Source organism: Camellia sinensis, chromosome 2, assembly GCF_055761805.1.
Source record: "Camellia sinensis isolate YWXY chromosome 2, ASM5576180v1, whole genome shotgun sequence".
NCBI classification, from domain to species: Eukaryota; Viridiplantae; Streptophyta; class Magnoliopsida; order Ericales; family Theaceae; genus Camellia; species Camellia sinensis.
Window position 1 is genome coordinate 33,454,147 of NC_138962.1, and position 144,179 is coordinate 33,598,325.

The 144,179-nt window shown below is 37.3% G+C and overlaps 11 protein-coding genes, 1 long non-coding RNA gene and 1 pseudogene across 14 annotated transcripts; 9 read left to right on the forward strand and 4 right to left on the reverse strand.

The window, feature by feature from the left end:
* Window positions 1-9,006: 9,006 nt before the first annotated feature.
* On the reverse strand, window positions 9,007-10,759 carry LOC145819960 (uncharacterized). The gene is made up of 2 exons (XM_082914059.1): window positions 10,171-10,759; window positions 9,007-10,061 (listed from the first exon to the last, which is right to left on the reverse strand). Exons 1-2 carry the CDS (start codon window positions 10,640-10,642, stop codon window positions 9,088-9,090), a joined length of 1,446 nt encoding a protein of 481 aa, XP_082770185.1. The 5' UTR covers window positions 10,643-10,759; the 3' UTR covers window positions 9,007-9,087.
* An 11,058-nt stretch (window positions 10,760-21,817) lies between these two features.
* On the reverse strand, window positions 21,818-36,805 carry LOC145807482 (uncharacterized). 2 transcript variants are annotated; one of them, XR_014350616.1, is made up of 5 exons: window positions 36,416-36,805; window positions 29,395-29,852; window positions 29,100-29,195; window positions 28,773-28,825; window positions 21,818-22,014 (listed from the first exon to the last, which is right to left on the reverse strand). It is a non-coding gene; the product is annotated as an uncharacterized LOC145807482 (long non-coding RNA). The 2 variants fall into 2 exon arrangements; XR_014350615.1 differs by lacking the exons at window positions 29,100-29,195; window positions 29,395-29,852 and having other exon boundaries at window positions 36,416-36,803.
* On the forward strand, window positions 22,352-24,483 carry LOC114257745 (scopoletin glucosyltransferase). Its single transcript, XM_028197534.2, has one exon. The coding sequence runs from the start codon at window positions 22,910-22,912 to the stop codon at window positions 24,350-24,352; it is 1,443 nt and encodes a 480-aa protein (XP_028053335.2). The 5' UTR covers window positions 22,352-22,909; the 3' UTR covers window positions 24,353-24,483.
* On the forward strand, window positions 33,886-35,475 carry LOC114257746 (scopoletin glucosyltransferase-like). The gene has a single exon (XM_028197536.2). The coding sequence runs from the start codon at window positions 33,888-33,890 to the stop codon at window positions 35,349-35,351; it is 1,464 nt and encodes a 487-aa protein (XP_028053337.2). The 5' UTR covers window positions 33,886-33,887; the 3' UTR covers window positions 35,352-35,475.
* Window positions 36,806-39,991: 3,186 nt separating the features above from the next.
* Window positions 39,992-43,862, forward strand: LOC114257747 (cysteine proteinase mucunain). The gene is made up of 5 exons (XM_028197538.2): window positions 39,992-40,735; window positions 42,071-42,306; window positions 42,405-42,545; window positions 42,828-43,277; window positions 43,417-43,862. The coding sequence occupies exons 1-5, from the start codon at window positions 40,264-40,266 to the stop codon at window positions 43,513-43,515; spliced, it is 1,398 nt and encodes a 465-aa protein (XP_028053339.2). The 5' UTR covers window positions 39,992-40,263; the 3' UTR covers window positions 43,516-43,862.
* A 6,286-nt stretch (window positions 43,863-50,148) lies between these two features.
* PEN2 (PTEN 2) lies at window positions 50,149-57,648 on the forward strand. 2 transcript variants are annotated; one of them, XM_028197540.2, is made up of 13 exons: window positions 50,149-50,388; window positions 52,034-52,549; window positions 52,788-52,889; window positions 52,982-53,038; window positions 54,089-54,154; window positions 54,432-54,608; window positions 54,730-54,816; window positions 54,928-54,992; window positions 55,187-55,263; window positions 56,065-56,111; window positions 56,230-56,360; window positions 56,573-56,642; window positions 56,804-57,648. In XM_028197540.2, the coding sequence occupies exons 2-13, from the start codon at window positions 52,121-52,123 to the stop codon at window positions 57,353-57,355; spliced, it is 1,860 nt and encodes a 619-aa protein (XP_028053341.2). In that variant the 5' UTR covers window positions 50,149-50,388; window positions 52,034-52,120; the 3' UTR covers window positions 57,356-57,648. The 2 variants fall into 2 exon arrangements, with proteins under 2 accessions (XP_028053341.2, XP_082761934.1); XM_082905808.1 differs by having other exon boundaries at window positions 50,182-50,388; window positions 52,080-52,549.
* A 3,454-nt stretch (window positions 57,649-61,102) lies between these two features.
* Window positions 61,103-65,840, forward strand: LOC114257750 (uncharacterized). Its single transcript, XM_028197542.2, has 7 exons — window positions 61,103-61,440; window positions 61,572-61,676; window positions 61,797-61,923; window positions 62,021-62,092; window positions 64,885-64,930; window positions 65,079-65,370; window positions 65,453-65,840. Exons 1-7 carry the CDS (start codon window positions 61,359-61,361, stop codon window positions 65,488-65,490), a joined length of 762 nt encoding a protein of 253 aa, XP_028053343.1. The 5' UTR covers window positions 61,103-61,358; the 3' UTR covers window positions 65,491-65,840.
* A 27-nt stretch (window positions 65,841-65,867) lies between these two features.
* On the reverse strand, window positions 65,868-67,558 carry LOC114257749 (F-box protein At1g47056). Its single transcript, XM_028197541.2, has one exon. The coding sequence runs from the start codon at window positions 67,556-67,558 to the stop codon at window positions 66,251-66,253; it is 1,308 nt and encodes a 435-aa protein (XP_028053342.2). The 3' UTR covers window positions 65,868-66,250.
* A 9,516-nt stretch (window positions 67,559-77,074) lies between these two features.
* Window positions 77,075-83,194, forward strand: LOC114257751 (cyclin-D3-2). The gene is made up of 4 exons (XM_028197543.2): window positions 77,075-79,289; window positions 79,547-79,748; window positions 79,887-80,017; window positions 82,499-83,194. Exons 1-4 carry the CDS (start codon window positions 78,795-78,797, stop codon window positions 82,787-82,789), a joined length of 1,119 nt encoding a protein of 372 aa, XP_028053344.2. The 5' UTR covers window positions 77,075-78,794; the 3' UTR covers window positions 82,790-83,194.
* Window positions 83,195-93,389: 10,195 nt separating this feature from the next.
* LOC145812777 (uncharacterized) lies at window positions 93,390-93,776 on the forward strand. Its single transcript, XM_082907994.1, has one exon. The coding sequence runs from the start codon at window positions 93,390-93,392 to the stop codon at window positions 93,774-93,776; it is 387 nt and encodes a 128-aa protein (XP_082764120.1).
* Window positions 93,777-94,118: 342 nt separating this feature from the next.
* On the forward strand, window positions 94,119-95,990 carry LOC145812780 (uncharacterized). Its single transcript, XM_082908001.1, has 2 exons — window positions 94,119-94,412; window positions 94,962-95,990. The coding sequence occupies exons 1-2, from the start codon at window positions 94,119-94,121 to the stop codon at window positions 95,988-95,990; spliced, it is 1,323 nt and encodes a 440-aa protein (XP_082764127.1).
* Window positions 95,991-108,553: 12,563 nt separating this feature from the next.
* On the forward strand, window positions 108,554-109,339 carry LOC114257724 (U-box domain-containing protein 38 pseudogene; annotated as a pseudogene).
* Window positions 109,340-119,142: 9,803 nt separating this feature from the next.
* On the reverse strand, window positions 119,143-132,743 carry LOC114257752 (DNA-directed RNA polymerases II, IV and V subunit 3). The gene is made up of 3 exons (XM_028197544.2): window positions 132,117-132,743; window positions 121,451-121,688; window positions 119,143-119,748 (listed from the first exon to the last, which is right to left on the reverse strand). The coding sequence occupies exons 1-3, from the start codon at window positions 132,563-132,565 to the stop codon at window positions 119,476-119,478; spliced, it is 960 nt and encodes a 319-aa protein (XP_028053345.1). The 5' UTR covers window positions 132,566-132,743; the 3' UTR covers window positions 119,143-119,475.
* Between the last annotated feature and the right edge of the window lie 11,436 nt (window positions 132,744-144,179).

A 144,179-nucleotide genomic window follows, 5' to 3' on the forward strand; every position in this document is an offset into this window, starting at 1 on the left:
GTGGTGGCTAGTGTTGGGTAGTAAAAAAAAAAACTCAAAACTGAAAACGAAAACACATTTTTTGTATTTTTATTTTTTGGCCAAATTTATAAACTGAGACCACTAATTTATAAATCAAAAATTTTACCAAACAAGTTTTTATTTGAGTTTTTTAAATTTTTATAAATATAAACTGAAAACTGAAAACGTAAGTGTTACCAAACGGCACCTTAATATGCATAGACTCTTCAATTGTAGGAATGCATGCAGAAAATAGCTGACATGAACATGGCTTCAAAGGAAAAAGAATATTACTTTCATCTCGCTCCCACCAAAAATGCAAGTTCAACATGGGCAAACGACTGCCTGACAAGTAGAAGATGTATAAATTCCCTTGTGTAATATAATATACTATTAGTAGATCTAGATATATATATATATATATATATATATTAACATATCTATCTATATATCCATATACTTCACTAAAACTTAATAGTTAGCTTACACTTTTTGCATAACATATAAACAACCTTAGTATGTAATAACTTCCACGTTTTGGACAACATATAAATAGCTACCATCAGCAATATAAGATTATGCTTGCTAGCTTTTGGATAATACATATAGTACTTATTTAGTCCTGCATTCAATATCTATTTTTGTTCGATGGAATTCAGAGTTGTCGTATCCACAAAGACTACTACTCTATATATACTAAAACACTCACTCTCTCTCTCTCTCTATTAATAATCGACTGAAAAATGATTTGTTTGTTGTGCTACTCTATGTATTTTTTTATTTTGGGATAGAAAAGAATGAATCCCATTGTGAGGTACACAATGATATTGTTTATACATTAGCTTTAGTCCTCATTGTGAGGTATACAACCTTCTATTTTTCCTCACATGTTTTATATTATGTTGCAGTAGACTTTTCATCCTTTCATTTTCAAGGTGTAAGAGGGGCTAATTTGAGCCCACTAAATTATTTAGGCCCAATAGCCCAAGATTAGTGGGCCCGAATTTATCGCAAGTCCAAGAATCGGTGGGCCCAGATTTATCGCCATCAAACGGATTGAATCGCTGTAAGCCTCGAAAGGGTTCGGGTCCACGAACCTAGAGACTTACTCGGGCCCGGACTCGAAAGGGTATTAAGCAAGCCTAGAGATCCGAGGCACTCGGACTCGAAAGGATTCGGACCCACGAATCTAGAGATCCGAAGTACTTGGCTTCGAACGGATTCAGACGCAATCTAGAAGTCGCTCCGTTAATGAGTCCCAGAACACTTGCGGGCTCGGAGCTTTCCGGGATCTACGCACCAGAACCATGGGCGTAATGGAGTTCGAACAAAGGACCCGATCCCGAGGACGGTGAGTGGAGATAAATTCACTCTTCGGTTAAACTAGCCTATACCCGGGTCGAGGTGGCACGACCCCGGGGGGTCCATGAGACTCGGCAATATTTTGCGGCAGGACGTCCTCTGGGACTACCCCTGACCCTTTGGGATGATTGGGGATCATTGGTTAGGTGTGGCTAAGAAGAAGGGTTCGCCGAGGGAGTGATCTCCTCTTCGGGGTTTTCTCATCCTCGGAGAAGTCACCTCCTCGGAGAGGTCACCTCCTCGGACAAAGTGGTTAGAGAGAATATCCCCCATGTGCCTTGCACATGGGCTCCATCCTACATCATGAGGTGCCTATAAATAGCACCCACCCATAACTTTACAAGGGATGGATTTTGGAGATTTTTAACTCTTGGGAAAGAACTAATTTCCCTTCTCCATTATCAACCTTGAGAGTGAAAGTGGGAGATCAATGGGAGAGCCTTGCCATTATTCTATTCTCTAGCCATTTTGCCTTCTTCTTCACCCAATCTCTTATCTCCATCATCTCCTTTATTGTTGTGTTCCTAAGTTGAGATTATTGAAGAATCTAAGCCTCTCATCATATTCTAGAGAATTCGATCTTCGAATTTTCCAACTCCTTTCTTGAACCCTCTCCTACATTTTGGCGACTCTGCTGGGGAGGCGGATTGGTTAATGGTCTCAACGAGATCTGGAATCCACACAACTCCAACAAGGATGGCGGGAGAAGATGAAGTTCACCAACAAGGATCCTCTAATGGTGGTGATGACAGAACCATGACTCCAGATCAACCACTTTTGCTTGAAGCCATTCAAGGACTTCAGAATACTCAGCAAGAGATTCTTACCACTCTTCAGAATCTCACTCACACCATGTTGGTAATGAGTTCTAACTTTGCACCGGCGCCAAACGGGAATCAAACTGGTGGTGGAGTTATTCTCGCCGGAGCGCAAAATCAAATCCAAGGAGAAGTAGGCCCCAATCAGCCTATGGCTCATGGCAACACGGCCACAGTAACACATGCTCAAACCACAGTAGGCGGCGGCAGTTTGCCCATACCCGGGCTCCATGGCGTGCCAAGCCAAGATCCGATGGTGACTAGGGGAGTTTCTAGTGTAATGAATGGTGCTCCGGCGACTGTTGGTGTCCAGGAAAACATAAGGAGCGTGATGGCGCAAAAGGGAGCTCTGCCCGTACATAATCTTGTCACGCCACCAGTAAATGTTACCCAAGCACCAAGCGGGCCTCCTTTGGTGCCAACAACAAATCTGCAAGCACAACCCGGTATAGCGGCGCCGTACGGTGGACTTTACGGGCCTCAATTCAATATCCCATCACCAACTGGCATGTCTATAGGCGCTGATGGCCAGTATCGTCAAATGTCCTCACCAATGATGAATTCGCAGCACCAGAATGGCCAAGACGCCCCTAGCTCAGTCTTCGGGTACATAAGCCAAGTCCCGGGAATACCACCATCAAACTCTCTCCCTCAACAGTTTCTCACTCTCGCCGATGTGCAGGCCATGTTCGATCTTGAACGGGGCAAGAGGACCTTACCCTCTTTGCCTGATCCAGACGTCAAGCCGCCTTACCCCATTGAGATGCTGAGCTATCCATACCCTGAGGGGTATACAGTGCCGAAGTTCATCAAGTTCGACGGCAAACAAGGAAATGCCCGAGAACATGTTGTGCGATTCATCGAGACTCTAGGTATTCATGGTTCAAACCACGTCCTCCGACTGAGAGAATTCTCTAAGTCCCTCACCGACCGAGCATATAGTTGGTATGTTAATTTGGCCCCAAACTCTGTCCGAAGTTGGGAGGAAATGGTTAACAAATTCCACTCCAAGTTCTTTCAAGTGGCGGAGAAGGTGACCACACTTACATTGTGTAAAGAGAAGCAACAAGAAAGTGAAGACATCCTTGACTACGTCAAAAGGTTTCAGGACAAGGCCGTGGATTGTCATGAAGCAGTTGAGGAGAGTTATCTGGTTCAAATTTGTCTAGAAGGGGCATTGAGCAGGTACAAAATGTTTCTAGTTAACCACAAGCTACCCACCTTCTCGGCATTAATAGAAGCAGCTCGGAACATTAGCATCCCTCAGGCTCAGGAGTCCGGATTTAAAGCCAGTTACAAGACTAGTTTCAAGTCATCTCGTGGACCTACCGTTGCTGCTGCCTCTGCCCCGGATACTCGAAATTCACAAGGAGGAGGTCATAGGGGCCAGAAAAGAAAGCAATATAATGGTGAAAAGGGGAATGTTTCTTATCCATGTGGAATCGAGGAAGTGAAAGCTCTAGTTAAGGAATGGGTGGCTGACGGAGAGCTAAAATTGCCTTATGTTGAAGAAATGCCATCAAAAAAGGACCGTGAGAGCCCTGAATTTTGTGTCTACCATCGTACATTGAAACATCCGACAGAGAAGTGTTGGACTCTCAGGAAAATCTTCAGAGATAAAGTCGAGGCAGACGAATTGAGGTTCAAAAAGCGAGGGACTCAAGACATCCGAGAACAACCATATCCTCAACACCGAGACAATGGCAAGAATGTTGCTATGATAGCTTATGAAGGCCCAATGATCGAGGCTATCGCTAATCTCGATGACGATGACTGTTATCTGGACGACATCCTCGAGCCAGAGGGTGAGCAAGTTTACTATGGAAGTGCTCTCGATCCAGAGGGCAGAACATTTATGACTCATGGCGAAGATCCCTTTGATCCAGAAGGAGGAGAAGAATACTATGGAAGAGGAGGACACCATGTTTATGTGGCATCTTATTTTGAGGAGACCGAGGAGATGGTTAACTACGAGCCTCCAAGAGTGGAAACAGATCCGGATCACTATGCCAAAACCCTGCAAGACTGTGTAAAGTTCAAGCAGTTCTTTGACCAGCTTGGACTTTCCAGGGAGGCAAGAACGGAAATCACCAAGTCTATCATTAATATAGCCGAGGCACACCATGAGGAATGCATGTCGACTGAGGGGTCTATCCCGAGGAAGGCAAAAGAGCAATCTAGTGCCATTACTTTCTCCGAGGCTGATCGAAAGTATCCTTTTTCTCACAATCGCCCGCTTTATGTGACTGTTTTTATTAACGGGGTTGAGTTCAAAAGGGCCTTTCTAGATAGTGGAGCCTCTATCAACATTATGACTCGCGCTACTCTAGAAAAAGCCGGAATCTCTGAAGAACGCATTGTGAAGCAGCCGATAGTCATCACTGGCTTCGGTGGAGAAAGGAGAGTTACTATCGGATGCGTAACAGTTGATTTAGCCGTTGGAGAGATTCGCTCGGCCACCAAGTTCCATATTATCGATTCTGAGGCAAATTATCACATCATTCTAGGGAGGACCTGGATGCATAGATATGGGGCTGTACCATCAAGTTATCATCAGTGTGTTAAGGCTAAATGGGGAAAGAAGACGGTGACAATTCAGGCTACAGAAAGGCCGTTCGAGATCCATGAAGCTCATTATTCTGATGCCATCTACTTCACCGAACTGGCTGTCGAAGAAGTTCCCACCACCTCTAAGCCTCGAGGGGTCAAAATTCCTCGTTGGGAGGATATCAAAGATGACAAGGAGCCGATGGCAGAGTCAAGTAAGCGGGCGATGTCTAGACCAGAAAGTCCGCCTATTCCTCGGAAGGTGATGAAAGTTCGAGAAGGAGGCAAGATGGTGTACTATTTATGAAGGTGCGGGGAGTCGGTTTCTTCAGTCACCGACTCCGAGTCAAAAGAAGAGCCTCCTGACAATGATATAGTAATAAAACCTGAAGTGGCTCCAGAATGCATGCAAGATGGGCCGAAGCCTCAGCCTGAACAACTTATTGAAGTAGATTTGAGTGATGGACAAGATGCACCGAGGCCGGTATTCGTAAGTTCGAGCCTTAGCCCAGAGAAGCGGGAACAGTTGTTAAAGTTGATAAGCCGATACTCAGATGTGTTTGCTTGGTCATATAAGGAAATGCCCGGACTAGATCCTGACCTAGTCTCCCACTATCTTGATGTGTTCCCAAACTCCAAGCCAATTAAGCAAGCTGCTCGAAAGTATCATCCAGATCTCGAAGAAAAGATTAAGGAGGAGATTGAAAAACTTCAACAGGCTGGTTTCATCCGGCCAATACAGTACCCCACGTGGTTAGCAAACATCGTGCCAGTAAAGAAGAAGAATGCCCAAATCAGAGTATGTGTAGACTTTCGAGATTTGAACAAATCTTGCCCGAATGATGAATTCCCTCTTCCTCACATCGACACCCTCGTGGATACTACCTCGGGACACCAGATGTTCTCATTCATGGATGGATTCAGTGGATACAATCAGATTAAGATGGCTGAAGAGGACGCAGAAAAGACTGCTTTTAGAACACCTCTCGGAAACTTCTTCTATACAGTCATGCCTTTCGGACTCAAGAATGCCGGTGCAACTTACCAAAGGGCTATGACTGCAATCTTTCATGACATGATCCATCATGAGGTGGAAGATTATGTTGATGATCTAGTGGTGAAATCCAAGAAAGAAGAAGACCATCTCCGAGACCTTGAGAAGGTATTCAAGAGGTGCCAGAAATTCAAAATGAGGATGAATCCTCTCAAATGTGCTTTCGGGGTGACGGCCGGGAAGTTCCTCGGGTTTCTTGTACATAGGCATGGTATCGAGGCAGATGAAGACAAGGTCAAATCTATCAGAGCAATGCCTCCCCCACATTCTCAGAAGGAGTTAAAGAAGTTCCTCGGGAAGGTGTCTTATATTCGGAGGTTTATCCCAGCACTGGCAGAGATCTCTGCGCCTTTCGGTTCATTGTTAAAAGGAGATGCCAAGTTCGAGTGGAACCAGGAGCACCAAAAGGCCTTCGAGAGAATCAAGGCAGCCTTGACCTCGCCTCAGACCATGATAGCCCCGCAGCCCGGGGTGCCTCTAATGTTGTACTTAACTTCAACCCCCAAGTCCATAGGGGCATTATTGGTCCAAGAGGTAGATGGAGCAGAACGCCCGGTGTATTACATCAGCCGGAAGATTCGAGGAGCAGAAGTCCGATATACTCCGGTAGAGAGACATTGTTTAGCTTTGGTATTCACTGCCCAAAAGCTCAGACATTACTTCTTAGCACACCAGATTCAGATTGTTACTAAAAGTGATCCAATCCGATACCTCCTCAGTAAGCCTGCTCTAACCGGGAAGGTGGCAAGATGGTTGTTAGCACTGGGTGAATTCGAGATCACATGTGTAGCCCCCAAGGCGATCAAAAGCCAAGCCTTAGCTGATCTCCTTGCTCAATTTCCAAGTGGTGACTATGAACCAGTGAATGAAGAATTAAGAAGAGAGGTGCATGCAGCTATGGCTTCCGAGGAAAGCTTCTGGACATTGGGCTTTGACGGAGCAGCAGCCGGAGGGAAGGGAGGAACCGGGATAGTCCTTACAAGCAAAAGTGGGGAAAAGTTATATTTGTCTTATAAACTGGATTTCCATTGTTCGAGTAACGAAGCCGAGTATGAGGCTCTTATTTTAGGCTTGATAGCAGCTGAGAAGCACAGTATCAAGAAGATTCGGATCCGGGGGGACTCAAAGCTGATAGTGAAGCAAGTTTCAGGACAGTTCGTCTTAAAGGAGCCTGCCTTGGCCACATATCGAACAACAGTCCAAAGGCTTCTTGACAAATTTCAGAAGGTCGAAATAGAGCATGTGCCTCGCTCCGACAACAAGTTTTCAGATGCCCTCGCAACATTAGGGGCAAGAGTTGACATTCCAGAGGAAGAGGCAACAATTGTTATCAAGAAAAGAACAGAACCTTCAATAATACCCGAAGACAAAGGCCTTCCGGAGGACTGGAGAGGAGAAGTCCTCGAACAACTCAGAAACAAAGTTGGAAAACTGACTATGGCCAAGCTTGCCCAATTCACAATTATTCAAGGTGAACTTTACTTCCGAGGAGGTACCGGATTCCTAGCCCGGTGTATTGGCCAACAAGAAGCAAGCTTCCGACTACAACAGATCCATGAAAAGTCTTGCGAGGATGGGGATATCAGTCTGTATAGAAGAATCCAAAGACAAGGTTATTATTGGCCCGAGATGGAGAAGGACTCAAATCAATTACAGAGGGAATGCCCCAAGTGTCAGTCATACATCCGGGAGGATGAGAGTTGCTTTGAAATTGATACCCCTGACTGGAGGCAAGTCTACATTGACTATCTCAAAGAGGGAACACTACCTGAGAGCCCGAGGGACATTGCACACCTCAAGAGGAGAGCGAGGCGGTACTTTCTTGATCAGGACAAGCTGTATAGAAGAAGTATTGAGGGCACTCCCCTGAGATGTCTCTCCAAGGAGGAGTCAGATCTAGTCCTCGGAAGAGCCCACGAGATTGAACATCAAGGAGGGGCTCGGCTGTTCGAGCAACTTATACACCTTGGGTATTACTGGCCGACCATGGAGTCAGATGCATCCCATCACGTGAAGAGGTGCCAGACTTGTCAGAAACACGGAAATTTGATCCACGCTCCAGCTGTAGACCTACATAGTATCCGAACGCCATGGTCGTTCCATACCTGGGCTTTTGATCTGATAGGGCCCATCTCCACATCTTCTAAGAGGTACAAGTGGATTCTCGCAGACACAGAATTGAGTACAAAGTGGGTCGAAGCAATTCCTCTAAAGAACGCTACGGGGCCTGTAGTCGCGAACTTCATCAAGGAGAATATCATTTGCCGATTTGGGGTACCAAACACCATCCTCTCGGATAACGGCACTCCCTTCATAAACAAATATGTGAAGAGCCTCTTAGAGACTTACCAAGTGAAGCATCACAAATCCACACCCTACTATCCAAAAGGGAACGGGCAGGCGGAAGCCACAAACAAGACACTGATAAGGATTCTGAGCAAGATGATGGATGAGTTTGGGGGGACTTGGTCCGAACAGTTGATAGTAGCCCTATGGGCGTATCGCACTTCGAAGAGAAAGCCAACTCAAGCAACTCCTTACTCCCTTGTGTATGGGTCCGAGGCAGTGTTACCTATAGAGTTGGAAACGCCATCTGCTCGAATGGCTCTCGCCTCGGGGATGGTATTGGAGCCTCGAACCACCAGATTGGAAGCATTAGAGGAAAAGCATGACAGAGCTGCAAAAGTCATGGAAAGGTATCATGAATCCATCGCCCGAGCCTATAACCAGACTGTGATACCAAGGAAGTTTGAAGAAGGTGATCTAGTATGGAAGATTGTAGACCCAATCATGCGAGGACAGCCTTTGCCCAAGTTTTCTCCAAAATGGGAAGGGCCCTACAAGGTGGTTCGGGCGAGCTCAAGCGGGTACTACAAACTTGTAAGGGTTGAAGACGGCTTTCGAACTGGCCCGCTCAATGCAAAGTTTATCAAGCATTACTACCCATAGTTGGACTCATCTATGTTGAAATTCATTTTCACTTTCTTACTTTGTCTAAAAGATGTATTTCCCTTACGTTATGAAGAAGCTGGTTTTCTCTATGGTGCATGTTTTATCCCATCACTTACAGTGAATCTATTATACTTTCGTCAAGAAAGTTGAAGAACTAATGAGAATATTTCAGCTTTTATATGTGCATATGATTGTTCTTTCCATTGTATCATTCGAAATAAATATTTTATCAAGTAGAATGAGAAAACAATGCGAAAATGTCCAAACAACAAAAATTTTGTCATTTCATTGCATTGTCCTAGATAAAACATTTATATCGAAAGGGGCAAGAAAGTAATGATAAAAAAAAAAAACTCAATCTTTCCTAAAGACACCCTCGAAGAAGCTGCCCGTCATATCTACATCTGGAGGACAAACAGTAGAGTGTGCCTCTAAAGTCTCCAAGGCCCGAGCATAACCCGACTCAAGTTCACGAAGAGTTGCCTTTATCTCATCTATAGAGGTGCGATAAGAGGCAAGCACAGACATAAGTTCCAGCTGATGACTGGCGTTCGAAGCTATATCCAGGCGCTTCCGAAACCATGATAAGTCCACTTGGTGACGCTCCATGTCAGAGATCCCCTGATACGCCGTCTCGACTACTTTCCCATTAAGGTCACACAACCGTTGCCTGTCCAAGCTATATAAGATAGTGGCAAAAGACTCGAGAAGAGCAGTCTGAATGAGTGGACACTGGCAAGCAAATGAAGCAAAGGTCTCCGGGTAACTTGAATGCACAAGCTGTAGAACTGAAGCAAACTCAGGAGCTACCCAATAATGGAGAAATGATACTTTGCCAGAAGCTGAAGGAGGAATTGGGGCCGGAAAGCTGCTAGTCTCAGGAATCTCCCCAATGTCTATCGGGTTAGATGAACCACCCGGAGGGGTAACTCCCGGCAGAGGTCCCAAGCCTGAGAATGCCGAACGATAAGGGGAAAGACCAAAAGCATCACTATCAATGTGGAAATCACTAAGATTCAGATCCAAAATATTCGAAGGCACTGGCGATGAAGAACCTCTGGCAGTCGTCTCAAAGGCAGGTGTCCCCCCTTGAGAAGGAGAACCGTGAGGAGTTACAAAGAGAGTCGGAGTAGAGCCCGAGGCAGGTGAAGGCAGGACCCCGGTAGCAGCTAACACTGGAGCAGAGTCCGAGGCAGGTGAAGGCAGGACCCCGGTAGCAGCTAACACTGGAGCAGAGTCCGAGGCAGGTGAAGGCAGGACCCCGGTAGCAGCTAACACTGGAGCAGAGTCTGAGGTAGGTGAAGGCAAGACCCCGTTAGCAGCTAACACTGAAGAAAAGATAAGAAGGCCTTATTAGAGGTAGGGAACAGGAAAGTCATTTAAGTAAAGATTTCTCACAGATATAAGTAAATGACAAACTTCAGAAAGAAAGATTACCAGAGGGAGAATCAATATGCAAAGCAGGGGCAACTGAAGGACTCCTAGCATCAACAAAGTCACTTGGTCGTGTAGAGACCACCTGATCGATCTCAATGTCTGATGAAGCCTGAACAGTAGCAGTCATCCCTGAAGAAGGAAGGAGGGCCGGAGGATGAGAATCACCATAAGTGCCAGAGCGAGTCTCAGAGATTTCTAGCACATCCACCTCCACACCATTCCCAGAGGCGCACCTCGTCTCTACATTGCTTCTAGAAGCATGGCCTACGGCATCAATTTCTGAGGCATCAGTCCCTCCAGTAATCTCAACATCAGAACGGTGAGCCCCAATAACCTCGTCACCAAGATAGCGCTCCTCCTCAGCTATGGTAGGGCGGTGACGACGCGTGCGTGGAATAAGGTCACAAAAATGATCGGAGGACTCAGCCTCATCATCATCGTCATCTATAACTGCTATACGAGGGGTGCACATCTTCACAAGTCTTGCAGACAAAGGGAGGGTGTCGTCCAAGTCTGAGTCCGGCCTGGGGGAGGCAGCATGGCCAGGAGCCACGGTACCGAGAACGTCGACAACCGCAGGATCCTACACAACATGGGCAAATAAAAGTTTTCATTTTAGAAGGTATAGTCGCAAGAAGGAAAGTAGCTTCAAATCAAGAATTTCGGGTACCTCATGAAGCCTTTTGGAAAGGCGAGGAGCGGAAGGACTGGCATCAGAAGTCCTCTTGTGAGCCATCTTCTTAAGGCGGGTCGTCCGAGGACCAGAGGCCTTATTCAAAGGGACTGGCTCTGGAGAAGTAATTGCCAAGCTAGAAGCAGATGCCCGAGCAGAAGGGTCAGTTGGAGCAGATGAGGTGAAGAAACTCTCGTACATGTGGTCAGATTTTCGGCTCTCGGGTAGCCGAAGAGAAGAATCCTTCTTATAAATCGGCGGAGGCAAACATACGGTCGGTCTGCTCTGGACAAATGCAATAAACGCATCGATATTCTTCTGCCAATACCGCCTGAAAGAAGGGGTGAAACCCCCTACTCGGCTCAAGCCTGGCATCGTCAAAGAGCCGGATATGGGAAGCACGGTGTGTACAAGCCCGCGACTGAAGCGCCCGTAGCTCGTTGAAAATGATAATAAAGGAGGTGCTGGCCCCGGGGCACATTGATCAAACCCGAATTGACATGCTACACGGTCAGGCCTATAAACGGCACTATCAACGCCTTCCTCATGCCACACCGGTAATGAACTCGGACGGATCATAATCAGCATATCAACAAAGGGTGCAGGGATGTTTTTCGGCAAAGGAAAGGACACCGAGCGGGAGGAACCATGATAGATAAGCGGTGTGGCCACACCCACAGGTGGGCATACATACGGCTGTGCCACAAAGCGTCGGGGATCATCCACCAGAGTATTCAAGGATAAGGTGGAAATGGTACGTGACCACCGTGTAATCAACGGCTGGCAAGACTTCGCTTTCTCAAATGTCCGAGACCCATCAGTATCGAGCACGGGGATGCCATCTTTATCCACTTTCTCCCGAAGAACTTCCGCCTCAAATACAGTCGGAGCAGGGGCAAATTTTGGGAACCTCTCGAAGAAGAAACATAGCAGGAACTGGCTGTGAATAAAGGAGACAGGCTCATATCGACCCACGGAGCGAACCATATCTCGATGTAGTAGATCCAGCCGATAGTAGAGATTCCCAAGAAATAGGGGAGCCAAAGGGATCCGATCTCCTCTAAAGAGCCTGACTGCCAAGGGGAAGACGAAAGGATTGAGGGAATCCGGAGGTGTGCTCGGAAGAATGAAGAATGAAAGGAAGCAAGCCAGAAATCCCAAGAAATAGAGCCTGGAGCCATACATCGGACCGGCTTCATACTCCCGAGAGTCAGGGTCAGCATCTCTGGCCAAGGGCTGAAGATCCTTGAAGAAGTGACGGATCCATGCAGTATAGGATGCACGGTCCGTCCTTACTCGACTAGTCCTCCTCGCTGAACCATCAAAAACAGAACTCCACCGACCACAAGTTTGAAGATTTAGCTTCAGAGATTGGATCAAAGAATCATCTTCGGGGGGTGTCTGCTCAGGGTCGAAGGCATCAGGGCCGGTCACTTCCAGACGCAGCAACATGAACACATCCTCAAGAGTGGGCCCCATCTCGTGCTGGCCAAGTATAAAGGTGTGTGTCTCGGTGCTCCACCGAAGAGCCATGGCTTCCAGGCTAGCATTGTTGCGACGGATGGATAGAGATCTAGATATTTTCACCGGGATCAATAGCCGAGCCTCCTGAAGCCGTTGACAGAGGCTCTTGTCCGAGAGGACATCATCAACCCACTCTTGCCAACCGAAAGGAGGGTTTGAGAAGGCCTTGAACTGAGGATAACAGTATGGAAAGTCCCCCCGCTCAATCCGAAAGCGTAGCACCGAGGAAGGAGAAATGAGGGCCTCCTGGCCAGAGTCAGTGTCCTCAGTGAGACATAATGGAGCCCCCTTCGGAGATAGAAGAGAAGTGGTAGAGGTAGCCGCCCGCCAGAAGGGGTCCTTCCGACCAAAATAAGGAGATTTCCTCCACTCAGATACCGGAGGTACATCCCTCTCTTTCATGAGAGCCGGTTCCGATGACCCCGGGACAACGGGTTTCTTTCGAGAAGACATATGGCTGAAATAACCTGTATAAATATTAAAGAGTTGACCGTATTAAAATTCAGAATATTGTTACATGCAACATGATGGGTTTATCAACAAATTCAACTTCGGACGTCATCAACAATTCATTTTCTTGGATATTCTTCAAGCTCAACAAATTTTAATACCAATGGGTGCATCATCAACATATAGATTTTCATCTTCTATCATCAATAAGAGGTGCAATGTCATAGGTCGCTTCATGATGAAGTTCAATTGGGTCAATTTCTTAAAGTCACTATGTTCTATATTAAAGGTCCAATTTATACGGGGTTCAAAATTTGGACAGAGTGAAGTTCAATAGTAAATTTCAGGCCCGAGATCCGAAGTATATTACATTGCTTATCAGTAGCAAGATTCAATGGATCATTATGCAAATTACAAGAATGTCCTTTCCAAAGTCCATATTCATAAGTCCAGGGTTTTCCCTCTCCATGTCAAAAATGGAGCTCAAATACTAGTCAACAAGTTATATTCGGCCTTTCCTCGGTGATAAAGTTCAACAAATTATGTTCAAGCCAAGCACCTCAATAAGGTTTCAAGTGCTAGTGCATGTTTTCATATGGCCAAAATCACGGTGTTTGAGCTAAAAAAAAATATATATCATCGGGATTGCCACAAAAAAATTGAGCCCATATTCAGATTCAGTTTTTATTTATGTATTTTATTTTTATTTTCATCAGATTGCTTGAGCCCTCTACATTGCCACAAAAATATATTTATATATATTTAAATATATTTATATTCGGAAGAGGGGGTCGAATGTCATACTTACAAATTTGGGCAGTTAGAGAGGTGAAGTCCGGAGCCGATACTGGAAATTTAAGCTGAAATCAGAGAGGCTTTACAGACTGTAATCAACAAGACTGGGCTAGGCTTGGGCAAAACCACACACGTTGCGTTGAGAGGGCGAACGTGCGTGGTCAACGTCGGATAAGCTGAAGCCGGAAGCAGCGATGTGGAGCTAGGTTGGGCAAGACCACACACGTTGCGTTGAGAGGGCGAACGTGCGTGGTCGACGTCGGATAAGCTGAAGTCGGAAGCAGCAATTGATTGTGCACAAGCCAAGGCTAATGTGGGTAATCCGAGCTCTAAACAAAAAAATATATATATGATAATCAATATATATATATATATATATATTTGCCCAAAGTTTGTCAAACAGCAAAGTAAAAAAAAAAAAAACTGAAACAACCAACGAGTGATCAATATTTTTCAATAGCTCTATTTGTATCAAAATCATCAAAGCACGGGCTCAAGTTTTAAATATTAGCAGGAGTGCAATGTCATGAAATTCAACAGAGTATTACCTATCTCAGGTGAAAAATTGCAAATTCTCGATTAAATATTAGCAGGAGTGCAATGTCATGAAATTCAACAGAGTATTACCTATCTCAGGTGAAAAATTGCAAATTCTCGGAGTATTAAATCAAGTTGTTCAAGGGCCAAAATTTACCCAGATTTTTTTGAAACCCGAAATCAAGAGAAGAAAGTTTTTTAAAAAAAAAAAAATGAAATTAGTTGAGAGGAAGACCAAGGCCCACCAAAAATGAAGCTCCAGAATATGAATTTCAGGATTACATTTCATATGCAAGTCAAGATTCAATGGAAGCTTCAGTTATCTCAAATTCAAAATTAATATAAAACAATGCCCACAAATCTCAAAGGCCCAAATCAAAAGAAATTCAGATTTCATCAAAGCAAGAGGATCGAGAGTGGGTTTCGATAAAATACTTACAGATCTGAAGGCCACGCCCATGAGAGAGAGTGGCCAAGAACAATACAAACCGAGATCGTGATGAAGTGGCGCCGGAGTGAGCAAACATTGAAGTTGGCGAGCTGAACGGGCGATGGCTAGGATCGCGGTGTTGGCGTATTCGGAGCAAATATAATCAGTGAACAACAGCGCAGCAAAGAACAGTAGCGCAGGTTGAGGCGGCTGTTGCGGCACCTAAGGCTGCTGTAACAAGTAACACACAAACAGTGGTGGTCTTCGGCAGAGCAAGACTGAGCTCTGTTCGGAGTTCTGAAGTGGCGTTGCTGGGCCGAAATGAAGCACCGACAGTGAGCAGCGGCTTGGGTCACAGGTGCGAGCCGAACCGTAGCGCAGTGAGGTCACAGGTGCGAGCCGAACCGTAGCGCAGCAGCGGCTGGAGCAGGACAGCAACGCAGTGTACTGACTGCCGTAAGTGAGTGTGCGCTGCCGAGTTGTTGTGTTGGCGACAAGCTGAACGGTGGCCACACACGTCGCGTTGAGTAGGGCGACGTGCGTAATCGGAGCTGGACAGCAGAGGCTGAGAAGTGGTGAAATCGCAACAGAGAAAGTGTGCCGAAATGGGCTCTGGTATTGTAGAAACAAGTTTTTCTTAAAGAAGAAGAAAAGCTGGGTTAAAGAAAGAAAGAGAGTAGGTGTGGCGGCTATGTAAAAGATTTTTGGTGAGGCTTAGGGTTTTGACACTTTCCTTAAATAAAAAAAAAAGAGCATTATCCGTGTGTGCCAAACAACAAAGGCACGTGTGAGCCTAAAAAAAAAAAAAAAAAAAAAAAAAAATTTTGCTTGTCAATTTTTTTTGTAAATTGAAGTGCGTCATCAACTTTATCCATAGGCTCTGTCGTGACAAAATGTTTTTTTCTTTGGGGAACGTGATGCGAAACAGGGTCGAAGAAATGACAGTATGCATGTCTGAGAAATTTAAAATTTCTCATACACGCAAGGGGCAAATGTAAGAGGGGCTAATTTGAGCCCACTAAATTATTTAGGCCCAATAGCCCAAGATTAGTGGGCCCGAATTTATCGCAAGTCCAAGAATCGGTGGGCCCAGATTTATCGCCATCAAACGGATTGAATCGCTGTAAGCCTCGAAAGGGTTCGGGTCCACGAACCTAGAGACTTACTCGGGCCCGGACTCGAAAGGGTATTAAGCAAGCCTAGAGATCCGAGGCACTCGGACTCGAAAGGATTCGGACCCACGAATCTAGAGATCCGAAGTACTTGGCTTCGAACGGATTCAGACGCAATCTAGAAGTCGCTCCGTTAATGAGTCCCAGAACACTTGCGGGCTCAGAGCTTTCCGGGATCTACGCACCAGAACCATGGGCGTAATGGAGTTCGAACAAAGGACCCGATCCCGAGGACGGTGAGTGGAGATAAATTCACTCTTCGGTTAAACTAGCCTATACCCGGGTCGAGGTGGCACGACCCCGGGGGGTCCATGAGACTCGGCAATATTTTGCGGCAGGACGTCCTCTGGGACTACCCCTGACCCTTTGGGATGATTGGGGATCATTGGTTAGGTGTGGCTAAGAAGAAGGGTTCGCCGAGGAAGTGATCTCCTCTTCGGGGTTTTCTCATCCTCGGAGAAGTCACCTCCTCGGAGAGGTCACCTCCTCGGACAAAGTGGTTAGAGAGAATATCCCCCATGTGCCTTGCACATGGGCTCCATCCTACATCATGAGGTGCCTATAAATAGCACCCACCCATAACTTTACAAGGGATGGATTTTGGAGATTTTTAACTCTTGGGAAAGAACTAATTTCCCTTCTCCATTATCAACCTTGAGAGTGAAAGTGGGAGATCAATGGGAGAGCCTTGCCATTATTCTATTCTCTAGCCATTTTGCCTTCTTCTTCACCCAATCTCTTATCTCCATCATCTCCTTTATTGTTGTGTTCCTAAGTTGAGATTATTGAAGAATCTAAGCCTCTCATCATATTCTAGAAAATTCGATCTTCGAATTTTCCAACTCCTTTCTTGAACCCTCTCCTACACAAGGGAAAAAAAAAAAATTCTGCACAACTGTAAATTGGTGCAGGGTTCTGGCATTATGGAATTGTGAGTATAGTTAGGATTATTACAGTTATGTGCTTTCATGGTTGACACTGGTTTTCTGTCTAAAATTACACAATAAATTAGTACACTCATTAGAACATCCAAGAAAAATAAAAGTCATCAACCTTGTGTTTGCTTCATTTCCATCTCTCTCCTTGCGGATTTGGGGTTGCACACGTTCATCTAACCCATTGCCATACACTTCGAATATAATTTCAGCTTTAAGTGGTGCATAGCTTGATATGTATTGTTTTTCTCATTTTGTAACAATTTAAATATTTTAAATAAGTTGTCGTCTAACATAATATTAGAGTCTATGTTTGGCAAGTCTTGGATTTAATGTACTCTATTTGCATTATTTCCTCTCTTGTTTTAATTTAATAAACCATCATTTTCCTATTTGTATTATCATTTTTTTAATCCCACCCTTTCCTCTATTCGTTGGATTTGATTTTTAATAATTAAAAAATCTTAGTTGTGTTATACCACCAGATTTCATTTCTAGAGGAGATGACAAAGCTAGATAACCATTGTCCCACAACCATATATCATAAGGTTTTGGGGAATAACAAGGAATAGAGTGTCAATTAACAATTCTTTTTCCATTTCACACAAATATTACTATGTATAAGCCCTCATTAATCATAATTGTTAACCAAACCTCAATAAAAAATTAATCAGCGAAAATAATATTATCATTAATTAATTGCTAGAACATCTTTGTTTCAAGTGTGACATGAAAGTGAATTGATTTAGATATTTTTAAAGATTCCGGTAAGTAAATAGTATTACTCAACTTAGGACATAATAAGTGTTTGCGTTTGAATTATGTTTTATACGGAAATTCATATTTACCTATCATTTTTTTTAAGACACAAATATAATTTGATAAAATTATTTTTTATATCACTCAGTTCTTGATGTTTTTTTAGGCATAATTTACTCAGTGTACTCTAAAAAGTAAATGATTCAAATTATCAAATTCAGAATCAGAATGAGTTCCATTTGACGAACAACCGTAACTTCTATGGCACATTGATTTGTAGATGTTTCTTAACAAGAATATTGGCTGTTAAATTTCAGGTTAAATACAATAATTGAATATTTGTGAACTAAGAGACATTAACAGAATAATTCAACATGAAATAAAAACGGAGAACTAATTTTCTATTCACTAGATTTGGGCCTCAACTCTCAGATCCATCAATCTCACATTTTTCCCACACACAAACACAAACAATTGGGTCAACTTTATACAATAAATGTTCTATTCCATAGTTAACTACTTTAATTCACCATATAACAATCTGTAGAACTTCTAATTTTTAGAATAGCAATTCTGAAATCATTTACAATAATATTCTTTCCCAATAAACATTATAATAATTATTTCTGAATATTTGAAAATTTCATTTTCTATTCTATGATATAAAATTTTATAGCACATTTTTTACACAACGCAGCCCAAAAAATATTCTAAAATCACAGAACATATATAATATATAATTAAACATAAAATCATATAATAAAAAATACATAAAATCATTCATTAAACATAAATACAATAAAAAAATTAAATGTGATATCAACTACTATAACTCCAAAAAATTCATAAAGAATTATACACCAAATTTCCAAGAAGAATTCCAGGAAAAAAAAATTAAATAAGAAAGCAATTCTCTAAAATATTTCAATCAAATTAAATTTCATAAATTTCATAAAATTGCATTTAGTTTAATAACTTTGGAAAAAAATTTCCAAAATTACTTTTTATCTCCTACTCTCATACTTGAAAACTATTTCCAAAAAATTTCAAAATTTCCTAAACTCTGATACTTCAAAAATATTTTCAAAATATACAACCAAGCAAACTCCAAAAATTTCTAAACTCTTTTCGAAAAATTTCTTCATAAAATTCGTCACCCAAAACCAAATGAAACAAGATCATAAATTCTTCCTTATACACAAATAGTAAAAAAAATCCAAATAAATCCACCTATTATAAATGGTTATAAATATTGTCAAAGAACTTAAAATATAAAATACAAACAGATCAATATTGTAAACAACCAAAAAAAACATACAAATAACCTGCAACTTACCAGCAAAAGCTTTTCAGATATACTCCTGCTCTGCTTGAGAGTTCCAATGAAATAACTGGGTCAACTTTATACAATAAATGTTCTATTCCATATTCAAATAAAGAATATGCAACATTCTTTTACTACAATAAATCTCCATCCTCAACTCCTGCTCCTCCGTGCTCACCAATCAACATTCATAATTGTGCACAGCCTCACTTTTGCGTCATTGGCCGACAAAAGCAGGACTCAATTAATGCTCGCCTCGGCTCTCTCTCTCTCTGTCTTCTTCTCTTTTGTCTTCTTCTGAAGCAGTATTTTCCATCTTCTACTTAATCACTCATTTCTCTTTCTTCTTCATCATTCTCTTCCAGCTCATTCTTCTTCATCACTCTCTTCTGTTTCTTCTTCCTCATCGAGAGAAAAAGAGAGACTGAACGAAGGAGGCCAAAACTCAATCTGTTCTCTGCTATTTATCTACAAAACCTCTCACCTCTAATCCATGGCCTCCTCATCTCGTCCCCTTACTCTGTTTCCAGACCTGAACAATCCCATAAGTTCTGCTGGGCCGAGTGCCCCTGCTCCTACTTTTACTCCTCTTAATTTCCCTATGCTATCCATCGAGCAAATAATGGCTGCTCAATCTGATATTGAGGCCAACCATTATACGCTGAAATCATGTGTAGAGACCATGACTGCGATCACTAACCTGTCTCACTGGCTACAGAATAGAACAAGTGAGGTACAACAGTTGAACTCCCAACTCTCTTTGCTCCAGCGTATGTACAAGGATGCGCGAGCAGAAATTTGTATGCTGAAGGCAGAAAACAAAGAGTTGAAACGGAAGGCCCGATTTGGAGCACTTTCGTACTTTGCTTTTGACGACCAGCAGAAAGTCAACCCTTTCGATGGTCCTATAAGCACTGAGGCAAGGCCTTCAAGGGTCGACAACAAAAAGAGGAAGAGCTTGGCAGTAGAGCCGAGTAAGTGAATTCGGCGTGTGGTCGTCACCAAAGAAAAAAGAAGAACAAGATCCCTCTTCTTTTCTTTTTTTTTTGAGTTTGTTTTTTTTTTTTTTTTTGGAGTCTCTGTAATCGAGGATGTCCTCCCCTGACTGCAATAAAAAAAATTTGTATTCACATGAATCAAATATGCTTGTACTCACCAATATGCTATGATCAAAAATTACATTCCCCTAATAGCATAAAAAAAAAAACAATTCACAATAACTCTTAACTTCAATACTAAACTTGTTAAACACACACATCCCAGTCTTCTTTAATCATCGAAATTCCAAAATAACCTTTAGTTCCTATAATACTATATTCTCACAAATCATTATACTTGTACTCACTAATATTTCCTTCTAATGTGAAAAAGTTCCCCAATAGTTCTTGGTTCTTAGCCTCAATACCACACTTATTGAACAATCACATTCCAGTCCTCTCATAAGCATCAAATCCCCTACAACTCTTAATTCTTGGTTTGAATACTTAAATCTATTACACAAACACATATATATTCCCAAATGCACAATTTATCACTTACTTATTAGATGCATGCAACTTAAATCCGTTCTAAAAATGTTTATGCTCAATGGACACGTGTGTGAGATATTAGGCCTGTTTGGTAGAGCTTATAAGCTGCTTATTTTAACTTTTAGCTTAATTTAAACTAAAATATTGTGTTTGGTGCAGCTTAAGTTAACCAGCTTATAGCTTAAATCAAGCTATTTCTCAGCTTATCTCAAAAGCTGGTCAGGGAGTGCTTAAATTTTTAACTTAAGCACGCAGCTAGTGTGGGGGGCTAAAATTATTTAAATGCCCTCGTCAATACCCAAATATTAATATTAATTAAAAAATAAAAAATTATATATTTCTGAAGAAAAAGAAAAAAAATCAATAGTAATTGAAAAATAAATATTAATTGGTATTAATTATTAATAAATTCATATTATATATTTTTATATTAATTAAAAAAATAAAAAATTGTATATTTCTAAAGAAAAAGAAAAAAAAATCAATATTAATTAAAAAAATCAATATTAATTGGTATTAATTATTAATAAATTAATATTGTATACTTTTGTAAAGAATTAATTATTAATTGATACTAATTAATAAAAATTGTTAATTATTAATATTAATTGATACTAATAAAAATTAAATATTAATATTAATTTATACTAATTAATAATTTTAATATTAATTGAGACTAATTAAACCATTAATTGATACTAATTAATAATTTTAATATTAATTGATACTAATTAAGCAATTAATTGATACTAATTAATTTATAATGGAAAATAATTGTGACAATAACACTTCCATTACATTTTTAGCAAATGTATCAATTTTTATATTAATTGATACTAATTAATACTACTTATATTAACTTTTATTAATGAAATATTTTTTTTAAAAATTAAAACTGAAAAAAATGACAAAATAATTATTTTTATATCATATAAGGGACAAAAATGACAATTATACAGCAAAAATCTATTTTACAGCTTATTAACCAAACACCACTCTGCTGCTTAAATCCATAATCCCACAACTGCACCAAACAGGTTAACCGCTTATGTTCATAGCTATAAGTCATAATCTGTTAAGTTATAATCTATAATCACTTTTTCTCAGCTCCACCAAACGGGGCCATTAACTCAGCCGAAAATGAATGGCCAAAGATATGGGTAGCAGGTGATGCAAAATTCTTAATCGAGACAATTCTACACAATACACAAAGGAAGGCAACTCTCCCATAGATGCAACATGCAACCACATCAAAGGAAAATATGGGAAGTTCTAATAGGATGACAATACTTTATCACGCAAAATTAAAAATATTGTACATTAAAAAAGACAAGGATATATCTATACACATTGTACATAATCACACTAACAGTGTTGAATAATTACAAATAATTACATGTGTACGACTCATAGTAATTACTTTTTTATTATGAATATGGTAACGTTTGGTTATAACCCATAATAGTATTCAATATGCATCGATTCAACAGTTGAATTTTTTTTTGGGCCCCCTTCAATCTAACAACCAAAAACTAAGATGCATATAATATATCCTTCGCCCAAAACAATTCAGTAAACAATAATTGCAAGATTTTCTGCATATTTACCAAAATTACATGAAATAATTCTCACTATTTATCGATTAATACTTGTGCTACAACACACACCTTCTATGTTGCAATTTATCCTCCGTACATCACTCTCCCATAGCTACATCTGTGTCAATTCAACAGCAATAAAAAAGCTTTATAAATAATAATTAATGAAGAAATATGAAACACCATAGCAAATTAAATATAAAATAGAAAATATAATTACATTTCATTTCATAAAGTCATAAACCAAATACAATTTTAAAAATACTTTTATTCGAACTGTAGAACGACTCGCACGTGTTAAGTACATGTGGTGTTTAAATTTGACAAATACTAGTTTTATATTGTAAAATCTATCACTTTTATATTAATGTTATATGATTTAATAATTGATATAGAACATTATTCTAACAATAAATAATAATTTTTCTAGTTAAACAATCTCATAAAAAGTAAATAACACAAGACTCATCGAATTGAGAAAAAGTGACAAAGTGATCATCAAGACATTTCTTGCACTCCAAGTCCATAAAAAACAAAATGCTAGACCAAGAAAGTCAGAGAGAGAGAGAGAGAGAGAGCTCACTGTTTGATTAACCCAAAGTCAATACCAGACACCAGCAACACTAGACATGTCAATTAAAAATTTGAAACTTTTGACTAAAGAGATTACAATACCGTAAGGCCACTGGTAATACTTGACAAAGAAGCTACAAAATTTTCTATTTCTCTTCCATCTTCCAATGTGTTTAAATATCAAATCAAGTGAAGAGGGAAAGAACATGAGATTGCATATAAAAAAACAGAAAAGATCCAAGCTAGTCCTTCTTACAGTTACCACTTTATCATGAACACATTGTTTTAGCTCTCTCTCTCCTCTCCTTCTTGTGTCGTGTTCTGCAAAAAAAATTTCTTGAAAATATAAGTATCGAAGTGTCAGTGTTGTGTCCGTTTCGGTGCTTCTTAGGTCTCTTTCATCATCTATCCTATAGTTCTTATTCCTCCTAGAAGGCAACATGGGTTCAAAACCTCATAAGCTTCACATCTACTTCTTTCCCATGATGGCTCATGGCCACATGATCCCAATGGTAGACATGGCCAGACTATTTGCTCGGCATGGTGTGAAAGCAACCATAATTCTAACACCCCTCAACGCTGCTCTCTTCTCCAGAACAATCGAAAGGGACAGAGAAACCGGCCTTGAAATCAGTATCCGCCTTATTAACTTCCCTTTGGTAGAAGCTGGGCTCCCAGAAGGATGTGAGAACCTTAGTTCCGTCACTTCTCAGGAAATGTCCCCCAAAATCTACAAGGCCACTGAGCTTCTTCAAGAACCGTTTCAACAGCTCTTTGAAGAAGACCACCCCGATTGTCTCGTGGCTGACTTGTTCTTTCCATGGGCTACTGAAGTTGCCAACAAGCTCGGGATTCCAAGGCTGGTTTTCTATGGAATCAGCGCCTATGCTCTTTCTGTCTACCATGCCTTGCGCTGCCATAAACCTTACCAACACATTGAATCTGACTCAGAAGACTTCATTGTGCCCGGCCTTCCAGACACAATAAAGTTGACAAAACGGCAACTTCCGGATCACATCAGAGAAGGAACTGAAAACCACTTAACCAAGATGATCGAAAAAGTTATAAAATCAGAGCTGTCCAGCTATGGAGTAGTTATAAACAGCTTCCATGAGCTTGAACCGGCATACTCAGAACACTTCAGGAAGGTCCTAGGAAGAAGGGCATGGCATATTGGTCCGGTCTCACTCTGCAACAGAGACAATGAAGATAAATCTTGTAGAGGAAACCAAACCTCTATCGATGAACATGAGTGTTTGACTTGGCTTGCCTCAAAGAAGTCTAACTCGGTTCTATACGTGTGCTTTGGAAGCTTGTCCAGATCTTCAACAGCCCAGCTACTTGATTTGGCAATGGGTCTAGAAGCTTCAGGGCAGCAATTTATTTGGGTGGTAAGGAAGGAGAAAACAGAGGAAGAGTGGTTGCTGGAAGGGTTTGAGAAGAGGTTGGAGGGGAGAGGCTTAATAATAAGGGGTTGGGCCCCACAAGTGCTAATACTCGATCATGAAGCGGTTGGAGGGTTTATGACTCACTGTGGATGGAACTCGACACTGGAGGCAGTGACAGCAGGAGTGCCGATGATCACATGGCCGCTCTTTGCTGAGCAGTTTTACAATGAAAAGTTGGTGACAGACATACTGAGAATAGGAGTTGGAGTAGGTGCTCAGGAGTGGTGTCAATGGCCCGATGATAGTAAGGTATTTGTGAAGAAGGAAGACATAGAAAAGGCAGTGACTCGACTAATGGTTGGGGAAGAAGGTGAGGAGTTGAGGAGCAGAGCAAGGGCATTGGGAGATATGGCAAAGAAGGCTGTTGAAAAGGGTGGATCATCTTACTCTAATTTGAATGCTTTACTAGAAGAATTGAAGTTGAAATGCCCCTAAGTCCTTGATTTGTTTGCACTAAATTTGTTTTTTTTTTTTTTTATTGTTTTTTGTTATTTAATAAGTTTGCACTAAAGGATGATGGGTAATTTTTACCTTCCTTTCTAAAATATTAATAGTTTTTTCTTTTATTTTGTGTAATTTTATTATAATGCTATGCAAAATTAGAATATAAGACCTGTGCAAACCCCATCCCTTTACCACTAGAACCAATGCTCATCAAGGGATTAAAATACTCATTACTAACAATTGCAATATAACACCTTTGAAAATTAGGAATCAATGTATATCTTTCTTCAAGTCAATGGTGTATCAAATTTATGAATAATGGAAAAAAATTGAGCATATGTGTATATTATATATATTTCCTAACGGATTAACTTCAAAACAATTTCGAAACCTTAGGACAGAAGGGAATTTTTAAAAAGTTGGGGGCACATGCCCCTCCTGGGCATATAGTGGCTCCGCCACTGCCGCCCATGGCTTTGAATTTATATCTTTACAACTACCCAAGCATCATGGCAGCTTGAAGGCCTTTTGGGCACCACATCAGGCGAAGTTTTGAGGATATGACTTCATGAAACCATGCTAAAATGGCTGTAAATCTGATTTGCTCCTACACCCAAATTTTGCTCTCATATCATGACTGCCAAGATCAATTCAAATTTTTGACAAATTTTATATAAGATTATTTTACACAACTGATCTCAATCCCAGATTGTTAGAATTTACCTACACCTACCACCACCTACTACCACACCTACTACACCTACCACCAATTTACCCTCACCTACTCCTCACCTACTACCCAAACCCTCTCCTATATAATGAGCCACTCTGATTTGTAATATAACATATCAAGATATATCAATCAATACATCAATCAATAATACATCGATTTTAACATGGTATCAGAGCTAAGTTTAGAACCTAGTATTCGCGCTTCACCGGCGGGTGGCAACCTCACCTTAGCCGCCCGCCGGACCTCAACCTAGTCCGCTATAATTTTCTACACATACCTTTCCCATTTCCAATGTAGTTCGTTCCTCAGGCAACTGAATCCATAGTTGACTGTACTACAACCTCTCGGAAAACCTTTTGCCGGAAACTCTGGTACATCGCCGGAAAACCCAATCCGGTACAGGGCCGAAACAGGGTCGTTCACCTCCAGCAAAGGATGGTTTTCCGTCCAATCTCGGCGATTACTTCCTTGGCCCTGGACTCGAGCAACTCATCCCGCAGCTTGCCGAGAACGATCCTAATCGGTACGGGACCCCCCTGCTTCTAAGTCTGCAGTTGAGGCTCTTCTCGACATTCAGATTACTGATGAATCGCTCTCTTCGGATTCTTCTCAGTGTGCTGTCTGTAAAGATACTTTGAACTTGGTGAGGCTGCTAAACTCATGCCTTGTAAATTCATATTATATTATATTTCATATTAAATTATATTCCCTCACGCCACCCTCTTCTCCCCACTCATCCACACCCCACTTTCCTTTCCTTTTCTTTATTTTATTTTATTTTTCGTCATTAAAAAAAAAAAAAAAAAAAAAAACAACTTGCCGACCTCACCATAATTGTTTCCACCACCCACCTTTCTTCTTCTTTTCTTTTTATATATCTATATATTGTTTTTATTCCCCCAACTCACCAACCCATTTTACTTTTCTTCTTTTGCTTTTTTTATTTTTTCTTTTCCTCTATTTTACACCACCCACGTGATCCCACTCCCTAATGCCTTTCGTCTCTCTCCTCTTTCCACTTTCAAACCTACATTCCTTTTTTTTATTCAACCCACTTCCCCCAATTTTATATACACTTTTCTATTATTTCCCTTCCTTTAAAACCAACCTTTATTTTTTATTATAACAGCCATTCGCTACTTCCTCTGTACATCTGCCACTTCTGGATACCAAAAAAAAAAAACAAAAAAACAAAAATCGACGGGAATTGCCACTTCCCCATTAATACATTTTTATTATTATTATTCTTTCCAAAAAAAAAAAAAAAAAAAAAAAAAAACACACTTTCCAAATTTGCACAACAGCCCATCCTTTTATTCATATCAGGGGCTCAACCCCGATCACACTTTTACATCAAAAAAAAAAAAAAAAAAAAACCACACCAAAAGATTTGTTTTTCTGCAGACGGCCACCCACCGGCCTCATTTCTTCGCCTATTCCGCCGGTCTTTTCTTCTTGCCTCCGTCCTGGGCGGTCCTTGACGGTGTTGCCTCCGTGCTTCCTCGACCACCAAGCAAGTTCACTCCTCCATACTCCTCCACTGCAGCATATGGTGGCCCTCCAAATCGGAACATCACGGTGGCCTTCCGCTTCAGCTCCTTGTTTTCTGCCCTTAGCACGCTTATCTCTGCTCGCGCATCCTTATACATGCGTTGGAGCAGAGCCAGTTGGGAATTTAAATGCTGCACCTCATTTGTCCTACTCTGCAGCCGGTTCGACAAATTTGTGACCGCCGTCATGGTTTCCACGCATGACTTCAGAGTATACTGATTAGCCTCAATATCAGTTTGCACCGCCATTTTTTGCTCCACCGACCGCATCGGAAAGTTCAATGGAGCAAAACCAGAGGTGTTTGGTTGAGGTTCACTGGCCACCGCACCAGTGATTTCTCGTGTAGGCTCGTTCAGTTCTGGAAAGAGCGTGAGCAGGTTCTGGGTAGCTGGCCGGGACGAAGAGGCCATGTTTTGGGTTGCTCAGTGTTTCAGCGCAGGGTTTACAGAGTGTTTCAGACTGCCAAAATTCAGAGGTTTCAAATTGGTTTGCACAGCCTCTGCCTCAACCTTGGTTAAATAGCCAGGGCCGATCCGCGCATCGCGCGCCTCTTGCCACCAGGCGACAAACGGGCACGCAAGCCAAGGCGCCCACGTGCCTCGCCATCATGTCCGGCACACCTTTTGATGACTTGGGCACGCCTTTTGATGGCACGCTTTTTTATGAATTGGGCACGCCTTTTGATGGCACGCCTTTTTGAAAGATTGGGCACACCTTTTGAGGGTGCGACTTTTTAAGGGTCCGACAAGACTCTGTAAACTGTCCCGACATTGATTCCGGTTAGCTCCTTTAGGGGTCCGACAAGACTCTGTAAACTGTCCCGACATTAATTCCGGTTAGCTTCTTTATGGGTCCGACAAGACTCTGTAAACTGTCCCGACATTGATTCCGGTTAGCTCCTTTATGGGTCCGACAAGACTCTGTAAACTGTCCCGACATTTATTCCGGTTAGTTTCTACAAGGGTCCAGCAAGACTCCGTAAACTGTCACAACAACTGTCACAACATTGTCTGCTACAACGGTCCGACATGACCCCATAAACTGTCTTCTACATCGGTCTGACACCGCCATACAGTGTCCTCTACAACGTTATGACACCACCATCCGGTGTCTTCACCAATGGTCTGACACGACCATACAGTGTCACCTATCCTCTTTTATTTTTATGTATTTTCTTGTTTTGTTCCTCTCTCCAAACTCAAGTTGGTTAGTTCCTATCCTCCTTGAGTTTGCGGGGGGCTGTTAGAATTTACCTACACCTACCACCACCTACTACCACACCTACTACACCTACCACCAATTTACCCTCACCTACTCCTCACCTACTACCCAAACCCTCTCCTATATAATGAGCCACTCTGATTTGTAATATAACATATCAAGATATATCAATCAATACATCAATCAATAATACATCGATTTTAACACAGATAAATGATAAATGAGTAAAACTTGTATTCATACCTTATGAACCCAAGATCACTGATATTAACTTCAAACAAAACCAACTAGAGAAAATGGAACCATATAGCCAATCCTAAGTAATAGAGAGAAAGGTTTGTTTAGTTGAAATTTTGCCTAATTAGGGAACCTGTCGTGTAACAAATCAATGTCATACAATACACCCTGTAGAATACACAAATGGATTTTTCTCCTATATCAAGGTTTTTTTATTTTTTATTTTTTTCCAACTAACCCCTGTGAAAAGATAAGTTAGTTAGCACCTTGCATTAAAAACACATAGAGAGAGAGAGAGAGAGAGAGCACCAAAGCACAAATACAAAAAATGAAGCTTCATAATAAAAACAAGACTTCCATGCTGAGCTCAGTGATATTGTCATTATCCAGACTAAAAAAATTATTATATAAACCTGTATTTTTATGCTAAAGAGTTGACTAAAATTCCAAATGAGACAACGTCATGTTACATTTTAAAATATAATTCCTTATGCAAGGAGCAAAAGAAAGAAAAATTGCATACAGAATTCATAAACACAAAAGAGAAGATGTAATCATGATCAATGGACTATTGAGATGTTGAAAATGTCATACATATACATAGGTTTTCCAAGATAAAGCACGTTCAACTCATAAGTAATCAAGATTCGATAATCTTCACAAACTTACCAGATCAGGAATAATCAATTAACAAGGCATTTCTGGCACTTCGATCTGGTAGTCTGCCAACAAAACAAAAGTAATCAAACAAATGAGAGAGAGAGAGAGAGAGAGAATAAATTATTATCAAAACATATCTTGGGCTCCAAGTCCAAATAAACAAAAGAACTAAACCAAGAACGTCATTGCAAAGTTTTGACTTAGATCTATTATATTTCCCATTTGGCTGCCACTTAGTTGAATCATAATTCAATATCTTTGCTTCACTTCTAAGTTCCATTGTTTATAAATATGAAATAAAGTGAAGAGGACAAAACAAGTGAAAGGAAAAAGGACCTGTCATGGCATAAGAAATTTATATACTCTCTCTCTCCCTCGAACTTTTCGGCGTTGTCGAACTCCCAAGCCCTCCAACCTCCCTTCAGCCTATCTCTGTGAGAATATATTGTGAAATATATTGTGAGTCTTACAAATGAAACTTAGAGTCCTATTAGAGGCATGATTGTATTAGAGTTATGATAGTATTGTATTTGTATTTCCTTTTTGGTTTAGGAGTTAGGGCCATATATATTCTAAGGTATGATTGTAATTGATACAATTGAATATACAGAAAAGCTTTCAGGAATCTTACATGGTATCAGAGCCACCACCAGAACCCTAGAAATTGTCTTCCTCTTCAGTCTCTGTGTGAGTTGTGGGTCATCTTCTCCCTTGATCAAATCTGGTTCTTGAAGTTTTGCTGGGTGTTCATGACACTTGAGTCGCAGATTGTTGAGCACTAGAATCGCGATTGGTATTCGTGAAGTTCTCTCTCTCTGGTCGTGTTCACCAAGTTCAAAGCTTTCTGATCAAAGTTCTCTAATCGATCGAAGTTCTCTTGGCTCTTGCATGACCTTCGTTCGAGTTCTCATTGTACCAGATCTGTTATCGCCGGAATCGCGACCATTCAGGGCTGGAATCACAACTCATCTGGTTCGCAACTCCTCTCGCTGACGCGACCTCCCTCCTCCTTGACTTCGGCTTCAATCTCTCTCTCTCTTCTCTGATTTGGTTCTCTCGGCTTCAGACTAGTTCTTCGGCTTCAAAACTCTAGTTAATATTTGTGGGTTAGGGTAAAAAAAAAAAAAAAAAATTATCTTACATTCAGACCTAACACTCTTCTGATTATTACACTATGGTTTTGGATTTATTAGCTTTACCCCCATCAGATTTCTGTGTATTACCCTTCAACCCCTGGTTTGGCTATTTTGTTGAATATAGGGTTTATCACACTTGAACCCTTTAGTTTTCTAGTTATTATGATGTCTCTGGCTTCGGATGAATGTGCCTACTGCCATCAAAGAGGTCATTGGAAGTATCATTGTCCCAAAAAGGGATGTTTGTCTGCTTTGTCTGTGTTTGCCTCGTCTTCTCAGCAATTGCCGATTAAGTTCTGCGCTCCTCCTCTGAGTACCATTCGGCCTCCCACCGATTCTACTATATCTGCTCCGACTCCTGATCCTGACTTAGCTTCCTTGACTGCTCAGATTAGTCAGTTTCAACATACATTATGTACCTCCTAGCCATATATGTCTGCCTCCATTGTTTCCCCTCTTCATTCAGGTTTGCTTGAGTCTTCTTCAGGTATTTCTTCGTCTGTCTGGCTTTTTGACTCTGGTGCCTCTCATCATATGACTCCCCATCTCTCCTTACTTTAAAATTGCACTCCTCCTCCTTTTCCTATTACTGTCAATGCTACTAATGAGTCTGGTATGTCTCTTATATCTGTTGAGTCTGTCTTACAGTCTGCTGTCTCTATTCCATCTGTTCTTTATGTTCCTAAATTATCTGTCAGTTTATTATCTATCAGTCAACTTGACGCCTCTGGTTTTGATGTTATCTTTTCCTCTTCTATCTGTTCTGTGCAGGATCAGATGTCTAAACAGCAAATTGGGACTGGTCGTAGAGTTGGGGACCTCTATGTGGTAGAGAGCTTGCATTTACCTTTAACAACCTTTCCGACTGCCTTTTCCTCTTTTCAGTTAGATTCTCTGTCCAGTCCTTTCTACTTGTGGCATTCTAGATTAGGGCATTTGTCTGCTGACCGCTTACGGTCTTTGGCTCAATCAGGTATCTTGGGAAAATTTTCTCCTAGTGAACTTACTGAATGTCAGGGGTATAAACTCGCCAAGATGACAGCCTTACCTTTTCGTAAAAGCACTTCTATATCTGATATACCATTTTCTTTAGTTTATACTGATGTTTGGGGCCCTTCTCCTGTTCTCACAAAAGGGGATTCTGCATGCTATGTGTCATTTGTTGATGACCGCACCTGTTACATTTGGGTTTATCTTATGACTCATAAGTCCGATTTTTATCAGATATACCGTACCTTTCAGTCTATGATTACTACACAGTTTGGGTCTACTATTAAAGTGTTACGGTCTGACTTGGGTGGGGAATATTTTAAAACTGAGTTTTGTGAGTATTTGGCCTATTTGGGTACCATTCACCAAACTTCTTGTACAGATACACCTGCCCAAAATGGTCGCGCTGAGCATAAACACCGTCATCTCCTTGAGACAGCTAGGTCTCTTCTTCTCTCTGCCTTAGTTCCGGCTCCATTCTGGGGGGGAGGCAGTTCTTACTGCTGCTTTTCTTCTCAATCGCATGCCTACTCCCATTCTTTCTGGTCGGTCTCCTTATGAGGCTTTATTCTCCCAACTTCCTAACTACTCCCTCCTTCGTGTGTTTGGGTCTGCCTGTTTTGTCCTTCTTCCCCGCAAAGATAGGACCAAACTTAGTGCTCGGTCTGTCCTCTGTGTCTTTTTAGGTTATAGTCCTACTTAGAAAGGCTATCGGTATTACGACCCTGTTTCCCGTCGTCTTTATGTCTCCCGTCATGTTTCTTTTCTCGAACGTCTGCCTTACTTTCAGCTTCCTCCTGTCACTGCTCCAGTTTTCAAAGAGGATTTGGTTCACATTAACCCATTTCCTTCTGAGGTACCGTCTGATGAGTACATCTCCACAGTTCCTTATGAGCTTGTTTCATCTTCTCCTCCTGCTTCACCTCTGGCTACTTCTCATCCTTCAGTTTGTTCTCCTCCTCCGTTGTTTAGTTTATTCTCGTCGCAAGGCCCCTCCCCCACCAGTTGTCTCTACCCCTACTGCTGATCCTCCTACTGCTGCCGACTCTGATCCTGCTACACACCGATATCCTACTCGAGCGTGTCATCCTCCAAACAGGTTAGGTTGGTCTAATACATGTTTTTCTGCTTCCTATCGTACTTTTTTGTCTGCTATTCACTCTTTTTCAAAATCTCAGTCTTACAAAGAGGCATGTCAGGACCCTCATTGGGTTCACGCTATGGACGATGAGTTGTCTGCTCTACAGAAAATTAGTACTTGGGAGCTAGTTCCTTTGCCTGCTGGTAAGAACTTGGTTGGTTGCAAATGGGTCTACAAAGTCAAGATTCATTCTGATGGGTCTCTTGAGCGCTACAAAACTCGTCTGGTTGCCCAAGGTTTCTCTCAGGAGTATGGTATTGATTATGAGGAAACATTTGCTCCTGTTGCCAAGATGACTACTGTCCGTACTTTGATCTCTATCGTTGTTATTCGTTCTTGGCCTCTTTATCAGATGGATGTTAAGAATGCTTTTCTTAATGGCCATCTCACTGAGGAGGTTTACATGCGTCCTCCTTCTGGTCTTCTCCATTCCTCTGGCCAAGTTTGTCATCTTCGGCGTACTCTGTATGGTCTGAAGTAGTCTCCTCGTGCTTGGTATGATCGCTTTCAGACTGCTATTACCGAGCTTGGGTTTCATTGTTCTGTTTCCGACTCTGCTTTATTTCTGAGACATACATTGGCTGGTTTTGTTGCTCTCTTACTCTATGTGGATGATATGATCATTACTGCCTCTGACTCTTCTGCTATCTCTGAGGTCAAGCAGCATCTCTTCCGCACCTTCGAAATGAAAGATCTGGGTCCATTACGGTATTTTCTTGGTATTGAGGTTGCTTATTCTCCAAAGGATTATTTTCTGTCTCAGGCTAAGTATGCTAATGAAGTCATTCACCGTGCTGGTCTTACCGATACTAAGATTTCTGATACACCTATTAAGCTTAATGTGAAACTTAATTCTACTGATGGTGTCCCTCTGGATGATCCTACTTTATATCGCGAGCTTGTGGGTTGTTTAGTTTATCTGACAGTCACTCGCCCTGATCTTGCTTATGCCGTTCATGTGGTTAGTCAGTTCGTTTCTGCTCCTCGCTCTACCCATTGGGCTGCTTTGGTTCGCCTTCTTCGCTATCTCAGGGACACCATATTTCAAGGCTAACTATTGTCCTCTACTTCCTCTTTGGACCTGGTGGCCTATGTTGACTCTGATTGGGCTGGTGATGTTACTGATCGCAAGTCTACGTCTGGTTTCTGTATGTTTCTTGGTGATTCCTTGATCTCTTGGAAAAGTAAGAAACAATCAGTCGTTGCCCGCTCTACTGCCGAAGCTGAGTATCGTGCTATGGCTCATGCCACTACTAAGATTATTTGGCTTCGTTGTCTTTTGTTTGATTTGGGTGTTTCTCAGTCTTCTCGGACCTCTCTCTATTGTGACAACCGGAGTGCTGTTCAGATTTTCCACAATACTGTCTTCCATGAGCGGACAAAACACATTGAGATTGACTGTCACTTTGTTCGCCAACATCTGCAGTCTGCCTCTATCTCGCTTCCTTTCATCCCTTCAGCTTTGCAACTTGCGGACTTCTTCACCAAGACTCACACTACTGCTCGGTTTCAATTTCTTCTTAACAAACTCTCCGTGTTTTCTACTAAAACACTTTGAGTTTGAGCGGGGGTGTGAGAATATATTGTGAAATATATTGTGAGTCTTACAAATGAAACTTAGAGTCCTATTAGAGGCATAATTGTATTAGAGTCATGATAGTATTGTATTTGTATTTCTTTTTTGGTTTAGGAGTTAGGGCTATATATATTCCAAGGTCTGATTGTAATTGATACAATTGAATATACAGAAAAGCTTTCAGGAATCTTATAATCTCATCATCCCCAAGTCCCAACCTCATTTCAGCCAATATCATCCTCTGTTCCCAAGTTTTCATTCCTCCTACAATGCAAGGCTGAATGGGTTCAAAATCCAATCTGCTTCACATCTACTTCTTACCAATGATGGCCCATGGCCACATGATACCACTCGTGGACATGGCCAGACAATTTGCTCGGCATGGTTCAAAGGCAACCATAATTCTGACACCCGGCAATGCAACTCTCTTCTCCAAAACAATCGAGAGGGACAGAGAACTTGGCCTTCAAATTAATATTCGTCTAATTGAAATTAATATTCGTCTAATTGTCTTCCCTTCTGCAGAAGTCGGGTTGCCAGAAGGATGTGAGAACTTAAGTTCCACTACTTCTCAGGAAATGTCCCTAAAAATTCACAAGGCCGGCGAGCTGCTTCAACAACCATTTGAACAGCTCTTGGAAGAAGATCGCCCTGATTGCCTTGTGGCTGATGTGTTCATCCCATGGGCTACTGATGTTGCAACCAAGGTTGGGATTCCAAGGCTGGCTTTCCATGGAACTAATGCATTTTCTCTCTGTGTTCATCACGTCTTACACAATCAAGAACCTCACAAAAACATTGAATCCAACACGGAATCCTTCATTGTGCCTGACCTTCCAGACACAATAAAGTTGACAAAACTACAACTTCTGGATCCCACAAGAAGCGGAACTGAAAGCCATTTTGCCAAGATGGTTGGAAAACTTATGAAAGCAGAGAGGACAAGTTACGGAATAGTTATAAACAGCTTCCACGAGCTGGAACCAGCATATTCAGAATACTACAGGAAGGTCGTAGGACGACGGGCATGGTATATTGGTCCGGTCTCACTCTGCAACAGAGATGATGAAGATAAAGCTTGTAGAGGAAACCAAACCTCTATCGATGAACATGAGTGCTTGACTTGGCTTGCCTCAAAGAAGCCCAACTCAGTTCTATATGTGTGCTTTGGAAGCTTGTCCAACTTTTCGACTGCTCAGCTACGTGAGATAGCAATGGGTCTAGAAGCTTCTGGACAACAATTTATTTGGGTGGTAAGGAAGGAGAAAACAAAGGAAGAGTGGTTGCCGGAAGGATTTGAGAAGCAGTTGGAGGGGAGAGGATTAATAATATGGGGTTGGGCCCCACAAGTGCTAATACTCGATCATGAAGCAATTGGAGGGTTTATGACTCACTGTGGATGGAACTCGGTGCTGGAGGGATTGACAGCTGGAGTGCCACTGATCACCTGGCCACTCTTTGCTGAGCAATTTTCCAATGAAAAGCTGGTGACTGATATTCTGAAGGTAGGAGTTGCAGTAGGTGCTCAGGAATGGTGTCAATGGCCAGATGATACTAAGATCTATGTAAAGAGGGAAGATATAGAGAAGGCAGCGGCTCAACTAATGGTTGGTGAAGAAGCTGAGGAAATGAGGAGCCGAGCACATGCACAGGGAGATACGGCAAAGAAGGCTGTTGCAAAGGGTGGATCATCGTACTCTGATTTGAGTGCTTTAATAGAAGAAATGAAGTTGAATTGCCACTGAGACAAGTTACTAGATCTTTGGCCCTTTCAAAGGCTTGTATCTGTTCACGTATATTTACAATAATCTTGTTCATATATTGTTATTATTTTTGTTATGAAAAATCAGAACATAACACCTGCTCAAATCCCACCCCTTTACCACTTGAGCCAAGGTTCGATAAATTAAAATACTACTTACAATTAGTGAGAGCAAGGGTTAAAAAATGAACTAATTCAAAACAAAACACCACCACAGATAACCAAACCAAACCGAAGGGGAAAAAAATAAACTTGTCCAGAGATGCTTAAGAACACCTCATTGAAAACCCAAATAATAATAGAAAAGAAGCAGATGAGGAAGGAAAAGGCAACAGCCAAGCAATGATCCAATCCACAATGTAAGGAAATACAGATTGCAAGAAAATGTGGGAAAACCTTTTTCATAAGCTATGATTTCTTATATGCATTAAAGTTCCTCATCTTTCTCACTTCCATAACAAACCAACCATTGACCTCAAAAACAAATGTTAAAAGGAGGATATATGAGGAGTCATATAAATAGTTGTTGCGTACAGGAACTCAATTCTTTTATGAGTAGCCCACTTTCTCACCCTCAGGAATAGAATCTGTCTTAACTGGGAAGACATAAAGCAAACAAATAACAACCAGACCCAAAAAAAACGAAATGTAAGACAGATCAACCCATTTTGGAAATATTTGAAGTTTGGGTTCCATAATTTCATTAACATGAACAAAAATGCAATATATTTTTTAGAGCACTCATTGTAAAAAGCAGATTATGCATCACAACACAAGCAATTGCCAAAATAAATTACAGTTTCGATGCATTCTATATAGCAAATTACGAGGGATATAGCAGCACACTACTTTGTCACAAACAACCCAAAAGTTATTTTCTCTTGTTCAATCAAACAACCAATAGTTATGATACCACACTTGAGTAACATTAAAAAATTTCCCATGGCAAAGACCTGTAATTCCGCATAATTATATAGTTGAAGCCAAGTCCTTTGAAGCATCACAAATCACACAACACAAGAAACGTAAAATTGCGGCAAAACCCACCTATTTGTTGGCAACTACTTCATTTTTTAACTTATGCATACTCAACTCGTACAGGCATTTCATCAAACAACATATAAGCATCCCAGAAGAAAAGTTATCGACGACGAAACGCTGGATTCAGAAACATGTAAGTCGGTGTCACTTGTACAGGAATTCATTGCGAATTGAAGAAAAGGAAAAGGAAAATAGCAATCAACTGGATTGTGATAAATAATTACAATAATAGAAGTCTCAGAAACTTTCATGGAAAATGGGAGTTATTGGAGGGAACATGATATAAAAAGAAGGGGAACATGATATAAAAATGGGAGTTATTATTTATTTATTTATAATTATTTTTTACAATCTATACTGCACTGAAATTTCTCCCCAAATGAATTCAATTCGAGACTTATATTTTGGGAAGTAGATTAAAAACCAATTTATTGGTTTTTAACTGTTTTTTTTGGTCATATCACTCCTTTATTTTTTTACACATTTTTTAAAAATTAAAATTTTAACTTTTAATTTACTTTCTAAAATATGCTAAAAGTATAACTAGAATAATAGTTTATTTGTGTTTTAAGTACATTGATTTTTATATGATTATAAATTAATTACAAGCTTACTTTGTCATGTTTGTTTCGCTCTTTAAAAAGAGAATTAGGCTAATAATTTGTGACATTCACTTAAATATGTTTGGTTAGAATCAGGAACGGATCACGTGAAGACTGTAAGTGGGCGTGGCCCATGTGCTATTAGCTTGACTATAGTGTGTAATCTCTTTTCTTTTTTTTCTTTTTTCTTTTTTCCTACTATTGTTTCCTATGTGAGTATGTGTATTGGTCCCAAGCTTTTCTTTATTATGCCTTTTTATTTTTGATAATCCAAGCGCTCTACAGATTGATTGTCCTTCGTCTTTCTAATTGTACCTACAACCAGTCCAGTAAGAAGATTCTGAACTGGGGATGGTTCCTTTCCGCGGACCCTCCGACGATTAAGTTAGATGAGGAAGTAGTTGAAATAACAGTTGTTTAGAAAGAAGATTGAGAGTAGAGAGAGTGAAACTAGTTATAAAACAAACATTCCTCAAAAGTTTCCTTAAATTTTTTACTAATCATTTCCTTAGCCATTCATGTTATCCCATTAACTGAAACCCTGCAACCTACTCACCATCAGCCATGGTGCTTTCATTACGTCCTAGAGCGAGAGGTTTTGTTGCATTTAACGTTTTGACAATCTCATTTAATGCTTGGCGCGTGAGTTTAATAACTTTGAAAAATCTTGTTTGCTAGGTAGTTAATTCCCTACTCGACACGTGTTTAGTTGTAACTAGGTTTAGACCACTATGTGATCAGTTCTTTGCTGGGCTTCCTGTTGTGTCTTATTTCCTGCGCTTTGTAGTGATAACTAACCAAGTAATTATTTGGACAGCTCAGGGTAATTATGGGTTGGACCCTCATGGGCTATGGTCACAACTTTTAAACAATTCATGATCCCTTCTCTTTCTTTTGTCTTTTGTAATTTTTTTTCTTCTTATATTTCTCTTTTCTTTTAATTTTTAATTTTTGTTTTTCTTTTGGACTTATCTCTTGATTGCAAGTTACATGTCAATTTTTTGTTATAAACTCAACCATATGATATTTAATTTATTGTCATATAATTATGGGTAAATTATGAATCTTTAACATTATTCACATTTTTATTCAAGTTTTGGCATTCCTGAAAACAAAAGTTTGGTTTCATCCCTGCTTAGGTATATGAGGTGAGGGGATTAGCTTCCCCTTAGATTAGTAATCCCCCATTAGTAAGACTACCAATCCTATAGAGGGGTTGTGATTAAAATTGAGTGAGGGAATTAGTGAAATTTTAAATTATTCTTAAGCAAATTATATATTTTTTAGAACAAAAAAATAATAATTATAATATTAAAAATAAAAAAATATTAATTTTTTATATTAATATCATCTATAATATTATTAATCCGATAGTGTACAAACAAATACTCTTTATCCTATATCTTCAACCTAATATCACCACACAAATAATCTCTTCACTCAATCTCACCGTACTCTTAATCTTCTTCATTCTATAGAGCAAAACAAATTTGAATTTAACCAATAGCCAATAATTAATAAATTTCACGCATTTACACTAGTTTATTTATTTATTATTTTTAATTCACAGTAAAATTTCCTTTCATCAATAATTTATTAATTATATAAATAAAAAAATATTTGTTATTTTGTTTTTTACAAAAATGTATATCTACATACGTGGAAATTTATTATTTTAGCTTTTTTTTTTCCTAATGAAAAAACTTACAAAAAAATAAAATAAAATAGAGAGTTATGTGATTAACTTGCAGTAGATTTTTGATCAAAAAGCAAAGTCTCCAAATGGGGCCATATTTTGGTTTAGTTCATTGCACTCCTTTGGCATAGGAGTCTTTTGGATTTTTTGAATTAAAATAATCAAAAAAAAAAAAAAGGTTAAAAGTTAATAAGACAAAATATCACATTTAAATCAGAATTATTTCATTTTTTTTCTTAAAAAATAAAAAAAAACAAAAAGTCAATCCCAAATAAAAAATTTTGGCCTTAAATTAAAAAAGTTAAAAAATCAAAAAATCAACCCACTTCTCAAACGGAGCTGCAATTTGCATTAGGCTGGTCAATCTAGCATTAGTAAATGAGGGTGTAATTATGTTAAGATTGTAGGATCGATTATTTTTGTTTCAATTATCAAGAGAGATAAATATAATTTATCCTTGTAAAATAAAAATTATATTTCATAAATTTAATATAATTATATAAATTTCTTACTACCATTGTCTATACAAAAATCATAACCCCACCGCCATCGTGAGAATCACTACTCTATTATCACTTGCCACCACAACCAATACCAATGCCGCCACAACCACAATACCACTTCACCACCACCATCAACGCCACATCAACCTACCACCACCACCACCTTACTATTAGTGATATCACCACCACTCATGCAATCATTTACTCAGCTATTAACACTATCAGGATGTATATTAATTTTTAAATGGTTCATTACTAACTTGTTAAAAAATAGAAATTATATAAAATTTAAACTCAATTTTTTTAATTGGAAATTTATTCCTCCAAACAAAACTTTAGGAATTTCACTTAGGATTGATTTAAGAAGTGTTTTTTGTTTTTGTTTTTTTTGGAATAAATTACAAATACACTTCATGAGGTTTGTTTAAAATGTTGATTGTCCCGGTGGTTTAAAAAATTATAACTTACAAATATCTCTTTATCAGAATTTTTTATTTAATATAATCGACTGAAAAAAATAAAATATTTAACTGTTCTTCTATATAATAATAAAATTACTTAAATTATTAATTGAAATAAATTTATAATATCATTAAAAACTAATAGTTAACTTGATATTTTATTAATAAAATAAATAATTTGTTATGAAATTATAAATTTCAAATGATATAACTTAGAGAATGAAAGAGATAATTTGCATTTTAAACAAACTTGAAATATTATATTTATAATTTATTTATTTATTTTTTCTTTAAAAAACTACATTAAACAATTGCCAAACATTCTCTTGTGTAAAAAAAATTATTTTGTCCATATGACAAGAAGCAGCCAAACCGCCGCAACCAACCAGGACGAGTTGGGCTGCTTCCCCAGTTGTCCTTTGCCGTATTTAGGTGGGTCACAATACTTTGAATCCTAGATGACTTCTGTCTCCGTCTCCTTCTCTCTTTCAATAGTAAACTCCTCTTCCTCCGCACCCCCTCTCTTCCTATATATCACTCTCAAACCCCCCCTCCTCCTCCTCCTCCTCCTATCTCCAAAAACCCATCAACAATGGCGACTTTCAAATCCCCTTCAATGTCCTCTCTTCTCTTTCTTTCCTTCTTCTTCTTCTTCGCCTTCTCATTCGCTCTCGACATGTCCATTATCAACTACGACCAAGCCCACAATCTCTCCGACTCCGAATCCATGGCGATCTACGAGAAGTGGCTCGTCAAGCACGGAAAGGCGTACAATGCGATCGGAGAGAAGGAGAGACGGTTCGAGATCTTCAAGGATAACTTGAGGTTCGTTCAGGAGCACAATGCGGTGAACCGGACCTATAAGTTAGGGTTGAACCGGTTCGCCGATCTGACGAATGAGGAGTACCGGTCGATGTTTTTAGGTGGGAGGATGGAGATAAAGAAGAGGCTGTCGAGTCCGAAGAGCGATAGGTATGTGTTTAGGGCTGGCGATAGGTTGCCCGAATCGATTGATTGGAGAGACAAAGGGGCCGTGTCTCCTGTCAAGGATCAAGGACATTGCGGTAATTTCCCCATAAAATCATATATACATTATGTATATTTATAAAAAAAAATTATGACTCAAAAAAATTAAAATTATGCTATTTTTCATTTTAATTATAAGAAGCATATGGGTTTTTTTTCAACAGATATGAGTTTTTTTTCTTCCATATATTTTAGTAAATTAAAAGATTCCATTGTCTAAGTTAGGGTGTCGGGCACGTATCTATACATTACTCAATAGAAACACAGCATATAAACCCAAGTGGGTGGCATTGTGGATTAGGTTTGGGGTTTAAGCCCCAGGCTCATAGGTTCAATTCCTTTTTTTTGGGCCAATCTCATAGGCGAAACATAACACAGTTAGTTAGGAGGTTGAATCTCAAGTTCTGTAACACAATTAGTTTGGAGTTTGGAGGTTGAATCTCAAATTTTCTAATCAACACTTGACGTGGATTCAAAAAAAAAAAAAAAAACACAGCATATATGTATATAGTATTTGTTTTTGATTCATGTTATGCTTATGAAATTCTAGTACAGATGTGTAGATCATTCGATTGATTAATTTTTATTGCGTGAATTTAGAAAGATGAATGAAATCATGAAAATAGACTACATGGCGAGCCCACAAGGAGTCCCAACATAATGGGGCCTCGGGGACTGGTCTGTTTGTTTGTATGGAAAATTGCTCTCTTTGGGAGAGAAAGTTAGGGAAAAATTGTTTTGTTATGGGAGATTAATACATTACATTAACTCTGGTTAGGTAGGCATCTTCAATTATATATCAAATTTAAAAAATCGCTAAGAAAAACCCTTCATTCCTTTTCCAAAAGTTAAGTTAAGTTTTGCTCAAATTAAGGGTGAAAAATGTTTACTCAAAGAAAATAGGATATTTTGTGGCTCTCAAATTTATTACTGTCATTATTAAGCTTTTACTCAAATATATGCTTAAATATGAGTTTGTCTTTTGCATCAGTTCTTTGCTTACCTTGAATTTCAAGCTTTCAGGCCTAGAGGCAGAAACTTTATTTTCTAGTATGTTCTGTCCTTTTTAAGTAAAATTATATATTTTTTAGCACTTTTCTCTCCTCTTTTTATTACATTCACAAAATTGTTATAAATCATGGTATAAGCAAAAATTAGGTGTAGCAAGACGAATTTGAATAGACATTGGTGATATAGATATAATATAGTGATTAGCTTGTCCTTTGATGCCAATCTCGGATGCGATAAGAAAGAACATCCGGAGGAACAAAACCCAGAAAAGGAAATTGGAATTGTTATGTATTTATCTATCCAAAATAACTTTCTAGAGTCTGTACCATATTATTTTTAATTAATTAATTATGATCATGAAGGGAGTTGCTGGGCGTTCTCAACAATTGGTGCCGTGGAAGGTATAAATCAGATTGTCACAGGAGATCTGATCCAGTTATCAGAACAAGAACTAGTGGATTGCGACAAAGCTTATAATACGGGGTGCAATGGAGGTCTCATGGACTATGGCTTTCAGTTCATCATTAACAATGGTGGCATTGATACCGAGGAAGATTACCCATACCGAGCTGTTGATGGCACATGTGACCAGAACCGGGTATGTTTCATATAAATCAAGCTCTAAAAAAAGAAAAGAAAAACAACCTTCTTGTGCTTTAATTAAACTAGCATTTGTATCTTAAATGCTTCTTTCAGAAAAATGTACGAGTTGTTAGCATTGATGGATACGAAGATATTCCAGAAAATGACGAGAAGGCGTTGAAGAAGGCTGTTGCCCATCAACCTGTTAGTGTTGCCATTGAAGCCGGGGGCAGAGCTTTCCAACTTTATGAATCAGTAATGACTTCATCCTCGAAATCTTTTATTTTCTCTTCGTAGAGTAATTCTCTCCTTAACAAGACATGATTGGAAATTCATCTAAAGAAATGATAACTGTATGTATATAATACAAAACTTGTAAATAATAATAAACTGGACACATTTAATTTCTTATATGACTATAGATGAAAATTGGATGGATGCTAACTAATTTCTTAACAAGCTAAAACAAACAATTCTATTGCTATTGTTATTATTTTTTCAAACACAACATGATTTTTCCCTTTTAATTCTTTTCAGGGTGTATTTACTGGACACTGTGGGACAAACCTTGACCACGGTGTTGTTGCTGTTGGATATGGTACAGAAGATGGTGTAGATTACTGGGTTGTGAGGAACTCTTGGGGTCCAAACTGGGGAGAAAACGGGTACATAAGGTTGGAGCGCAACATCAATTCCATTGGTGGCAAGTGTGGGATTGCTCAAATGGCCTCATACCCCATGAAGACCGGTTCCAACCCTCCTAATCCCGGTCCATCTCCTCCTACCCCAGTAAAACCCCCCACAGTCTGCGATGATTATTACAATTGCCCTGCAGGAACCACATGCTGTTGTGTCTATCAATACAGTAGCTACTGCTTTGGTTGGGGATGCTGCCCCCTCGAGTCTGCTACCTGCTGTGATGATCACTCTAGCTGCTGCCCACACGAGTACCCTGTCTGTGACGTTGATGGCGGGACTTGCCTAATGGTTATTTAGCTTTATTTATTTACTTTCATTGCTTTAGATACAACGAAAAAAGAAAAGAAAATGCTAGCATAAGCATTTTAAAGTCAACATATCTGAACTTTTTCGCCTGCTAATCTAATATTTTTATTTTATGTAACAGAGCAAGGACAACCCGTTGGGAGTAAAGTTGTTGAAGCAAAGTCCGGCTAGACCAAACTGGGAACGCCTGCATGTCCGCGGAAACGTTGATAGTGCTTGAGAAGCTTTGGTTTATTTGGGGTATGGGGAGTGGGAAAGGGGAAGAGATTATTACTTTGAAGAATTGGGTCGGTCTTGGTTGATTGTTTTCTGCACTGCTTAGCGGCAAGAAAGGTTGTGGAGAACAAATGAATCCCATCGGATTGGATTCTAGTACACACCTGTGTGGACCCTGTCAGATTGATTTTATTGTTTCTAACTTTGAGCTTTGTAAGTAACTTCTTTTTCATTTATATTTGTTTAAGAGCAAGAAGGAAAAGAAATTGGGGTTTAAATATTATTCTAATTGCACTTTGTGAACTAGAATGCCATTTGTAATGCACACGGTACTTACAGGTTGATTGTGTATGTGGTTTCTTTCATATGGTTTTAAATGGACAGTTTATAACATATATGAAAGCAATGGCACAAGCAAGGTGTTGAGTGCATTCAAAATAAGATACCAAATTCAATGTTGCCAAAGAGCCTGGAGGGCCACCAAGTTAGGTAAGTTGACTTATACATTGATGTATATTAATGTAGCCCTTCAATCCATAAAAATATATATATATATACTAAGCAAGTCCTTGGTAAATTAGCCGAAAGTAATGAGGCTCCGTTTAGAAACTTGGCTATTTTAGCCTCGGTTTGGGAAGATGGGTTGGGTTGGGTTGGGTTTGAGAATTCAATAAGACAAACATCACATCTAATTCATAATCATTACCTTCTTTCTCTCATAAAAAGTCAAAAAAATCAAAAAATCCTTCCCAAACGAGACCTTTTAGCCTCAGGTTAAAAAAATTAAAAAGTCAATCCTTTTTCCAAACGAAGTGTTTGATTGGGGGAATTAGGAGGGGGGACTATCCACTATTTGGATTGTAATCCAAATAGTGCACCTTATCCGTCGTTTGATTTTTTTTTAGTCCGGCGGACTCCATGTCCGGCCGGACTCCATGTCCCCCATATGGGGACTATCCTGTCCTGGGGGGTGGGACAGAAAGTGGGGGACTAATCACTGTTTGGATTATATGCGAAAATGACCATTTTGACCCTCTACTATTTAATTATGTATTATATTTAATAAAATTCAATAAAATTTAAATGTCTCAATTTAAAAATAAAATAATTTTATTTAACTTTTTATTAATGTTTTATTTATTTAATTTTTTAAAATAATTTTTTATAGATATTTTATTGATGTTTTATTTTAAAATTTTGTTTATGTTTTATTTAATTTCATTGTTTAAATTTAATAGATGTTTTAATAGATGTTTTATTTAAACAATTAAATGTTTAATTTCAACAATAAATAATTTCATTTATTTAAATTATGTTTTATTTAAACATTTAAAGATTTGTACATCAACATGTTTATTAAATTATTTCAACATCTGTACATCAACATGTGTATTTATTTAACATCTATTAAATTATGTTTTAATACGTCAACATTTGATTACATCTACATTTGTTAATTGTTAATTACATCAACATTTGTTAATTGTTTAAACATAATCTATACATCAACATTTATTTAATTGTTAATTGTTAATTGTTTAAACATAATCTGTACATCAAAATAATTTCAATGTTAATTGTTTAAATAAAAATTTAAACATTTAACCATTAGTATGTTTAATTTCAACAATAAATTTTTATTTGTTTAAATAAAAATAATCTATACCAGTCAAATTTTTTTATCAATATTAGTATGTTTAAATATCTTTAAACAAAATTTAACCATTAGTATGTTTAATGTTTACTAAAAATAATTAAAATATTAAAGATATGTTTAATATTGCTATTACATAGTAAACAATTGAAAAAGGGTAAAATAGTCTTTTGTTCATTTATCCTATCCAGTCCGTCCAACAAAACGTTGGATTCACTGAAAATAGTCCTATCCAGGCATCTAATCCCATGAAAAAACAAACACAGGATACATATCCAATCCGACCAAATAGTCCGGGGGATTCACAGTCCCAGGATTCAAGTCCGATGGATTCTAATCCCCCCTTTTTCAGTCCGTCCAATCAAACACACCCTTAGTTGACTATTTTGCTATTTTAGCTTTGTTAAAAAAGTTATATTTAAAATGATAGGTTTTTTTTTCGTAGTTGATTTGATAATTGTGAGATAAAAAATGAAATGATTATGTTTTTAATATGACATTTTATTTTATTGACTATTTAATTTTTTTTTTGGTCTTTATTATTAGTTTAGCCAAACTCGGGCATCCCAAACAAAGTTAGGCTCATTATTAGTAGGTTAGGTGGATCGACGAATTGGACCTAAGGGGCTCTTTGGATTCCAAGAAAATATTGATCGCAGCCGGTTAATAGGGATTTGGAACTTGCATATGTAGATTGATGAATTCAACCCTAAGGGGCTGTTTGGAGTGCAAGAAAATATTGATTGTAACAGGTTAGGGATTTGGAACTTATATAAGATGGAAAGTTGTAACACTTTTGCCTGTTTGTCCAAAAAATATGTAAAAATATTAAGAAAAATGCTTGGGAGCACTAATTAGTGCTCCCACTAATTAGGTGGCAGTGGGTCCCGCCATTAATAATGTGATGTTTTGGTCTTGGAGTTGTATTTTTTTTTTTTTTTACTTTTTTAATGCATTCGTGCTATTAGTGGTGGTGTTTTTAATGTGATGAATCATTGTTGAAATATTAAAATCATGTTGATGAAGAGTGTTGTGTTGCTTGATTATTAGGTTTTTTTTTTTTTTTTTTTTTTGGCCCTTCTTATCACCCTTCCTATTATTTTATTTTATATTATTTTTGAAAATCAAGTTGGTACATTTGGTAAGGTGTTGGGGACTCTCTCTCACGTTCAAAATCATTGACAATAGTGTTTGGATGGAGGGGGATTTATAAGAGGGAAAAGGAAAGGAAAAGTAGCCTCTCACTGGGGGTTTTTAATGGAAGGAAATGATGTATAAGGGGGAGTAAATGGAAGGAAAGGAAAGGAAAATGTAATTTCTAATTACAATTTTATCCCTATATTTTACAAGAAATGATTTCTCATATCTGTACTATATATTAAGTAAAAGGGGGTTTTTAACCCCCAAGGCCTGTGAGAGTTTCAATATCTCAATCTGAATTTTCTAAATTTTTTATTTTTTATTTAAAAAAAAATCTTAGTATTTATTGATTTGGTTAAAATCTCCTGATCAGCATTTATTAAATTTTTTCAATCTACATGTCTTTCCACATACTTACATTTATTGATTTAGTTAAAATCTCCTAATCAGCATTTAAAATCTCATCATACAAATAATTATAGATACAATCTATGTATAATTACTGCAGTACCCTTTTCAACTTCTCTCATATACTATGGTATATACTATGGTTAGTAATAAGATTGTTAAATTCTTTTTATAAAAAATCTTAAACAACATAATTTATATATTAAAAAAATCTAAAAAAAATATAAAAATATTTATAATTATCTCGTACATAGCACGGGTGATAGGCTAGTTGCTATTGTAACACAAAATGAAATGTCCCTTGCTTTATTCTCCCTCCACATTATGAAAGTTAGTCCCTTTTCCTTTATTTTCCGAGCCATAGCATTCCAAATTTCCCCTTTCATTTTCTTTCTTTTCCTTATAACTCTGTTCCATTCTTGTCTGACCTTCCAAACATACCATAAGACCTTAGAACTTATTTAAAAAATCTTTCGAAAATGATTTATTCTTTTTCACAATGCATATTATTATTGAAAAAATGCCTCAGACCCCAGTGGGGGTCATGAATGGTGGCTTTCCATTGGTTAAAAAAAAATTGTTTTTTTTTTTTTTGTGTTTTGGACAAATGAGGGGCTGCCACCTCACTGGGGTCGACCCCAGTGGGGGTCTGTAGCATAACCGTTATTATTGACATGAATAAAAAATTGAAAATATAGCCTGCATTTTGGTATCATTTGAAATTTATTCTTAACTTCATTTTGAGCTACTTTTATACTTGTCGTATGGTAACAAAAGTCTCGTGTTCAACAACCCTTTAAATTAATTTCAATACATTTATTAAATAAATAAAAAAATGATTTTGCATATAAAAATGTTAAAAATTCTATTAAAAGTTCTACCAAATGTCTCACATATGGATCCCACACCCATGTGAGATATTTGGTAAAAATTTTGAAAGAATTTTTGAGATCTCTAACATTACTCTTTGCATATTTCATTAATTTTTCAACTTTTCTAAGTATCTTAAAAACAATTCATATCTTTCCAAAATTATTAGAACAACCATGGGAGAAGAAATCAGGCTTGTTTGATTTGTATCTCAAGATACAATTTTTGAGAAAAATTTTCAAAAGTTTGTTTGGTTCAATTTTTTTGAAAAAAATTTCCGAAATTACTTTTTCTCTTATACATATGAATTAATTACTTTTCTCTCTTCTCTCTCATTCTCAATCACTTTTTCTCTCACACACATTTATTCAATTACAACAAAATATCAAATCATTCCAAACTCCAAAACTATTTTCAAAATATACAACCAAACAAATCAAAAAAAATTCTTCTCTCTCCAAATTTTTTTGAAAATTTATCTCAAATTACAAACCAAACAGACATGCTTATTTTAACTACTCCTATTATTTTTGGTATTTATTTATTTCCCAAATTATTAGAACAATCATAAAGAAACATCTCATTATTTTAAACCAAATAAGAATATTATATTAAAAAAATTTCCAAACGTATTGAATTGAAAAAATATTTTATAATTTAAACCTCATATTTGATACCTTATGGTCATGTTTGATTCACGAGACTAATAATGAAGATATTATTAATCTCATTAAATTAGTGTGATATTCACTATCTAATTGGATTAGTAGGATAAATTATCTCATTGTCCATTGTTTGATTTGCATTGGATAAGAAAATTTACAACTATATTTATCTTCTTTTCCAATCTTACTCTCTATCAATGTTTCTTCACAATCTTTAATTTATCAAAATTTCTTTATAAATGTCGTTTTGAAAAAAATTATAAATAAATAAATAAAAGCAAAATAAAAATACAAAATACGAATGTCATGTTTGATTTGTTTTTTAATTTTTTTTAAAAATTATAAACTAAATTGATAAAATAAATATCAAAAAATATTTTTAGCTTTTTAAAATATAAAATTATATACAAATAATAAGTATTTTAATTTTTAGTCCAGGGTAAAGGTGTTTTTTTATATTATTTCCTAACTCGATATATACTTTCACCTCTATCCCATTACTAATAATTTTACAAAATTGTTGGATTAACTATCCATTAGATTAATAATCTTGAAAACAAAATTTCAAAAAAAACACAGAATTATTGGACCTACAGATTAATAAGCACAATCCATGCTTTAATCCTGTCAATCAAACGTGTTAAAATTTTTAAAAGATTACAATCAATAATTACAAATATAACAGGAGGGTCCACTTATAAATAAAGAATAGGTGGGGCTCTTACAATCAATAATTATAATATATTTAGTCAATTGAACTTTTAATTGAACTAAACAACTGAAATTTGTTAGTAGTAACAATTATTAAGTGATTTTTTTTTTTTATTAGTAAGAGTTTATGAAAATATGACTCAATTAAATTTTTAAAAATTTTTAAACATTAAGAGTCTTTCACTTGTGTTTGATTAGGGGATAAAAGAGAGACTATTTATTGTCCGGATTGTAATTCGGGGAAAGTATTTAATCCGGTATTTGTTTTTTTTTTAGTCTACCGGATATGGAGTTCAGCCGGACTCCTTATCCCCTTATCCCCCACATAGGGGATTATACTATCCTGGAGGGTATGAGACAATTTTGGAAGGACTATTTACTGTTGGGATTGGGTGGTGAAATAACCATTTTGACCCTCTACTATTTAATTATGTATTATATTTAGTAAAATTCAATAAAATTTAAATGTCTCAATTTAAAAATAAAATAATTTTATTTAACTTTTTATTGATGTTTTATTTATTTATTTTAAATAATTTTTTATAGATATTTTATTGATGTTTTATTTTAAAATTTTGTTTATATTTTATTTAATTTCATTATTTAAATTTCAATAGATGTTTTATATAATTTCATTGTTTAATTATTATTATTATTTAAAAACAAATTTATTTAAAATTTTAATTAAAAAAATAACATATATTTTTATTGATATTTTATTTATTTAATTTTAAAAAAATAAATTTATTGAATTGTGTAAAAAATAAAATAAAATAAATTTTTATTTAATCGAACTAAAAATAATTAAAATATTAAAGATATGTTTAATATTCCTATTACTTAGTAAACAATTGAAAAAGGATAATATAATTTTTTGTTTATTTATCCAATCCGTCCAACCAAACATTAGATTCACTAAAAATAGTCATTTTCAGATATCTAATCTCATGAGAAAACAAACACAGGATATATATCCAATCCAACCAAATAGTCCGCGAGATTCATAATCTTAAAATTCAAATCCAATAAATTTTAATCCCCTTATCCAGTCCGTCCAATCAAACACACCCTTACTGATTAAAAATTTTAGCGGTCTAATTCAATTAAATATAAGACGACGGTCCACTTAGAAATAAAGAAGAGATAGGGCTTACAATCAATAATTATAATATAACACGAGGGTCCACTTACAAATAAAGAAGAGAGTGGGGGCTCTTAAATCGAAATACAGTAAAATCCAGAATTGGATCAAGGGTTTGTTTGACCTGTCGCTTCATTTGCATAGAGCACACACGACACAGATAGAGAAGGAGGAGGAGGAGGAGGAGAAGGAGGAGGACGAAGACGACGATACCAACGAGACCAAAAACCATACGGAACCACCACATCCGCCACCTAGCTCCGCCGTCTCCGCCGCCTCCAATTTCAGGTAAATTCAAGCTCTGCTTGGTGAATAGCAGACATCATTGTATCTACTACATGCATATACATATCTATGCTTGTATGTATAGGCTTGTAAGCTTGTGTTGTAGAAACCTTGCGAAATCGTTAGGGATTGGAGATCGGAAGTGAAAATTAGTGGAATCAGTAGATTCAACGGTTTGAATCTGTGGATTAGGGCTCATTTGTCTGGTTCGCCCAATCAATAAGTTTTCTTACTAGCTAGCTACTACTGCACCAATTCCAGCGCAATACATAGCTTGTGCTGGAAATTGTAGTTAGATTCAAATAAATTTCCTTTCTTTGTTTGATTGAGATGATATAATATTGTCATTATTTGACTTGTGTGAATTTTTTCAATAGTATGGTTTAGAAGGGTACTGCATTCAGGGTCAGAAAATCTTGTAGTTATATGATTGGATGAATTGGACTTTGGACGTCATGTTGATGTTTTTTGGAGTATGTTTGAATCCATTTAATATTCTCTGAGTATGCTTTCACTATGGGCTGCTGGTAGGTGTTGAATGTTGGCTGAAAAAGTGATTTTGGGTCTAATGTCAAGTTCTTTATGCTTGTTGAGATGATGAAATTTTGGTGTCACTTTTTGTGAGGTCATCTGACTGATTGTCAGAGCATAGCTACTGAATTATTTAAGTGTTTATTTCTTCAGTCAGCTTCTAGGCTTCATCACGTTTTACAGGCCTCGAACCGATTGACTCTATATTGTACGTCATTTACATATGCAAATTATAATTCATTATTGTGTTTTTGGATTCATCACTTTGAGTTAGAAATCCTCGTAAAAGTTAGCAACTTTGCCATTATGTGTGTGCCTGGAGGTACTACTAGAGTTTAGATAACACAATTTAAGATCAGTCACTGCTGCAGCAGAAATTATTAAATGGCCTAAGAATACCACATGGCTATGTGCCCAACCAATGGTGCTTTGTGATTTGTGCACTTTATTACTATTTTTTAGACCATGTAAGCACATAGCCCTTTGTTATTGAACGGACACATAATCAACTTGATGTTTCGGGAATCGGGAATACATGATAATTACTCCTGCTGCAGAGAACTAGTAGTGCAGTATCCTATATTGCTGAGTTTAGCTTTTACAGGTAAAAAAAGAGAGTAACTGCCGAGGTTGTAAGTGCTTTGGTATTGATTGTTTGTTGGCAGTTTTCTTATCTTTAATTCACGTCAATGGTCATCCTAATACTGTAGTAGCTTCTGTGTGATTTTATGGAACTATTACTCTTTCATTTCATTTATGTATAAAGACCTTCTCTGACATGTATTCCTGTTGATAAATCTGTTTATTGAACTACCATGGAAAAGCAGGTACTCTAGTTTAGAAATATCCCAATATCTGGGCTTATAGCATGTCATACATTTTATTGTCAATCGATATTATGCTTATCTTTGAACATTGTGACTGTTTGTCTTTATACTCCCTTTTGAGGGCTTTGTTGATTGTTAATTGTTGTTATGTTGTTCAAAACTTCTTTTACCAAAGTTTAGAAGTGTTTCTTTATGTATTAACCCTTTCTTTTTTTCTTTTTTTTTTTAATTCCCCCACTCTCTTATTTTTTTGGTTATTTATTTATTATTTATTATTTATTTTTGTGTAGTTGTGATTACGGGATAAACTAGTAACATCTCATATCTTGGGTTAAGTACTTTGTCATTGGCTGCTGTTGAGATCTCCGGAGAACATAATGGATTTGGGATCTGCTGATTCATCAACTCTGCAACATGTTAAAACTCCAGATGTACAAGCTTCCACTACTGCAGGTTCGGGACCAGATAATTCTCCGCGTGATGCATCATCTAGGCTGTCTGCTTCTGGCATATCCTCATGGGCCAAAAGTTTGAAAATTCCCCAGCCATTGGTGGTCACACAAGATGAATCACCATCAGGAAGTTCCGGAAAATCAACCTTTGCTCGTTTCACTGGTGGGTTAGGATTGCGATTGTCCCCTAAAACTTCTCAACCAGATTTTAATTCCAATGCAACTTCAACAACAGCACAACCTGGTTTTATTGGAACCCTCACTAAAGGGTTAGTTGACTCATCTAAGAGTGCTGTGAAGGCTGTGCAGGTCAAGGCTCGACATGTTGTCTCCCAGAATAAACGTAGATATCAGGTAGTTGAATGACATAGAATCCTTGACGCATGTCTGCAAAGAACAGATGCTTTCTAATAGTTTATATGGAAGAAAATGTTTTCTCAGTCTTGCTTGACTTTTTTATTTTTTAGTTTTTTTTTTAAAAAAAAAATTCCCGTGAATAGTTGCTTGTTTGCTATTTTACATCATGATTATTTCTAATTAGAGACCAAATTATATATTGATATTGGAAAACTTAATTTTTGCCTTTTTTTAGGAAGGAGGATTTGATTTAGATATGACATACATCACAGAAAATATAATTGCTATGGGGTTCCCTGCTGGTGATATGAGCTCTGGCTTTTTTGGATATGTTGAGGTAAGCAAACTACAGTTTTTGCAGGCAAATTTTACTAATCATACTTCACTTATAATAATAACATTTAAGACTATTTGAAAATTTTGATGCAGGGTCTATACCGAAACCACATGGAAGAAGTGATCAAGTTCTTTGAAACCCAACACAAGGTAATGACATCCATTGTTACTACTTATACATACAAAGCTGAGTGTATAAGCATTATAATGCTAGTACAAAAATATTGCATCTTCAATTTTATAGCAACTGTCATCTTGAAATGTTTGATGTCAAATATGATGGTACCAAGAACCCACTTCTGGTGTTCAACTGTTTTGGAATATCATAGACTTTTCCGAAGATTGCTCCGTACAGAGAGCTTCAGGCACACATTCAAATTTATTATTTTTTTTAGCAGTACATGTTCAAATTTTGCTGCTTAAAGGCGAGCTTTATGGTTATTCATTTCTAGTTTGCTTGCTGAGGCCATGTCAAGTATTTTCTTCTTATTTCTAGACAACAGTGGCTGTTTACTTGTGCTTGTCTAGTGCATTTGTAATTCCATGATCAATTTGCATGTCATGATAGTCATCTTGAATAATTTAAGTTTTGATTGGTAAGAGAGGATGGTCAGAACAACCAGAACAACTTATCATATCTGCAATCCCCTTGGGCAGTAATCATGTTTGAATTTGTATTGCTAAAGTTTTGGTCGTTACTTTAAAAAAAAATGATAAAGATATCCATACCCCTTGCATTATGTTACATTTAATTTGGGTCTTTATTCTTGGTGGTATTGAAACCAATCAATGATACAGTCATCCCACTCACTTCGGATTTTTCTGTGCATCGTCGGCTGTCTTGTCCTGATGTGTTCTCATTCGTGCTTTATGAGACCTATTAATGGCCTCCTATGGTGGCAGGATTGGACTCTGATCTGAACTTGATCAATTTTTGCCGGATTCTTAATGTGTGCATAGTTGTTAATGTCATAGTTTGATTGGATCATATCAAGTCTAATAAATGCCTGCTTCGTATTCTCTACCTCTCTTTTCAGTTGAATTCTATATACAGATTCACTTGCCAAAAAAAAGAAAAGAAGAAGAAGGCGGAGAAGAAAAGAAAAATGGATAATTATCTAATACTGTTATTAGTGGTTACATTTATCAGTGTGTATCAGAATAAGTGTGTTTTACTCTGGTTTTGCCTTCTGTATGCAGGATAAATATAAAGTTTACAACCTTTGTTCTGAGAGGTTGTATGATGCATCACTATTTGAAGGAAAGGTGTGTTATATTTCTCTATTTAATGTTAATTGAACTGAAGGCCTAAGCTGGGGGTGTGCGTATATATTTTTTAGTTATGCGCTAATGATTTTGACTGCTAAGATATGCTTGAGAAAATACCAAATTTTGTTGCATCTTATCTTTATGATTGCTAGTTGTGGATTTACTTATAGATCACTTATTCTGTTATTTGACTAGCTTTGAGCTGCTTATTGCCTTGGAATACTAAGAGTTTCATGATGACTTCTATATTTGATATATCTTACTGTTTCTGCAGGTGGCTAGTTTTCCATTTGATGACCACAACTGTCCTCCTATTCAACTCATAATATCATTTTGTCATAGTGCATACTCATGGTTGAAGGAGGATATTGAAAATGTTGTGGTTGTGCATTGTAAGGCTGGAATGGCAAGGACAGGGTTAATGATTTCTAGCCTCCTACTATATTTGAAGGTGCGATTATTACAATGTTGTATGAGACGTGGGCAATGGGTGTATTGGAAAATGTTCTTGCGTCTTTCCATTCCATTTCTCAATTTTCTGATTGCATTACTACATTTGCATCTCTTTGCAGTTCTTTCCCACAGCTGAGGAGTCCATTGATTACTACAACCAGAAAAGATGTATTGATGGAAAGGGGCTTGTGCTTCCAAGTCAGATTGTCAGTCTTTTTACTTTATATGATCTGCTTAGAAGCAGCATTTTATTTTTTTTCAATGAGCTTCCTTACATCTTATCTCATTCAGCTTAATTTTTTCCTCTGCTTTCATAGAGGTATGTCAAATATTTCGAACGAGTCCTAACATACTTCAATGGAGAAAACCAGCCTGGGCGAAGGTATATTTCTACACGTCTTTTCTTGTCAGTATGAAAAATTTCTTGCCTCGTGAACCTGAACCCTGTAAAAAATTAAAATCTCATTCTTGGGGGTTCTCTTCCATCACAGGATCAGGTCCTAATTGACTTTTGTAGCCAATCCCTGGTTGGAATGTACCACTTTTTTGACTTGTTTTACGTCACACTTTGTGCAGATGCATGCTTAGGGGGTTTCGGCTTCACCGGTGCCCTTATTGGATTAGGCCCTCCATTACTGTGTCTGATCATAATGGTATGCCTCTTTCTGTCAGAGTGTTCTTGCATCTGATGATGCTCCATGCTAGTTTTTATGTTGGTTTATGATTTTTATTATGTTAAGATTATTCTTTGTCAATGCCCTCTGAATTGCTGCTAAATATGACTGCATTGCATGTGCATATATTTTTTCACTGACTTATCCTTAACCTTGTAATAATTTCTCATACTAATCCTCATTATTCGAAGTGCATGGTGGAGATGATCCATCTGGAAAGCAAGCTTAATTTTTTCCTTATTCTTTTTCGTGATCTTCTTATTATGGGTTAACTAATCCATTTCTTCAATAAAATTTACAAGGAAGGCCTGTGAGTTGGTTATTATTTCCCTGCATCTTGGAACAAAAATGTGTGTTCTAACTATGCAGTTGGGTGAAAGATCGAATTTAAGTTGTGTTTAACTTTTCATTTGTCAAATAATATATATGAATTTCAGAATGTGAACTAATATTGTATCAAATGTGCAAATGGGGGTTGACCTTGAAAACATTGGTGTGACTGATTTTTTTTCAATTGCTGTGATTACTACGGTGCTACATCTTGATTTTCGCACTAGAATGGCCCGTGTATGCTTTTTTAGTCACTCTTGTATTAGCTTGATTTTTAGTGACTGAACCAATAGTGTTCCTGATATGATTGCAACAATCAGTAATATTCTATTTGAGATTGCAAATCTTAATGCTTTGCAAAGCTCATAAACTGCAATTGTGCTTCAACAATCTAGAGATGTATGTATATGTTAAGAGTCTATCTATTGGTGATCATTTTCTGACTCGCAGGTGTTCTCTTCTCCACAAAGAAGCATCCTAGAACCAAGGATCTGTCGGTAGGTCTATTTGATAATTTGGTAGCAACCAAGTCTGTCTTTTAGAATTGTAATGTCTTTGCTCTAATATTCTGAACTTTCGATTCGTTTATTTTTTCACACCTACATATGTACGCAGCCTGAAGATTTTTGGTTTAGTGCCCCAAAAAAAGGGATCATGGTTTTTGCTCTACCTGGGGAGCCTGGTCTTACAGAGTTGGCTGGCGATTTCAAAATACATTTTCACGATCGCCAAGGAGATTTTTACTGGTATGCCACCTAGAAGAACCTCTCTTCTGCCCTCACCCGAACTCCCAAAACAAAGAAATAAACTCTCTACAGTCGCAAACATATTCGATTATGCTTTATTGATTGTATAATGTATTGCTTTAATGGGACAGTTGGTTAAACACGGCAACTGTTGATTGTATAATGTGTTGCCTTATAGATTGTATAATGTATTGCTTTACTTGACTCTGCAGTTGGTTAAACACAACAATGGTCGAGAACAGAAAAATTCTGAACACGGGTGATCTTGATGGGTTTGACAAGGTAACATCACATTTTAATTCGTTGAATATGATAAAATGGATGGTCCTCCTTGGAATACCTTTAGAAGTTGCAAAAGATTTGGAAGAAAAATTAAACTGGAGTCACTTTCTTGAATGGTGTCATGAATTTAATCTATATTTTCTGGTCTGGACTTTGTGCAGAGAAAATTGCCATCTCCCGGATTTCAAGTTGAGGTTGTGCTTGTGGACTATAACGGGACAGTTCCAACGAGGCCTCAAACCGAAGTTACTACTGACAAATCAGTTGAAAGTTTGGGTGCCTCTCCAACCCCAACCCCAACCCCAACCCCAGTAACTGTTGATGCCGCCACTGCAAACCCCAAGAAAGACCTGGAAAGCAATGAGAAGGATGACGTGTTCTCCGACAGCGAGTCCGAAGAATCAGGGTCTTCAAAAAGCAGGCCATCTAAGGCGGCTTCTGAAGCTACTGTCAATACGAAAGCCTCTAATTCTGAAACTAGTAATACAAGCCAAATAGCAAGTTTGACTCGCCAGACTGAGCAAGTTTCTCTTGGGAAAACAAGCTCTATGCAAAGCCATCCTACAAGTCCGCCAAGAAAAGATGCTGTTGTGGGAACCGTGTCAGGTCTCGAGGTCCCAAATCCAGTAGGAGAGGTAAGTGATTTCAAGGCAATGGCTGCTGATGCATCTGTTTTCTCATTCGGGGATGACGAAGACTATGAAAGTGAATGAACAAAGGGGGGGTTTACAGTTATGGTTTAGACACACAAAAGATCTGTACATAAATGATCTGTAAGAAGTTTATAGTCCCCCACTTGCCAATAACTTGTTTATTCCATTCATTTTTATTATATAAAAAAAATCAAGTGTGGTTGAAAACTATTATTTGCATAAAAAGATTGTGGTTATGACAATTCAACTAGATTTGTTTGATTAATTCCAAGTGGTTGGAAAGATTATATTGTAATTGACATATCTTTCCCATTTTATGTTTACATAACAAAACAGTGAATGTTTCAATGCAACTTCGCATAATATTTTATTTTTTTTCATGCTCTCAAATGGTATTTTTTAAATGAGCAATTACTTCAAAGCAATGAGAACTTACCACTACCTTTCTAGGTAGGGTTTTTTTTTTTTTTTTAATATATTTATTTATTATTTTAATTTCTTTTTTTTATATATTCGTATAACATGACTCTTTTACACGCAATTTTATGTTTACAATCATAAAATTTTATGTAATACTCCTTTTATGTTTAATTATGAATTATGTGATGTTTAGTAATGAGATTTTGTGATGGTCTAATTTATAGTGAGAATCTTTATTATCAGATTTTGTAGTGAACTAGTTGATTATGAGATTTTTGTAGTTTTTGTTTTCATTATAATCTAAATTAATTTTGATTGCATTTGGAGGTGTTTGTTTATGAATTGAAGATAAAATGACAATGGTTATGAATTTTTAAATATATTTTTATTATCAATTAAGGGTGAAGTATCAATAAATGCCAAAATGTGATCTTATGAACTGCTTAATCATTTATTTTTTCTTATGAATCCAAACGTCCTATTAAAGTGGAAATTACATAAAAGGTAGTAATTTACATGTTTGGATTTAATTTTTTAAGCATAAAAGTGGGTTTCTCAAAATATAAAATTACACATTTGAACAATTTGTACTATAGAAATTTTGAATTTTTCTTCATTCTAAAACAAATCTCACGTTACGAACAAAAACCTAACATTCTAATGTAACACTCCAACAACATAACACTTCAATGTAACACACTAAAAAACTCATTAGTGTACTTTTTCTAAACGTAACACTAAAAAAAAATTCTTTGGTGTACTTTTCCTAAATGTAATGCTCTAATTTAGCACAAAAAAATTTCCTAGCCTCCGTTTGGGAAGTGGGTTGGCTTTTTGGCTTTTTGACTTTTTTGACTATATGAGCCTGGGCTCAAAAGCTTGGTTTGGGAAGGGCTTTTGGCTTTTTGGCTTTTTTGATTTTTTTGTGAGAGAAGAGTGTAATGATTATGGGATTGGATGAGATGTTTTGTCTGTTGCGGCTCATGAGCCTATTCTGTCTTTTATGGCTCATTGAGCCAAAAAAGCCCAATGAGCCCTTGCCAAACCAACCGTACTTTTCTCAAATGTAACATTCCAATGTAACAACACATGTACTTTTTTTCAAACGTAACACTCGCAGTTTGAAATTATATATTTGTCCAAAAATTACTAAGGAATATTTGTATTCCTTTTGAAATGGTTTGAAGAGTCTCACATTTTTCTTTTTTTTTTTAGTGTTACATTGGAGTGTTATGTTTAGGAAAAATACACTAAGAAGTTTTTTTTTTTTTTTTTATTACATTAGAGCGTTATGTTTGGAAAAAATACACCAAATAGTTTTTTTTTTTTTTGAGTTACATTAAAGTGTCACACTAATGAATTTTTTTGGAGTATTATATTGAAGTGTTACGTTTGGAAAAATAATACTAAAAAGTTTTTTTAGATTATTATATTAGAGTGTTATATTTGGGAAAATACACGAAGAAGTTTTTTTTGTATTACATTAGAGTGTTATACTAAAGAATTTTTGTGTGTGTTACGTTTGAGAAAAATATAGAATTTTTTTGTGTTGCATTAGTGTGTTACACCAAGTAATTTTTTTTGTGTGTTACATTAAAGTGTTACATTAAGAAGTTTTTTTAGAATGTTAGATTTGAGTGTGACATTTGAAAAAAGTACAGTAATGAGTTTTTTATTGTGTTACGTTAGGATATTATATTAAGATTTTTTTTTTGAGTGTTACATTGGTGTATTACAGTTTGAAATTATATATTTGGCCAAAATTTACCAAGTAATTTTTGTACTCCTTTTGAAATGTTTGAAAAATCCTACATTATTTTAGAATATTTAAAGAATCTTATATTTTAAATCATTTTTGTATTCCTTTAAAAATATTTTTCAAATAAAAATGATTTTTATATAAAAATTTATCCAAATCTGATTATCATATATTGTTTACCTTACTTTTCTAGCACAAAAGAAAAAAGAGAAGGAACATGATAGAAACAAGGGTATAATCATAAATCTAATTTTTAAATAATATATTAAATCTACATTTCTAAAATCAATAGGACTAATTGGTTTATAAGAAAACTCTTAGAATTAAATGGATTACCATTCCTCAATATGAGATTTATAGATAAATTTTTCTATATTTTGCATATATATTTAATGCATTTTTACACATTTTCTAACAATAACTTAGAAAATTATTTTTATTAACATTTTCTTTTTACAATATGTAATTGCCAGAAGAATCATTTCCATACAAATTAAATTAATTACAAATGACCCACACAATAAAGTAATTAAAAAATAAAAAATGAATAATACTATATGTATCAATTAATGTACTAACTAATATAGTAACAGATGATGTGATGTAATTTTAAAGGCGGTGGTATTACTTACACTAATTAGTATACCAACACTAGTTCTGACAATATCAAAAATCTCTTAAATTATGCCACATAATCAATGGATACATTAATTAATACACTAATTAGTCCATATAACATTATTCTTTTACACTGTATTTGGTTGAAGGATTTGGGGAGTGATTTGAAAAGGGAAAGGAAAAAGGTGTGTGAAACTAGGTGAAATATAAATATATTTTATTCACATTTCACCTACATTTTCCATTTCTTTTTCCAAATCCCTTTTTAAATATCCCAACCAAACAAGGTTTTGAGTTTTTATAATTTATATCATAGATGAAGTTAATATTAATAATATAATAGTGATTGATACACTGATATATACATTAATTGCTACACATAATGCCACCAATAAAAAAATACTCAATCAAAAAGAAGACCATGAAAACATAATGGTCCCGTTTGGTAGAGCTGTGGAAAAGTAATTATAATTTATACCCTAACAGCTTATAGTTTATAACTGTGAATATAAATTGATTTTCGACTTATAAATTAAGCTTCTCTTGCCATACTCAAAGAATAAATTAATTTTTGACTTATAAAAAGTTATAAGCTGTATTGTTAAACTGAATCAAACATATCAAAATAACTTAAATTAAGCTAAAAGTTAAAATAAGCTGGGAATAAGCCTTACCAAACATAGCCAACGTCACGTCATATCGAAAAGTATAAACTAATAAATTTCCTTTTCATAATATTAATATTATAATAATATAAATACATTTTTAAGATTAACTTAAAATGTGAATTATTTTAAAGTATTATAAATATTCTTTAAACATAATTTTTTATTTAAGAGAATTAATTAAAAAATAAAATTTCAAATTATTTTTTTATACAATAATAAAATCACTTGAATTATTAATTAAAATAAATTATAATATCATTAAAAATAATTAATTAATTTAATAATTTATTAATAAAAAGAATCATTTATTATAAAATTATAAACTGTAAAATGTAATTTTTTAAATTATAAAAAATAAGATTAGGACAAAAGTTGCCGTGAGATAACGCGAAGAAGAAACATCTCCGAACTGTTTTCAGAAAAGCGAAGAAGACGACGACGACGGCAACGACGAAGGAGGAGTGCTCGTCAACGACGCGTTAATGGAGGTTACAAGAAATCAAAAGGAAATTTGGAAGATATATCATAAATTATAATCTTTGTGTGCTTATATATATATATATAAAGGGACTTTTAGGAAGATATAGAGAGCCATATAATGTACCCATTTTCTCCTCCATCCTCTGCTTCCCCTTCCATGTCGATCACTGGTATTCAGGGCCGTCTCCTCGAAGTCACAGGTACTTCTCTCTCTCTCTCTCATCATCTTCATCTTCATCTTCATCTTCATCTTCATCTTCATCATGATCATGTTATCTTCTTCAGTTGTTCTTGTTGTTAATGATTATATATATATATATGATTTGTATAGTTGTTGGTTGCAACAAATTGAAGGACACTGAATGGATTTCGAGGCAAGATCCCTACGTTTGCCTCGAATACGCTAGCACCAAGTACCGTACCCGCACTTGCACAGGTCGATTTCAGATCCATCTCTGTTTTTTTTTATTTTTTTATTTTTTTATTTTTTATATTGAAATTTGGATTTGGTTTGGTTTGACAAATATTCAATTTGAATTTGTTTCTCAAAATGTAGACGGAGGCAAAAACCCTACTTTCCAGGAGAAATTCACATTCACGCTTATTGAAGGCCTCCGAGAATTGAATACTGTTGTTTGGAATAGCAATACCGTCACTTTCGACGATTTCATTGGCAGTGGAAAGTATGTCATTGTTTTTTTTTTTTTCTTTTTTTAAAAAAAAATTAAACTATTGACATTCTTGCTATGTTTGGATCTCAAATTGTGTTTCAATATGCAGAATTCAATTGCAAAAGGTTCTTTCAGAGGGATACGACGATAGTTCTTGGCCGCTACAGACTAAAACTGGGAGGTAAAAATGATCAACTAGCTGCTTCATTATTATGAATTCAATGTAAATATGCTTTGTAGGCTGTAGTAGTGTAGATATATGTATTTGTATTCCATATTTGTGTACAAAAGGGACATGCTACAACACCAATTAGCCTTTTGAAGCGCATTTATATGTTGGATTTCAATTAGTGTGTTGCAAAACTTGTAATATATGGAATTTGAATTGATTGCAGCATGTTTATGTGTAGGATTTTGTTTTGTGAATTTCTGATTTATAATGCATGGCTTTTTTGAATTGTTTCTTAAAAGTCAATGTTATACTATGTTATCATCAAATCTGTATGAATTGACGAGAGCCTCAGCTTTCCTGGATAAGAGAAGATTTGACTCATTCTCTTTTCTAAGCCTGATCCTAACTGTGCGAAGCTTTACTTCCATAATTCACATCCCTAGCGGCTAGGAGTGACTTTTTTTTTCTTCTTCTTCTTCTTCTTTTTTTTTCACCTTACCTTCTTAACAAGAAATAGGATACTGGAAATGTTTTATTGCTTTAAATAGATTTATTTGTCCATAATATATATATATATATATATATATGAAAAACTTATTACAGCTCTTCTTCTCCCCCACCCCCATTTTTCAACCTTCTTCTTCAGGCTAATATGTGGAATTGGAAATTCCATTCCATATTAGTGTTCTTCAGGGTAAAACGTTAAATCTGAAATTTCCTTTTATATTCTTCCTGTCTCCCTAAAATCCTAGTGGTTCATTATATTTTCTCTTTATGCAAATAGATAGAAATAGGGAAGATCAGATTTTTCATCCTCCCAACTTTCATCCAAATTTCACTTTTGGTCCATGTTTTAATTGCAGCAATGTTGGCCTTGTACTTTATGGCAAATTTCAATGTTGTACTTCTCTCAGTTTTCTTTGCAAAAATGATTTGGAAAATGCTTACACAAGGGGCACATGGGCTGTAATAAAGGGTATTAAAGGGAATATAGGGAAAAATAATCATAGGAGGAGAGAGAAAGAGAGGGATTGAGAAACATAGCAAAGGCCATGGAAGGAGAGATTGAGGGACCAAAATAGAACTGTGATTGACAATCGTATAGAGGCAGTCAAGATTGTTTGAAGAACTTTTAAATACAAGCACTTGATTGCATGGTTATTAAAATCCCTATCCCAATCTTACAATCCATTCGGGAAAAATTGAGCTCGATCGTGTAGAAGATCCCTTCCAAGTAGGATTTGTCGAACCTGATAGACTTGATTGTGATGACCATTTCTTTTTTTTGCCACCATCAAACTTCCAATCGACCATATCCTAGCAATAAAGGCAAAACAATAGAAATTTACCAGCCATTGATTCCCCAAGAAACATGTTTTTCGCAAAATAAAAATAGAATGATGAGAAGAGTAGGTCATCATTCTCATTCCTTCTGTCCAACAGTTTAGGCTTCACCAATTTCCCAACTGAAGATGAGCTCTCCCATTAACTTCTTTCACAAAAAAGTATTTTGTGTTTTTGGGAATCAAAGACTTCTTGAAGTCACAAGGTAAACCTATTGTTCATTGAACAAATTCAGCAGTTTCCAGCTGAAGCCAACAATCAATCGACATCATTAACAATTTTCCTAGGTAAAGGTTTCATCTCCTTTTGGCGTCAACTATTTCAGCTGCAATCTTTTCAACTTTTTCTGTGTTCGTAACCATGTGAGGTGCTCTGTTACCACCACTAACATGAAAGATTGCAGGATACTTTTCAATGACAAACATGAAATTCCATTTGTCAAAAAATTCTTTTCCAAGGTCTCTAAGAAGGAGAGTTTGGTTTTCAAGGGCTTGGATAGAGGATGGGATGCAGAATTAACAATGGTTTCTTCCGGAGGTCCATGGCTGGCGAGTTTATGGACTATTAAATTTTCTTCTTGGGTCTTCTTCATCCTTTAGTTTTGTGCAACAAAGAATATACACTTCTAAGAGGGTGGTCTGTCCTTGTCAGACACATCAGACATAAAACACTTCTTGGACACTTTCTGAAACGTGTTGGACACAGTTCCAAGCGTGTCTTATTATTTCTTTAAAATGTTTTGGATTTGGACACTTCGAGATAAACACATGTTCATCACTTAGACGCACATGAAAAACATTGCAAGTTTGAACCAAATAACTTAGGATCCAATGATAAGCTTTTAAGTCTGTAAACCAGCTGCCTAGAATTTCAAATTGGAGGTGGGAGGTGAAGCCAATGTGAATACTGTTACACTTAATGCTGCATGAAGGACAGTAACCAGATATAAATGCTAAATATTGTTAAATAAGAAGATTGAAAAGTCAAATAGATATTGCCAGTAAAAGTAGAAGAAAGGCCTTCCCTCCTAGTTGGTGAAGGCATCTGTCTGCACAGGGAGACGGGTTTGGAAATTTTGTGATCCATATCCCTAGCTTCGATTTTCCATCTTTTATTTGAGGAAAGGGAGAAGATGACTGGTATACTTAATTTACTATCACTTCCATAACACCCAAGCATGCTGTGCTTATCTGAATGATATTAAAATATTCTTCTCTGATTCAAGAGTTGGTGAAATTAAACCCAATTGCATTCTAAATTCCTAACCAATGTCATGGCAACAACTCTATTCAAATTATCAATTAAACCAAAAATTCTGTAATATTCATTTTGATTTCCTCCTGTTGTGGAATGTAGCCTGTTGTTTATTAATGTATAAGTTGATTGGTTCATAAAGATTGTGACAAATGCCTTCTAGATGAACATTAACATTTTCAGACTTTCTAACCTCTTCACAGGCATGCAGGAGAAGTTCGACTCATACTGCATTATTCTAGTGCCAATGTAAGCTCCATGTTCTATACTTTATTGCTTTGTAAATTATGTAAAAAGCGCTCTTACCCAGTTAAGAATTTGTCATGAATTCCAACATTAATATATATATATATATATATTGTAGCCTGTTGACATTGGCATTGTTATGTTATTGCAGAAGCCAGCAACAAACTATGCTCCATCTATTCCACCGTATGTAGCGCCACCTGCTGCCCAAACCCTTATGTACTCTATGCCACCACCATCTGCAGCTTGTTATCCGCCGCCAGCCGGTTCGTACCCTGCACCATCACTGTACACTTCATACCCAACTCATTCAGAAGCTTATCCACCATCCCCATACCCTCCCCCTCAGCTTTCTGCTTATCCTTCATCATACCCACCACCTTCAGCATATCCCCCACAAGCATATCCACCACCCCCACAGGCCTCACAATATTATCCTCCAGGTAGCACTTCTTTCTGCTCCATACATCTTTTACTATCCACTGTGTTGTAATTTACTGAGTTTTTAAATCCTTTTTTAATCAGGACCGTACCCTGGAATCTATCGCCCACCACCATATTGATACAAAAAAGCTCCTATACATCCGAAGTGAAGAAACTAGAGTTTGCTATTTACTGATAGTTGTCAGTTGTAGGTTTTGTGATCATGGCTTTGTATCTTCTCTATTATCAAAGTTTTAATGCTGCTTATGCAATTTTTTTATGCAAATTTTAGGTGAAAATTGTCAATATATTGTATTATCAATATATTTTTGTAACACGGTTCCATCATTGGTGGTTGTATTTGCCCTTTTGGCCTGGTCCTATTTTGTTAATTTTGATAATAAGGCCTCTTTATATTGAATGTTGGGCGCAATGTAACCGTCAAGCTCTACCGTCATTTGAATTGAGTATTTCTATGTTTCAAGTTAAACCATTTGTGATCTTCTGTGCTTGGTTATTTTGAAAAGCTGCTCATGCATTCAAAATATCAATTTCAAGGATTCTACTGCACAAAGTGTTGCTTTGATTGAATGTTGTAGTACAGTTAGTAAACTGATCAGTGATTGATCAACAGAGAGGAGAAGATTTTTCTCCTTCTATGTGGATTTAATCGCACTTTTCTATCTATAATAAGAGCTATTTCTTGATTAATCCTTTAACCATCATGCTTGGATGATCCGTTCTAAAGTTTGAATTTGAGCACTTGCATTCTTGAGTCTTCTGTCTCTTATTTGTTTATTTATATTAAATGGATACGGTTTGTGACAGTACTAGATCAGGATTGTCTATGACTCCATGTTAGTAAGCTGAGCATTCTTGATTTTGCTTGCATGACTAGCTTCAGTCTTCACCTCCGGTGATTTCTACAAGTCGGGTTGCCATTGGAACAGGGTAAATATCATCAGATTCATCACACGAGCTTGAATCTTCATCCTCAGCTTCCACAGCATCCAGAACAAAAGCCAATGATCCCCTTTTTGCCCTCAACACATCTGCAACCTCACTGGTCACATTCCTGCACCACGAGACCTTCAGTTTAACAAGACTGGGACAGCCATTCACAATTGCTTCCAAGCCGTGATTTGACACGGGACAGTCTTTGATACAGAGCATCTTCAAGGCCCTGCATTCAGCTGCAATGCACTGCAATTCTTCGTCTCCAACAGTCTCACTCATACACAGCGCCACTTTCTCCAAATCACAGCAATTAGTAGCAATCAGCTTTAAACTCAAACAAGTCGGATTAGCACCGACAACAATCAGCTCCCGAAGCTTTTTGCATCGCTCACCGATCGCCACTAAGCCTCTGTCATCGATCTGGTTTTCAAGCCCCTTAGCCCTCACAATGTGCAGCTTTTCCAAATTCGAGTAATTTGAAATTGCCGCGAGGCCAATATTGCTAACTCTAATCCATTTGAGATGGATTTCCACCATGGAAGATCGGTCTGAGATTGATTTCAAAAGGCCGTCCCAGTCTCCGAAACACCAGAGGAGTTTGAGCAATTTCAACTTCTTGGATCCAATGATGAGCGGTCTGAAACACTGGCCGTTGAGAATTCCCTTCAAGCAGATCTTCTTGAGAGACGAAGCCGCCACACCGGGTCTGATCGGCTCGGCATCGATCCCGCTATCGATGCCTTGGAGGCGCTTGGCCGAGAACTTCTCCAGAGCACAGCAGCTCAACACCGTGTTCATGGCTTTGGCGCCAAACGAACACGAATGACACGAGAGTTTCTTCAAACTAGCGCAGTTCTGAGCCAAAACCGCCATGCCTAGTTCCGTGATTTCTCTGCAATTGCGGAGACTCAGGGATGTGAGGTTGAGGCAATGGAGTGAGATCAGAGACAGAGCATCGTCTCCGATGCTAACATTGTGGTCACATTTTAGGGTTAGGGTTGTGATGGCAGTGAAGCGAGAGAGCAAGGATGGGACCGAAAAGCACAAGTCGGCTACAGCAATGAGAGAGAGGCGGTGCCGGGATTGTCCCTCCACCAGCAACCAACGCCGACAGACCAAAGAGCAGCAGTTCCTGTCACCGCCGCGGAGGAAGGTGAAAATGGAGGACAAACACTCGTCGGGGAGGTTCCTCGTGTGGTCGAGACCAGCATCGAAGTATGAGGGAGGTGAATCCACATAATTTACAATCATTGTAAGTCCCTTTTGGTTTCACTACTGCATGAGAATACATGATATGTGTGTTTGTGCATATATATATATATATATAATAGTATAGTAGTGTAGATATATATTATATATGTATAGGTTAGTGTGAGGAGGAGCATGAAGGAGGCCGATAGCCTACTCAGAAATGCACTATCGTGGGTGCATGCAGCATGCAACGATGAAAGGTAAGGTGGCGGCGATGCTGATGAAGCATGCATATGCCCTTGACTTCCTTTTCTTCTTTAAGTAGCCTTTGACACTTTATTTTTTTTCTTTTTCTTTATTTTTTGCCATTTCTTTTGGCTTTTTAGCAACGCTACATATATACTATTTTTATTTTTTATTTTTATTTATACACTTCTAAACATAAAGTAATTACAGCAATTCTAAGTTTCATGAAAAGTCTTTCATAAAAATAATCATGAAAGATTTGTGATCTTTGAATTATACTTAGAATAAAGCACCACATACTAATTAAGGTAAGCTAAGGGTCACAATCTTTCACGATCATTTTCATAAAAAAAATTTCATCATCCCTAACATTTCTTAGGCCTCGTTTGGAAAGTGACTATTTTAGTAGGCTATTTTAGTTTTTGGCTATTTTAGTAGGCTAAAGTTTTTGTGTTTGGGAAGATGATTAGATTTTTTTATGGTTGGATGTGATATTTGTGAGAGAAAAAGTAAAATGATTATGAGTTTGATGTGATATTTTGTCTTATTAGTTATTTTAACTTATTTTGTCTTTTTGTGATTTTTAGCCTAAACTAAGCTATTTTTTTTCTTCCCAAACACCCCCTTGGTAATTATAAGGCTCAACTCAATAGTAATAAATGCACATTCGACTCATTCATTCGTATTTAAGAATGAGAAAAAAAAGAACGACTTGAATTATTATAGTGGAATTCACGATGAAAAGATTTCTTTTCAGTTAAAGAGAAATTGAATTTTTTTTGGACAATAAGAGCATCTCCAACGGTAATAGGCATTTTACCTATCTAAATATTACTATAAAGTATATATTTTATTTTGCCTATCGACTGTTTTATGTTTTTACTCCAACCATGCTCTTTATTTTAGCTATTTATCCAAATATTATTAATTTTATAGAATGCCACGTCAACAACAAAGATGGAGGGAAATGATCCTAGTGATTGAATACATTTTGCCTAGCATTGAAGGCTAGCTACATGTAGCTAGTGAATATGAGTTGAGGCAAAATGCCTAATCATATGCCTAGTGCATTGGAATTGAAAAAAGTGAATCACACTAGGCATTTTAACTAACAAGTATTATATGCCTAGTGCATTGGAGATGCTCTAAGGCCTCGTTTGACAATCTTCACTTTTAGTCAAAAATCACTATAAATTGTCACATTACTTTCTCTATTTTTCTACACATCTTTTTATAAAAAGTTAAAAAATTATTAAAATTATTTGTTTCCAAACGAGTCTTAAATTACAATTTATCTATGTAATTAGGTCAAAAATTGCAAACCTTCTAACATTTACTTTGTGAATTTAAACCCCATGTGGTTCGTGGACGGGGGATAGGAGAGGGGAGAAAAGGGGGTTGAGAAGGGGAACTATTGGTGATAAGAGACAAGAAAAATAGAGTAAATAAAAGCAGGGAGGAAGGGAGAAAATTTCGTCTTCTTCGACACAAACGAGTTAGTATCACAAAAACTTCACAAAATCTGATTTTCAAAAAGTTATATTGTGAAATCAACCAAGTAAATAGTTCATTGGATCTATACATGTTTGATTCCACAAGACTAATAGTGAGGTATTAATAATCCAATCAAATTAGTGTGGTATTCACAATCCCACCCATACCCAATTACAAATAATCCTACAAATTTGTTGGATTAATTATCCATTAGATTGATAATCCTAAAACAAAATGTCAAAACAAATATAAGATAATTGAGTCCACGGATTAATAATCCCGATCCCATACTCTAATCCTTTCAATCAAACATGCCAAATGTTTTAGGTGATACCTTCTTAACACAAATAATTAAAATAGTTTATAACGGACAATGGTTTTCTGTTGTAAGAATAATTTAGTCAATATTGTAATTCTTTCCATTATGTAGTTTGTAGCGAAAGAAATTTCATTACATTATTCAACTGTTATAAAAATGATTTTTTTTCTTAATTTGAAATAAGAATAAATTTGCATTTTTAATATATAGCCATTGGATATGTAAGGAAAATGATACAAATACTTATTGTTCAATTTATACCTGTAAAATTAATTAAATAACTTATTCCACATAAATTTATAAAGATTGTAAACCCAATTTTAGGGACACTATTTTTTTAGCTTAATCACAATAATAAAATATGATTTAGCATGTTTTTGTTAAAAAAAAGAAAAAGGAAATTTGATTAAACAAAATCAAAAAATAAAAGTGAGATTGAGAGTTATTTATTTAATTATTTTATAAAAAAATTATTGACTAATTCAATATGTTAAATAATAAGGATAAAAACATTCCGACGTAAATAAACCACCTAAGTTTACAAAAGGTTTCTATATGAAAATTTTATTAATTTTAAAAAAAATAAATTTTGTTCAAATAATAATGTGTGTGAAATAATTTTTTTAAAAAATATTATTCTATCAAAAAGTATTTTTATTAACTTTTTTGATTTTGTAAATTTTCTGTTTCTATAGCTGAGGTAGACAGTTTGTGGAAAGTAAGGAAAAAAAGCACAGGGATTCGGCTTTCCATCACTTTCTCATCTTCGTCAAAAGTGAGATTTTCCACTCGAAACCGAACAAAACCATGCGGTAATCATTATATATATTTACTTTGAAAAATTGCTAAAATATACAGAATTTTCTCTGTCATTCGCTCTTTTACTTCTATTTGAATTCTCGCAATCGATTTCAACGAATGGAAAATTCGAATATAATCAGAGTTCTCACCGCTAATTCATGCTGGTTTCTGTTTGGTTGCTGAGAAAATTGATTGAGGGCAAAAGGAAACGAAAACGTGATTCACCTTCTCAATTGTAAATTTTCTATCGATAGAAAGTATAATTCGGGAACATCGAAACCACTAACACAGAAAAATATTATATTAGAGAAGAACCGAAAGTACTTGATCCGAAAACAGTAGTGGGTGTTGAGTGTTAAACTCTATGCTGTCACTTTTTTTCTTTTTTCTTCTAAGCTTTTTGCCATTTTGCATGTGATTTATTTGTTTGAAAGTGTAATGGCGAAGTATGTTCTTTCTTTTCGCTTCGGCTTCTATTCTAGTTGGCCCAAATTATGAATTGAACCACATCTTATCAATTTTTCAATTTTACAATTTCAGATAAACTTGTCCATTTTATTGAACTTCTCAATTTTTTAGCTATATATCTTGATTCCATACACTGATAGTTCCACATTTTATACCCTGAATTGTTTGGAAAGTGGCTATCTTTAACCTTTTTTTTTTGTTGAACGCAGCTGTCTTTAACCTTGACAGCTAAATTTTATACCATCTGTTGTTATCTCAATCCAGTTTGGCACCTTGTCTTAATTGTGGTTGGCTTTACTAATCTGAATTTCATGCCAATTTTTTGAAACTACAAAAAAATTGTAAATACATATATTTTTTACCCATCTCTTTGAAATCAAATATCAAAACCATGGAGTTGTTTTAGTGCGGTCCATATTTTCATTGTATCAGTTTTTCTTCACTCACATAATTTAGGGAGTTTACAAGTTTTGTGTTTGACAACTATCGCTTTGTACAAACCACACTGTCAAAACAATTGTAGCCTAATAGCATCACCCCCCAACACTCCCATAGGGGAGGGTTGGGGTTTTGGGTCCCAACGGGGTCATGGGCTAGGGTGGTGTGGGGCGCCCAACCTATGGGCCCCAACAGGGTCACAGGCTGGGTAGGGTTTCTTCTAAGTGGGCTTACGGGCTCATTAAAAAAAAAAAATACTCATGTCCTTGATTTGTGCCTATCTATTCTTGACATCTCTTGTCTCTCAAATTTATTCATTTGTAGACTGGACTCATGAAGTTAACTTCCCAAAGATAGTGCTACCTAGTATTTGGGCCTTACTTGGGTGGAGAGGCTTTGGACAAGTGCTTCAGTATAAGAAAAAAAGACTGTTTGGGCCCAATTTTGTTTTTTTGTTCTGTCTTTTGTTTTGTTTTTTGTGAACATGTTAGCACATTACAGATTCAAAACAACTTGTTCATAGCCTGCTAAAGACGCAAAATCATGAGTCAAGACAAGAACTGCAATGCCACATAATTTACTATGACTAGAATAGATTATGTTCTTGATTTTTGACCCAAATAAATAAGCATTTAGAGCAATGAACGAGATAGAAATTCAAACCTAAGCTGGTGTCCTAAGCTTGTCTTCTGTTGTTGGTGTGCATGATTTGGGAGGCACTCAGTTGGGGTGACACAGAATGTCCTGGTGAAGAATTTTTTCCTGTGATGTAAGGATATCCTGGTTAAGGCTATCCTGGTTTGAAGGAAACCAAACAAACATTTTCATTATTAAATTATTTGATTTTCATGCATTGCAAAAGGGATAGTAAATTAATTCATTTTCTTCCTTCTGGTAGGTTCATGGCCGTTCCAGATATCATACACTGGCTATTGCTTTGCAAATTGATGAGGACAGATTGAGTTTATAGTCCATACTCCATAAGTCCCATTATCTCCTTGAACATAAAAGTTTCAGGTAAGTAACTAGCTGATACATATACTAGAATTGGATGCGCATTGCATGACATTTTATTCTTGAAGCTATGGTATAACCATTACCTGCTTAAATTGGAGCTTGGAAACAAGTTATATTGGTGGCTCTTTAAGTTGGATCCTATTTTTGAGGATAAAAGAAATTAGAGCCCTCATTTTTCATATCAAGAGGAACCTTTGCTTCTGATTGAGTGCCTTTCATGCATAATTGGCAGATATTTAATTATTTGTTATGAGGGGAAAAAAAATCAAATGAGTAAAGTGATTGGGGTGAACAACAATTGTCATGCATTGTCCATCATGTTGGCTTTTCCATTGATTTCCTCAACTGAAGCTTTGTAAATAGATAAATTATCAATCTTTGGCAACGCATCTGTAAGTGTCAGGTTTAATGCCTCTGGAGTTATTGCATCTGTGCGTGTTTGAAACATCTGAGGGGTTATTGGGTTTTGCCGAAAAATCAGTGCGGCTACATGTTTCATAATCATAGTGATGAGGACAAAAAAGGTGTTAGATGAGGAAAGAATTGATCTTTTGGAAATTTAGATTTATTAGAAATTATATCAATATTAGAATACTAATTAGGATTTAAATATTATGCTATTTTATTTTTTTCTCACTTTTAGTTAGGGTTTTTCTTTGGATGCCTATAAATAGGGTGTTATGTGATAGTTTTAGGATGGCTAGGATATTAAATTGAGCTATTGATATTGAGTATTAAGGATTAGGATTTCTTTCATTTTGTTGTGGCCTTTTTTTTGCTTTTATGTTCTTCTTCCAGCCAGCCAGCATCACATGGTTTCACTGCAGCAGGTCTCTGCTCATCTTCTATTGAAAAATTAAAATCTAATGGAATTGTTATGCTTTTGTTTGTTTTATCTAATGCGTCTTGACTAGTTGTACAGGTTGATGGTTTTAAATTGGGTTGGATTTGTAGGATTATGTTAGCTAATTTTTTTGTTGTTGAAATGAATCACACTTTTATAAACTAGTCCACATGGGTGATGATGATGCATGCAAAGACATGTCTTATGAAATTGAATAGTTGCAAACTTGCAATCATGAGTTTTCCTATTGGGTGTTTTTGACCATCTGGAGAAACATGGGTTCCATTGAAGTATCACATTCAAGCATCCAGTAAGTTTAACCTCTAGAGAGGGGGATCACTTTCGGTGGGAACCATGAAAGTAGTTGTTCCAGTTCCACTCCACCTTTTTCAAGTGAGTGGTTGAGGCTAGTTGTGGATGCATAAAAAAAATTCTATAGATAGAGAACTGATTGCATAAAATAATTTTGATCGTACACATTAGGTTGTGGGATGCACCGCTAAAGAGATTGCTTCACTCACATGACTCAATGACTCGGCGTCAGCATCTTCTTACCGCACCAGAGTGATCGGTTCCTCACGATCCACCACTTCTCCATTCACTCTCCCGTAATCCATTCTTTTGTTTAGGGTCTGGGTCTGGTACTTATCTCAGCCCTTTATTATAATTCTGACCATACATATCAAGTTGTGGGGCCCACCCACTAAAGTGATTGCTCCATTCACACCATTACATGTGTATCTTTTTATGGTTGGTTATGTGGTCAATTCTGTGTTTATAGAATTATTGTACATAAAAATGGTCAAGCTTGGCCGGTCATTGGTCATTTGGGAAATGCCTTTTTTTTCCCTTTTGTCAAACCCATGTGAGTTATTATTGGTAAGTTTGAAAGGTTTCTGTTATAGTGGATGACCTTTGTGCACCTACTGAAAAAAAGAAGATGATAATCATGGACAAGCCACAATTAGCAGAAGTGGAGGTTGGAGGGTGCTTTATAAGCTGTGTACTCCCTTTTTGCTCTATTGTTCATACTTGTACTGAGATCATAGAGAAAAACAAATTGATGGATGACTAGACTGAGGCTTTACCAACGCCTCGGTTGACACAACAACCTTTATGCTGTGTTTGGTTAGGGGATTTGAGGAGGGATTCGGAAAGGGAAAGGGAAAAAGAAGGTGAAATGTTAATAAAACATACTTATATTTCACCTAGTTTCACACTCCTTTTCCTTTTCTCTTTTCAAATCCCTCAACCAAACACGGCGTTAGTGTTGCTAGGATTTAGAGAGTGGATGGTTTTGCACATATGCATCATGCATGCATCCATAGAAGTCATTCAATTACGGGAAAAGGGTTTCATCTGTGTACATGTCTTTCACAAACTTCATCTCTCACAGTCACAGTCACAGTCACATAATCTGATTTTTAATTAAAAAATAAAAAATAAAAAATCAGATCATGTGATCATGAGTGATGGAACGGAGAGATCGATCCCATTTTTGGGACAGAGAATCATACATTGACAACAAATGGACTTTTGTCCATTTGATATGGCTAGGAAAAAATAGCTTCCCCATTTTAGGTAGACTTGAGAGAAATGGTTGAAATAGAAACCTAAGTAATGTGTTGTTAAATAATGACATCTTAAGATGGTGTAGGTTGTCATATTATGGTTAGATTGTACAAATTTTTGCTAGATCTTTACACACACCCTGTTTTAAACTCATTCCACCCTGACGCGGTTATCTGCCAATAATTTTTATATTGTTAAGGTCTAAGAATGTAGCGGGAAAAAGAAAAAAAGAATGTATAGAATCGGTTGAGAGATTGATTCTTGCTGTTTGATTGGACAAGATCCTGTAGGAGGGTCTTAAACATCTATGAAACAGTTCATAAGATTTATTTTTTGGGGAGAGAAATGATTGATGATTTCAAAAGGGGATTTGGTGTGTTGTGATGTTGCTCAACTAATTCTTAAAACCCAAAAGGGGACAGGTGGGGTTGTTTTGACTTTTATAAATTAAGAATATATAATTCAATAAATGAAGATAATTTGAGAGAAAATAAGTTGAGATGAGTTGGTCATGTAAAATGAGAATCTTTTTAAATGCTATAGAAGAATGATATAATTGGATTTATTTAATTTAACTAAATATATAGTTCTTGATAGAATAGAATGGCGGAAAAAATTTCACATAGCCGATTTTACTTAATTGGGACAGAAGGTTTTGTTTAATTTAATTTAGTTAATAATGTATAATGCAGTAGCTGTTTGTTTGTAGTTAAGAATTCATTATTAGGGGATAATAGCTGGTTTAACAGTGTAATAACTATGGTAACTAACTACTAATCATTGTTTGGTGGGTTGTGCTTGGCTGGCCACCACTTTCCCCGTTGTAAATAAATAGAGAGCCCTGTATGCATGCCATGACTTTCATATCCATCTGGCTGCTTTTGGCTTTTCACAGTGGATGGATGCTTACTTTGTGTCTAGGTTAAGTTTTATGTGTGATTAACTTTACTATAATATATTTATTTCTCTGTTCTGTTGGTGGATTTAAATTGTTTAGTAGCTGTGACATTAAAATGGTAGTTCTATATGATGAACCCTAATATGGCACATTACTTTGAGGCATGTTTCGATTGCCGAATTAGGTTGAATAGGATTAGTAATTGAGTGTTGGTATTATTAGTATGGTGGTATGAGGTTGAAAATATAAGATTAATTGGATTTATTAGTGTATTAGTGTGTGGTATTAATTGAAATTACGTAAAAGTTCTCATTATATAAAAAGTAACTTTGTTGTTTTTGTAAATAGAGAATGAAATGGTTTTTAGCCATCTAATCTAGTGGGATTAGACTGTGAATCCCACCCCTTGGGGGATTAACTATTACATGGGACCTATGAAGTACGGATACTTCAAAAAGGGTGACGCATCCATATCGAATACTTATCGGATACCGATACTCCTCAGATACTCGCGGATACGTATCGGATACTTCTTAAAAGTATCGAATACTTTTTAATTAATTTTTTATTAATTTTGAAGTATCGGATACTTAATTTTGAAATATCGGATACTTAATTTTGAAGTATCGGATACTCGAAGTTACATATTACTTATAATATTTTGTTTAGTTCTTTCATAAGAGGAATATAGTGAGAGCTTAAGTAATAGAATTTGTCAAATTGATGTATCCTTGTTGTCTCTCTCACTTCTCTCTCGCTTTCTCACTCTCTCACGTTTCTTCTCTCTGCTCTCATTCTTTTTTTGGTGTTGGCATGTAAGGATGATGCTTAATTTGTATTTGCATTTGCTTTTGCTTTTGCTTTTAGTTTTGGATGTTTATGAATGCTTGAGCACTTTTAGGTTAATAAGAATCCCTCGCTTTATTTATTAATTTATTTTAAGTTTTATTTTCATGCATATTACATTATTAAAATCACAAAAAAAAAAAAAAAAAAAAAATTATGAATGTATCCCCGCTATACCCGTATCATACTTTTTCAAATTTTGACATATCGCCATATCCACATCCTCATATCACCATATTCGTATCCGTGCTTCCTAGGCTATCATTGATGACTTAAAAAAGTATATTTGCTGAAATTTTTATTTAAGAATGGTTTTTTGGCTTTAGCTTTAGCTAAGGTCTTGTGATATTCATTGATGAAGGGGAACAAGTTGAAGCTATTGACCTTGAAGACTCTTAGTTTTGTAAGAATCTTTCTCCTTTATCAAGTTGTCTTTTGCTTTAAGTTTTATTTTTATGCATACTGCATTACTAAAAATTGTTAAAATAATATTTTTTACGAACGTATCCCCGCCGTACCCGTATCTTAGTTTTTCAAATTTTGTCGTATCGCCGTATCGTATCGTATCCGTATCTGTATCCGTATCCCGTATTCGTGCTTCTTAGCATGGGACTCTGAGGCCCCGTTTGTTTTGGGGTATGAGAGGGGGATTGAGATTAAGATAGCTGTGGGCCTTATTTAATATGCTGTTTGTTTACAGAATTGAGGAAGGGACCGCTAAGCCGAAGGGCTTAAGATAGGCTTTGCAGATGGGATTTGAATGGGCCTCCAGGACTTGATATTAGAAGAATAGTCTGGCGGACTAGAAATTTTTTATTTTTATTTATTTTTTACATGTCGGGCATTTTTTTTTAACATTAATGTTTAATTTTTTGTATTTTTTGTTAAGTAAAAATCATTATTTTATTTATTTTATTTTATTTTTGAAATTTTTTTATTTTATTTTTATTTTTTTAAAATTTTTTACATGTTGTACTTTTTTTTTAAAACATTAATGTTTAATGTTTTTGTATTTTTTTGATTTGTTTTACTATTTTATATTTATTTTATATAAAAATAATTTAACAATCCCTGCACTAACAACTATTATCAAAACAAACACAATTTTACTTAATCCCCTCACTAACAATCTCCTCACTATTAATCTACTCACTATCAATTTCCTCCATTCTATCTTTGAAAACAAACGGGACCTTAGTCCCATACCCTTTTTTACACCCAAACAATATTTGCAGATTGATATTTAGGGTACCAGATTGCTAAACAAATCATTTCCTCTAACAAGACGGTTATCAAACATGGTCTGTGTTTTGCACTTACATATCAATATTTTTTGCTACGTTGTAGCTGTGAAATGAGGAGTGTTGAGATGTAAATAATTATGTTACCCTTTTCTTAGGTTTTAGATGTTATAGTGTGAATCTAATTGTCTATTTGATAATCTTAATATTTATATTTGCTTAACGGAAAAGAGTTTAGTTACACATGAGAATACGTATAAATAATTAAGTTATCATGTGTTGGAATTTCACATATTATAATACTTGTATGTGTTTGTGAATTCAGAAGTTTAAGTACCGTTTGATTAAAAAGTTGTTTGGAAAGTACTAAATTAATATGATTTTTGATTTTTTATATAAAAAAACGTGAAATATGAGTTAGGTTTTAAATGATGTGGTAAAAAAGTAATGTGATTAAAATAAGATGATTGTAATTCAAATAAGATAATATTTTAGTACATGTCAAACAAAATCTAAATGTATAATAGTATTATTTAATGTCATGCGCCCTATTTAAAAAACAAATAAAATAAAAAATCTAAGCCAATAAGTACAGAACCCAACATCTTTAAACACTAATACCTCTGCATATATGTATACACTTTTTGTACATATTGATATATAAATATATATATATATATATAATATGAATCTAGAGCACAGTGTCTATTTAATTTTGCTTCCGTAAGAGGTTGTTTTCATGGGGTCCGGCTTGGTGTGTGTGCCGTTACATTTTTGCCCGCCAATGAAAGACACCGAAAGCATTGGAATACAATTCAAAAAGAAAAGAAAACCCCACATACAATACAAAAAATCAACCCACACACACTATCCCATCCCATCCCATCCCATCCCAATATATATAAAGAAAGGACAAGCGTGAAACCCACTCTGTTGAAATCTCTTCCTTTTCTTTCTGTTTTTGAGAACAGTTGAGTCTCTCTCTCGCTTAACACACACAGGAGAGAGAAGAGAAAAGAGAGAGAGGACCATCAATGTTACAATGAGGTCCACTTTTCTTTTCTCTTTTGTATAATGATCAAGGCTCTAAAACCTCGTCTTCTTGGAAGAAGATGGCTATACAGCAAAACCATTCTTTTCTATTAGAAGATTCTCTGTACTGTGAGGAAGAACAATGGGAGGAGGAGGAGGAAGTTGTTGTAGGAATAGAGAGCTTAGGAGAGGAGAGAGAAAGTGATAATAATCTCTCTCTTTTCCATCTGTTGGTATTGGAACAGGACCTGTTTTGGGAAGATGAAGAGCTTCTCTCTCTCTTCTCCAAAGAACAAGAGATTCATCTTCTCAACCTTGATGACAACAATGGCACCGCAGACTCTGCAATCTCTGTGGCTCGCATGGAGGCTGTGGAATGGATGTTGAAAGTCAATGCTCATTATGGGTTCACAGCTCTCACTGCAATTCTTGCCATTAATTATCTAGATAGGTTTCTTTCTAGCCTCCATTTTCAGAGAGATAAGCCATGGATGATCCAACTTGCAGCTGTCACCTGTCTCTCTTTGGCTGCAAAAGTTGAAGAAACCCAAGTCCCTCTCCTCTTGGATCTCCAAGTATGTACACAACCTTTGATAGCGTTGTTTTAGTGCCATGTTTCATTGATTTAAGGATTTACACCCAACACCCCCATCAACTCATTTATGAATTTGTTCATTTTGACCCTCTTAATTATTGTGGAGCGTTGGATCTGAGTCAAATATATGAGTTCATTTGTGATATTTGCTAATAATTAAATTATTAGGGGTCTTGATGTAATTGACCATTGATTTAATTGAGTCATCAATGCTGTGGCTTGTGCTTCTTTCATTAGGTGGAGGACACAAAGTATGTGTTTGAGGCCAAAACTATACAGAGAATGGAGCTATTGGTGTTGTCAACACTACAATGGAGGATGAACCCAGTGACACCACTCTCATTCCTCGATCACATCATAAGGAGGCTTGGACTGAAAACCCACCTCCACTGGGAGTTTCTCCGGCGATGTGAGCGCCTCCTCCTCTCTGTTGTCGCTGGTAAGCATACCCATCATAGCTATTGTCTTGAATCCCATTGACCAAAGACTAAGATCTTTCGATAACAACAAAGAACAAAGAAACAAACCATAGTCATATCTCAACATTTTCACATGCGTTTTCTTAATGATTATATAGATTCGAGATTTGTGGGTTATCTGCCATCTGTATTGGCTGCTGCAACAATGCTTCACGTTATCCACCAAGTTGATCCTTGCAATTCCACTGAGTATCAAAACCAGCTTCTGGGTGTTCTCAATCTCAACAGGGTTTGTATCTATTCTTTTGTGAGCTCTTATAATTATAGATAGTTTTGTTAACGAGTATCTCAGGGTATTAGTTAACTATACTTGCCTTATTTGGAATGATTTAAATAAATATATTTTTTAAATTTTTTATGAAAGTATATACAAAAAAATAAATAGGTGATCTAATCCAAATAAGTATACTTATCTAAGTGCACTTATCTTAAAATAGCCGTGATTCGAACCCCCAGCTGGGGCACCGCCAGTGACCCCCCATGCCACATGGCGCTCTGCCAGTTGCTGAAACCAAAAAAAAAAAAAATTATTTTTTTTGGCCAATCAACCCCCAGTACCCAACTGGAGGTCTTGAGCTTTATTCTATCTTAAAATTATGGTATATTTTTTACTGCATGTAATTTTATTTTTTTTAAAAAATATATATATATATACAACTATTTCAAACTGGGTAATGCTATACAACAGAGTTTATAAACAAAAAAGAAAAAGGAAAGTGTTTATACAGAATGTGTGATAATGACATCTATTATTCAAATTCTCATAGTTGTAAAATATCATTATTCCACCATTTTCCGTATATTTAGCATTTTCAAGTTTTTTAACAAGTCCCATAAAATTCAATAAAACGAATTATATTAACGGTCTCTATAATTTGAATATTGTATTATTTTAGTCTTTAATTTTTTAATTGTGATATATTTGATCATGAATTTTAAATCTTATTTTAAATGAGGACAATTGAAAATATCATTGCTTAATTCTGAGAGAAAAATCGTCAATTTAATAAAATATAAACTAATTTGACAAAAATGAATGTTAAAACAATATTTTTGAATTTTTAAAAATATTTTTTGACATGAAATTTTTAGAAATTATTTTTAAAAATTCAAAAATATTTTTTTGACATTTATTTTTTTCAAATTAGTTTATATTTTATTAAATTGACGTTTTTGTTCTTGAAATTGAATAATAGTATTTTCAATTGTCTTTATTTGGAACAAGATTTAAAATTCAAAATCAAATATATTAAAAAGTTAGGAATCAAAATGACATGAGTCTCAAATTGCGTAATTCGTTTCATTCTATAATTAGTGCTCTCGTCTTCATTCATTTCCTTGCAATAAAAGTTTAAACAAATTAATTAATGCTTATCATTCTGTATAGGTCCTTCATATTGCATTTTCAAGTATTTTTCAATGAGTTTCAAAAAATCCTATAATCACTACAAAAAAATTTCAGGTTTTAGAGACGAAAATTTAGGAAAAAAATTATTTTTTAGAAACTAAATATTTTTGTTACAAAAAGTATTATTATATTTTTAGTAACGAAAATTGGGGCATTAATGATAAATTATTATCCTTTTGGGATCAAATTTTTTGTTTTAAAAAATAAATCATTTTGAGACCAAATTATTATTCCTAAAAATTTATTTATTAGTGATATTTTTAAAATTATCGCTAAAAGTCTTATTTTTTACTTTTCGTGATGACTTTTTAGTGATTATTTTTACGACGATAAAAATTGGTTCCTAAATATCTTTTGCAACGAAATTTACACTTTTAGAGATCAAAATATTTAATCTCTAAAACTCTTATATGTTGTAGTGAATTACTGCAATTGTTCTATAAATACACACAATTTTTACAAAATAAAATACAGATAGAAGACAAAGGTGGTGGTGAGTCATGTGTTCAACTCACATTTGTGCTTTTTGTCTTACATTTGTGTCTTATTTTGTAAAAATTATTTGTAGAATAATGTTTGAGGGCCGGAAATACTTGGCTCGAATCCGGCTCGAAGCCCAAAACGACGTCGTTTTGGGCTTCGAAATTTTTTTTTTTTTTCTTTTCTTCCTTTTCTTTCTTCTTCTTCGTTGAGTTGAGCACAGAAGCGAGAGAGAGAGAGAGAGAACACAGAGGCGAGAGAGAGAACGCAGGTCATCGTCGGCGTCATAGCTCGGCGGCCGATCGTCGCTCGTTGGCCGATCTTCGCATCGCCGCCTCCGCCTCCGCCTCTGCCTCCACCCACCTCTGCTCTGCCCCCGCCCGCCTCCGCCCGCCTCTGCCTCCGCCCGATTTTAATGGCCCCTCCAGTTCCTCTTCACCTCCTTCTTCATCCTCCTCCTCTTCTTCTTCTTCTTCTTCTTCTTCCTCCTTCCTTCTCAAATTCGAGCCATTCGAGCCTTTGCCCTTTTCGGGCTCTCTACCGGGACTGTTATTTGTAGCCTCTAGGGGTCTTTTGAGAAGCAAAAAAAAAAAAATGTCAGCTTTTAATTTTTTAATCATTTTGAATCATATCACTTTTCACATTTTTTACTCATAAAAAAACAATAAATTAAAAAAAGTCAAAAAATTAACTTTTTACTAATTAACTTCTCACGGTAAAGTTTAGATTTACTCTAATTAATGTTATTGTCTTCATTCATTACGTGGCAATAAAGTTCAAACAAAGACAATTAATGCTTGATTATATGATTCTATGGTACAGGAGAAAGTGAAGGACTGCTATGAACTAATAGGAGAGCTAGCAAGCAATACTAGTTGTTGTTTCAATGGCCAACAAAACAACCCTCACAAGCGCAAGTATCAACAAATCCCAAGCAGCCCTAGCAATGTGATTGATGCATCTTTCAGCTCTGATAGCTCAAATGACTCATGGCCTGTTGTTTCTTCTTCACCAGAGCCACTCTTCAAGAAGAGCAGAGCCCAAGAACAGCCTATGCATGTGCCATCTCTCAACAGGATACTATTTGTGGACATTGTTGGCAGCCCTCGTTAATCTCTCTCTTCTCTTTCTAAAAACTCTATATTTATTATGTTTGTTATGTCCCTTTTGGCCCTAGTTCTCTCTCTCTCTCTCTCTCTCTCTCTCTCTCTCTCTCTCTCTCTCTCTCTCTCTCCATTCATTTGTGATATACATGGGAAGATGAAAGCAGGGTTGATGGTTGCAGAGATGGAAAGGAGAGAGAAAGAGGGAGAGAGAAAAAAAAAAAAAAAAAAAAAAGTAAAGACAGAAGCAATGAAGAATATCTGCCCACTTTGTTTCTCTATATGTATGTTTTATGGGTTGTCTCTCTCGTTTTATGTCAAGTCTCTATCTGGGCATACGTTACAAGGGCGTATTTATGTCTCTCTCTCTATATTATAAATTCAAGGCCATGCAATTTTGTTGCTCCTTTCTGTATGAATCTGTTTTTTAATTTTGGTTCTCAAACTTGTCTCGTCTTTGCTGGAACATGACAGATACACATGGGTATGTTAAAATAGACTTGGAAAAATTGCACTTCAGTGTACATTTTTAAAAATAAATTTAAATCAATGGTAAATTTTATCATTTTTAATAATTAAAATTTTAATTTTTTATATGAATTTGTAAATGTTTTATAAAAAGACCACTGATTGCAATTTTTTCAAGAAGACTTCTTTTAATTGTATGAGAAACTAATCACATAATCGGATATAATTCTTTCATACAAGTGCGAGACTCGCAACAAGGTGAGGTTTACTCGGAAGGTTGTGTGTCTAATTTTATAATTAATTTATGTGATTTAAGATTTTTTTTTTGTAAACTAACTGATAGGTACTCAGAAATATTTTAATTTGGATTATAGTGCTGTCATTTTTTTTAGAGTTAATTACATTTTATATTCTTCAACTATAAATGAATATAATTTTATTTTCTTAATTCTGAAACTTTTTTGACTCTTTAACTGTAAAAATCGCTTTACTTTCACCATTCTCAAAAGGGGTAAAAATGATATTTGAAGAGAAGAAAGTGTAACCTTTTATTCTAAATAGGATTCACTCACCCTGTAATAAAATGAATGTGATGCTACTTCACTACATTTTGTAAACTTTTATATATGGTTTTTTTGAATGGTCTCACTAACAATTTTGTAAACTTTAGAGTTGGTGTTGAAACCATAATGTCAAATCTAAATATTAATATGTTATGATGCAAAAATATCATAATTTGATAATGTTTTAGTTGTTTTTATTTTTTAATAAAAATTGAATATGAATATCACTTGACATTGTTACAATTTTGCATGTAATACATTATTAAAAATTATTTTTGATTTTTTATACAAAACATAACACATCATTAAAAATGACTATAGACAGGGATATTTTGTTTGCTTGCTAATGAGAGTTGTAAGATTTTATTAATAAGAAGTGTAAAATATCAAAATATTTATAATTCAAATATATATATATTTTTATTTTAATATATATTTTTTTATGTTAATAATAGTCTTAAAGACTGTTTATAATATTTTTTTATACAGAATATTTAGGATGGAGAGAGAGAGAGATGGTGACCCTTTGATATGATTTTTTGGCGTTTGACCTCGCTACAAGGGCCCCTGCCTTTGGTGTCAGAGTGAGACGACCGTAATCTCCTCAATGAACTTATTAATTAATTTTTATAACGACAATGGTTAGTAACTGCAATTTTTATGATTTGAATGTATTAAATTGATAATATTTTATGATAAAATAATGTTGCTTTAATAAATTCAAATCATTTAGATTACATAAATTTAAATTACCAAATAATTTACTTTTGATGAATGATATGAATCTCAAATAAATTTTTTATCAAACCTCTCATATGAGTTTATGAGTTTGGAATTCACACAAATTTATATGTTTATTATGAGTTTCACATTATATGAGGTTTGATAAAAAAATGTGTATGGATCTTACGTTGATATAAAAAATTTAATAGATTATTTAGCGTGCTAACATAACTCATTCATTTAAAAAATAATGCTATGATATCATTTTATTTTTTTTACGGAAAAATGGCAAATCACTCGAAATGTCACAAAATATTTGTAAATTTACATAAAAATTTATAATTTTAATTATTAAAATTGATAAAATTTATTACTAATTTAAAATTATTTTTAAAAACTTATGTTGATTTATAATTATATCAAAATTATAAAACTTATTGTTTTTTCTTCAAATCTCATAGGAAAACAGTGTAACTTACCCTACATAAATTGTGTTTATAAAAAAATGGTGAATTACACTAATAGTCCCTATAGTTTGGGATTTGTGTCGCTTTGGTCCCTGACTTTTCAATTGTGACACATTTGACCCTGAATTTTGAATCTTGTTCCAAATAAGGACAATTAAAAATATTATTAGATTTTTTAAGGGTAAAATCGTCAATTTGATAAAATATAAACTAATTTGACAAAAATAAATGTCAAACAAATATTTTTGGATTTTTAAAAATTATTTCTATCCATTAAAAATAAAATTATGTAAAATTGATAAATCTTTTAAACATTTATTTATTTTTTTTACCAAATTAATTTTTATTATGTGTTTGGATAATGATCATGCAAAATTAATTTTAAAAAATTAATCATGTAATTTTCATTAATTTTTATCAATTTTACATAATTTTATCATTGGTGGATAAAAATAATTTTTAAAAAATTAAAAATATTCTTTTGACATTTATTTTTGTCAAGTTAGTTTATATTTTATTAAATTGACAATTTTATCCTTAAAATTAAACAATGGTAGTTTCAATTATCCTTATTTGGAATAAGATTCAAAATTCATGATCAAATATGTCACAATTGAAAAGTCAAGAACCAAAGCGACATAAGCCCCAAATTATGAGGACTATTTATATAATTTGCCCATAAAAAAAGAAGCGTCTGAACATTATTGTAAAGAACTAAAAAGTGAGAATTCAAGAAAATTCCCACTTTTTAGTAAATATTTATCCCAATTTCTAGTGAATAATAATTTCCCCAAAATTAAAACCAATTGCCAAAAATAGAGACTAGTCAACAAATAAAGGACAGAAAAGAGAATGTGGTCACACAGTAGTTTGAATACGAATACATTTTCTCAATGAAAATTGTGTACATTGATGGTTCTTTTTCAATCAAATTGACAAATGAGCCTCACTCACTAACACCAACCCTTTTTTCAGGTGGATAGGTGTTATCATCCTAACTACTCCAAGACCAACCCGTCTTTTTTTAGAATAGAACTAGAAAGATTAGTAATTCCATACAGATTGGAAAAATTACATGATCCAATTAATTAATCAAAAGCTCCATTAATCAAGGGAGAATTATACATCAGTGGCATCATCAAAAAATATTTACAAAAAGGTGAAAATTTTATAATTTTAATTATTAATATTTTTTTTCTTTATTACTTTTTTTGTAAATATTTTTTGTTGATGCCACAAATATGTAATTTTTCTACTAATTAATGGAATGAGACTAGTCTATTTATAGCCATAATCTTTTGCGCCTAGTTAAGAGATCAATAATTTGAATTTTTCTACTCGCATGTAAGTTTTATTTTCTTGTATATTGAGAATTTTTTGTATATATTATGTGTTATATTTTATCTTTATTTTTATGACTATAATTCAACAAACTTCATTGTAATATCATATTTGCTCTTATAAAAATAAGCAAACAAATCTAAGTAAGGAAGGGAGAGTAAGCATTTTTGCTCTACTTGCTAAGGCTGCAAACCACGCCTTGAAGGTAAATTAAAGAGTAACGTTAGGTATTATGAAAGTTTTATAAAAATTCTTCACTTTTAAAATACACATAACAAAATATTATATACTAATCAAATGATGGAAAATCTTCATAAAATATTCCATGGTGTATGCCTAACATTACTCTAAATTAAATTTAAAAAGAAATTGTGATTACATAAGCGGAGTTGATTTAGTGGCCAGAATTTTGATCCTATTAGGAGGTAATGAATTCAATTATCTACTTCTCCGATGTATTGAAAACAAATTATAATTGTGGGCGCCGGATAATGTTGATGTACATGCGAGAAAGCCGAATAACAGGTTTGAGGATAATCAGAATAAATATTGTATTCGGCTCCGTCCTAGATGATCCCAAAGCCTGTGGGAGAACTCAAGTACATCCATGGCGGGCGTAACGGAAGATCCTCCAATAGTCATTGACGAAACTACACCAAGAGATGACCTCATTCTAAGAAACATGCTGGGACCGGAGAATATCGCCACGCGACGTGCTTTGAACTTTGACTCAGTAGCTCAGACCTCACCCTCAACTTCAATGCATGAGACAATGCAGACGATTATGGATCAGGCAAAGCAAAATGAACAACGGCTGGAGAACATGATGGCTGAGAATGAGCGCCTGCGCCAGGATTTGGCCTTAGAGGTGGCGAAATCCCAACAAGCCGCATGCTAAGACTAGGATCAACCTCCGGGAAAGAAGGATAGCCGTCGAAGTCGACTTCAAAAATGCAATAATGATAGTGATTCAGACTCACCATCCCTGGAGCCCAAAAAGAAATGGCGCGTTGATGTATCCAGCTCGTCCGAAGGGAGTCCATATGTACGGCATAGACGAAGAAGAAGCGATGATTCGGATAAGGAAGATAAACATGACCCATTCATGCGACAAATTGCTAGGGTTGTGCTACCCAAAAAGTTCAAGGAACCGTTGTTCACCATTTACGACGGAAAATCAGACCCCTCTAATCACATTCGTCATTATAAGTAAGCGATGACGCTCCATGCTGACGACGAAGCCTCATGTGTTGGATATTTCCAAGCAGTCTGGGACCACTGGCCGTGAGGTGGTACTATAAACTGGAGCCGGCATCAATTAAGAGCTTCCACCAACTCCAAAAGTCATTCAGGGCAAGATTCATCACTAATGAGGTCCAGCTGAAGCAAGTCGATTCTCTCTGCGCCATACAAATTAAATCGGAAGAAACTCTTTGTGAATACTCGGCCCGCTATTGGGAGTGCTTTAATCTAGTAGATGATGCTTGCAATGATTCCATAGCCATCACCGTCTTTAAGATGGGATTGCATCCTGATAGCCCCATTCGCAGCTCATTAACCAAGTGTCCCCCCAAAACCATCTGGGCATTAATGAAGAAGGTCGAACAGCACTACAAAGTGGAAGATGATGCCCTTCGAGTCAAAGCCGGACGTAAAGCCGTTAAGTCAGCCACGTCGGGAATTGTTTAGCCGATTAGTGTCGTGCCGTCAAGAAGCCCCGAGCAGCGGAATCGACCTAAACGAGACAAAAGGCATGATTCGCGCCAATCAAACGACCAATGTTCACATCGAGCTAATGAATAGTATCAAGTGGATAGCAGGCGGACAAGGCGTTCGGGCAAGAAATACACGGAGCTAACAGAGCCAATCAATAAGATTCTATTGAAAATACAACTGTAGACGTCCCCGAACGCCCCGGGAGGATGAACCCCGTTCTGTTCATTTGGGCTTACTACAGTTCGGACTCAAATTGTCACGGTTCTTAATCTGATCTCACAATGTGCAATGTGACATTGATAAATCACCAAAGAGTCCAAATCCGGCAAATTGTTTTGAGAAAAACAGATTTTTAGAAAAGAAGTGCCAAATATGGACTGCTTTGCCAGATACAGAGTCGCCACCTAAATATTTTATTTTGGGAGAATTTAGGAAACCCTGACTCGTGCCTAAGGCCACATGTCCGTCATCACCAAAGTTGCCTCAACTCGGGAACTTGGGTACGATTGGGGAAGGTCAGCTATGAGCACCCCCGCTTGCCCGATCAAAGATCGGCGTCTACTAACCATGATATCTAGTTTTTGAAAACACATGCGTTCTTATTCCGGTTATTAGCCTAGATTTACTATGTGATGCGCACAGCATACAAGTATAGACGGGATTGCCTGAATTGGAACAAAACATTTCATGTTTGTTTTAAAAACGGTTTGCTACTTGTAAGTAGGCTAAAATGCAGATTTTGCCACCCTCGAGTGGGCTTAGAAAATAAGGTTTTGCCACTTTTAAGTGGGCTTTAAAACTCACAATCAATGCATTGTTCCAATTCAAATAAACCAACCTTCATCCACAGGCATTCAGGCAAGTATAACACATAAGCATATAGCCTCATGGTAAGCATGCTATCATGGCAACACTCACACTCATGCAAGGATGCTAAAACATAAATGCTTACCGAGTACTCCAAGCCAAAACAGAAACTAGTTAGTAATCAAATGCATGATCCTAGTTCATGTTAAGATGGCTAATGCAACACATACAAAGATGCAACTAGAATAGGCTCGGCTACCCTAAGAATGGCATATGAGATGCGACAACTCGATACACGTATTCAATTTGGAATTGAAGTACAATGCAGTTAGTATGATGCGCCGAGCCCGGTGCATGCAAGACAAATGAATGATGCAAACATGCGAGCATAAGTATGCTAATTGAAACATGCCCTAATACTAACCATTGAAAGTAGGTAAGTAAAAGGGAGAAAGAAGTGGGGGTTGGAAGACATGCACACACGCACCCACACTTATTACAAATTCGCCCTCACTCGGAGGGTCCGAATAAATATTACACAACAAAATGAATACTATTAAATTAACTATTACAGAACTTCTAATTAATTAACAAATTAATTACAGAAAGAAGGTGGCCGCAGCCCCGCCTCGAAATGCGTGAATGATGCATGCTTGGCTCGCCTTGCTCGGAAACCCGTACCATGCCACTGTTGCCTCCGTTTACACTGCCTTGCTCCTCTGAAAATTATGAAAGTTTTCAAAACTGCTTTGAGTTTCCTTCTGAATGCTGTGGAGTGCCACCGGCCAGAACAAAAGGCCACCGTCCATGTGAATGGGATTATCGGCCAAAGATAATGTCATCGGCTGGACATTGATGGCCGGTCGGCCATTTGTTCCTACAGAATCCTGCAGTTGACAGCAGCAGAGGGCAAGCAGTGTATGGCATGGAATTTTCAAGGAAATGTATGCATGGCCACTCTCCCAATCATGTTATAGACTCAAGGGAGTGTGGCCCTCGACCCTCAGGCCATCAATTGCACATTGCGATGCATGATGGCCTAAGAGGCCAAGTTTGCCATTCAATGTAAAATGAATGTGCAAAAGAGATGAATGCCTCGTGCCCTATCATGTTGAGGTCAAGGGCATTGGCGACCGAGGAGTGAGACGTATTTCATCACTTTGAGTACGAATACGCCTCATCCCTCATACCTGGTTTGACACCCCAAACCAAACAAAATGCTATGCATGGGTGCAATGTGGCTCAAGTATGTAAGATGGCTCGAGTATGCAAACATGCCAAATGTAATGCAAACTAAGCATGTAAACATGCAATGTGCCAAGCATGCAAAATGTAATGTGATGCGACCTATCATACAATGCAAACATTCAACGGAAACATGATATAATGCAAGCATGCAACTAATGTAATGCAACGTGCAAACATGCAAAGTATGCAAAGATGGTCTTATACTGAAATGAGAGGGCCTCAGCCCATCCCAAAACAGCGGCCAAAAGGGTGCAACAAAGGTACCAAACACACATGGAAACATGCATATACCAAGGCCTATCGCCTAAGGCATAAAAGAGGCAATTCTAAGCATACTTAAAAGAGACAAACATGGGCATTTTACAAATATGCTGAGCTCTGAAATCATGCTAATAAGAGTGCCAAACCAAACATGCAAATGAAGCATAGCATGCAAACGGGTCCAAAGCTTGAGACCAACCAAAGGACTCAAGCCATAACCATGCCAACTAAGCCCCAAAGGGCCAAAGTGACTTAAATCAGTCCTAGGGCAGACCAAAATGGGACTAGAACATGCACGGAACATGGTCAAAACATGCCAAGAAATGGGCCCAAAGCAAAGGGCATTTAAGGCCACAAAAGGGAGCGCTCTACTACAACCACCCCAACCACACATGGCATGGACTATTCAACCAAAAACAGAGTTTCAATGAATCTAAATACACCCCAAAATCCGCATGAATGGCATCCCAAATGACTTAAACAAAAGGCATAAGCTATGACCCATTTCTAGGCATAAAAGAACAACTCTTCAAGGCATGAAAGGGATAATGAATGCAAGCATACAAGCATGGATTAGGGACTAAAATAGCATGGGGAATGACTTTAAATCACTGAAATCACCCAACTAAAGCATGTTAATGACTCACACACTCAAGGCTCACAAGCCAAAATGCAAAGGGGCTATACCAAGCATGGCAAATATGATCAAATCAGCACCCAACAAACCTCAAACATGGTAAGACATGGCTAAGAACTTCACAAAGTTTGGCCAAAACATAAGAGCATGGTAGGCTAAATGCATGATGCACTTCTAGGCAAAAAGGAGGAATGCAAAGCAAGTATACTATGCATGCAAGGGGCCATTAATCCGACCAAAAATAGAGACATAATATGACCAAATAACACCCAAAAACCTCTGAAATGAAGTCAAAAGAAACTACACATATATGCTACCCTTATGAGCGAAAAATGCAAACAAAAGAGAGACAAAGGGAGAGGGGTGTCCCTCCCCTATGCAAGACCTCAAAACCCCTTCTTCACCATTGAAAATCCACTGGATTTCAGTGGTGAGAAGGTCAATGCACAAAGGTATTCAAAGCTTAACAAAGAGAGCACAAAAAGGGCCAAACAAGGCCTAAGACGGGGAGGTCGACCCCCAACACTAAAATAACCTTAATGACGTATCTTAAGCATGCAAATACAAGACTTTTTTCAGTTATACACAAAGCTTAAATCAGTATGCAAGGTAGGTTAAAGACTAGTGCAAGATTGGAGAAAATAAAGCAAAAGTGTTACCCTTGAAGAACACTTCAAGAACAGCAAGTGCAGCCCCCTTCTTCTGATCAAATCAGCTCAAAACTTGAAGAACAAACCCTCAACACCTCCAAAGTCGAAGTATGGTGTAATACTATGTGTTCTAGTGCAAAACTAAGAACAAACTACACTTTTAGGCCCTCAAACACACACAAATCAAGAGAGAGAGGGAGATATAGAGAGAGAGAGTGATATATATCAGAGATATATGTAATTAGGTCTGTTTTTGCTGAACCTCTCAAATGGAGAAGAGAGGTCTCCTTATATAGACAACGCAAAGGCTTGAAGCTTCTTAGAGAAGCTAAATGAAAGGGTCAAAGGGACCAAGCTTCTAAGAGAAGCTATCCCAAAGGTCCAAGCTTCTTGAGAAAGCTAAGACAAAGGGTCAAGCTTCCTCAAGAAGCTTGAGCAAAGGGTGCAATCTTCTAGAAGAAGTTTGGAACAAAAAAGGGGCAAAGGGGCCAAAACAGCCACACATGTGTGTGGGGGGAGGGTCTTTGCATCCCAGCTGGCACAGGTGGCATGCACCATGCCTGCAAGAGGCAACAATGTGGTACCGGCCAGAAAAGGAGACAATTGGCCAAATAAATGGTAACCGGCTACTATAAATAGTCGGCCTGCTATTTTGCTGGTTGGCCGGCTAAATTGGTGGCTGGTACATGGCTGCCAAGGCCAAAAAGTGGTCGGTGGATGTCTAGATTGAAGCCCCAGAAGTTAGCTTTCCAATGGTGCAAACCTTGTATTACAATTCCTCCTGTACAAAAAGTTATGCCTATTTTGGTGAAGCTGCGCAGATTCGATCCAACCGGATTGATCCCCTACTTCAACCAACCATATCTCCCCCACCCGGACTTGGCTTTAGGAGATTCTTGAGTGCCAAATGAAGCCCCGAAAGTAAGATTTCCAATGGTGGTGGCCTCATAGCTAAAATCCAAGTATGCAAATGAATAAGCCCGATTCAGCGAGGGCTGTTCGACTCTCTCTCCTACCCGGATCCTTGCCAAACTTCTTCTCCAACTTGGTTTCTCCCCTCTTCTCCTTTTTTCTTCAATTTCAAACCCCTAAGCAAGGTGTTTTGAAGGATTTTTCAAAGATTTCATCTCTCTTTCATTCATTTCCACTTTGTCCTTGCTCGGTTTACCAAATAGCGCAACATTTGCCAAAATACGAGCCTCGGAACATTGCAGAAACTTTATTTCAAAAATGTTTTGAAATAGAGGGTTTTAAGGTCTAAAAACCATTCAAAATAGTTTTGGTCCAAAAGGGGTGTGAAGTTGGGATTTGGCTCTCTCCTTGCCGAAGAGATTGAACCTTTGCCCTACACATCTTTCATCACCGAGCAAACCCTCAGTAGCGCCCAAGTCTTAAGGGCAGTCAAAAATGGGGTGTCTACAACAACACCTTCCGTTCTTCAAGTGGCCGCCCAAGATGACGGGACCCCCCAATGTGAGAAGTCAAGATAAACGATGTGAGTATCATAAAGACCATGGTCACGACACCGATAGTTGTTTTTTTTTAAAAGATCACCTGGAAGAATTGGTGCAAGACGGCCGTCTTACACAATACGTCTGAAAGAACAATTCAACAAATAGTAGCTTTACGGCCGGAGTCACCCTCTCTTGGTGTAACTCATATGATATACAGTTTGTCGGCACCGCCTGGGGTGCACACAATCCAGTTGCTGTCTAGCACCCATAGCCCAATGACACCAGTGAAACGGCCACACGACACTGGAAGGATTAGTCTCGATGACAGTGATTTAGTTGAAGTGACCTACCCCCACACTGATCCCCTCGTCATCGAGCTACGTGTAAACAGATTCACCATCAAACGTGTTCTCATTGACCAGGGCAGCACTTCGAAGATAATGTATTACAAAACTTTTGTCAAACTTGGTTTTACCGATTCGGACCTATCTCCGGCTGATTATCCGTTATTCGGCTTCAATGCTAACCCGGAGTACCCTTTGGGCAAGATCACACAACCTGTACAGGTCGGAACCAGATTAGTAGACGTAGAATTTCTGGTTATTAAGCTTCCTTCGTCGTATAATCTGATCATGGACAGAACTTGGTTACATACGATGTAAGCCGTGCCAAGCACCTACCACTAACTGCTCCGTTTTCCGACTGAATACGGTATTGAACAAATTCGCGGCTCTCAGAAATCGGCACAGTCATGCTATCTTCTAGCTACAAAGAGATCGAAGGAACTGGAAGTGCATTCAATTGAGGTACCGGATAGAGAGAGTCTCGAAGACATTGGGAGGATCCCAAGTGAAAAAACAAACGAAGCCCTGCATCGGGTCGAAATTGACAAAAATCCTGACAAGTTTTTCATGATCGGCGCTTCCTTGGATAACGTCAAAAGGTAGGAATTGATAGCCTTCTTACTTGGCAATATTGATGTATTTGCATGGTCCCCATACGAGATGTCAGGAGTAGATCCATCAGTGGCCCAACATCGCTTAAACGTTGATCCGAAATGTAAGCCAATTGTTCCAAGAAGCCGACGGTCAGCCACGGAGCATACTTCAACGGTCGTTGAAGAAGCAGATAGGTTACTTGATGCCGGAGCAGTTCGCGAAGTAACTTATCCTATATGGTTGTCCAATACTGTGGTCATAAAGAAGAAGAATGGCTCTTGGCGTGTCTATGTGGATTTTACGGACTTGAACAAAGCTTATCCCAAGGACTATTTTTCCCTATCCAGAATAAACCAACTCGTAGATACAACGACACATCATCAACTCATGAGCTTCTTGGATGCCTACAGAGGCTATCATCAAATTGCCATGTATCCGGAGGATTAAGAAAAAATCGCATTCCTCACCCCAAGAGGAACCTATTGCTACAAGGTCATGCCTTTTGGACTGAAGAATGCGGGGGTAACTTATCAAAGACTAGTGACTTCCATGTTCAAGGAACAACTCGGTCGTACCAAGGAAGTATACATCGACGATATGGTGGTCAAATCCAAGGAAAAGCACTCCCATCTAGCCGATTTGTCAGAGACATTCGGCATTTTTTGAAAGTACAAAATGAAATTAAATGCTTCTAAGTGTGCATTCAGCATCGGCTCTGACAAATTCCTTGGCTACATCGTTAACCACCGCAGAATCGAAGCCAATCCAAGGCAAATTACGACAATTCTAGAGCTTGGATCCCCTCGATCAGTCAAAGAGATTCAGAAGCTAATGGGGATGGCTGCCGCGCTCAACAGATTTATCAGCCGTTCCACAGATCGCTGCCGATAATTCTTTCACACACTTCAGCAAGGTAGAGCATTTGATTGGACTCCCGAGTACCAGGCCGCTTTGGACGACCTGAAATCTTACCTTCGATCAATTCCACTCTTGGCAACACCTGCAACCCGCGATCCACTCATTTTGTATCTGGCAGTATCCAACCGGGCGGTCAGTGTCGTATTGCTAAAGGAAAAACTAGGGGAGCAACGACCAGTTTACTATGTGAGCAAAGCTATGGTCGATGCCGAGACACATTACCTTCTATTAGAAAAGCTTATCCTTGCTCTCGTTATGGCTGCAAGAAAACTGATGCACTACTTTCAGGGGCATACCATTGGGGTGCCAATGGAATATCCTTTCCGGTCAGCGCTCCGCAGCGCAAAGGCGTCTAGGCGCGTCTCGAAATGGGCTCTTGAACTCGGCCAGTATGATATCCAGTTTCTACCAAGAACTTCCATCAAAGAGCAAGTGCTCGCCGACTTTGTTGCCGAGTTCGCAAGATCCCTGGCTGACTTTAAGTCTGATCAAGTGCAAACTAAGCCCGACTGGAGAATGTATATTGGCGACGTTTGGCAGATGTATTGCGATGGGTCATCCAACCAATGTAACAGTGGGGCTGGCGTAGTAATCATGACCCCTGAAAGGGCAATAATTGAACAGGCCGTCAAATTGGGATTCGACGCATCAAACAATAAGGCCGAATATGAAGCACTGCTAACCGGCCTGCGAAATGTACTTCACCTTGGTACGCGGCGTCTGCTTGTTTTCTGTGACTCAAAGCTAGTAATCAACCAGTTGAAAGGGGAATATGCAGCCAAAAATGACCGCATGGCAGCCTATATGAAAATGGAAAATTCTTTACTCATGAAATTTGATCACCACGAACTAAATCAAATAACTCGGGATCAGAACACGCATGCAAACGCCCAGGCTTGCCTAGCCTCTGCTATCAACTCAGAAATTAAGCGGACAATTGAAGTAGGATTTATCCCTGAGCCGAGCATTGCCTCTTCAGAACCAGTTCAGGTCAACGTTATCGAACTAGGTCCGAGTTAGATGGGCCCTATCGCCGCATTCCTTTCTTTAGAATAGCTCCCGATGGATAAGAAAGAAGCACACAAACTCCAAAACAAAGCCCTCTGATACTATTTGGATCCGCAAGGGAAGCTCTATAAAACATCTCTCTCCGGGCCGTACTTAGAGTGTGTTCACCCAGATAAAGTCGATGAACTTTTATCTGAAATACATGAATGCAGTTTTGGAGCCCATTTGGGCAGATGTTCTTTGGCTCACCGCGCTGTATTGCAGGGGTACTATTGGCCGACCATGCGAACCAACGCCGAGTGTTATGTCTAGAAATGTGGCCAATACCAGAAGTTTTCCCCTTTAACTCACCTGCCAACCAAGGAGTTAAATTCTATCACTAGCCCTTGGTCGTTCGCTCAATGGGCCTTTGATATCGTTGGACCATTACCGCGGGCCCCGAGCAACAGGTGGTTTCTAATTGTTGCGACGGGTTATTTCACAAAATGGGTCGAAGTAGAGGCACTAACACATATTCGAGATTCCGACGTTAAGCGTTTTGTATGGAAAAACATCATAACAAGATTCGGTATACCACAAGCACTTGTTTCTGACAATGGTACCCAGTTTGATTGTGGATTGTATCAAGGTACAACACTTATAGTATACGGCCCTACTTTTCCTCATCGGCTTACCCCCAGAACAATGGTCAAGCGGAGGCCACCAACAGGGTTATTTTGGACGGCATTAAGAAAATGCTGGAGAAAGCTAAAGGCAAATGGGTCGAAGAGTTGCCCAGTGTGTTGTGGGCTTATCGCACTACTCCGAGGTGATCCACTGGGGAAACGACGTTTGCTCTATGCTTCAGAACCCAGGAAATCATTTCCCTAGAGATCGGCCTCCCAACCTTGAAATCGAAATTTTTTGATATGGACCGAAATGACATGATGTTGGCCTTGGACTTGACTCTGATTGAAGAACGTCGAGACTGTGCCCTTGCATCTACGGCACGGTACCAGTAACAGCTTGCTCAGTCGTATAATCAAAGTGTTCAACTGCGCTGTTATATACCAGGAGAATTGGTCCTCAACAAAGTGCTTCCTGCTGCTAGGAATCCGGCTGACGGAAAATTGGGTCCTAATTGGTACGACCCCTATCAGATTGATTTAATTACAGGGACAGGGGCATATCGGCTCAAAGATATGGATGCAAGAAGCTTGCCGCGCCCGTGGAATTCCATACACTTGCACAAATTTTATCATTAACTCGTACGGCACGACAGCTTATTTTGATTTTACGTTGTGTATATCTTTCTTTTTTCAATATAATGTCCTCTTGCTCAGTGAGTTCTGGTTGTGTGAGAGAGCCTTTGAATTCGGAGCGCCCTTCGTAGAAATCACGATTGGCCAGCACAAAAAGCCTCTGAATTCGGAGTGCCCTTCGTGAATGACACGTTCGGGTCGAATAAGCCTCCGAATTCGGAGCGCCCTTCGTGGAAATCACGATTGGCCAATGCAAAAAGTCTCCAAATTCGGAGCGCCCTTCATAGACAACACGGTTGAGCCGAAGCGCCCCTCATCAATGACACGTACGGGCCGAATAAGCCTCCGAATTCAGAGCGCCCTTCGTGAAAATCACGATTGGCCAACGCAAAAAGCCTCTGAATTCAGAGCGCCCTTCATAGAAAACACGGTTGGGCCGAATAAGCCTCTGAATTCGGAGCACCCTTCGTGGAAATCACGATTGGCTAACCCAAAAAGCCTCCGAATTCGGAGCGCCCTTCGTGGAAATCACGATTGGCCAACCCAAAAAGCCTCCGAATTCAGAGCGCCCTTCGTGGAAAACACGGTTGGGCCGAATAAGCCTCCGAATTCGGAGTACCCTTCGTGAAAATCACGATTGGCCAACGCAAAAAGCCTCCGAATTCGGAGCGCCCTTTGCGGAAATCACGATTGACCAACACAAAAAGCCCCAAATTCGGAGCGCCCCTCGTGAATGGCACGTTCGGGCCGAATAAGCCTCCGAATTCGGAGCGCCCTTCGTGGAAATCGCGATTGGCCAACACAAAAGCCTCCGAATTCGGAGTGCCCTTCGTGAATGACACATTCGGGCCGAATAAGCCTCCGAATTCGGAGTGCCCTTCGTGGAGATCACGATTGGCCAAGGCAAAAATGCCTCCAAATTCGGAGCGCCCTTCGTGGAAAACATGGTTGGTATGAACGAGCATCCGAATTCGGAGCTCCTTTCATGAATATTGTGATTGATAAGCGCCAACGCAATTGACATAAAATGGTAGATGATCATAGCTAAATTTATAAACATTGACTAAAATAACTTGCAAACATTTCAAATAATATGTTTCATTAAATTGATCGAGAATACATAATCCGCATCCAATTTGCGTTAAAAAGGTATAATGTGTTCAGTTTTATTCGGTACCACCTTCGTTGTCACTCTTCTCAACTTCGAAAGTCACGAAGGGAAAATTGTGACCCTGATATAACAGCGACGCCGAATCAACACCTGCTGCACGGAGAGCCTCTACGGCCTGGAGAGCCTTGATCCACCCGTGCTTAAATCCATGATTCTCGCATCGACAGACCTCCTCGGCGAGTTTTTCCTTAGTCTTCTGTATCCCAACTTTTCGGCCGTCATGGAAGCCTTGTTCATAGGCCCTGGTCTTTACACCCTCTATCGCAAACATGCTTTCCGTTTCTCGATTGGAAATCGCATGATTTATAAGCCATTGGGTCACCTTTTCCTCCATAATCGGGTTAGCCTGGCCTACCGACAACGTCTCGGCAGTTTTGACTCTTTTTAATTCACGTTCGACTTTTTCCGTGCGAGCTTCTAAGTTTCAAATGCGTTAATCTTTCTGCTCTATCTCCCGTCCCACGGCACGTAGGCACATGCCGATTTTATAGGCGGTGTATAGCCCTTTCACCGCTCCATGAATGCCTTCCTGAAACACTTTGAAATCAGGTTGACTGATCATCGACTGCTGGACTTCTGGTGGAAAAATCTGTCGTGCAAATTCAACTGCCACGTGTGGATCTCGGATGATCAAATCTGCCTCCGTAATCGGTTTGTTCCCGATAAAGACTGAAAAACTCAACAGGCGCGGTGGCCCACTGGCCTTACTTCGCAAATGAGCGGAGTTCCCCCGCTGCCGCTTCTCCTTCCTAGGTGACCTACTTCAACGATGTGGAAAGTGACACCTCTCACGCTCCCTAGACGTCGTACTTTCCATTTGTGAAGGTTCGCCACCTCGATTCATCGCTGAGTCCAGCTCAGCCAGTGTCATACCTTCCCCTCTGCTGTTGAAGAATAGTCTACTTGACATTCACACTTTTCCAACCTCGTTCGACGTACTGGGTTGAGTTGAGTTTGGATACACTAATGGAATCAACATGCACAAAGCAACCACCCATTTCTATTACTCAAGGGTACACCGCTCCCAAAGCGATCTCTTCAAACTTCTACAACATAAACTATCGATAATCGGCGACCACGCTCACTAATCCGCTGGGGCAAGGGCAGATTGATTGATCTATTTGGCCTAGTATTAGTAATTTGTACCGAAACGATAGTCAGGCCCCAGCCAATTCATGAACTATCGATATTCGGCGTCCACGTTCACTAATCCGCTAGGGCAAGGGCAGATTGATTGATCTATTCAGCTTAATATTCGTAATTTGTGCCGAAACGACAATCTGCCCCAACCAATTCATGAACTACCGATGTTCGACGTCCACGTTCACTAATCCGCTAGGGCAATGGCAGATTGATTGATCTATTCGGCCTAACCTCGGTCCCTTAATTAACTAATTTGGCCTACTTGTAAAACCACACAGTTATTTGCCCTCCGTTTTATCTTATTAAATTGTTTATCTTGTTAAATTGTTTCAACAATCCTATTCTGTGATTACACATGTAACAAACAAAAAAATAAAGGAAATTTTCATTAATAAATTGAGTATAGATGTAGTCATTTTACACATGAAAATTACCTTACATTCAACTTCTAACCGAAGTAAATAAACAAAAATTTACGAAAACTATACGCAAAAGATTCTTAACAAAAATCAAGTTATCACCCTAATCAATCTTCAGGGTCAGACTTGAGCGGCTCAATGTCCACTTGCTCGTATGGAATCGGCTAGGCCAATGTCACATTAACGGCAGTGAGGGCTTTGAGCCAGCAGTATTTGAAGCCCCGATTCTCAAACTTGGGCACTTCTTCCGCGTAGTCCTCCAAAGCGGCGTCCTTTCCAACTTGGAACGCTTTGGAAATCTCGGAGTTGGCTACTTCCTTCGCCTTCTTCGACTCTTCCAAATCGGTTTCCAGTTTGGCAATCACCTCATGGGCTAACTTGAGCGCGTCTTCGCTCGTGTTTGCCCTCTCTTCGGTGGCCAACCTGAGCTGGTCAAAGCTTTTCACCTTTGCTGACTCGGCATCAGCCCTTGCACTTTCCTCCGTCGCTTTCGACGCCTCGTACTTGACTCTTTGAGAGGCCTCTGTGGCCTTGCTCTTCTCACTTTCAATTTCTGCTTTCAGAAAGCCAATCTATTCAATAGCATTGTGTTGACGGCAGCTGATCTTGGCTATCCTTCTTGCTGTCTGTAAAACAAGGAATTAGAATAAAAATAAAAATATAGGCGAAAAACGACAGATAAGGATCAAGTCATGTACCAATATGGCCGATTGAGCGGCTAATACTATTGCCAGCAAATCTGGCTCTGCCCGAAAAGCCGCCCTGTTAGCCGGCAGGGAAATTGAGGAAGCCATGCTTAATGCCACGGTCGGATCTTTCAGAGCCGACGCATCAGAGGAAACCGGCAGATTTTTTATCCTTGGTTCAACAACGAATGGCACAACCGAGTCTGACTCCTCTATGCGCGGTCATTTATCGGTAGGACTTTCCTCAGAGCCGACTTCGCTCTCGGCGGGACGCTTCTCCCCCTTTTGCTCGCCCTGTTGACTCAACTGTTTGACTACCTGCTCCGTCTCGGTCGTGTCAATTTGAACCGTTTCTTCCACGATAACAAGCGAAGAAGACTCAGTCACAGCAACAAGTTCAGAACGGATGGTCTCAGCCCTCTTCCGAGCGGCCATCCGTTCGGCATTTTTCTTCCTTGCCAGCTGCGTAAGTGATTCCCCAGCCATGTTCTCTGGATACGAGCCGGGGAGATCCCCTAAATCAGTAAAAATGTCTTCAAATGAGACGTCCCCTCGATCTAAAGTGAATGGAGGGTTGGATGGATTAAGGCTGGCTTCTTCAAAAGCCAAGTTTAGAGCCTCGTCAACTTTTTCGGCTTCCAAAGTGGACTAACTCGGCTATTCGGCGACTTCCTTGGCTACTAGTTCTTCAGCCTGCTCCTAATCAGAAGCTTCCAAACTAATCTGCCTAAGGCTTTTGAAGCAGGGGAAGATAAGGGCCGTGAGCTGCTGTTCTTCCTGTGGAATCGAAATGTTGTCCGCGGCTGAAAATGTTGTGTAAGTCGGCTCATACCTCAGAAGTATATGGGTTACCCTCCCTTGCTTCTGGAGGTTTGGACGGCCAAAGAACTGGAGTGCGGTTTTGATTTCCACAAGCACAGTCGTCGGCCGAAACCAGAACTTTCTTCAAGTCGTTGCCTGCGCAAATAAAATGATAAGTACAGGGAAGGAAAGCTGAGTAAATATAAAGTAGATAAACATGAGGAACTATACGACCACCTGGTTCGCCTTTCCTTCTAGGTACAGGATCTAGGCGATCTTTGCCTTTACCGAATTCCCAGTTACCTCAGACAATGACCATGACATCATCAACTCGCTTGCTAGAGCTGGCAAGCATAGTCACCAAGTGATGGTCGATGTCCTTGGCCCTGAGAAAATAGCGCCCCTGCCGGCCAGAAGATTTGGCCAAGGCATAACAATGCCGAATAGCAGGTATGCCAAGATTGATCCTAAGGCGTCGGTTCAACTCTATAATCCTCATTATGATTCGGAAAAAATTTACGTTAGGTTAAGAAGGGATTAGACCCCAATAGCGAAGGATGACCCTAAGAAATGGGTGAAGGGGGAAATAGACTCCGCCTTCAGCAATTGATATGAGAGGAAAGATGATTGTACTTTCATCAGTCCTCTTTGTATCAAGGGTGCTGTCTGCCACGAGTGACAGATGGACATCGTCAGGGATGGAAAAATGGTGTCGAAAATCAGAAATTTGATCCGCAGAAAGGAGGCCTTTCAAATGTTTTGCCATCCTAGCCAATCTAAGGAGTATGCTAAACTAAAAACAAACAAGGAAATGGGATTCAAAATGAAGGAGAAAAAAACTTACAAGAAGCAGAGGAGACAATGAGAAACGGAAGGAAGTTGTAGAGGTCGTGAAATGGAGGAGGTATACTGAAAGGCAGACCAGAAGCTTCGAGTATTCAAAAAGCATACATTCGAAGGGACAACATAGTTTCAAATGGCATTAAATGAAGGAAGCATACGAAGAGGCAGGAAGATGTAATGATGCCTAAAAAGCGTGTGTACTGACATACGTTGGAATGAGGCTACCCGTCATTTTTTCTTTGACTTTTCAAGTTCGAAAACAAACACGCTGTTCGAAACCAAACATGCCGTCTAACTGGTGTTAATAGGATGTTTGGGGGGCAATTGTGGGCGCCGGATAATGTTGATGTACATGCGAGAAAGCCGAATAACAGGTCTGAGGATAATCAGGATAAATATTGTATTCGGCTCCGTCCTGAACGATCCCAAAGCCGAGTAAACTAATCGGCCGTAGAACTAGTTGAACAACAGCTGTATAAATAAACGTGCAATAGATTAAGAGTGGGCCCGACCCTAGGGCCCAAAAGAAGATATAAATAGAGGAACATCAGCTAAAGAAAGTTATGTGAGAGATAACCCCAGAAACTTAAGACATAAGCAAACGTGAGACAGATACTGACTTGTCTGTCGGAGTGCTAATTTCGACACCCCGGACCGGAGTGTTAATCCCTTTTCAGGTGGTAATCAGAGGATCAGGAACGTCTTTTAGGATTCAAGAGTATTTTCAAACTACTTCACCACAATAATAAATAAATAAAAATTGATGATCATTAAGGTTTTGTTTGGGAAGTATGTTGGCTTTTTGTCTTTTTTATTATTTTAGCCTGTGGCTAAAAAGTTTGTTTAGGTTGACTTTTTTTACTTTTGTGAGAAAAAAATAAAATGATTATGATTTAAACGTAACATTTTATCTTATTAACTTCTTAACTTATGACTAAACAAGTCACCAATCTCAAAAAAGTCACTTGCCAAAAGAGAGCTAAACAATTCTTATAGTTCAGAATTTATATAAATTTTATAATTATGCCCTTTTTATTTTATTTATACATAATAGTAGTGAGATTAATCTAACTCTATGATCTTTCTTAGTTATAGTAAAGTATGCCCATTGAGAACATAAAAAGTCTACATTCCCTAAAACAAAAAAGAAAAGATAAAACAAGAAGAGAGTATTTTAGTGGATTGTTAATTAGAGCATCCATGCCATATCTTTATGATAGTTGTCTTAGCTTTTTTCACGTGTTATATACTTTTTCCTTTCTTTTATTTATTTATTTTTAGGGTAAATTATATTGATAATATTCCTTAAGATTTGTATTTAATATAGATCTTTTTTACGTTTAAAAAATTACACTTATTCCTTTGTCAAATTAAAATAACATATTTATTTGTTAATTTTTATACATATAAAATAATACTAATATTTTATTCATGTCATTTCAAGAAAAATAATAATCATCTTCTTTAGTTTAACTCATATAAAAAAAATCAAGTTTTTTTATTTTTCATTTTTTTATTTTAACTGATTTTTTAATATTTTAAATAATTTTTTTTTAAATTTTTTAGATACACCTAATTTAGATATATTTAAGGAGTATAATATTGTGTATTTTTTTTTAAATTCACCAAATACAAAAAAAATATAAAAATAAAAAAATTCAGTGATACTGTAATAAATGTAAATGATGGTATTTAGTAATACTATAATAAATGTAGGTGAATAGACAAGAAAGAAAAATTATAGTGGAAATAAAAATAAAAATTCTATTCTTATATAAAAATTTATACAAAAAAATATCATAAAAATATTGTGATAGTAATGTTATTGTAAATATAAGTCATATTTATGATGTGTTTTGTTTTAAAGTGAATGGTGATGCTATATCATTGTGTTTGAAAATTTTATATAAAATTTGTATTTGTATATCATCAGTTAATAAGAATATGTTCAAGTAAAATTTAATAATAGAAAGTTATAGAATATAGTCATAATGACAGGAAGAAGAAATAGTAAAAAATAAAATAAAATAATTATTTAAAAAAATTTGAGGCATGATATCAATAATCCAAGAGATAATTTATATAATAAGATTAGGGAAGAGAATATAGTTTTTTAAAAGTGAGGAAGAATCTATATTAAATATAAATTGATTCACCCTTATTTTTATTTGATTTCTCAAGGTAGGTTCGTCTATCCTTTTAAAAAAAAAGAGTTTAATTATTGACATTCTTGAGATTTCTGTTTAATTTAGATCTCATCTTCACATTTAAAAAATTATACTTACCCCCTGTCAGATTAAAATGATATATTTGTCTCTTAACCTTTATACCTATAAAATAATAAAATAATATAGATATTTTGTTCATATCATTTGAAAAGAAATAGCAATCATTTTTTTTTAGTTTAACTCACATAAAAATTGAGTTTTTATCTTTATTTTGTATACTATTTTTTTTTTACTGAAGTTTTGTTTAATATTTTAAGCATTTTTATTTTATTTTTTAGATACATCTAATCTAGATATACTTAAGAAATATAATATTTTGTGATTTTTTAAATTCACCAAATACAAATATATATATATATATATAGATATATATATATATAAAAATTCAGTACATTATCTTATTGGGGGATTTTTTTTAGGGTCCCTGATATTAAGATTTTATAGTATAAAAGACATTCAATATTTTCATAATGTCTAAGGTCCTTCAAATTGATCCAGAGAAATTTCAATCCAGATAAATTTCAAACTATGGTTTGTTTAATTTTTTTGATTTTCTATGTTTTGAAATTTCTCTAGGGTTGAATTTTCTCTAATTTGCTCACAAATAACTCTGTGATTTGTTCTCAATTATCTCTGTGTATTTGACTGAGATTCTCTAATTTACTTATAATTTTCTCTATGTTTTAACCAAACCAGAGAAAATTGTGTCTGTTACTTTTCTGTGCTAATTTTCTCTGTGTGATGGCCAGAGAAATTTGTTGATTTTCTCTGGCCAAATCACATTCTCCCACTCTGATCAAATCACATATTCAATTTCAATCCACAATTTCAAGTAACCAAATCCGTAATCTAAAAACTCAAAATGAATTCAAACCTTATCAAAATTTCTAACATCAACTGTCTTCAAACAAGACACCTTAAACTCTATCAACAAATCTCTCTCTATCAATGCCAACTTCACCAACGCCTCTGCTGCAGTCGACCCAGAGAAATTTCCATCTAGAGAAATTTCAAACCATTTCTCTGGTTTGTTTAATTTTTTTGTTTTCTTTGCTTTGAAATTTCTCAGGGGTTGAATTTTCTCTAATTTGCTTACAAATATCTCTATGATTTGTTCATAATTTTCTCTGTGTATATTGATATTGCTTTGTAGAAGTTTGAGACCACCAAATACTATTGTAACGCCCGCAATAATTCAACATGAACTACCCATAAATAATCAACATTTACCCAACAATAACAATAATCTGCCCATCTTTACATAATCACTAATAAGTCTTTACAAGGGTTTTACATGCGAGTATACATTCATCAACACAAACATATGAATCTATAGCATGTAAAGCATCCATTCTCAAAAACAATACAATGCCCTTAAGGGCTTACATCTTCCAAGGCATAAGCCTGGTTACACAAAAAAATGATTTATGCAACCCATACACATTAGCCCTTGGCTCAAAAGAATTACATAAAATAAAAGAGCTATGTATTCTTCTCAAAAATATCCACGCCCTCAGTTCTGCGGGATCACCACATCTTTACCTGCACCAAATCCCATAGGGGTGAGCACAGAGCCCAGTAGAGAATTCTTACAAAGTATATACAGTTATGCATACTCTTTAAAAAAAACAATGCAATTGTTAATGCTATGCCATGCATCCTTATAAAAAGTCCATTTCATGCACATTTAAAGGTTTCAATCTTTCCAACAATTATTTACAATCTCAACAGTTTTATCAAAATTTCCAATCATTAATCACTAGGGTCGGTAAATACGACACTGGTAATCCTTAGGCTGATGTCTGCAAGTAGACTCTACAAGTACTACCAAACTGTCATTTTTACCAGTATTAACCGGAAGGCTCGACACCTATCTGTGCGGCTTTCGAGTCTTTCACCCTGGACACTCAGGCCAACTTATCAAATTCATCTACACCTCCTATCCGGACTTACCAACGTATTTACCCCTTACACATTTTCATAGGTCTCAACACAATAACTATTTCCTTTCCTCATGATAGAAATCTCAATGATTTAGATTCACAATGCACTATAATAAATGAAATAATATGCAATGCAAATGATCCTTTCCACATCTTAAGACATTTCTCCCCTTTTGAGTATCTCTGTTACAATGTCAACATTCATATTCTCATCTTCTCTTTTCAATGTTCATCCACATGATTAATATATTTCATCAACACATAGTCACAATTTTCATATCACAAGACATAACAAATTTGTTTTGCCACAACCTGGCGCATTTATGTATTGTCAACAATTTAACATTTACACCTCGTTTTCATATAACAAGAAATTTTCCAATTTGCCAAACATAGATGCAACTCACTCTCTTCATCCTTTTAAAACAAGACAATAAGAAATTTCAAAGACATTTGCCATATTACCAAAATCCCCAATTTGTAGGGTTTTTCTCAAAACAATCACTTCCCATTTCATGGTGAAAACTCTCATTCAAAACATTTCTTTTCTTAGGTCAACAAGATGAATCCTCAAGGATTGACCAAAAATTTAGAGTTAAAAGAGAAACCCTCTTTTGAGGAAAACCTTTACATTTTGAAATCACAAGGTTAATATCATCACAAACTAAAAGGAGCTCTTAAATCATCATAAGAAAGGAAAAACTAGTATATATAACTCAAGAATATCCCTACCTCAAAGTAGAAGCCCAAGGAGAAGGGTTAGGCAAAGGTGAAGCTTCCAAAAATGGCAAAACTCACTTCTTCTTGGATGGAAATAAAGATCTTGAGGAGCCCAATCTTTTTGTCTAAGGAAGGGGGATGAGAAGATCACTAGATCTAGGTCAAATATAGAGAGAGAGGGGTATTTCTAGAGAGAGAAGCTCTCAAATTAGGGTTTGGATGAAAAAGTTATGTAAAAAGTCGCCTTTACGATCTGATATACGCGAATCCCGCTCGAGCGTAGGGTTTCACACTCAAGCGTTAGACACAGCAACAACATCCCGCTCGAGCGTAGATTTCACCCGCCCAGTATTTCACCGATTGCAGACAGCCGCTCAAACACCAGAAGGGCCGCTCGAGCTCCGACACGCTCAAGCATGAAAAACACTCTTGGAGCACTTTTGCAGAGGCACTCGATGCTGAAAGGTTACAAACTCCGCTCGAGCGGAAGACCGAGAATTTGGACAACAAGATTCTAGACCGTAAGGCAACCAACCTGTTCTAAACACGCTCAAGTCATTCCAAAACTCAAATTCAAGAGGTATAAGGAAGAAAGACATAACCAGCAGCATCAAACAACAAGATTTGGATCCCGAATACCATGACAGTCGGGTAGAGACCCGGGGTCGCTATAACTACTACATTGTCATTAATGCTCCTGGCCATCGTGATTTCATCAACTCCACCACTGGTAGTTTTGAAGCCGGTATTTCCAAGGATGGTCAGACGCCTGAGCAGCATGCTAGAAACAAAATTCAGCTCTTTTGAAATTTCTCTGAGTTGAGAATTTCTCTGGACCAGGGAAGAATTTCTCTAGACTCACTTCAACCCAGAAATTTTTTCTCAAAGCCAAAGAAATTTTCCTCACCAACCCAGAGAAATTCACTCAAATCAGAGAAATTCCCCCTTTCCATATCACTTAACCCAGAGAAATTCACAACTCAGAAATTCCATTTTCTGTCACCATTCGAATTCGACCACTTAGCTTGCTTGATCTTCTCAAGCTGAACCTGAGTATCCATGAACAGCTGCATCCTCTTAACCTCCAAATGTTTAGCGAATTGCATCCTTTACTTCTCCAATTCAATCATCTACCTATGCTTCTTCAATTCCTCATAAAATATGAATCATCCACCACCAGAGACAGTGGTTTCTATGGAAACACCACCTGCTAGACCACCAGCCCGGTAGCTCACACTTCTTATCTTCATAACAATTGATAAATTCAAATAATCTTCCTATAATTTTCCCCTGAAAATCGGAGCTTTATCACCTATCTCCATGAATTCCACCTCCAATTTTACCTTCTAGATCCACAAAGCTTGTGTACTATATAGAGAGATGGGTGGTAATGGCAAGCTTCACAAGTGGAAAATCTCTATATACAGATCACCATCGCCATCACCATCGTCTTCCAAGTCCAAGTCCAAGTCCGAGCACAAGGAACCTCCCACAGAGTATGTCTGTCCCATTTCTGGTTCCTTAATGTTCGATCCAGTTGTCGCCTCTTCAGGCCAAACCTTTGAGAGCATGTGCGTACAAGTCTGCAGACACCTAGGTTTTGCTCCTCTACTTCTTGACGACTCTAACCGTGATTTCTTCATTGTCATCCCCAATTTGAATCTCAAATCGACGATTCTTAACTGGTGGGACTCCTCCCGTACCGAACACCCTCGGTTACCGAATTACAGCTCCGTCGAGACCACGGTTCATGGGTTAATGGCTTCTACGAGAGAAGACGACAATGATTCGAAAATCAGGGTTTTTGAGAGGGAGTTGTTGAAGGGCGTCGCTGAGAATTCACATGTTTTGTTCTTGTACGCGACGACTGAGTTGAATCACCGAGCGAACCATTTCTACTCGTCGAGTTCTAAGGAATCGGTGATCGCGAACGTTCAATCGACTCCTCTGCTTCCATTCATGGCTCGGCCGATGTGTTTCTCGCCATCGTCTACTTTGAATTCATCAGAGATCGCTGCTAATGAAACGCTAAATCCTAATTCGATCTTTGAGGACAAAGAGTTCATTGTGAAGCTCAAGAGTCTGGACGTGTTTGACCAAGAACAAGGTCTGATAGCTCTGAGAAAGCTCACGAGGATGAAGGAAGAAACTAGGGTTTGGGGTTGATGTAGGAGAGAAAGAGAGAGCAAAGAGTGAGAATAGAGAGACCAAACTCAGTTTTTGAAGCCCTTTCGTTTCTTCTTAAATTTCTCTGTGATATATGAGTTTGGGGTTGAAGGACTTTAGACATCATAAAAAATATTGTGGATCTCTTCCATTATTAAAAGTGGGAGAGGGACCTTAGACTAATTTTTTCTATCTTATTTTGTTATATCCAATAGATTTTTAAAAAAAAATTTGCAAAAATTTTATATTTTTTAAATATATCTAGATAAAATTGATCTCAAAAGTTTAAAAAAATTAAAATATTTTAAAAATTATTAAAAATACAAAAATATAAATTAAAACTCAAAAAGGGCAAGATGGTCATTTAAAAAAAATTAGGGTATGATATCAACAATCCATGGGGCAATTTGTAATGAGATTACAAATCCCAGGGAGAAAAATATAATTTTTTAAATATAAGAGAGAAATATGTATTAAATAAAAATATCAGAGGGTGTCAGTGTAATTTACCCAAAAACAACTCGGAAAGTATATTCAATTATTATCTGCCATCTATTATATTGCCCAGTCATCATTTTCTTATTTGTCCATGTGTCCTTTAAATTTGTATCAATTCTATGAACTTTGCATTTAAATTGTATTAACATCACACTTATGTAATATGTCCAATTAACCTCTCAACAAGTAAGCAAGCATATATGATAGCTAAATATTAGACATATTTACCTATCTTATATTTGTCACATAATAAAGAACAATATGAGATAGAAAAATGAGATCCAAGTTTACATGTGGAATTCGTAATTCACATTCACATTCACCTCACATTTATATTTTATTGTGTCAATTTTTTATTTTTTTGTATTTAGATTTACTCAAAATGTTAATACCATCTATAAGATTGTCACTAATTTTAGTAAACATGCAAAAAAATATAATAAAAATGTAAAAATATATAGAAACATAAACATTTCGTCATGTTATCAAAATCAGATTATGTAGACATTTCGTCTCTTATTAATTCAAAAGGATAGTCTTCTACTATCAAAATGTATGATATTTTTTTTAACTAAAATATTGATACATAATATTACTGTTTTATTAATATTTAATTATTAAAATGATAATAATTTATTGTTAGAATGGGATTTGGTGAGCAATCCACGACCCATAAAAGGTAGGAAGGCAAAAGGTGGGAGATTTTGAAATTGGGAGACAAAAATCTTTGAATTTGTGGAAGATGTCCCCATGGGCCCCACTTCTGTTCTTCGCTTAGGAAAAATTATGAAAAATAATAGGAATTTTAAATGTTTTATTAATATTTTATGTGAGTGTAAGATTTATATTATGTAGATCTTACATTTATGCGAGACATTTGATAAAAAATATTATGTGGGGTTTCTAGTGCTAGTGCAAGTGTATGTAATATTTTTAATTTTATTTATTTATAGGGTTAGGATTCATAGCAAGGTTGATTTTTAAAAGATAATAAAATAAGGGGTCCTGTTATGGTGTGCAACCCTTTAAGGTTGCACACCATATGCCACTAACACAAAAGGCGTAAATAGAAGATATAAACATTAAACAGGACAGCAACAGAAAAGACGTAAATGGAAGGCGTAAGTTGCACGCTTAAGAAAAGTCCTAAAATAAGTGTCAAAATATAAATAGTGTAGTATGTTTAGTGTAACTCATTATAAATTAACAGTTAATAATTAGAAAGTAAAGTTCAAAAGCACTCTTTTTTGAACTTTTAAATAATTAATTTTCTAAATTTATTTAAGTTTTTTTTGTATATTAAATTATATTTAAAAATAATTTTAGATAAATGGTAAACTTTATGAATATTAATAATTGAAGTTATAAACTTTTCAATGAATTTATAATTATTTTCTGAAAGAGTGACTGAAATGTAATTTCATTTAAGTTATAAATAAAAATTATTTTAAATAGTCTAATACAAACTTTTAAATTAAAATAAAACTTATTTAAATTACAGCAAACAAGCCATTGAATAAATGGGTGATGCGTGCTAATAGTGATCATGACTCATACTTCATGAATTATGAGTGACAGAGAGAAGAGAGATCATGAGGTCAGATGTGTGTATTGTGTGTTGTCTCCCCACACCAATAATTGTAGAATAATATGATGGGCTGGGGGGAGAGGGGACTATAGTTTAATCATCTTCAACTTTCTTTTTGACCCTTCTCTCTCTCTCTCTCTCCCTCTTATTCCTTGTTATTGACTCATTAATAAAGCACAAGAATTCAAAATATGGGCTAAAAAGTAAAAACCCCTCCATGCAATTTTTCTTTTTCATCCTATACTATTTTCTTGCTCACAGCTGTAAAGCTGAAATCACAGCAAATGAGAGGAAAGTGGGCCTCTCTCCTCTCTCCTCTGAAGTCTAAAACAAAGTGCCTATACCAAGCCAGAGTTGAAGATGGGAAAGTAGAAACACATTCATGGAAAGTGCACCAACCATACCTTTGTCACTACTTCAGTAGCCTCTGCCATTTTTAGGCTTTTTAGCTCTTGTTTTACAATTAATCAGAAACTGACCTTGTTTCTTCTTGATTGACATTTGAGTGTCTAAGATGTGTTTGATGGTAGAATCTGTGAAGAAATTTAGGAAGAGAAAAAAAATATATATGAAATTATGTGAAATGTAAATATATTTTATTCATATTTTATTTATATTTTTTTTTTCTCTATTCAAATCTCTTTTTAAATCCTCCAACTAAACGCAACGTAATTCTTTTCATTTGCAATAATTCTACATATACACATAAATAGAGTTTTGGCATAGGTGTTTAATTTTTACAAAAATTAATAATTGACGTCTAATAATTTATTAATGGTAAGATGTGAGGTCTATGCTGCTTCTACTAAGGGCACAACACAGCATTAGTGGTTGTAAGTTTAAAGTGATCACCGCTAAGGGCCATCCTAATTGATAAGAGAGTATGCTCTTCTCCTTACTGACAAGGGTTCGAATCCCCTATTACTTAAGTGAAAGTCAGATGGTATAGGTGGATCGGCTAGTTTCTCCCAATTTAGTTTGTACGGATAGATCCTAAGAGACTTGTCTTGGAGTGTTTTGGGTATCAAAAAAAAAAAAAAAAAAGTTTAAGGCAATCGGAGCAGTTAAGACATTTTGCTTAACCTTATCATCATAGAGTGGAGTTGTAATACGATATGCAATCCATTATACATTTTGCTCTATCCTCTCTTGGAAGTTCATCTGGAGAGTCTTAAAACCTAAAAAAATCAATTTCAATAATAAGAACGTTATTAGAGTACACCCTAAGCAAAATGATTGAGTAAAATGCAGATATACTTTTTTATGTACTTTTGTTAGTGAAAATACCTGTTAGTGTTGGTGTGGCTTTTAAGATTGTAAGTTCTGTGCATATATATATACAAGGGGTGTTAAGTCATGCAAAACAACAAAATTTAATGCAATTCCCTATCCCTTAATTTCAATTTAATGTAGGTTAATTTTTCCTTTTGTTTGACCTAGAGCTCAAAGTTTAGATCATTTATATATGTTCGACATAAACTTCAGCTTAGCTTGAGCTCAAATTCCACTAATGTTCAGCTAGTTAAACTTGAACACTCCAAAATTCAATTCAGCACAACACATTTACAATCCTAATAAGAAAATATAGATGTATATATATTATCATAAGTTGAGTCATTAGTAGTTTTACTTTCTTACATTTGGAGGAAGTAATAGTTATGGTACCAATTTAATGTTGTAACCTAGTAATTAATTTAAGTACTTAGATACTTGACCAACTGTTGCTAATGTCTTTGGCTCACAGAGGTCATAGGACCACCCCCCAATATCCATATGGCCCCCAGAGATCCACTAAGGTTACTGGCAGCTGAGGCACCCACCACCACCTCTGATACTGTGAATCCCGCCTCTGATCAATTAACTGTCACCTTGCTTCCATTTCACACCCTCTGCGTGAGTCAAAATAATTGAACCAAGTCCACCATTCCTTTCTTAAGTTATCAATTATCTCCAAAATTTTAACCATTATGAAATAGACTTAACAAAATATATATATATATATATATATCTATATATCAAGTTAACAGACTAAGAATAAGGTGCACGAAAATAAACAAAATAAAATTCACAATGAAAAAGATAACAGGGCGATAATACTTGAACCCAAGATTTCTTGAGACTAGTGCTCGGGTTTTAAGTTATTAATCGTATCAAAAGCTAAAGTTTTTAAGGAATGGATCCAATAATGAATATCGAACAAACAACAGGCGCAGGATTGTCCATCTAAAAATTCATGTCCCGTTGGCCTTGTTTGTTGGGGGTTATGGAGAGGAGATTAGAATTGATAGTGAGGTGGGACCCACTATAATGTTATGTTTGTTTGAAAAATGGGAAAGGGACTCATAATCCTTTGGTATTAGGATAGGCCTTAGACGGGAGATTGAAGTGGAGGTGGTATTAGAAAAATAGTCCGTTAGACTATTTTTTATTTTTATTTTTTTACATGTTGGACATTTTTTTTTTTTAAACATTAATGTTTAATATTTTTGTATTTTTTTATTTGTTTTATTATTTTATATAAAAATAATTTTAACAATCCATACACAATAACTATCATCAAAACAAACACAATTTTACTTAATCTGCTCACTAACAATTCTCTCACTATTAATCTCCTCATTATGAATCCCTCCATTCTAACTCTGAAAATAAATGGAACCGTTGTCTCAATCCACTCTCAGCTGCACGATTGTGCCTCAAGCAACTAAGAATGCACTAAAAACAGAGGAAAAAGAATTTTGAGGACAATCGGGTACAAATGATATTGTCTCCCTTTGTCTACAGACCTATCGATACACACTACCGCTCAATCGGTATCCAAAGTATGTTTTGGATCGATCTCATTCGAATGTGGTCACCATTCTCTTCTTTTGCAATGCCAAAAATTTAAACCATATTGCATTGCAGAGAATAAAATTCTTCAAAGAATTGAAGCCTCTCAGATAAAGTTGAACACAAAAATCTGGCATTCTGTGGCAACATAACACAATTTATGTAGTTTGTACTATATACTATCTACTGCATTAATCTATCTTGATGAGGTTATGTGTGATAGAATTCACTGATATCTTTAATGAAGCTATTTTAAAAGATAGAAGGAACAATTGGTGTGTATATATGTATGTGGTCCAACTTGTCAATCAATACATTCATATCAATTGTTCGAACCTTCGAAGGCGTGTGTGAAACATTTGAGTGTCCTGAGTTAGAACAGAAAAATAGTCTCTTTGCATGAAAAAACAAATTACATACAATTATAAAAATGTAAAAATAATTATTAAAAATAAAATAGAGAAGCCTCATGGGCTGCCCTTTCTTTGCAATGTTAAAGTTGACCTACATGGGAGAATAAAGTTCCCCAAAACCCTAACTTCAGCAATTACTGTAGGAATTGGTGGAAGGTTGAGCCTTTGTCCAATCTAGACCATCCATAGGCCAAGCTCAAGCCCTATCAAGGGCCAAATATTAATTCAACTTATCTACCTCACAAGGAAGCTTTGAGCACCCAACACATGTTCATAAAAATTATAACTACTTTAAATTATTAGATCTTTTATAACCTATAAATTACACAAGGAAGACCATAAATTCCAAAATATCCCACTGGGGGAACAATTAAGAGAGACACACTAATGTGCCCAAAACTGTCTAACTTGACATACAAAATTAAGAAAGAGAATGTTTAAGGAGAATGGGACGAGACATTGAATTTGAATATATAGAATAACAATAATGCTTGAGACCACTTAAAGTGGTGCTCTAAAAGCACCATTAGTGATGTGGCAGTGGACGGGACCTACTGCTTGTGTCTTGTTTTTTTTTTTTTTTATTTAAAGTGCTTGCCAACCATTAGTGGTGCTTTAGAGCACCACTTTTAGTGGGATGTATCATTACCGATAGAATAATGAAGGGCAATGATAGAGACTACTAAAAGTGGTGTTTTAAAGTAACCACTAATGATGTGGCATCCATTTTTTTTTAAAAAAAAAAAACAAACACAGTAACACTGTGATAGTGGGTAGATCCACTGCTACATCATTAGTGACACTAATTAGTATGGGAAGAGTATAGTGATGGAGTAGGGTAGAGAGAGGAGAGCGAGAGGGTGGTCCTGAGGTTGGTAGATGGGGCTCATATTACTTACTCTCTTTGGTCATTAGCTCTTGTTTTTTAGTGAAAAATTTATGGCTGCTCAGCCTCTGCAGGCTGCCCTTTTAGGGCCCCCCTTTAGAGTCCCTTTCCAATGGGTCAGAAAGAAAAGGACGATAAGTTTTTGGTGTTTTCACAGATGACTCAGCCACATATATAATAAATGTATATGTATAAGTATGTGTCCCCCAATCTGTTGAAACTTGGTTGCCATCCTGTTAGCAGCATGTCTGCTTCTCAGGCAAAGATCTGGGTATCTTTTTGACAGGCTACAATGGCCCAACCTACATTGTCACCATTTTTTTATAAAAATTTTTAAAAATAAAATAATACTAACCAATAGTAAATACATAAAGGAATGAGAAGTTACGTCACATCACATCAATAAAAATTATTCATTAATTTTCTTGTATAGTTTTACTATTCTCTTAGAATAAGATGCATAATGAGTTTGTTTGTATTTTTTTTAATCAGTTTTTTAGTAAACAAAATGTGAGAATGAACATTATGATTGAATAAACATTCTAAGCTGCGTCATTCCAATGAACCAAAATAGGAAAAATGCTTAATTTACCTGTCAAATTGTCAATCCCTTGTTCTTATAAAGTGGTCAGTTTCAAGGAATCTAAAATCTAGAATAAATTCTCAAGAAAAAGGGGGTGTTTGGTAGGAATGGAAAAAAAACTCCAACTCCAACCCCAACCCTTCCCCACCTTGTTGGAATGGGTTTTTGAGGGATTTCTTAGTAGAGTAGAATCAAGTTTAGGTGTGGAAAAACACAACCCGATTGCATTTGCGTTCGTTCGGGTTAGGGTGGGGAAAAGTTGTAAAACTAAACAAGACTGGACGGAGCTATATTAAGATGTCCTAAATAAGTATACTTTTTGACTTTCTATAAAAAGATGTGTAGAAAAGTAAAGATAAGATGTTGATTGATGTCATCCAAAAAAGATAAAAAGATTGACTAAAATAGGTTATGCCAAACAAGGCTTTACTAATGTGTAGCGAACTAAGGTGGGGGAGTGATCTATCGGGTTGGAACGGGAATGGGAAAATGTTCACTAAGCAGGGGTAGGGCAAGGATAGGGGTTCCTGACTCATACCCAACCCAACCTGTTTCCATCCCTAGTGTTTGGTAACAATTGGGTAATCAAGAAGCAATATTAATGTCAATAATTTACATGGAGAGACCACAACACAGCAAAGATGGCTTTTTCACTTGCCATAGCCAGCCAACTGGCTTGATAAGACAGGCATTTGGTAGTGCCAACAAATTGGACACAACAAATATGATATAAGTACAGTAGGGTACGTAACAGAGCCAAAGAGTTGGAGAAATACTACATGAATGAGCCAAAGCACCTAATTTGGTAAAGAATACAGATATAGGGTATTATGGTTGATAGATAGTGACAAAACAAATGTTATTTCCTCTAAACTAAATGCTGAAAAGGTGAACTTAAAAAACACATTACAATATACTTTGTTTGGATTGAGGGAAAGGAAAATGAAGGGAAGAGTTAGTTGTGAGGGGAAAGAAAGGAAAGAGAAGGAAAGGAGGGGAAAAGTCTTGTCTCTCTTGTTTGGTTAGACAATAGTTAATTATGGAGAGAAAATTTAATAGGAAAATTCTACTATACACATTCCTTACTATATGCGTCCTTAAATTATGTCATTTTTTTCTTTAGTTATGATCAATTTTCTTCTTTAGTTATGACTCATGAAATTTTTAATTATGTCTCATGTGTTGTTTGATTATAACATTTTTTTTTAAGTTATAACTCAAAAAGTATAAAATTATATCATTTTCTTCTTTATATATAAAATGCATACGGTACACACCCTTTGAGGGATGTGTACCCTAATCTTTTCCATTTTAATTAGACATTTTAATATATTATTATAAGAAACACTTCACTTTATTTCCATTTCTTTTCAATTTTGGAGGGAAGTATAGTGCTTAAAAATACTTGTACTCACTCTCCCTCGTAATCCCTCCATCCCTTTCCCTCTTATAAAAGAATCCAAACATAATTTAACTAACTTTATCCCTCTAAATCCTTCACTTCCCCTCCCAAACCATCAATCCAAACGATTAGTTTGAATTCATCATATACCCTTTTCTATATATAAAAAAGGTTAGCTGCATTAAAGCCCCTCAATTATTAACAAATGTCATTTTATTATTTCTATTTACATATTCGTACATTTTAAATCGTCACTCTTGCAAATTTTTTGGTCTTCAATTATCAGATGGATTGCACATTTTTCATCATTGTCCTCAATGTATTGTAACCCATCTGTATGATGATGCTAGAGGAATCAGTTATCCCAGAATTATGTATTCATCTCTTCAACTTTATCTAATGCAGTTCCTATTTCTACCCCAATAAAAAATATAATATAAAAATCTATTATTTTAGACCATTGACTCCAAAAGAGTGAATGAATTCATTTTTCATACATTGGTGTAGAAGATAGAACTTACCAAGGCAGAGGATAGAGAGCTGGGCCCACATCCATTCCTACAAAAAGGGAACCCGTGACTTTCCATGCATGTGACGACCCAACCATGCATTCATTGGTTCCTGCAGCTCTCAGTCCTTTTGTTGAATGATGCACCATTATGGGTTCAACACTACACCACCAAGTGAACCACAAAATGAAAGAAGTGATATTGATATGAAAAATTAAAAACTACAAGGGCCTTTAATATAGTTTCTGAAATTAAATTAGAGATATATTGCATTCAAGGCCAAGGCCAATAACAATAACAATTAACTAGGATTTACACCAGAGCTGTCACACACTCCTAAATACAAAGAGACCCATCACCACCACCATCAATCAACAAAAACAGGTAACCATTAAAATATTCTCTCTAATATAAAAAAAAAAAAAAAAAAAAAAAAAAAAAAAAAAAACACCAATAAACACTGCAGCAATTTCAAATCAGGAATTTTGGTTCTTCCCAGAATTAGTAGCAATCCGCCTCATTTTTCAGTCAAGCATTCAATCCACATCTAATATCAAACACAATGGCAAAGTTTACAACTAGGCAATCCAGGCACACTCAATGAATCAATTTATTGAAATCTTATTCACCAAAATATGCCAAACATAATGTCCCCAAAAAAACCCATCAAACACCATACAACTATTGAGGGCATACAGTATATCTCCATTCAAACTAGTATTTATCAAAGACTGTCGAGTGCAGGAAAAAGGACTCTCTCCCATGGAACACTATAAAAAAGAATTGAGTTCTATAAATTGATCGTAATGTAGGGCTTGCAAATTTCAGTTCCAGAAGAGAATTTCACCTATTATACAAGATTTCTGCAACAAAGCTGAAATCAAGCTCACATGCCATCCTAGAGGTCATCTGGAATTGTGTTGAAACCAAACCAAACCAAACCAAACCAAACTAGACTCTGTCCACATGCCAATGAAGCTGCATTCCATTATAAAATACAACACAAGCGAATTTGCCTCCATGCAGCATAAGACGATAACATCATAAATGGAGAAGGTTTAGAAAACAACCGAATCAGCAGACCAACAAAAATGGTAAAGAAAACTGCATAAAAGTGTCAGAACAACTCCAAACAACATAAGCTCCAAGTAAGACTTCACCTCAACTAACAGTTCTAAATTCATAAAATGCTAGTTTAAATGCACTTCTTACAGGTTAAATTCAACAGTACGTAACATCGGCAACTCAACAAGTTCAACGACGAAAGTTGGCATACATACAGATGATACGACTAATATCCATAATATTTATCAACGATTTGCAGGGAGATATCTGGATAAAGCATGTCTCATAAAGAGAAAGGAAGAAATTGACTTCCTCAAAATCCAAGGAAATCGCCTTGACAAATCTGGAATAACAAAGCAATCATCCTCCACGCATATGTGCACCCAGCTCACCGAACTGTTCATCAGCTTCTACAGTATCCTCTGAAAGGCGAACGGCATCCAGCTTTTGTTTGAGGACTTCTATTGCATTAAGCAACAATTGAGAAGCTTTGATTGCGCCAGTAGATTCCACTGTGAATATAAAACTGTCTTCTTTGGCATAGATCTCAACGAGTCCTGGCTTACCCATTGCCTCTGCTTTCTTGATCACTTCATCATCATACGTGTATGCCTCAGGATCGACTACAACAACCTTTGGGAGAAAAGGACAAAGAAACCAACAGTCTGATTGTGACACAATAAAGTCATGGGATGCTTTTGAAAGATGGAACACATCATCGTGTAAACTTAATATTATGTTTCAGCAACCTATAATGAGTATTGATGCAACGCAAGCTTGTTAGTGATGCAAATCAACATAAATATGTGTTGTGTAGAACAACCACCAAAGGAATGCAATGAATACCTACATGCGGAATTTTGTCAAAAAAGTCACTGCAATCCTAAGCTCTAGTACCACTAAATGCAGCCCTAGGTTCACAAGATATACACCATGACATTATGTCAGAGAACTCTACAAGAATGGGGATCAAACATCCCGAATCGAGCAGGTATACTTTCCAAACCATGCTCACAATCAAGACGAAAAATAGACATGTAATGGTGTTGTTTGGTGCAACTTATTGCAAATTATAAGTTGATAATCCAAAAGCAAAAACCAAAAGCCACCCTCACCCAGCTTTTAGTAATCAATTTTTTTCAGCTTATTTAAATTATTTTTACCTAATAAGTTATAAACAGAAACTGCACCAAACAGTCTAGCACGTGACTCGTAAAATAAAAAAACTATAAGCAGCTCATCAAGTAAGCTGCACTGAACAGCCCCATGTGCAGAGATATTCAATAGGAAATTACTTGGTAAAACTTAATTTAACCACTGTAATATAAAAAGTAAAAGTAGTTCAACACATGAACAAAAGTTTGGCTCAAAGACTTTGTGGTATGAAACAAATAGAAATTAAGGTGGCTGGTTGTAGCTAGCAGGTTGTTTATGGGCAGACACTATGAAAGAAATGCAAGGGAAGGGACCAGCCTCACCATGGTGCTGTGGCAAACAATCTTAAACCAAATGAATAAGGAAGAAGCTGAACAAGATGTCTCTAATGCTTCCAGATGATTCCCACAGGAAAGATGCACGTACAGTGTATACAAGTAAAGATGTGTATTCCCACATGAAAGATATGTGCATTTGATAAAACATTGATTATACCTAAAAAAGGGTTAAATGAATTTTAAAGAAACGTGTATTATATGAATTTTAAGGTTACACACGTAATCCATCAAATGCAATGCAACGAGTGCTTGACTAGTTTTGAAATATTCATTTAAAATATGACTAAAAACATATCCAAAGGACCTAGATAAATAGAATAATGCTTTCCTCTCTTCCACTTAGAAATCATGGATGGAAATAATTTGACAACCTATTGCGGGCAACAAATATACTGATAGTCATGCTGCTTCCACCACTAATACCTTTGCCCATGCAGGTTGCCCCAATCAATGAAGATACCCAAGAAAGAATACTTGTATAAACCATGTTGGTCAACGTAAACTACCTTGCATGTCTAAAGTAAAAGAACCAATACTAAAGACAAATTTCGTCTGCCCAAGCAATCCTCAAAAACCAGTGAGGTATTGCATTTATGTTACAACTTACAAGCGATAAAACACAGATAATACAAAAAATGAACACATTTTTCAGCACAAATGGCCCTCAAACACAACTGTAAGAAGTCAATTAATAAATGCCAATGCAACCAGTTACATGAAAATATTGAAATCCACATTTTAAGCATTTGTAGACATAATGTCAAATCCTAATAGTTAATGGAAATATATAACACACAGTGTTACACAAAATGCAAAATGCAAATTGTGAAAATTCAACCAACCTGCTGGGTATTAGGATCAATGTCAAACACTTTTGTAGGACTGCTTTCAACCCAACTTGTTTTCTCCTCAAGTGACAAAGTCTCCATCAATTCTTCATTGATATGAATCTCTGGCTCATACATGAAAGTAACAGTTGCTGCAGGAGACCATTTTGCGTGGTCTTTGCCAATGCCTTTTCTGGCTATGGCTCTCAGCCTCAGTTCCTGCCCCCGTCGTAATTTCACTATTATAATTCCCCTGAGTACAGAGGACCCAAAAAAAAAAGAAAAAACATCATATCCACTCAACTTTTACAATTTTGATCATGCTGATAATTGCATGGGCCAACACAGATTACAAGCTGATGAACAAAAAATTCTAACAAAACTGAACATTTACATGAAAACTCAAAGAAACTTAACAAATTCAAGTTTGGATATCTACCTTTTTTTATAAGTATTTTGATACTACTGATCAACCACAAGAAAAGTACAATATTGTGGAAAAATTAAAAAACAAAAATAAATTCTACTCCACTATGCACTCAATGGCTGTTAGAAAAAAAAATAGGGAAGAAAACGAATTGAATTTTGAGCCAAATTGTCAATTATTTGGAAAAATACAAAATATACATTGAATAAAGACTAATAGGGCATCTCCAACAAAGCTAGCAATTTTGGTGAAGTACACCAAAAAGTGTTTTCTCTATTTTAACTAGCCGCTTTTTGCAATACATCCTCCAACAATGCTCTCTATTTTTGGATAGTCTGTTGGAACCAAAAAAAAAAAATTACAAGAGAGGAATTGGACGTGGAGACGGTTTTGAATGACATAAAAGCTATGAAGCATCGACACCCCAAAACACGAGCCGTAGCGGTGTCAAACATGAGGACATGGCGGATACACGTACGAGACACACCATGTGGCATGTCTCTTTATTTAATTAATTTGTTCTCAAGGGATACAGGAGACATGACAGTTTCCCCCCCCTCTTCTTTATGCACTTTAGAAAGATGTTGGATGCTGAATGTTTATTACTTTTTGCTTAGATATAAATAATTAATAGATCATTAATAAAAAAAGACCTATGAAGCATGGACACCTCTTCAGAGGTGACGTACAGGTTTCTGACATGTGTTACACTTGGTACATGCTAAGGACCATTTTTTTCAAAAAAATTAATTGAGTAGGGGTGGGTATTGTGCCGTGTCGTGTCTTGTTCGAGTATCATATCAAATTCGCGTGTCAAAAGTATGAACAAAAATATGACCTGTTTAATAAATAAGTCATATATGCAAATACTAACATAACCTGTTAATAATCGTGTCAACCTGTGGGTGACACAATTATTATTATTATTATTTTTTTGATCAGCAACAAACAAAGATATATTAAGGCTCAAGGCCAAGAAAAATGAGGATAAGGAATCCTCTACAAGAAAGATGGAAAAAACCAAAAGAGACAAAAGAAAATACAAAAAGACAAACATCTATTACTACACAGTACAAACTGACACCCAATCGGTAGCAAGCAAAAAAAACGGAATCACTCGGAATACTAAGCTCGTCAAGGCCCAAAAAGACGCCAAGTATCTCACCCTATCCCATAGAAACTCCTTCGAAAACACACACATTTCTTTCCAACCAAATGACCCAGAAAATTGCAAAGACAACACCAATCCAAAGCACTTTAGCCCTCTTCGAACTTCCAAAAACTTGAAAATCAAGTAATAGCATTTGAGCACATCCTTTCGGGGCCACTCACATCACACTACCCAATCCAAACACCCTATGTCACAACCGACCAGCCACCGAGTAATGCAAAAAGAGATAATCTAGAGATTTTTCACTTTTACAACACATAATGCACCATTGAGGATTAAGATACCGCGAAGGTCTCCTCTTTTGCAATGAATCATTTGTCAAAGTGCCCCCATGAACTAAGATCCACATGAACACTTTCACCTTAAGAGGAGCACAAGCCTTCCAAAACTTTTTATGAAACAGAAACTCCGGTACATGAGAAGTATCAATGATTTTATCAATAAAGGATTTATAAGTAAAAGAACCCGACAAATGAATATTCCAAACCAACCTATCCTCCAAAATTGGAGACAGAGAAATATTTTCGAGCCTTGACAAAAGAGATACCAATTCCGGAACTTCCCTCTCATGAAGATTCCGGCAGAAGTTAAAATTCCAAGAAAAAGGAGCCACCAAAGAACCCGCCACAGACGAAACAACAATTATGAGACTGAGAAACGCTATACAAAAGTGGATAGGACGCAGCCAAGGACAAAGAGCCCACCTAAACATCCTCCCAAAATTTGAACTTTTCCCCATTACCCACCCTCACAGAAATAAATCGGGACCAAACTGGATAAATATGAGAAATGAATTTCCAAGGAGCATGCCCTTACCCCTCGTGACCACCTGAGTCGCTACCATTAACCTGAGTCCCATATTTACTTTTAATAACTGCATGCCATAATGAACCACACTCAGTGGGGAATGTCCATAACCACCAGCAAAGCCATGTTTCTAGCCACTATATTACCAATGGCCAAACTCCCCTAAGGACACCATTTCCCATTTTATCAAATGATCCTTTCTTTCTTCATCTTTCCCTTCCCAAAGAAAATCCCTCATTAACTTTTCTATGAATTTTGCTACCTTGACTGGAATCTTGAACACAGACATGAAATAAATTAGAATTCCACTTAGCACTGTCTTAACCAAAGTGTACCTACCCCCACAGAATAGTAAAGCCCTGCTCCACCCTTCTAACCTCTTTTCTATCTTTTAAACAACCGGATTCCAAAACACTTCACCCCTTGGATTACCTCTCAACAGGAGCCTCAAATACTTTATCGGAAATGTCTCTATACCACACCTAAGTAACTCAGCCACTCTCTGAATCAAACTTGAATTAACATTAATACTCGCTACCCTACTCTTCTCTAAATTTACCCTGAGACCAGAGAACACCCCGAAAAACCTTACCACCGAAAAGAGATTAACCATTTGGCTCTCGTCCCCCTCAGAGAAGAAGCCCTATCTACCATCCTTCCTAACACATTCACTGCCATGATGAAGAGAAAAGGAGATCAAGCATTGCCCTGTCTCAACCCTCGAGATGCCTTAAAACTCTACCCTGGTTTACCATTGACTATAACCAACATATTGCAAGACGCCAAACATCCCCTAATCTAGGACCTCCATCTCTCACCATAACCTTTCCTATCCATCACAAAATCCAAAAAATGCCAATCTACATGATCGTACGCTTTCTCAAAATCTGCCTTAAACACAAGACTTCTCTTTCCTGACTTCCTACACTCCTCGACCATCTCATTCACCACCGGAACCACATCTAGAATCTGTCTGCCTTTTACAAAAGCCCCTTGAGTTGGAGAGATTGTATCCCCTAAAGAAACCCTCAACCTTTTTTACAAAACCTTCCCCAAAATCTTATAGAGTGATGTCACCAAACTAATTGGTCTAAAATCACCAATTCTTATGGCTCCATCCCTCTTAGGAATCAAACAGATAAATGTGGCATTTGCACATAAATTAACCACCCGTGTCTCATAAAATTCCATGAAAACTCTCAACAAATCCCCCTTCACCACCTCCCAACAATCTTGAAAAACAGCCATGGAAAACCCATTTGGGCCTGGAGCCTCGTCCCTCTCGCACTTAAAAACTGCATCCCTAATCTCCATTTCCTCAAAAGGTCTTTCTAACCAAGTCGCACTTTCCTGATCAATAGGCCTCCACTCAAGCTCATCTATCCTAGGCTTGACTATCTCATCCTTCGAAAACAATTTTGAATAAAAATAAAAAATCCCTTGGACTATTTGCTTCTTTGAGTCCACCACTACCGCTGTCCTTACTTCCAACCTCTTAATGAACTTTTTCTTCATTTTTCCATCTGCAATCCTATGAAAGAATTTCGAACTAACATCACCCTCCTTTAGCCACCTCACCTTTGCTTTTTGTGCCCAAAAAATCCGCTCTCTAAAAGTCAACTCTTCCAACGTCACACCTAGTTCCCTCCTCTCTCTCTCCTCAATTCCTCGACCTCCCTGCATCTCCAAAGTGTTTATCTCCTCAATTCTACTCATAACTTGAAATTTCGATGATTCCAAATTCCCAAACACCTCCCTATTCCAAAGCTTCACGTGCTCTTTAATGACCTTCAGCTTTCTCATGAATCTAAAACCCTTCCACCTGTGACATCTAGCATTATTCCACCACCCCGCAAAGTTCTCCTTGAACAAATGATGTCCCAATCACATATTCTCAAACCTAAATGCGGCCAGACCCCACCTAAAAGGACAACTCTCAATCATAATGGGGCAATGATCGGATACTAATCTTAGAAGCACCTCCTGTCTCACATTGGGAAAAACCCCATCCCAACCCAAAGAAAATAAAAATCTATCTAGTCTACAACGTACCCGACTTTCCCGAAGATTAGACCATGTGAATCTTGCATTAAATAAAGGAGGATCCACCAACTCGCATCCTCTAATATACCCATCAAAATCTCTCATACTCCTATTGATTCTACTCCCATTAAGCTTTTCTAAAACTTTCGTAACCACATTGAAGTCCCCTCCCCCCTAAACAGCAGTTGGGGTAGCATAACCCATATAACCCACATAACTCCTCCCACAAAGCCTGTCTCTTAGAAGGACAATTTGGGTCATGTACCCCCGACATCCACCACTCCCTATTATCTAGATTCCTGAACCTACTTAATAATGAAAACTCTCCAACTAAAGATTCACACTCAAAAACCACCCTCTCATCCCAAATACATAAAATCTTTGTTATCAAAATCTTACGATTCGCAATTCGATTCACGATTCGATTCGCAATTTTTGCAAAATCGATAGGAATTTATGGGTGAATCAATTTTGGAAGTAAATCTCTAGTGAATCGCACGATTCACAATCGATTCACGATTCGATTCACTTTTTACGATTCATGTAATTTTTGAAATTATTGAGTACGACATATTTTCGACTCTTTTTTTCTCCATCTTTTTAGTAAAAATGGCATAATACAATTTTTAATAGTGTTTAATACCAAAATAACCAACATATATACATGATTTATTGTTATTTTAGTGATCATGGAATTTTAATAGGATCCAATTAGATTCAATCAGACTCAACATATTTTTAACTTTGCTTCTCATTTTTTTTTTCGTTTTAAAAAATCATAATATATCTTCTAAAGATGTTTAAGATTAAAGTTACACTATGACTTATCTATTACTATTTTATTAAATTGAATATTACATATGGGAGGTCAGTTATACTTTTTAAAATATTTTAGGTTTTAAAATAAAAGATTCTAAATAATTCCTTCTTATTATTTGCTCACTGTTACTTAGAAAAGTATATATGCTTATTGTCCGAATATCAACATTGTTGTTAATTATTGTTACTTTGAAAATTGATAGTTTGTCTATTTGGTTACTATCTTTATTAAGAATGGCTGATAAGAAATATCTAAAAAAGAAAAAAGGCAAGATGGTGATATTACATCTTTATTAAGAATGGTTGATAAGAAATATCTAAAAAAGAAAAAAGGTAATATGGTGATCTTACATAGGAACCTTTATTAACTTCTTACCTATTAAACTACGTGATTATTATTCAAAATAACATTTTTATTTATTTAAGTCTAAATATTTTATATTCATAAGATATATTTATCATCTAAATATGTAGATATATGTTTTTAAGTAATTTAGAAAAAGTGACCGAATCTTTACGATTCACGATTCGATTCGATTCGCGATTCGGTACAAGACCATTTCGATTCGCGATACGAATCCCGATTTGACAACTTAGCATAAAATACCTCCAAACCTTCCCACTTATGGTACAAAAGCCCACTTTTTATGCCTAAATCCCCAAACACTAATAAAATTCCTATCACAAGCTTTCACTTTAGTTTTCTGAAAAATGACAATATCAGGTTGATGTTTCCTCAAAAATTCCCTAATGACCCCCCTCTTCTTCCCAGAGCCCAAACCCCTCACATTCCAACTAACAATCTTCATTGAGAAACATTGTTACCCCTAACCTCTTCATCTCTCCTATCATAATTAATTGTGCTCACCAAATTCCTTAACTCCCTAGGCCACCCTTCTAACCGAAGCCCCTCCCCTTCTAGCACACTCCCTCCTAGTGACACTATTTTCCTTTCCACTAACACCATCCTTCCCATTGGTAGCCTTTCGAACACCATACTTCTTCTCTGGTTCTTTGTAATACCCAGGGATAACCTTACTAGCAAAAGCCTTATAACTTGAAGCAAATGCTTGAAATGAGGTACTTCATTTTCCTCAATAGGACAAGACGCATACTTGTTTTACTCCATCAACCAACGCTCTGTTTCTACCTCACTATCCCTCACCCCACTAAAAACACAGCTTCTCTTGGTCATATGATTAAGAGAATCTCCTTCTTAAGCATCATTTACTTGGCCTACAGTAATTTTAGCATTATAGGACACAGGATTAATGGGAGAGCCCGCCATCATGGCTCTGGAGATATCCAGCATGACTCCTTAATCATCCTTTCCCCTAATAGAACAATCAAGACCAAGACACTGAAAACCCCCTACCCCGTCCCTAAGAGAAGAAAAGACTTGACTAGCAATGTTAACCCTCTCAGATGTTGGAGCTGTGGTATCTTGAATAACAGTGCCACTGACATGATCCATTGTTTCAGAGACACCCTCAGCCTCCTCCTCCTCCTTAGCAGTGCCCTGTTCCTTAAAGAGATTAAACAGCTGAAAATCATACTCTTCTTGATCACCTCCCTCGCCTCCTGAACTAGAGTCGAACTCAGAGCTCACCTCAGACCCATAAATTTCTAGAGCTTACAACACTTCGTTAGGCTCGAAACACCCTTCATCTACCTTGCGACTCAACAAATCAGCATCGTTCACATCCTCTATCCTATCATCGATCCACTCCATATTCCTCTTTGTTCTTTTCAAATCCTCGACAGATCCATTCACCAAGTCAGCTAATCCTAGCTAAATCTCGTCCCTTGTTAGTCGAAACTGATTATTCCTCTGAGAATTCATCTAGCAATCAACATCCACATCTTCTCGCACCCTAGAAGACTGCTGACTCTGAACCTCCTCCTCTCCAATGGATCACCTTCCATCTTCAAGCAATTCGGGTCTATCTGTATCTCAGATCTCTTCCAAACTATGAAACCCATTCAATTTACCCACGGGAGCCAATTCATCTGAATAGACCTCATCCACTCTTTGAGGCCCAATAGTATAATCCATTTGTTGCTTATAGCCTGGCCCATCTCTTGGAAAAGACGAACTGGGGCACTGCTTAATAAACCTCTGGCCCTTATCATATAAATCAGTTGGGCCCAAAATAACACTTGGCCCACTATGCCCCATTAGCCCATTTGAGGCCTCCCTAAGCCCCTTATCCCTTGATCTTCCCTTCATCTCAACAACAGCATGGGACCTGACCCCTGCCCTTTCAGCTTCTGCACCCTTTCGGCTTTCCCCTTCCATGCCGCCACGTGACCCTCCTGGCCATCCCTCGCGAAAGATTCACCTAAAGACTCTTGCCGAAAAATCTTTGGCCAAACTTCCACTTCCCGTCGCACTGGCTTGGACAATGGCTTTAGGCGCACCATGGAAGATCAACCTCCCTCCTTGACCTCCATAAAAGCTGGCAGAAAACCACAATCAAAGCCTCTGACTTTCAATCTTACCTCAAAGAGATTGTCCAAAGAGATAGTTTTTCTATCAACTTCCAACAAACCACATCTCTGTCCTATGCACTAGAATACCTGCTCATTCCAAAGGATAAATGGCAAGTCGCACACTGCAATCCACCCTCCATAAGAGACAATAACCTCTTGTTTAACGTGCTTCTCCTCAGACCACTTCTCCAAGCTGATCGCCACACCTTTGTCGAGGAATCTCAATCCCTTGTTTCCAATAAAATTCGCTTCCTCTCTGTTACTAACCCAAAACAAAGCTCGATTGATTTGAAATGGTCGAGGAGCAATAGACATCTTTAAATATTTGCTCAACTCCTTTTCAATTTGAGCCCAGCTGCTTGAAAAATCACATCTTACACAGACTACAGCCTGTTTCATATCGACCCTCAATTACCCATTTGATACTCATTGAACAAGTCGACAAGCTTCCTTCCTCTGTTCACCCCTGTTTTCCCTTACATAGCCATCTCCTTTGTCCCCTTGCTCTGAACTCCTTTTGTAACTCTAACACTGGCTTCCATACCCATAGTGTTTCTCTTGGGTTCATTGCAAATGACTTTACGAAGCATGGTAGCTGTATCTATCCACCCACTACCATTATTCCCCGCAGGAATAATAATGTTGGCTCTCTTGACACCTCCCTCCCATTTCAACAAGTCAACAAAAACAGCCCTACCATTGGTATACTTCTGTAAACAAAACACAGCGGAGCTGCTATGGTACTTACTAAAGAAAGAGCCTCCTTTGTAAAGCTTCCCCACCTGCTAAAGAGCTTGCACTGCCCAACTTGCACCTCCCAAATCTATCTTCGGTGAGAAGCTTTGTAGTCGATTCCTCTCTATAATCTCCACTAGACTCCCTCTAGATCTCTCGTCAACCTGGATAATGATTATCTTCTGTTTGATCCTCAATTCTGAGGATAGCTCCCTATACTCTCTCACGTCACTTCTTTTTTCCCTTTGTCCTCAACCTCCACACACAATTAATTTCTAAACCTATATATTTACCATGACACGACACGATATGACACGATTGACCCAACAAAAAACCTATTTGAGTGAGAGAAGCAAACACGAAAAATCTTGTTTGGAAGAAAAGAAAAGGAAAAATTTTGTTTGGAAGAAAAGAAAAGGAAAAAAGATAAAGAGAACAAAAATGGTCGCATTATATATCAATTAATTAATATAAATATCTATCTATATATACCTATATTAATATATATATATATATATATATAAAGTTACACACATCATCGATAGGTCATTTTCAGGTTGTGTTCGTGTTAACGGGTTGCACACTAAAATAAACGGGTTGAACGTGTCATTTTCGGATTTCGCAGATTCAACCTGAACATGACATGTTTGTTATACTAGTTCATAGGTCGTGTCATATACGTGTTCGTGTCAGAAAATACTCAACCCTAACTCGCTAACTTCGTGTACAGTTCGTGTCGTATTATCGTGTTGTGTCAGGAATTCCCACTCCTAATTTTGAGGACCATTTTTTTCAAAAAAAATAAATAATAATTTTATATTTTTTTTACTAAAATAACAAATCTAAGGATAATAAATTTAATAAAATTAAATATTTGGCATAAAATAAATATTAAATATTTAAAAATATATAAAATATATAAAATTATATGTTTCGCACATGTCCCCAAACGTGTCGTGTTTTGTATTTTTTGAAAATTTATATATCTGCATATCTGTATCCGTGTTTGTACTTTTTAAAAAAAGACAAAAAAGATAAGAATTAACTTAAGAGTGAGGTTTTTCTAAATTGAATTTTTGTTAGTTTTCTTAATTTTTTTTTTTTTTAGATGTAATATTAATCCATATAACAAATAAAGATATATTTAAAATGGTGTCCCCACCGTGTCCATGTTCTCATTTTTTTTGAAATCACCATGTTCGTGTCTATGTCCAAGTTCTTTCATTTTAGTACAGAAGGGAGGGAGAGAGAGAGAGAGAGAGTAGTGGATATGAAGGGATTTTGGGTGAGGGAGTTCAAAGGTAGAGAAATGGGGAGGGGAGATGGGTTCGAGTGGGGTGCGGGTTTTGGGCGGCAGTGCAGAGGGAGGAGGAGGTTTTGAGAAAGGCAATTCAGAGGAAGAGGAGACCACCGCAGAGGGTTCAGGTGGGAGCAAAAGGGATAAGGTTTCACAGAAGGAGAGAAGGGATATCAGGGAGAGAAAATTGAAATGACTAGCTAATAGAGATTATACTTTGATTAGCTACAGTTTGGACTTTTGAAATTCGAAATATCAACAGTAAAGCATTCAGCTTACAACTTCATCGGCCCCATTTGGCAAAACTTATTTGCATATTATTTACCTCAAATTTTGAAATTTATGCTTAAGCGGTTATATCTTGAACGCTAGTGTTTGGTAAAAAAACAAATTAGGGTTTCAGCTCATTTGTTTTTTCAAATCAAACTAAGTTTAAAAAGCTAACTTTTTAAAATGTTTTCTAAGCTGCAAAAAAGTTTTGTCAAACAGACTGGTAATCTTGTGATACTCCTTTTCCATTTTCTTTACAAAAGAACTGATGATTAGGCCCCGTTTTTCTGAATCTCCCCGACACCGAATGAGATGAGAAAGAAATTATATACAAAAATCAAGTAAAATAGCTTCTTAATTGATTCTTCTTTTTTCCCTTCACTTCCTTGACAACCAAGAAGCAGCACGTTGCTAAACAAATAGATAGTTCATGAAAATCCCTACAACCCCAAATTGATGGGGAAAAAAACAAAACAAAACAAAATTTTCAACCAAAAATACAGTACACACAAAATACAAGGGTAGAGACACAGAATTTGATGCAATAAACATAAATTTAAAAAATAAAAAATAAAATAAATAAATAAATAAACTCTTGATGTAGACAGAATCGAAATACCTCTGTTCGGTATTGTCAAAGCCAGAACTGGAATCAGAGAAGTCGACAGGAACAACGGTGTGGTCGGAGCTGTAGAGGTCCTTGCTAGTAACATCTAGGGTTTGGTCGTTGATGCATTTGGCCCTCAAATGGAACTCGACGGAGCAGAACTCGCACTGTCCATCGCCATCGCAGGCGTCGCAGTCTCTGGAGAAGCGCATGCTCATGGCTCGGTCGCTGGTGAGGGGGATGAGCCCTAGGCGGTGAGCGATGAACTCGTCGTTGAGTACGGACGAGTTGACCTCAATTTCTACAAGGTCGATTGCGATGGTTGGGACTTCGGCGATCATGACTCGGCGGAGAGCGTTGGCCATGCTCGCGTCGGTGTCTCGGAGCTCGAACTTGCAGTAATCGTCCTTCAGCTCTCGAATCTTCACCTTCGGAAATCGCTGGTACGAAGCTCCCTCCATCTTCTCTCTCTCTCTCTCTCTCGCTCTCTTACCGTGACTCTGTGAGTGTGGTCTCTTCTCGAGTCTAAAACCCTTCGTTTGGGGAATTAGGGCTTTGGTCTATTCTCCGGACTTGAGACGCGCTCGAATTTCTTTACAATTTTCCCTAGGGGTGAGCATGGTCCGGATTGGACCGGATTGGGATAAAATTAAGACCAATCCGTTATTTACGGTTCCTAAAAAATTGGAACCAATCCAATCCGTTTAAATCATGGAACCAATCCGAACCAATCCATTTAAATACGGATTGGATCGGTTAGGACCACGGATTCACATAATTAAATAACAAAAATATATATATAACACTTGAATTTCATAAAAATATAAACATAGTGCTAGCGCTATATTAGTTCCATAATAGCAACATGTTTTTCTATAATAACGACATAAGTATTTAGACCATTGCAAATTAAAACTTAAAACTAACAAACAAAAGTAATAAAAGAAGATATTATACGATTTTAGGTTTGACTTTAGATTTTACATAGAATAAGAAAAGATACTATGGGGGAGGATGTATAATAAAAATATAGACTATTTGTATACGGTCCGGATCGGTTCCAATCCGGAACCGTGGGATTCAATCCGGAACCAATCCGTGAACTACGGATTTTTAATTATTCAATCCGGAACCGAACCACGGATTCAAAAAACCAATCCAAACCTATCGGATTGGACTGGACTGGATCGGATTACGGATTTCACGGATTCCTTGCTCAGCCCTAATTTTCCCTTGTCAATTTGTAAACTTTATGCATTTTACGGTTGTACATTGCAAATACTTGTACCAAATTATCGGTAAATTACATTTTAACCCTTTACACTTAAGATAAATTAAAGATGGTTTTTAAAACTATATTTTAGTTGATTTTTGAACTTTTCAAGAAAATATATATACAAAAATAAAGAGAATAGTTAAATTTTTTATATTAATATTTTTTTGGCTATTTTAAATTATTGCCAAACTTACCTTAAAAAAATATTAAAATCATAAACCCAAGGGATAATTACATTTTACCTCCTCTGATTTTACACGTTTTCAAATTTATTTTTTGGCATTGATAAATGTACTTATAAACCCCTTGTAGTTTTGATTGAAGTGCAAAAGTGACGGAATCTAATAAACTTAAGAGTGCGTGGGGCAGACGCACCAGAGAAATGTGTCTGCACTGAAATTAAGGATTTTGGCAATAAATTTGAAGTTTTGAGTGAACAATTTACCATTCTACTTTCTTATATATATATATATATATATATATATGGGTTTGAATGCATTTCATGGGTTGGATGCATTTCATATATATATATATATATATACACGGAGAGAGAGAAGGGGGGAGTTTGTGGGTTAAATATATATATATATATACACATAAGTAGATTTCAATTATGAGAAAAATTGAAGTAAAATGGCATTCATAAGAAAATTGAAAAAATAAATAAAGGTATTCTAGTCTTTTCAATATTTTTGTCGTGTCCAGTCACTTTTATACTTTAGTCAAAATCACAAAGGATTTATGAGTTATTTATCAACATTAGAGAGATAATATGAAAACGCGTAAAACCACAAGGGGTAAAATGTAATTATCCCTAAACCTAACAATGATGGGTAAAAAAAAGAGTTGTGCTATTAGCACCCCATAAATTATTTTGGACCCCCACTTATAAATTATGAAACTCTTAAAATTTATTTTCTCCCTTCAAATAATACCAAAATTATCTTTATGAAAACATTTCACCCATTAAATACACACCCTCTACATTCTTACACCCCAAAAAAATTCCACTTCCAAAAAAACTCTAACAAAGCCCACGAAGAAGAAGAAGAAGAGGTAATGTGATTATTGTCTCTGCTACCTCATCCACCATTGTCTGAGTTGGTATGCTCTCTCTTTCTCTTTCTCTCTCTCTCACTATATATATACACATAATTTCTTAGTTTTCTCATAATAATTTTTTTCTCATAATAATTTATTCTCTTGCAGGAAAAAATTATAATAATTGGTTTAGTTTTCTCAGTAAAACAAGTCCAAACATATAAATAATGTTTGGTTACCTGTTTTTGTTGTTCAAAATTGTGAAATTAAATAAATAGATTTATGAAGAAAACAAATTATATACCAAGAACATATGCTGATAATTATAATTAAATTTCAACAGAAATACACAAAACAATAAAAGGGTAAAGAGACGAAACCGAAGTCTGCACGGAAGCAGTTTTCTTAAAACAGATTTCGCCGCCTCACGGGTCGAGTGCTTGAGGAAACCCTACGACGGTCAAAACCAGCTATGGCAGAAGCACTTTCTGTCTAGCTTAGCGAACAAGAACAGTGGCAGTATTCTCTCAATGTAGGAACTTTCTGGCAAACTGACTTGTAAAATGGAAGCAAAAAATTTCTATATTGAAACTTGACAGGAGGGTATCAATTTATACATGTATAGGGGAGACAGGAAAAGCCTCCAGCCTTTAAGGCTAGTCATTAAAACACCAAGCATCCATAGCCCCTTTCCACAAAAAGAAAAGTATGGATGTCCAAAGGATTCACACCCTTTAGCCAAGAAAAAAGATTTAAATACTCTTTAAAATCCTATTCATGAATCTAACATCATAAAGCAATTTCTTGGCAATTTCTTATTCAAAACCCAATGATTTTTGGCTCACTTGGACCCAACACAAAAAATGGTTAGGACCCACTTTAATATTTAATTAAAGTCACCACACTTTAATATTAAATTAAAGTCCCCAAAAATCATTTTTTCCAACAATCCCCCACATGAATAAAAATTGACCGAATGACTCAACAAACGGACATCGTTCAACATTAAAGACTCTGAGAGAGAGTACAACGGACTAACCCCCGCATCAGAGAAGGTAGCAGATCAGTGAATAAGACATCTTGAACTGCTCTACCGTTTATGTAAACTAAGACAATAGATCTCACACGGGAATTACTCCTACCACCATTATGTTCTCACTAGTGTGCCCTGTGTGGCCCTGGACACAAGCCTGGTTCAGCGAGTGGTTTCAAAGAATCTTGGCCTGCCCAATTCTTCTAGAAGCGGCCCCACTTCAAACTCACATAGGTGACTCTACTAAAGTATCCTGCAATACTTAGCTCAACAACTTAACACATAAGAGTCATTAAAAGCTCAGCTTAACCTCTACACTTGCAGGCATCACTGATAGAAGGAATGGCTGGAGGCTTAACCTCCTCAGTGACATACCACCGTTACACGCAATTAGGTTGTCCCATTGAACCTAGATCTTGGGATCTCCAGTCAACTAGGTTGGGTTTCTATTCCGGTAATTTCCAAAGGCCTTAACCCCATTCCTTCTGACAACATTTCGACTAACACTCGACTTAACCCTTTGGTTAGCGGATCCGCAATGTTGTCCTTAGACTTTACATAGTCTAAAGAGACAACTCCATTCGAGAGTAGTTGTCATATGGAATTATGTCTACGACGGATATGTCTAGACTTTCCATTATACATATTACTCTGTGCCCTACCAATTGCATATTGACAATCACAATGAATACAAATAGCTGGCACAGGTTTAGACCAACGTGGAATAGCTTCAATGAAATGGCGAAGCCATTCTGCTTCTTCCGTTGCTTTATCCAAAGCAATAAACTCTGATTCCATCGTTGATCTAGATATATACGTTTGCTTGGAAGATTTACAAGACACGGCTGCCCCCACCAAGAGTGAACACAAATCCACTAGTGGACTTTAAGTCCTTTATATCTGATATCCAATTCGTGTCACTATAACCTTCAAGCACCGCTGGATATCGAGTATAATGCAGCCCATAATCCCGAGTGTAGCGTAAATACCTTAACACCTGCACAATACCCTTCCAATGAGAAGCATCAGGATTACTTGTGTTTCTACTAAGCCTGCTAACCGAGTAAGCTATATCTGGCCTAGTACAACTCATCAGATACATTAAACTTCCAATTACCCGAGAATATTCTAACTGAGAGACACTCTCTTTATTATTCTTGGTAAAGTGTAGACTTAAGTCTACAGGTGTCGATGACACACTCGTATCTGATCCACTAAACTTCTCAAGTATCTTATCAACATAATGAGACTGAGAAAGTACAAATCCGCCAGAGATTCTGGTAATCTTAATTCCCAGAATAACATTTGCAATGCCCATATCCTTCATGTCAAATTTAGAGTTTAACAACTTCTTGGTAGTTTTGATCATTTCATCGTTACTACCTATAATGAGCATATCATCAACATATAGACACAAAATGACATAACCTCTGTCAGTGTCTTTGACATAAATACACTTGTCACATTCGTTGATTCGAAACCCATTTGACAACATTACATTGTCAAACTTCTCATGCCATTGTTTAGGCGCTTGCTTCAAACCATACAAAGATTTGACAAGTTTACAGACTTTCTTGCTTTGTCCTGGAGCTGAAAACCCTTCAGGTTGCTCCATGTAGATTTCTTCATTCAAATCCCCATTTAAAAAAGCTGTCTTTACATCCATCTGGTGTATCTCAAGATTGCGCAAAGCTGCTATCGCAATCACTATGCGAATGGATGTTATCCTAGTTACAGGTGAGTACGTATCAAAGTAATCTAGGCCTTCTCGTTGCCTGTACCCTTTGATAACGAGCCTCGCCTTATACTTGTCAATAGACCCATCGGCCTTCATCTTTCGTTTAAAAATCCATTTGCAGCCTAAAGGCTTACAACCTGGAGGTAAATCTACCAACTCCCAGGTGTGGTTCTGTAAGATGGAGTCAATCTCACTTTTGATCGATTCTTTCCATAAAGGACTCTCAGGAGAAGTCACAGCTTCGTGAAAAGTTTGAGGTTCGTTCTCAACCATATAAGTCAAGAAGTCTGGACCAAAAGATTTGGATGTCATAGCCCTTTTACTCCGTCTGGGCTCATCTAAAACCTCAATTTGATCATCACCCGGATCATCAACATGATCATCCTCACTAGCAAGCTCATTAAATTGCTCCAAAGACCTTGGAACCCCTGCATGGGTTCAGCAAGAAAAAATGACTTCAAAGAAACATGCATTCCTTGACTCCATGATGGTATTCCTGTGTGTGTCTGGAATTTTAGACTTATGAACAAGAAACCGATATGCACTACTATTATGTGCATAACCAATGAATATACAATCCGCAGATTTCGGGCCTATCCTAACCCGTTAGGGTGTATGAATCGCCACTATTACAAGACACCCCCACATTCGTAAGAATTTATAAGAAGGCTTAACGCCTTTCCATAACTCATACGGGATCTTGTCCACTTCGCTTCAACACAAGTTTCACACTTGTGTTTCGTCAGAACAACCTTGTCGGGCTCAAAAAACCATGCGAAAAACATGTTTACTGAGAAGAGACCTTGAGACAAGATTCTAACGAATGTCCGGAACATACAGGACTTCGTTCAAGGTTAGCACTTTTCCTGAGGTTAACATCAGGACCGCCTTTCCCTCAACAAATAAGGTTGTAGATTTTCCCATAAACAACTTCTCACCGTTTGTAACCGGTTTGAAAGTTGTAAACAGCTCCTACTCGGAGTAGATGTGGCTTGTAGCCCTAGTAAAACTAAAAGCCTTGCTACCACAGTTGTAGCACTTCCCAAAAAACCGAGAACCAGGTTCCCGCGGCTTGTATGCCAGCTTCTTTACAGCACCATCCCTTGGCCCCAGCTAAGAGCCCTTGTTCAAGGGGGGGCTTATAGCGATCCCGGGTTTACCCTTGTTGTACAGTGATCCGGACATGTGTCCGTGGATGTTGGTAGTTGTTTATTTTCTAGTTTGCATCCTCTTTACTTTGTATACTGAGTTATAAGATGCGTTGGGCAGGTTTGTTTCAGGTTGGTTGTGTTTGGGAGCCTAGTGTTGCTGCCCAGAATTTTGGACCTTCGCTCGAGCGAGGAGTTGATCGCTCGAGCGAGAGTGGGTTCGTGCTGGTGGGTCGAGCCAGAGTGGCTCGCTCGAGCGAGCAGTTGCACCTGGTTCTGGACCTGAGAGCTGTCTTTCTTGGCTCGAGCGAGCTTTCCTTCGCTCGAGCGGTCTGGGTTTTTCTTCGCTCGATCGAGAACTTCTTGGCTCGAGCGAGAGTTTTCTGTGTCTGGTCGCTCGAGCGACCAATCCTTCGCTCGAGCGAGAGTGTTTTATATCAGCGCACAGCAGCGTCTAAAACATCACTTTTTCATTTCTTTTCTTTGAGCAAACCCTTAATCCGACACCCTCTCTCTCTAAACTTACACTCTCTCTAAGATTTGATCTCCCTAGGGTGTGAATCTAGCCTAGGGCCTTTGTCAAAAAGATAGAGGGTGTTGAGAGCTTCGACTTAATCTGAAAAAGTTTGGATTTGGAGCAAGTTGATCTTGGAGTCTTCATCTCCTTTTGGGCTAAAACTTCAAGGTAGGGATATCCTACTCCTCTCTATGGGTTTTGTCTTTGAATTTTGGTATTTTGAGATGTTGGGCTTGGTTTGGTAATTTTGTGAAAGTTTGGGGCTTTTGTGCAATTATACAAAAGTTGGGGTTTGATTCATAATAAACCTAGATGCATGTTAGGCATGAAAAAAATGGAATGATTGTTGAATCATTGATGAAAATGGGACCTAAGGGTTGAAATGGTAATTATGGAAAATGGCCTAATTACATTGTTTAATTAATTGGGATAATTAATTGGTGAGAAATGAGGAAATGAAATGTTGATTGAACATCCATTTGTGCATTTATTTTCTGTTTTAGAAATAACTGCTTTGGGCTATCGGTGGAGGATAGTCGTGATTGTTGTAGACAATGCATGATGATTAAGTAAACGGAAACTAATCAATGGAATGTGTCATGGAACTTGACAGTTGATAGAATACATTAATTGTATGTATTGTGTGATTGTATATAGAACCAATGTGTTTATATACGTTATGTGTAGAGGAGGAGATATGGGATGTACTCCGCGGTTTAGGGGAAGATAGGGGATGTACCTCTAAACCGGATAGGTATTGGGAGGAGATAGGGGATGAACTCCGTAGACAGAGCTCATATGCTTGTCTAGAGAAGTGAAGATAGAGCTCATATGCTTATCTTTGTGAAGTGTGGATACAGCTTGTATGCTTATCTGTGGATATTATTGATATACATATCTGTTGTGAAGTGTGGATACAGCTTGTATGCTTATCTGTGGATATTGTTGATATACATATCTGTTGAGAATGTGAGATATAGTTTTTATACATATCTGTGGAAATGATAATAGAGCTAGCATGCTTATCTATTGAAAAGGGAAAATGAAAAGTAATTGGGACTTGTAAGTCGTTGACATAAATATGTAATTTATGTGATTGTATCAGTGTTGACCAACTATCAATTGCTAATGTTTTAGCCATTGTCCATGGTTGGTTTAGTGTATTTCTACTGGGCTGTGACTCACCCTATATGGGAATATCATTTTCAGGTACAGGAAGCATGCCACCTCCAAGGACATAGCTGGGAGGCTAGTGGCGGGCATAGTTTTGTCGTTTTACTTTTGTTGTATTACATGTAATTTCAAGCCAAGGGCTTAATGTGTAAACGAGTTAGAACTCTTTGTTGTATCCAAGTGTTAACTTGGAAAGCTGTAAGCCCGTAGGGCATTTTGTTATGAGGTTAACATGTAATACTTATGTAATGGAACTCTAATGAATGAAAGAATGTGGTTAGTTTATATGTAAATGTATGTCTTATTAGATGGGTTTATTGTTGTTATTTTGAGGGCGTTACAACTTGGTATCAGAGCGTACCGGGTTCGAATACTTTGGGTACGTGGGAAGTGATTAGGATCACAATGGGTTTGTCTCGCTTGATAGAGACTTAGATGTGGTATCGTATGCTATGTGCCTAATTGATAACATGCTTATGTGACTATGTGGGTATGGGATTTAATTTCTAGGATGTTGATTGGATCCTTGAGTTTCTGGGAGTCTTGTTGGAAAAGCACTTGATCAATGCTATTTCTAACCGGAACTCTAGTAACGCCTCGGGACTATCATTATCCGGAAATGAAATTCGTAAGTGCTTATGTGTTTATGTGCTTATGTGGAGTGAATTACAGTTGTCCACGCATTAGGACGTGAGTGTTTAGTTTCGGCACACCTATGAATGTGCTAACGTTCTGTGTTACCTTTATTAGGATGTCAGGACGAGGAAGAGGTGCTAGGCGTGGTAGACCTGCGAGGCAGGAAGTACCGTCACAGGGTGAGATTCCGGCTGTGCAGGAGGGAGTTGGGCAGGCCAATGTGGCCGAGCCAGTGGGTCAGCAGGCTATGGGTGCCTTGGCCAGAGAGATAGCAGGAGCTTTGGGTATTCTTAGAGCTGGGAATCAGGCAGCTGAGGCAGGGCCTTCTTTCTTGAAGAGGGAGTTCTTCCGGTGTAATCCGGACGAGTTTATCGGGGATCCTAAAGAGCCGCTTAAGGCAGATGAATGGCTCGAACAGACAACGAAGACGTTTGAGATGCTTGGCATCGAGGACGGAGCACTGAAAGTGACCTTGGCATCCTTCCAGCTGAAGGGAGATGCGGGTCAATGGTGGAAGTACGAGAAAGCTCGTGTTGGTGGTACTTGGGAGGCGTTTATAAATGCTTTTCAGGAGAGGTTTTTGTCTGCAGTAGCAAGGGAGAAGCTGAGAGATCAGTTTAGTCGGCTTAATCAGCAGGGCTTGTCAGTGGCCGAGTTTGAGGCTACTTTTACCAGTCTGTCTAGGTTTGCACCTGAACTGGTGGCGTCTGAGGAACGCCGTTGCTATGAGTTTGAGCGGAAGTTGAGGCGGGGCCTCAAGTTGAGAATTGGTGGGTCTTATATTCGAGAGTATAGACACCTAGTGGACGCTGCAGCTCATATGGAGCTTATGATGCAGGAGGAGGATGAGGGTCAGAGAGGCTCCAAGAGGAGCCAGGATAGTCAGAGTGATGGCAGGAGACAGAAGGGTAATAACCCTCAGCAGTCTCAGGGTGCAGTCTCTAGATCGACCTTTCCAGTGCCTAGTGTAGGCTCGGGGAGAGGCAGTCAGGGAGAATTCACTTGTTACAAGTGTGGCCAGCTGGGTCACAAGGTTTCGGTTTGCCCGCAGAAGGGTGGGGGTCAGAAAGCTGCTTCTTCTTCAGCTAGACCGCCGAGTCAGAGTTTGGGCAGGGGGCAGCTCTTGACTTGTTATCAGTGTGGACAACCTGGGCACATGAAAAGGTTTTGCCCACAGTTGGGTGCCACTTCGGGAGCGTCTGGTTCTAGGCAGACGCAGGGTTTTCAGCCAGCTCAGTCTGTGCAGGCCTCGAGGGCCAATCCGGGAGCTTCGTCATCCCAGTCTGTGCAGCAGTCTTTTGCTCCGAGAGGTGAGCAGGTAGACCAGGGGCCTACGGGGCGCGTGTATGCGGTTACCGCGCAGGATTTAGTACCGGCTCCATCAGTAGTGAGAGGTACTTTTCTGTTTTGCAACTCAGTTGCTAATGTGTTGATAGACACGGGTGCATCTCATTCTTTTGTATCTGCTGCATTTGCATCTGTTTTGGAATTAGAGTTAGCACAGTTAGCATCTCCTATTTGTGTGGTATCGCCTTTGGGCGGTGAGTTGATCCTGAAACAGGGTGTTAGAGGATGTGATATAGAGGTCGCCGACTATAGGCTTCCTTTTCCGTTTGTTGTCATGCCCATGAAGGGTTTTGATGTTATTTTGGGTATGGACTGGCTATCGTCATACCGGGCTGTTATTGATTGCTACCGCCAGAGGGTCACGTTATGTACCTTGAGCGGGGAGTGGTTCCATTTCTTGGGAGACCGGGTTGGTAGTGTTTTGCCACCGGGGTATGACTCGCGAGGGCGAAGTGAGCTTAGTAGTCTACTTGCCAGCTTTGAGAGTGGTGAGAGTGGTGAGACCCAGGTTGTGTTACCGAGGGTGGTTTGTGAGTATTCGGATGTCTTTCCCGAAGATCTTGTTAGTTTGCCACCTCACCGAGAGATAGAGTTCTCTATTGATTTAGTGCCTGGTACGGCGCCGATTTCTATGGCACCTTACCGTTTTGCTCCAGCAGAGTTGGTTGAGTTGAAAGTTCAGCTCCAGGAATTGCTCGATAAGGGCTTTGTTCGCCCTAGTGTTTCACCGTGGGGAGCACCGGCACTCTTTGTTAAAAAGAAAGATGGTGCCTTGAGATTGTGTATAGACTACCGGAAGTTGAATCGGGCTACGGTTAAGAATAAGTATCCTATGCCCCGTATAGATGATTTGTTTGACCAGTTGAAGGGTTCCCGTTGTTTCTCTAAGATAGACTTGAGATCGGGTTACCATCAGTTGAGGGTCAGGGAGGAAGATATTCCTAAGACGGCATTCCGTACGCGGTATGGCCATTACGAGTTTCTGGTGATGCCATTTGGGCTTACCAATGCACCGGCAGTCTTTATGGACTTGATGAACCGGATTTTCCGGGAGTTCTTAGACCGATTTGTGGTTGTTTTCGTGGACGATATCCTTATCTATTCGTCTTCTGAGAAGGAGCACGAGGCACACTTGAGAGTAGTGCTTGAGTTGCTTAGAGCTCATAGGTTGTATGCCAAGTTCGGAAAGTGTGAATTCTGGCTGAGGGAAGTCAAATTCTTAGGCCACGTGGTATCCGGGGAAGGGGTGTCTGTTGATACGTTCAAGGTTGAGGCAGTGCAAGGTTGGGCACAGCCTAAGAGTGTGTTTGAGATCCGCAGTTTTCTGGGATTAGCTGGGTATTACCGTCGGTTTGTGAAAGATTTCTCCAGGTTAGCGTCACCGTTGACTAGACTGACTCGGAAGGGAGTCAAGTTTGTGTGGAGTGAGACTTGTGAAAAGTCGTTCCAAGAGTTGAAAGTTAGATTGACCACCGCTCCGGTGTTGATTATTCCGGAGAGAGGGTTGGGTTATGCGGTTTATTGTGATGCCTCACGAGAGGGTTTGGGTTGTGTGTTGATGCAAGAGGGGAAAGTGGTAGCTTACGGCTCACGTCAGTTGAAAATACACGAGAAGAATTACCCCACACATGACCTAGAGTTAGCAGCTGTGATCTTTGCCTTGAAAATCTGGAGGCACTACCTTTATGGTGAGAGGTTCGAGGTATTCTCGGATCATAAGAGTTTGAAGTATCTGTTTACACAGAGAGACTTGAATTTGAGGCAGAGGAGATGGATGGAGTTCATCGAGGATTATGATTTTGAGTTACATTATCATCCGGGAAAGGCCAATGTTGTGGTCGATGCCCTTAGTAGGAAAACCATTAGTGATGTAGCTTGTATAGCCATCCGGGAATGGGAGATGTTGGGAGCACTGGGCGAGTTTGATTTGCTACTGGGCGAATCTGTTGAGGCTGCGGCCTTGTTTTCTGTTGTTGCGCAGCCTACACTTGTGACTAGAGTGTTAGAGGCACAGAGAGGTGACCTTGAGGTAGAATCCCTCCGAGAGAAGATCTCCAGTGGGAAGACTGAGAAGGGTTTGACGGTGTATCCCGACTTGAGTGTGAGATACCGAGACCGTGTGTTTGTACCGGAGTCTTGCCGAGAGGAGGTACTCCGAGAGTTTCA

Excerpts from the sequence above, each read along its gene's own strand:
- LOC145819960 (XM_082914059.1), bottom strand. The coding sequence starts at position 10,642 with ATGTGCACCCCTCGTATAGCAGTTATAGATGACGATGATGATGAGGCT. Across the intron at positions 10,062-10,170 it reads GCATATTGATTCTCCCTCTG|TGTTAGCTGCTAACGGGGTC; the intron begins GTAATCTTTCTT and ends TCTTTTCTTCAG.
- LOC114257745 (XM_028197534.2), top strand. The coding sequence starts at position 22,910 with ATGGGTTCAAAACCTCATAAGCTTCACATCTACTTCTTTCCCATGATG.
- LOC114257746 (XM_028197536.2), top strand. The coding sequence starts at position 33,888 with ATGGGTTCAAAATCCAATCTGCTTCACATCTACTTCTTACCAATGATG.
- LOC114257747 (XM_028197538.2), top strand. The coding sequence starts at position 40,264 with ATGGCGACTTTCAAATCCCCTTCAATGTCCTCTCTTCTCTTTCTTTCC. Across the intron at positions 42,307-42,404 it reads GCACATGTGACCAGAACCGG|AAAAATGTACGAGTTGTTAG; the intron begins GTATGTTTCATA and ends TGCTTCTTTCAG. Across the intron at positions 42,546-42,827 it reads CTTTCCAACTTTATGAATCA|GGTGTATTTACTGGACACTG; the intron begins GTAATGACTTCA and ends AATTCTTTTCAG.
- PEN2 (XM_028197540.2), top strand. The coding sequence starts at position 52,121 with ATGGATTTGGGATCTGCTGATTCATCAACTCTGCAACATGTTAAAACT. Across the intron at positions 55,264-56,064 it reads TACTGTGTCTGATCATAATG|GTGTTCTCTTCTCCACAAAG; the intron begins GTATGCCTCTTT and ends TCTGACTCGCAG. Across the intron at positions 56,643-56,803 it reads ATCTTGATGGGTTTGACAAG|AGAAAATTGCCATCTCCCGG; the intron begins GTAACATCACAT and ends GACTTTGTGCAG.
- LOC114257750 (XM_028197542.2), top strand. The coding sequence starts at position 61,359 with ATGTACCCATTTTCTCCTCCATCCTCTGCTTCCCCTTCCATGTCGATC. Across the intron at positions 62,093-64,884 it reads CTACAGACTAAAACTGGGAG|GCATGCAGGAGAAGTTCGAC; the intron begins GTAAAAATGATC and ends ACCTCTTCACAG. Across the intron at positions 64,931-65,078 it reads TGCATTATTCTAGTGCCAAT|AAGCCAGCAACAAACTATGC; the intron begins GTAAGCTCCATG and ends ATGTTATTGCAG.
- LOC114257749 (XM_028197541.2), bottom strand. The coding sequence starts at position 67,558 with ATGATTGTAAATTATGTGGATTCACCTCCCTCATACTTCGATGCTGGT.
- LOC114257751 (XM_028197543.2), top strand. The coding sequence starts at position 78,795 with ATGGCTATACAGCAAAACCATTCTTTTCTATTAGAAGATTCTCTGTAC. Across the intron at positions 79,290-79,546 it reads CTCTCCTCTTGGATCTCCAA|GTGGAGGACACAAAGTATGT; the intron begins GTATGTACACAA and ends TTCTTTCATTAG. Across the intron at positions 79,749-79,886 it reads CCTCCTCTCTGTTGTCGCTG|ATTCGAGATTTGTGGGTTAT; the intron begins GTAAGCATACCC and ends ATGATTATATAG.
- LOC145812777 (XM_082907994.1), top strand. The coding sequence starts at position 93,390 with ATGACACCAGTGAAACGGCCACACGACACTGGAAGGATTAGTCTCGAT.
- LOC145812780 (XM_082908001.1), top strand. The coding sequence starts at position 94,119 with ATGTCAGGAGTAGATCCATCAGTGGCCCAACATCGCTTAAACGTTGAT. Across the intron at positions 94,413-94,961 it reads TATCCAGAATAAACCAACTC|CAAGGTAGAGCATTTGATTG; the intron begins GTAGATACAACG and ends CACACACTTCAG.
- LOC114257752 (XM_028197544.2), bottom strand. The coding sequence starts at position 132,565 with ATGGAGGGAGCTTCGTACCAGCGATTTCCGAAGGTGAAGATTCGAGAG. Across the intron at positions 121,689-132,116 it reads TTTGACAATACCGAACAGAG|GGGAATTATAATAGTGAAAT; the intron begins GTATTTCGATTC and ends CTCTGTACTCAG. Across the intron at positions 119,749-121,450 it reads TTGATCCTAATACCCAGCAG|GTTGTTGTAGTCGATCCTGA; the intron begins GTTGGTTGAATT and ends TTTCTCCCAAAG.